The sequence below is a fragment of the Camelus dromedarius genome, chromosome 9 (assembly GCF_036321535.1).
Source record: "Camelus dromedarius isolate mCamDro1 chromosome 9, mCamDro1.pat, whole genome shotgun sequence".
NCBI lineage: Eukaryota > Metazoa > Chordata > Mammalia > Artiodactyla > Camelidae > Camelus > Camelus dromedarius.
The window spans coordinates 36,267,257-36,382,303 of record NC_087444.1 but is presented as its reverse complement, the minus strand read 5'-3'; the positions used below and the strand labels follow the sequence as shown (position 1 = coordinate 36,382,303).

The 115,047-nt window shown below is 37.1% G+C and overlaps 2 protein-coding genes across 6 annotated transcripts; one reads left to right on the top strand and one right to left on the bottom strand.

Annotated features, from left to right (window-relative positions):
* Positions 1–328: 328 nt before the first annotated feature.
* NFATC3 (nuclear factor of activated T cells 3) lies at positions 329–113,346 on the top strand. Of its 3 annotated transcripts, XM_031458217.2 has the most exons (11): positions 984–1,461; positions 28,496–29,630; positions 31,550–31,712; positions 51,004–51,203; positions 56,158–56,330; positions 59,095–59,235; positions 67,995–68,050; positions 69,108–69,234; positions 78,975–79,982; positions 96,522–96,625; positions 104,430–105,024. In XM_031458217.2, the coding sequence occupies exons 1-10, from the start codon at positions 1,359–1,361 to the stop codon at positions 96,620–96,622; spliced, it is 3,207 nt and encodes a 1,068-aa protein (XP_031314077.1). In that variant the 5' UTR covers positions 984–1,358; the 3' UTR covers positions 96,623–96,625; positions 104,430–105,024. The 3 variants fall into 3 exon arrangements, with proteins under 3 accessions (XP_064345104.1, XP_031314077.1, XP_031314076.1); XM_064489034.1 differs by lacking the exons at positions 96,522–96,625; positions 104,430–105,024 and adding an exon at positions 112,627–113,346 and having other exon boundaries at positions 329–1,461; XM_031458216.2 differs by lacking the exon at positions 96,522–96,625 and having other exon boundaries at positions 996–1,461.
* On the bottom strand, positions 107,165–113,756 carry ESRP2 (epithelial splicing regulatory protein 2). 3 transcript variants are annotated; one of them, XM_064489037.1, is made up of 15 exons: positions 113,559–113,756; positions 113,342–113,470; positions 111,761–111,874; positions 111,530–111,644; positions 111,085–111,183; positions 110,807–110,861; positions 110,627–110,764; positions 110,415–110,547; positions 110,285–110,327; positions 109,822–110,123; positions 109,510–109,722; positions 109,205–109,403; positions 108,870–109,056; positions 108,420–108,585; positions 107,165–108,343 (listed from the first exon to the last, which is right to left on the bottom strand). In XM_064489037.1, exons 1-15 carry the CDS (start codon positions 113,754–113,756, stop codon positions 108,254–108,256), a joined length of 2,181 nt encoding a protein of 726 aa, XP_064345107.1. In that variant the 3' UTR covers positions 107,165–108,253. The 3 variants fall into 3 exon arrangements, with proteins under 3 accessions (XP_064345107.1, XP_031314079.1, XP_064345106.1); XM_031458219.2 differs by having other exon boundaries at positions 110,627–110,737; XM_064489036.1 differs by lacking the exons at positions 107,165–108,343; positions 108,420–108,585 and having other exon boundaries at positions 108,881–109,024; positions 110,627–110,737.
* Between the last annotated feature and the right edge of the window lie 1,291 nt (positions 113,757–115,047).

Sequence of the window (115,047 nt, the reverse complement as noted above, 5' to 3'; positions counted from 1 at the left end):
GTTGGTCACCAGCATCTCTCCCAGCTGTTGGTCCATCCTGTGCCTTGGAGGAACCCTGTGTAAACAAGCCAGGCTCAGTGTCTCTGGGCACGGCCTCTACCCCAGGTCCCAGAAGGCGTCCTGGGTCGGCTCTGGGGAAGATGGGGAAGACAGGCCCGCTGGGGAGGGGCCAAAAGCGAAAACTGTCTTCAGACACAGTGTCACTTCCTTCCCACTATCAGCCACTCAGTTTGGGTAGCACATCCCTCCCATCCTTTCATTGTGCATCGGGATGCAGAGGTCACAGAGCCCTTTGTGTGGCTCGAATTCACGACGGGCTTTCTCCATTCAGTCTTCCTGATTTCCAGCAGGGGACAGACCCTGCTCATCGGGCTTTGCAGAGGCCTCAAATGCGAAGGCTGTCCTCCAGGGAAAAGCTGCCAGGCAGGCTCCTGGGGGCAGACAAAGGCTCAGCCAGATAAGTGCGGGCTCTGCCTATCAGGGGTGGGTTTGCAGCGACAGTTAGCCCAGACTTGGTTCTCGTCCCGCCACCAAAGTCTCCACTGGCTCCGCTCCACCTTAGCTGGAAGCGCAGTCCAGTCCCCGCCCTCTCGACACTCCGCCATTAAGGTTGAGGTGAAGAGATGAGGGTGTGAGGGGCGTCCATATATTCCTTCCGGACGCTAATTTCCCCAAACCTAGCCAGCAGGAGTAACAATGCAGGCACCCGTCACCGGACCCATAACCTCAAAGCTCTGGCGCACCTTTCCGGACGTGGGGTCCGTCCAATAAGAAAAGGAGTCTCCGATTGGCCGTGGTGGCCCCCTCAATCCAATTTAAGGGCAACCCCACACCCCGGTCCCGGGTCCTGGTTTAGAAGGAGTTGAGATAATAGAGCCCAAACTACAACTCCCAAGAGGTAGCAGGGCTATCCAGCTATCCGTATTCACGTGACTTCCGTCTCCGCGAGAGGGAATCACGCGGTAGACCGGTGAGAGGGCGGGGCCATCGGGCTAGCCCGCGGCGCCGGTGGCCTATGGGCTGCCAGGTCAGATGGGCGCCCGGTAGGGGGCGGGGCCGGGCGCGCGGTACGGCGCGGGAGCGCGCCGGTGGTGGCGGCTGTTAGGGGGGGCGGGGAATATCGGATAAGGCGACCGTGGCAGCTTGGGCACCATCGACTGGCAGTGGCGGCGGCTCCTGGTGCGGTTCCGCGCGCAGCCAGTATTAGAGTTCGGAACCGAACGCTTGGCGTCGCAGTCCCTGCCCGGAAAGTTTGCTGCGGAGCTGCGACCTCCTGGCCCGCGCGGCCCGGCATGAAGCGGCACTGAGGAGCCGCCGCCGCCGCCTGAGGAGGAGCGGCAGCACCCTGGGCCACGCCGATGACTACTGCAAACTGTGGCGCCCACGACGAGCTCGACTTTAAACTCGTCTTTGGCGAGGACGGGGCGCCGGCGCCGCCGCCCCCGGGCTCGCGGCCTGCAGGTGGGTGCCGGGCGGGGCGGGACCGAGAAGCGTCCGCTTCTCTCCTCGCTCGCAAGAGCTCGCCCCCTCTCTGGTGCTTTGGCTGTCCCCGGTCCGGTAACACCGTCGTGTGTGTGTGTGTGTGTGTGTGTGTGTGTTGAGTGTGTGTGTGTGTGTGTGTGTTGTGAGTGAAGAGCGGATTAACACCGTCGTGTGTGTGTGTGTGTGTGTTGAGTGTGTGTGTTGTGAGTGAAGAGCGGATTTAAACCGCTGAGGAGGCGTGTGGGTCGCAGCGACGTGGAAGTGGCCGCGGGCTTGGCTAGAAGCAAATTAGTAGGGAACGACTCCAGGACGCCTGTGGCCAGTGGACGCCCGGGGTTTGGAGGCCGAGGGTCGGAGCCGCTGCCCAAGTGGCATCTGGTTGTCGCTTTTTTGCCAGCGAGGTGCGGAGGAAATGTTGTCTCTGTGAAGTGTAAGCAGCCTTGGTTTTTCGTTTATCCTAGGCTGTTTTTTTTTTTTTAAATCTTTATTTGAAGGATGCGCATTCTTGAAGTGTGGGAGCGCCCTAAAATTCGTGCACATGTCTGTATAAATTACTTTGCTAGGAGAGTAATGCTATAATGTTAACTTCCACTTGTGCAAGTTTATGGCCCACATTTAATTCGAAGTGTAGTCATAACGGGACTTTCGTGAAAACTGGGCTTCTTTCTTGAGCCTTTGCTTTGTTTCGGAAGATTTTTGAAAGTGGGGTGCCCTTGTTCGTAACTCACCTAGAAAGTTCTGGAAGTCGATTTTTATTTTAGGAAAAAGCTCACCTCGGAAGATGTTTTAAAGAAGATCGTGAATTGGGAAGGTTGGGCACCATAGTGCTTGGAGGTCAGAGCAGTCAAGAAATAGAAACAGAATGGCTGGGGACTTAGAGCTCTCCTGTGACCTGGTTTGGAATACTGTGTGGTTCATTAAGTTCAGTTTCCCTATTACATATGCAGGCGAACTTCAAAAGGGAGATGGATAAAATTAATCCCCGTTTATTCTTTCCGGGTATTAGGTGAATTACTTCATGTTCATATTGATGTTCGACAGACTGTTCTGTAGGCTTGCACTGAAAAACATATCTGAATGTAAGGCATAAGGATTCTCTGGGAGGTATTTGTATGATCAGTCCTATTAGTCTTTATATATTAGATGTCTTTTTCAACATAATAAATAATTTACAATAGTTATTTGTTGACTGTGTTTATTTCAATTTTACTGACGTCATTTGAGCACCTATCATGTTGAAGATACTACTAGGTGCTTTGTAGTGTTATGATGGATGCAGAAAGGACTGAGGTCCCTAAAGGAGCTTGGGAAATGGGATGTGGGGCACAAAACCCAAATAACTGTGCTACTAGGCTGACTGAAGGTGGTGCATATTATAATAGAGGTAGAAACAGGGAAAAAGTGGCATTTGTGGTGGGAATTGTATTAAGTTGTACTTAGATTATTGGGATTTAATGAAATAACAGTTGAGTGTTTATTGGGTACAAACTTAGTTATTGCACATTATATACCAAAAGTATAATCAATAAAGATATTAACCAAGCATATGAGGAATAAAGGAGTATCATCATGTGAGTAGGAGTTGTATGTACATTCAAAACATTAAGCAACACTTAAAAGCTATGAAAACAGCTTTTTAAGAAATTATTTTTGCCATAAACCCTGCAAAAACCATTTTAATATTAAAATGGTATAGAAGGATTTAAGGTTTAAAACTTGATTTATAACTGAAATTCCCAGTTAAACTTGAGCAGTTTTACTTGTGACAAAAAGTCACTTTAAAATATTCTAGTAGCTATTTTTTTAAGTTTTTAAAAATTTGAGTGAAATATACATGACACAAACCATTTAAAAGTGATTAATTCAGTGGCATTTAGTGCATTCACAATGTTGTAGAACCACCATTTTCTATCTAGTTCCAAAACATTTTCATCACCCCAAAAGGAAACCTCGAACCCATTAAGCAGTTGCTCTTCATTCTCCCTTACCTCCTCCCAGTCCTTGGTAGCTTAGTCCCTAATCTAGGATTTTTCTCTATGGATTTGTTTCTTCTGGATATTTCATATAAGTAAAATCATACACATGTGACCTTTTGTGTTTGGCTTGTTTCACTTAGCATAGTGTTTTTGTGGTTCATCCATGTTACAGATATAGCAGTACTTCATATCTTTCTATGACTGAATCATATTCTACTGTATATATACCCCAATTTGTTTATCCATTCATCCATTGTTGGACTTGGGCTGTTTCTACTTTTTGGCTATTGCAAGTAGTGCTGTTAGGAACACTCAGGAGATGATTTTTAAATTCTATTGAGAAGGATGTTATATATTCAAAACAGATTTCAAAATTATTTGTTCACAATTTAGTTTTTCTTTTAGTAAGCATAATTGAGTGTGTAGTTTGAAGGAAGTAAGTGGATTAAGTGGCATGCTTTTTGAATGATAATATGTGGTAAAGTGGGCCATGAGAATAAAATTGCTTGGTAGAATTCAGATCAGTATTGGGTCATTATCAGTGAGTTTACTTGTTTCTGGATTATCTTCCTTACTGGAATGGAACATTCCATGAGGGCAAGGGTAGTGTCTGTATCTTGTTCATAGATGTATTATCAGTGCCTAGCACAGTGCCTTTAAGCTAGTAGGCAACCAATATTTGTTCAGTTAATGAATAAGTACCTCTGAAGTTGAGTCAGTGCTTGCTTTTTTTTTTTTTTTTTTGGGGTAGGGGAAGTTGATGAGACTTGTTTCAGTTCTTTGACTTTTATTGGTCAATTCCATACGACAGCAGATCTTGGTAATTTTGGGCAGCAGATTTTCCTTCTCTCTAAAGGTTTGAGAGTACTTGTATCACATCTAAATTTCCATACAGAAGATTTTTGAAAAATATTTGAAGTGGGGGATAGTGGATGGAGACTGAAGGGCTGTATTTAGTGAATGTCCTAAGCGAACTTGTCAAAGTACAAATTAGATGATTTGCCACTTGATAATGCTGGATACATTGTGACGGACTTTTCTTTAGATGATTGCTTATGAGTTGTTTTGAGGTTTTTCCATTAAAGAAAATTTAAGACCCTAGAGTCATTAGCTTTTTTTTTTTTTTTAAATATGAGGATGGTGCTAGCTTTTTTTTTTTTTTTTCTAGTTAAAAATGAGTCAGGCTATTATGTTTAAATTTCTTTTGCTTAATACCTAGTTTCAAAATGACAAAATACCTCAGTAGTAAATAAAGAATTCAAAATTGGTAAGTTTAATGTATTTCATTAACATTATTTGCCGTTATAAAGGGCAGCTTCTGGTGCTCTATTTTAGTGTGCTGATTGTATATCTCTAGTTTAGTTTGGTGTTATAATAATATTTATGTTTCACATTCAAAGTTTCATTCTCAGGGTTTGTTCATTACTAAATATTGACTTTCTAGTCCTGAATGAAAGTCGCTGGGAGGAGTGTGTGCTATAGGTGTGTTATGTCTTATCTACTTGCTACTTTTTAAAGGGGGAGAAATATCTTAGATACAATATGTATGTTTATAAGAAATTTACTTTGTGATAAGATATGTGTAGTTTTGTCATATATCACTTTAATATACAACTTTTTCATGTGTAAAGTTAAGGAACTTTTCCTAGATTATTGTCCTAGTCTTTAACCTGTAGTGTTCTGCTTAATTTAGTGTTTGAACATCTGATTCACGTGTTCTTAATAATTTACTGTTTCTTGGATAGTATTTTTTTCTCTTTCTAGTTTTTATTGATAATTTTTACTTAACGTTTTTGTTTTACCTTGTTTTAGTAGAGATAATGTTTTTAAAGTTCTTAGCATGGTCCTTGGCCCTGTGGTACTCTTTAAGTGGTGGTAGTTAACATTTCTTTAGAAAAAACAAAAAAACTGAGGATAGGTTATTTTTTACATCCTCCTCTTCCCTAGACCCTTTTCCTACACTAAACTAAAACACTGAGAGAGATTAGGGGCAGATGGGAGATCTAGTCAGTAAGCCTTACTTAGACGAGTTGGATTAGTTGTCTTAGATACTTAAATTTTTCCCTCTTAATTCTATTATTCTTTTCACTGTTATCTCCTTTGTCATATCTTATTAAATATAAGTACATTTGCTTTTAATTGTGTTTTCTGCTTTCTTGAATTAAGTTGTTACCGGCTCAGTATGGTGTGAAAGATGGATTTGCTAACCATACTAAGTATAATTGGATATTTAAATCAGCATGAAAAAAGGGAAGTTGCTTGTATGGTTTCCTGTAAAAATTAATGGTGTGTTTGCATGGTGCATTAGGTAATGTAAAGGATTACTGCTGAACCTTACTTTCATATAGGTCAGCCTTTTCTTTATACTCGAATGTGAGGAGGATAAGTTAGGTGATTGAGTCAGTGATAAACATTTCACCATTACACTTGGAAGAATAATATAATATTCTGTTCCCTTGACACTTTTCCTGATAAGGGTATAGGATGCTCCCGGGAGTATTAGCAGAATTTTGTGATGGAGGTTAGTGAATAAATGTGTTCTAGTAGCTATGGGGAAACCACAGCCAGGAAAAAAAAGTCATCGTCATGTTGTTTTGTTGCAACTCTGTCATCGTAAGAGCACTGCTATGCCTGTGCTTTCTTAGACTTTCCCATTTGCCAATACAAAAGGGATATTTTGGCATATCTTCTATTAACAGAGGTAATACTTTAGTGGTTTTATTAGATGATATAAAAATTAAAACTTGGGTATTACATACAATGCCCAGAAATTGTGGGGGTCTAGAAAGGCCTGAGTCTTAAGCATTGAAGGGCATTTAAGATACTAACTTGAGGTAAGTTGTAGAATCAACTTCTTATTATGACGTGCCGTTCTGTGGCAATCAGTAAACTTAACCTAAAATTACTATGTATATTTTTACTGAGGCATATCCCAAATTCTGCTTTTGAGTTTTGCTCTATTTATTTTTTTCAATGATGTGTGATCATGAGATCATTTTTAGTAAGAAAATGTGGAGTTCATTGTTCCTTTGAGAAAGTAATAATATACTAATCTATAAAATGGAAATGTTTTAATAGAATAAATGAGTTGTGTTACTAATTGTGAAGTTTAATATGTCCTTTACTTTCTCTTAGTATTGAGTAGTTGATGATTCAATATGGTGATGTTTTATTTTAAATACGAGGTAGGGTTGAGGAAGCCATAATACAATGAAGTCAATTGCATTACTCTTAAGAGATAAGAAACCTGAGTAGGTTGAGCCTCATTTGATAGTAAGCAGTAGTTTGACTGCTCACAGCAGTAACATAAATAAGGGAGGTGTTGTTTAAAGCAGTCCTGGTGGATCAGGGGAGTAGACACAGCAGACTTGGCAGTAAGCCTGACTTCTAAAACAAAATCCAAGTCATCAAATTTGTCCAGGCATGCCATATGAGGTTCAAGTAACAGTGGAATTTAAGAGGAGTGAGTTTGTTCAGGGAGGCTTAGGAGAGTCACAAGCAGTAGCACGTTTTTTAACAGCCATAATTTTAACTCAAACGTAATATAGGTCTGCATATATTTCAGCATTTCTGATAATGTTTACATAATTATATTGCATGACTCTCATCTTTTTGCCTGAATTCAGTAAACTTTAGAAGAGGGACAACTGGACCTGAAAGATTTAAGCAGAATGGTCTATAATTTGCCTATGAATTTATAGCTGAAATTTAATTGTTGGGACAGTTAACATATTGGTATTCTGTTTGTGATGGAAGTACATCTTTATGAAAGTCTGAAAATCTCAGGTACACTGGAGAAGTCATTTGAAGGCTTCATTTTCCTACAAAATTTGCAGTTTCAGTGTGTCTTATGTCACAGAAGCAAGTGAGATTTTTAATATTTTAAAATGTTTTCAGTGTCTTGAAGTTTTTATATTTCTTAATTCTGTTAAATTTTCATCAGCTTTGCTGTTTAATTAGAAAATAGGTTTTGAAATTATAACTTTTTTCAATAATGTTGATTTCTATCACATGTAAAAATATTTCTAAAAACATTTTTTCACATCATTGGTCAGAACAGTTCAATGGACAGTTTGTGAGTTATACTTAAATGTGAATTTTTTCAGTATTTCTTTAAAATAAAAAGGTTGTTAAATAAAAATGGCATTCAGGAGAAAAATGACATTCTGAAATTGTTGAAGCTAGATGATAGGTATATAGAAATTCATTATAATATTCGTTGTACTTTTGTGTATGTTTTTAAATTTCCATAATAAAAAGTTTTAAAAATGACAATAAAAAACTACTCAAGCTCTTTAGGTTTCTAGATTTAGGATAGGAAAAATGTTCACTTTAAAAAAATAGCATTGTGAGGTTAATAGAACTTGTTGCATGTAATTTTTTTAAAAAACTGGTTTAACAAATAAAATAAAAATTAATTATAGTATGTCTGATTTATAGAACCCATTTCTCTCTTTGGGTAGTATTAGTGGTGGGATGGTAAGGTTTGTGGTGTACATAAATAGGAAGTAAACTGATCTTATGATACACTTTTAAGTAGGTATTTTAAATTTTTTGAAGTATTTTCTAAGTATATGGGGTTAGAAAAATTCACTTACTGTTTAATGATTTAAGGGCTTAAAATTATTTAAAAAATTTTAATGTTTGATCATGTTGCTTGAATCCATCAGGCTAACGTTTTAAGTACTGTCATTCACTTGAACTTTTAAATCTATGATGAAATGAAACTAGAGAACTTGATCTTAATTTTAAGACTAGATTTTTAATCTTACTATATAATTGGTAGAGATTAACTCACAAAAATAATACGCATATTAATCCTTTTGATTTGTGAACATTTTAGAGCAGAGAAGTTCTGAAATTTTTATCTTAACATTTTGCCATTTGTAGGATCATTTTGAGTACTAAAGGAATACAGATTTTAACCTTGTCCTTTATATAAAGAAAGTCTTTGGGGAAAATACAGAAAATTTTATCTAAATGTTACTTTTTAATTTTTTATTGCCACATAAGAGTTTTAAGGAAACTTGATAGGTTCTTTGCCATCAACACTTCTTTATAGATTTCACTTCCTTTCAGTAAAGGTTGTTCAATGAGTGACATTCAGGAAAAGAATGACATTAAGAAACTGTTGAAGCTAGATGAAAAATATATGGGAACTTGTTACACTATATTCTCTACTTTATGTTTGCAAATTTCCACAATACAGAGTTTTGAAATCTTTTAACCATGATGCAGAGTAAGAAATACATTTTATATTTTTCAAGCCAACACACACACAGATGTTTAAACACAGAAAACTGAGATAGAAGTTTCAAAAAAACGGCATTTACCTTTACTCTGGCATCACCCTGATATTTTCTTTTTCATTATTTGAAAACATTGTTGGGCGTGACTCCCTAAATAGATCACTACCTTCAGTTTGAAAAACAGAGCTGTGGGAGATGGTTTCATAGTTCTGATTTTATTAAAACTATTAGGTCATTGACAAGTTCTTGTTGTTCAAACCATGTCTGTAGTTCTTTAATACATTTTTAATAAATTATTTTTTATTGAATTAGCTTGTTGCTATCTTTTTATTGGGTCAGTTGGTTGCTAAATTTTGCCACTTCCTGAAAGTGAGTTTTATCTCCCCCTTTCTCTCTGCTCTTTGGCCAAAATCAAGTCTTGGTTACCTCCTGTTTGGATTTGTGTAATTTTCTCTTCATATTTTATTCCCCTCAATTCAGTTTTGAAAGTCATAGCTAACATCATTTTTGATTCCTGTGCTCTTGAGTCTGTAACCTCCTCCTCACTGGTTTTCCTCACTGTGCTTTTACCTTTTTTGTATCCCTTACTCTGTACATTAATATCAAGGTTATCATCTTTAATTTTATTGATCTTTTTTCAGTCTCACTGTGAAACTTTTCCCTCCACCCGTTTGTCTGAACTGCCTCTGCCATTCACATATTATTTCATTGTCTTTCTCTTTTGAGGCAATTTAGAAACACTGTTTTGAGGCATTACCGAACTAGGTCTGGGCTCTAAGTTCATATCTATTATTAGTTGTGTTACATTGCTAAAAAGCACAGGGTCTGATTTGTGGCCTTTGCAGGCAATTTTGCACTTACTAAAATTTAAAACATTTTTAGATTTGTTGTCAAAATTCCCCTAAACCTCAATTAGATTAAAAGTTCAGAATTTAAAAAAATGCTGAATTACTAGGTAGGGCAGTCTTTTTATTTTTTAAGTTAATGTTTTGCTTTCACATGTTACAAAAGATATATGAGTACCATTTATTTCTTTAGTTGAATTTAGAGCCCAAGTATAACTACTCTACCTTCTATAACCACTAATGCTGACACACATTTTTTTTTCTTGATATTTTGATCAGTTTGCCATCTGCCACTTATTATCTCCTAAGATCGGTACTGCCTTTTGGGCTTCTCTTTATCTACTACCTATTACTTTTCACGCATACCCAGTTGTCTTTGAGCTTTACCAGACCTCTCCTTTCGGATTAAAGGCAAGAAGGCTCTTTTGTTCTTAACCTAGTAAATGTTGATTGATCACTGTTTTGAAACTTTCCTTGACTTTTTAATCATCTGATTGCTATTGAAAGAAATAGTAATACTTTTAATTTTCTAGTTTAAACATGTATAAAATATATATATTTGGGATTGATATTTGATGCGGGGAGGGGAAGAGACACAAACACTGGCTTCTTTTCTTTTTAAGCATGGAGAAAGACTTCTGGAAGCCTACAGCAAATGTAACCTTTCTTTTCATTGACCAAAATTGGGTTGCATTCCCTTTCCAAAATTAGTGACTGGTAAAGATGAATGGAATTCATGGCTGCACAGGAGAGAAGTGAATACATGGAAGAAAATCTACTGGGAAGAAATGGATGCTGGGGGTTGGTGGTTGAGAGATCATCTAAAAGAATACTCTATACTTTATGTCCATGGTATCTAGCAGTTGAGGAACTTTAAAATGTAAGTGTAACTTTTACTATGCAATTACTTTTACTGGCACTTGCATTTTCTCTTACTTTGTCAAAGTTCTTGGGGTGGACATGGAGCTTATATAAGTGCAGAGAAAGAGAATGAAGTATGGCCAGTAGATTTCTGTGAATAGTGGTCTTGGTGTCTAGTGGGTGGGATATGTGGGGCACCAAATTCATGTTCTTTGTATGGTTTAAGCGGACTCAGATGGTCTTACAGGCTTGGAAACATAAAGACAGAGTCTTCCAGTTAAGCCAGCCCTGATTTTTAAAAATAGATATTATAAAGTGTTTTTAAAATGTTTTATTCCGCTCTTTGTCTTTCAGGCTAGTCCAAAAGTAACTAGCGTTTGTTGAAGGATGAACTAGAAAGGTATGCACAGGGAAGAGAAAGTAGAAACCAGGCAGGAACATTGTGTAAGATCTGAGAGTACCTCAGTACCGTTAGCTGAGTGAATATACTAAACCATTCAATCTTTTAATACAACTTATTGTGTCAATATTATTATGTATGAATATGATGAAGTTTATTGGAGTGGACATACAATAAAATACAGCATTAATACAGGTACAGACAAGGCCTCTGAGTGCATAAATGACAAAGAACTTAACTTTGAGAGGTCACAGAAGAGGTTATAATTGAATTGAATCCAATAGGGTGATTTCCCTAGGTAGACCACTCCCAGAAACACAAGTTAGAGAGCAAGGTCCTTTCATTTTGGAAGGGTGAAGATCAGGCTGTGGTATCCAAATGTGGCTGGAGAAGGACAGCCTGCTGTATTAAGTTTGGATTTTAGATTGAAGACAGCAGGGAGCTGTCAAAGGATTCCAAGCTGGGCAAGAATGTTAGATTTGTGGCTTAGATCACTCTGCTACACTGTAGATAATGGGTTGAGTAAGGCAGGAATGGCGGTAAGGGCAATGTTGTATCTGAGAAATTATATGGACAGAAGAGTTGAGATGGCAAGGTGGAAATAAAGCTGAGATAGATTTAGGGGAAAGAAATCGATAGATCTGGTATCAGTTGAGGAAGGAGAGGAAGGAAGCTGGGATTATTTCTGTTTTTAAAATTTGAATCAGTTATGATAAAAGCAGATTTGGAGGTAGGGAAGAGGGAAAGATGATTCATTTTAGTAAAATGTGCCAGGTGTTATGAAAAGTCTGGAAGGCTTATATACCATTTTACCAAAGAGTGATCAAGTGTGGAGAAGAGACTGGACAGAGTAAAAAGGGGGTTTGGGCATCTGGTAGGGTGTAAGTTGTGGAAAGGTGACTAGGAAATGTATGATAAGTAAGGATTGTTCAGTAAGATTTGTTATGCAGATAAGAGTAGTTCTCCTCTTCCTGGTACAGGAGAGGGGAACACCTTTACAAAGGCAAATTTATGCCCTGTTTTTGGGCAGAAAAGGAGAGGGCAGAGAGTTCTTCCTGTCTGCTGTTTTCAGCTCACATAATCCTCATGCCAAAGAGGCATATTTTGGGGTAGCATATTGTGAGCCCCTTCAGTAATAATTTATTTGAAGCGTACAGTTTGATAAGTTTTGACCCATGTAATTTTATCACATTAAAGATAGTGAACATACCCATCACCCCCAAAAGTTTCCTTCTGTCCTTTGTAATCATTCCAACTCATCTTTCTCCTTTTCCCAGAGGGTCACTGAAATCACTATAGAAAACATATAAATGGAATCATGAAGTATATAGTCTTTTTTTGTCCAGCTTCTTTCATTTGGCACTGTTATTCTGAGATTCATCTATGTTAATAATCATGTCAGTAGGTCATTTATTCTTACTGGAGAGTAGTTTCCCTTATATGTGTATCCCACAATTTGTTTATCCATTTACCTTTTGTTGGACTTTTGGCGTACAAATAAAGCTGCTATAAACATCACGTCTTTGTGTGGACACATATTTCCTTTACCCTTGAATAAATACCTAGGAATGGAATGGTTGGATCCTATGGTAGATTTAAGTTTAACTTTTTGAGAAACTGACAAACTGTTTTCCAAAGAGGATGTATGATTTCACATTCCTTACTAGCAGAAGAAATATACATTTCCACATTTTCTGCCAACCTGGTCAGTCTTTTTAATTTTAGCCATTCTAATATTTCCCTAATGACTAATGCTGTTGAGCGTCTTTTTATGTGCTTTTTGCCATCTGTGTATCTTTTTTGGTGAACTGCCTGAGTCTTTTGCCTATTTAAACAGCTTTTTATTTTGAAATAATCATAGATTCACAGAAAATTGCAAGAAATTATATATAGAGAGAGAGTTTCTGGGTATCCTTTACTTAGTTTCTCCCAGTGAAGGCATCCCGTATAACTGTAGTATAATATCGAAACCAAGAAAATGACATTGCTACAGTCCACCAAATTTATTCAGATGTCATCATTTTTACATGCTCTGGTGTGTGTCTGTGTCTGTGTGTAGTTCTGTGCAATTTATCACATGTATAGGTTGGTGTAATTCCTACCACAGTCAAGATACAGAACTATTCATTACCACAAAATTCCATCTCACTAACCCCTTTATAGCTACCCCGCTTCCTTCCCACCTCCCCACTCCAGTATCTAATTCCTGGTAACCACTGATCTGTTCTCCATCTCTATAATTTTACTTCAAGAAAATGTTATATAAATTGAATCATATAGTATTTAACCTTTTGAGATCGGCTTTTGTCACTCAGTATAATTCCCTGGTGATCCTTCCAAGTTATTATGTATATTAAGTTTGTTCCTTTAAATTATTGAGTAGCATTCCATGATATGGGCGTATTATAATTTGTTTAACCTTTTACCCATTGAAAGACACTTGGTTATTTCCAATTATTGGCTGTTTTGAATAAAGTTACTGTGAACATTTGTGTGCAGGTTTTTGTGTGAATATAAACTTTCATTTCTCTAGTATAAATGAGAAAAAGTGTAGTTGCCTCTCAACCTACAAAATGTGAATTAAGTTTTATAAGAAGTTGTCAAACTTTTACATTCCCACCAGCAGTGCATTGGTTACTCAGTTTCTCCACATTTTAGACAGCATTTGGTTTTATTATTTCTTATTTTAGCCATTCTGATGTGTTTGTAGCAATATCTCATATGGTTTTAACTTGTATTCCCCTAATGACATACACTGTTAAGCCTCTTTTTATCATCTGTGTATCATTTTTGGTCAAGTGTTTGTTCAAGTCTTTGCCTATTTTAAAATTGTTTTCTTCTTGTTGAGTTTTGAGAGTTTTTCACTTTTTTCAGACATAAGTCCTTTATCAGATATATGCTTTGCAGAGTTTCTCCTAATCTATGGTTTGTCTTTTCATTAATAGTTTTTTTTCCTGGAAGTTTTTAGTTTTGATGAAATTTGTTTATCAATTTTCTCTTTTATGGACTGTGCTTTTGATGTTAAAGGCTAAAAATTGTTGCCTAACCTATATAACAAAAAAGAAGCAGACTCACAGAGAGAACAAAGTACTGGTTACCAGTGGAGAGAGGGAGAGAGTGAGAGGCAATATAGAGGTAAGGGATTAACAGGTACAAATATTAGGTTGAAAATAAGCTACAAGTATATATTGTACAACACAGGGAATATGGCCAATATTTTACAATAACTATAAATGAAGTATAACCTTTAAAAATGAAATAAAATAAATTGCAAAAAATGAAGACATCTTTGCTTAACCTACATTCACAAAGATTTACCCCTAGCCTTTCTTTTGGAGGTTTTATAGTTTAGGGTATTATATTTAAGTCTATGATCTATTTTGAGCTTTTTTGTGAGTGTATGGTGTAAGATGTGGACCCAAGTTCATTGTTTTTACATATGGATATCCAATTTTTGCAGCCCCATTTGTTGAAAAAGCCATTCTTTCTTTACTGTATTGCCTTTACATCTTTGTCAAAAATCAGTTGACCATGTATGTGTGAGTTTATTTTTGGACTCTGTTATGTGTTGAGCTGTATGTCTGTCCTTTACTAATATTATACTGTTACGATTGCTGTACCTTTACAGTAACTCTTAAAATCAGCTAGTGTCACTTTTCCAACTTTGTTCTTTTCCAAGGTGTTTTGGGCATTCTAAATCCTTTGCCTTTCCATATACATTTTAGAATCCACTTGTCAGTTTCTATCAAAAATGCCTACTGAAATTTTGATTAAGATTATATTGACTCTCTATAGACCAGTTTTGGGAGAACTGATACTAATATTGAGTTTTCCGACCTGTGAATAAAATATCTTCATTTATTTTATTGTTTTATTAAACATTATTATCTTATTGTATATCGCTATTATTTAATTTCTGTCAGCACTATTTTGTAGTTTTTAGTGTACAGGTCTTATCCTTCTGTCAGATTTATCCTTACATAGTTTTTTTCTTATGTAGTTAATATTTTTTGATGCTACTGTAAATGTTGCTGTGAACATTTCATGTACAAAGTTTGTGTGTGGACATTTGTTTTCATTTCTTTCGGGTATATGACTAAGAGTGGAATTGCTGGATCATATGTTAATTCTGTGTTTAACCTTTTGAGGAACTGCCAAAATGTTTTCCAGACTGGCTGCACCATTTTACATTCCCATTAGCAGTGTACAAGAATTCCAGTTTCTCCACGTCCTTTCTAATTCTTGTTATTTTTTTGATTTTATTCTCTCACTGTGGTTTTGATTTGCTTTTCTCTAATGACTAATATTGTTGAGAATCTTTTCGTGTGTTTACTGGCTATTTTTATATCTTCTTTGCTGAAATTCAAGTCCTAAAAATAGTTGCATTTTTTTAATTAGGCAGTTTGACTTTTTGTTGTTGTCTTAAGAGTTCTTTATATATTCTGGTATTCTGGATACTTACTTGAGATTATATCATATGCTTGTAGCACGGTACATTGTTTTCACTTTGTGTTCATTCCATCTTGGAATCCCTCAGACTCTCCCATGGGCGCCCTTTTGTAGACACCGCTCCCTCTTCCCATTTTGTCTCGTTTCTTTCACCTTGCAAAATGTATTTTAAGATTCATTCATGTCATTGTATGAATGAGTAACTTTTTATTGCTATAAAGTATTCCTTTAAATGGATGTACCACAGTTAGTTTATCCATTTACCTGTTGAAGGATGATTTGGTTCCTCTTGATATTTGGCAATTATGAATAAATCTGCTGTAAAGAGTTGCATACAGGTTTTTATGTGAACATAAGTTTTTAATTTACTTGGTCTTCTCAGAATCATGTTTTGATGTCATTAATTTTTCTCTATTGTTTTCTGTTTTATCTGTTTGTTATCTGTTTTATCTGTTTTCTGCTTTCATCTTTATTATTGCCTTTCAAGTAAAGAATTTTAAGAAGGAAGAGTGATTAAGATCTGCTTCTTCAAGGAGATTGATAGAGGTGTAGTAGATAGATGAGACCCGAAGCCAGATAACACTGAAGAGGGAGGAAGTAAGACAGTACACTACTCTTTCTAGAAATTTAGTTTTTAGAGCAAAGTCTCTCAACTTTGGCATTATTGACACTTTGGACTAGATAATTCTTTGTTTTAGGGGGCTGAGTTGTGTATTGTAAGTTGTTTAGCAGCATCCCTGGCACCTACTCGCTATATGCCAGTTGTATCCCTCTAGCTGTGACAACCAAAAATGCCTCTAGACATTGTCAGATGTTCCTTAGGAAGCAAAATTGCCCACAGTTGAAAACCAGTGTTTTAGAGGAAGGAGGAGAGAGAAGACTGTAAAGAAGAGCTCAGCTCTCAGGGATGCTTTTAAAGGAAGTGACAGATTGGAGGAAGTAGTCAGAGAAGGAGAAGGTTGAATTTATGAACAAGAAGGTAACTGATGGAACTGGAGAATGGAATTTAGATCACAGATGGAGAGATTAGCTTTTTATCTAAGGTGAGTCACTTTTTGTTTTTTGAGAAAGGAAAAGAAAAGGATAAATGTAGAATTTGTAGAGATACATATATTTTTGAGGGTGATATAGGGCATATGGCTCTCTGCTGTCTTTGTCAAGTAGGGTCAAGATCCCTTGCTAAGTGGGGTGTCACTATGGACAGGATAATTGAAGAGATTAGAGAAGGTTTGGGATATGGGAAATAGGAGAGGGAGCTGAACAGAAAAAAGCAAAAACATTACTGAGTGGCATTCAGAGCTCAGCTCAGTAGGCATTTTGAAGATTTGTGTTTCTACTAGTCTGGATGTTGTACTGTCCCCTTTATCCCCACAGCAGTATTTGACTGTTTAGGTGTAATGACAGAGAAGACAGATGATGGGATTTATTCTGGGCTGAAATTTGCTGGGTAGAAGGAAGGTCAGAGAGTGGATGGAAATGAGCTGCCAGGAAGAAAGCAGTTGAAGTGATGGAATTTGAGATATAGACTAGATAAGTAAGGAAGTAAAGCCAGGAGATGAAAGACAGATTGAGAGAAAAGGGAGGGGTTAAAAGACTGTGCATCTAGATAAGGTAACACAGTGGGTATAATGAAATAAGAGAAGAGAATGATGGATAGTTAGGATAAGTGTTCAGAGATAGGAACTTCAGTTTTAAGATTATGGAAGTTAAATGGACCCTGGCAGTGTCAAGGTTCAAGTTAGGTCCCTGGGAGTTGGATGTTGAAGTGAAGTGAGGGTGAAGGACATGGTTGAAGACACCTAGAGTCAAGTAGACTTGGAGTGCAGAGGAAACCTGTGCCAGATGGCAGTGACCTAGATGAAATTAAGTATTGGTAATAACAAATGGAAAGTGATTTAGCTGGATGGTGTGGGCTTTCCAAAGACTGGAAAAAATGTTCCAAAAGCTGAGAGAGGTGTGTAGGAGTATTTGAAAGAGTACTGACTCTGTCTTTTGGCCCCAGAGTACGAATTTGGATGAGAAGCCACACATTAAAATGACTTCCAGAGAAGGAGTGTCCTTACGAGAACCAGCTTCAAATCTGAGAGATAGGGATGGAAGGAGTCTCCTGTTAAGAGACTGAGAGAAGAGAGGAGTCAGGTGGGAGGAGTCATCCTTGTTAGTAGCCTGAAGCCCAGGGGAAAAGTATGGAGTAATAAGGAGTAAGAGAAGAAATAGGATCTAAAAGAGAATGCTGGATTTAGAAGAAATGGAGGGGTTATATTACATGACATTTCTTTCTAGAAACCATGGTTCTCGTACACTCATTGAAAGCATAAGGATTAGTATTCAAATCACTGTAGTAAAGGACTTAACTGGTGTGATTTAGAGGACTACTTTTTAAATTGTTTTTTTCCTCCTTTTTCCGTTTTATTAGGTAGAATTATTACAGTTTGACTGCACATACACATTATATTGCATGTAAATACATGTATACAGTATACTGCACTTTTTTTAGTTTATACATATGTACTAATTATTGTTTCTAAGAACAGATTAGATCTTTAGCTTTTTAAACTTACATAGTTATCAAAGGAATAAAGCCAGCTGCAAAATAAGAATCAACAGAATGTGGTAATCCAATCGTAAAGGACAGTCAAATGTGCTTACACATATTCAAGAAATCAAAATAATAGTTCATTTGTGTCCTTATTGTTATTATTTTTAGATTCCTCATATAAATTATGTCATGTGGCATTTTTCTTTCTCTTTCTGGCCCACTTCACTTAGAATGACAATCTTCATGTCCATCTATGTTGCTGCAAATGGCATTATTTTATTCTTTTTAATGGCTGAGTAGTGTTCCTTTGTATATATGTACCTCATCTTTATCCAGTCATCTGTTGTTGGACATTTGCGTTGTTTCCATCTCCTGGCTATTGTAAATAGTACTGCTATGAACATTGGGGTGCATGTATCTTTTTGACTTTTAGTTTTCTCCGTATATATTGCCCAGGAATGGGATTGTTGGATCACATGGTAAGTCTATTTTCAGTTTTTTAAGAAGCCTCCATAGTGACTGCACCAATCTGTACTCCCACCAACACTGTAGAAGTGTTCCTTTTTTTCCACACCCTCTCCAGCAGCTATCATTTGTAGACTTTTCAATGATGGCCATTCTGGCTGGTGTGAGGTGATATCTCATTGTAGTTTTGATCTGCATTTCTCTGACAATTAGCGATGCTGAGCATTTTTTCATGTGCCTATTGGCCTTGTATGTCTTCATTGGAGAATTGCTTGTTTAGGTCTTCTGCCTGTTTTTGGATTGGGTTGCTTGTTTCTTTGATATTAAGGTGTATGAGCTGTTTGTATATTTTGGAAATTAGTCCCTTGTCAGTCACATCATTTGCAAATATTTTCTCCCATTCTGTAGGTTGTCTTTTTTGTTTTGTTGATGGTATCCTTAGCTGTGCAAAAGCTGTTAAGTTTAATTAGATCCCATTTTGTTTATTTTTGCTTTTATTTCCAATACTCCAGGAGCTGGTTCAAAAAATATATTGCTGTAATGTATGTCCACGAGTGTTCTGCCTATGTTTTCCCATAGGAGTTTTATAGTATAGTTTTATAGTATCAGGTCTTACATTTAGGTCTTTAATCTATTTTGAATTTATTTTTGTACATGGTGTTAGAGAGTGTTCTCATGTTATAATTTCAGTCTTTTACAGGTAGCTGTCCAGTTTTCCCAGCAATAAATTCTTGTATTATGCTTTTATTATTATATGATAATATGCTGTTAGTTTAAGTAACAGAACTCTACTGTTGACTTAAAAATTATAGTCAATAGTAATATGTAGACCCAGATTTGTTTCTGTTCTGTTAAATGTTATACATAATATTTATTTGATGTCTATTTCAAATATGATGAGTTCTCGCAACAGCCTTTCAGTGTAGATATTATCCTTAATTTACAGATAAAGTAATTGAAACTCAGATTAACTTGATAAAAATAAAACAGCTAGTAAGTGGTGTATTTGTTTCCGAAGTCACTGTTCTCCATTGCATTTTTCTCCTTTTATTCCCTCCCTTGGGCTTGTTATGTTATTCCACACTACCTCCCAAATATGACACACAATCCAATTTTTGTCTAGTGTGGTCTTACTGTATTCTGTATTTGTCTGGGAATCGTAGTAAGACCACTTTGTTGTTTTCTCTCAGCTTTTTAGGGATTTTTCCCCAGCTTCTCATGGTCATTTTGAATTTTGTCTTCCATAGTAGCTCCATACAAATAGTATAATGTTTGGAAACATGAACATATATTTGATATCTTTATATTGTATATTCATAAGTAACTTGAAAAGGATTAGTTCTGAATGCTGATATCCATGTCTCTGTTTTCAAACAATTTACCTACCTAATTACTACCATGATTTCTTGCCTTGTTCATGGCAGTGTCACATGGAGTGGGCTCAAAGGCTTATTATAATCTAGGTAGATTTAATTTTCTTGATTGTTTTCTCCTTGTAGGCCACTATAATGGCTATCTTAGGGGAAAATTGTTCTGACTTTTTTAAATAACTAAATCAGACTAGTAAATATTCTATAGATGACTGTAAATTGATCTCATTTATTTTTTCCTACATGTGGATGTTAAGCTATGAATGCAGCACCATTTCTGTGCTATTGACTTTGTCCCTACAATCAAGTACAGTAGTGCTAAGTAAATGGTTACCAAATGACTCTCCTGTTTTTTTCTTTCTGTGTGAGCATTTCTTTGATCAATGTTTATTATTATTATTTTTCAGTATTGATAGAACCTAAAGACGGTGGAATCCCTTGCTTTTTAAAAAATCTCCTCAGGAAGCATTTTCTCTCTGCTTTGGTGGGATATAATGGAATTGAGTACCTGTGTGAAATTCCACACTTACTCTAGAACACTGCTTCTTAATATGATCTTGAATGATCTTGAATGAAATGGATTTCCTTTGCTTAATGAATTTAGGGTATAAATTAGTTCACTTTCTCTTGCGTCTTTATTGCATTATTTTTTCAGATTCTAGCTATGCTAGTATAATCTCACTTTCCACATAACTTTCCTTTTTTATTACTCCTTTTTTAGTAATGTTCTAATTTTTCTTTCTAAGTTTCTGAATTTTTTTTTTGGTGGGAGGAGGTAATTGGGTTATTTATTTATTTATTTATTTTAATGGAGGTACTGGGGATTGAACTCAGGACCTCGTGCATACTGCTAAGCATGCACTCTACCACTGATGTATTACCCCTCACTCCTGAATTGTTTTGAATTTAGCCAACTGATAGCTTGTTAACTCTGATTTTTTTTCACAAAGTACTATTTTTTTTAGTTAATATAAGTATTATCAAAGTTATACATGCCTTTGTTTAAAGAAGCAAATCATTCAGTAAAGCTTATTTTGGAAAAAGTATTTCCTTGACTGTCTACCTCACCTTCCTTTTCCCCCTGCCTAAGGCAGCTGCTTTCAGTTCTTTTAGCAGTTTCTTTTGGTAATTACCTTCAAATCTCTAGATAACATTTATTGATTTTTCATTTTAGCTATTATCTGTTGACTCCCATCATGAAAAATGAGATTTTAGCACACTGTCACTCTCAATTACAGACAGGCACATTTCTCCTTCCCCACTATGGTTATAAGGGTATCCCCCGCTTTTTGAAAATTCACTTGATGCCGCTTCACTTTTATGAAAAGACCTACATTTAATAACTGTTTTGGGCTAATTGAAAGAAGTTTGAAAAGGATTTTTGTTTTTAAAAGAAAAGAAGAAAAGCAAAAATGGTGTTCAGCATTTGTTTTGAAGTGAGCCAATATAGAAGCAGTGCATACTTACAGCTGCCAGAGTAGCACTGCCAAGCTCCTGCCTCGGGAGCTGCGCTCAACATCAGCATCCAGCCACCATAGCTTTGAAGTGTGTGTGTGAGCATCTGTGCTTCATCTCAGTTTATTTTGTGCATCTGTTAGCAAGATGCATCCAAAGGTAGTTGCTACTTTGCTTTATGCCATTTTGGCTTAGGAAAGTTTTCATAGGAACGCTCACTTTAGGGTTGCTCACTTTAGGATCACGGAGGAAACTTGTATCATAATTGTGGTTAGATTAATATTGTTTATATTATTATAACTTCATATTATGCTATTAATAGCTAAGTTATATAGTATTATTTTTCCTTCCTTGTGCAGTTTGTTATTGTTTCTAAATGCCTGTTGTTATTGTTCTATGTACTTAAACTAGTTCATTCCTGAAGTCTCCTCCTGAATCTGAATCTCATCTCAGCACTTTTTTAACTGGATCCTGAATCTCATCTCAACCCTTTCAAACACATCAGTTAGTCTGTCAATTTTATTTTCTTGGAGACTTGTCTCTTAGAGCCTTCTAAACTTCTCCAATCTGGACTGGTTGTTACCTGGGCTCTTTACATGTGTCAATTTGAGATCTCCCTTCTCTGTCATCTTGAAGAGTCCCTTTGCCTTTTTGTTGTGTTGGATCACCTGTTTCTTGGATACATGTCACATGTCCTCCTTTTGCTTGGTTACTTTACATTCATTTGGTTGAGTATTTACTCGCAGTAGTTTACTGAAGGTAATGGGAGGTAAATATTTGAGACTTTACATATTTAAAAATGTCTTTATTCTCCCCTCACAATTATGGCTGATTGGAGAAATCTAGATTAGATATAATTTTTCTCAAAAATTTTAAGGTATTTCTTGCTCTCCATTTTCTTGTAGCTTGAAGGGTTGCTTTTGAGAAGTCTGATAACATGCAAATTCTCCATTGTTTATGTATAACCTGTTCCCTTCCTCACAGTTTTTTAGGTTTTCCTTTGTCCTCTGTATTCTGAAATTTCATGATGTGTATCAGTATGGATCTATTTTCATCATTGTGCTGGACCCTCAGTGATCCTTTATTTATTCCTCTTCATTTTCTATTCTCGTCTTCCAGTAGCTTTTAAAGTTTCAACTATTGGGACTCCTGGGCAGATTCTAATATTCTCTCCCATTTCTTATTTGTCTTTTTGCTGAATTCTTTGGGAAGTTTCTTCAACTTGATCTTTCAAAATTTTGGGGGCCTTTCATTTGTTATTTTTAATATCTAGGGATTCTTTCTTGTTTTTATCTTTTTAAGTAAGCATATGTTCTTGTTTCAGAGTTGCAATATCTTTCTTTTTTCTCTCAGGTTATTGAGGATAGGTTTTGGTTTTATTGTTGAGGTTTCCATCTTACTGCATAATCTTTTTCTTCCACCTTCTTTTCTTCTCTTTTTGCCTTTGTCTTTAACGTTGAAGCTTCTCTTGGATCTTTAATAGTCTTTGGCTATCTGCTTATTTTTTAAAATGGAATACCAAAATCTTAATCTGTGATCAGAAGTGGCACTTGCTAACTGCAGGCCTCACTTTGTAGGAGTTTTACTGGGTTAACCGTGATGTAGTCTATTGCCTGTGTATAAGCCCATTATACTGTGACAGGGGAGGGAAAAGTGCTGGAGAGTTTTAGAGAGACTTTTTATTTCATCATTCTGTTTTCAGTATGGTTACCATGGCTTAGAAATTGGGAAGGTGGTTACTCACTAAGCAAATTTTGGGCCAATCTTGTTTTCAGCTTTGCCTTCACCAGGTAGTGCATTTCCTGAGTGTTTGGAGTTCTTTCTTGGAAATCAGTTTTCTTTTCACTGTTGGCTTAAGTTTTAGCTTTTTCAGGTGCTAAATCTGTTTCACATGTCCTGCATTCCAGCTTCTAAAAGTTTTGTTGCCATGTTTCATCTCCTGTTTTGTTTGTTTGTTTGTTTGTTCTTAGGAGTTTACACTCTTTAAAAAATCCTTTTACTATCATTTAGTGGAGTTTCAATAGGAAATGGGAAAATGTGTGTTTTTAATACTCTGGAAGTTCTTTCAATTTGTTTTTGTTTTTGATTGAGGTAAAATTTACAAAACATACAATTAACCATTTTAAAGAATACAGTTAAGTGGTTTTTAGTGTGTTTATAGTGTTGTGAAACTATCAGCTTTCCCTAGTTTCAAAACTTTTTAATCACTCCTTAAAAACACCCCATACCAAATCACTCCCCATTTCCTCCCCACCCCCCATTGTTGGTAACCTCTAATCTGCTTTTGCTTATTCTGGAAATATATAAAAGACATCATGCAATTTGTGACTTTTTTTGTCTGGCTTTCCTTCAGCATAATATTTTCCAAGTTCATTCAGGTTACAGCATCTGTTTAATACTTTGCTCCTTTTATGGCTGAATAATATTCCATTGTATGTGTGTACCATAATTTGCAGCCCCATTCATTCATTGATGGTCATTTGCATTGTTTCTACCTTTTGACTATTATGAATACTGTTGCCATCAACATTTGTGTACAAGCTTCTGTGGAGACGTCTATTTGCATTCTCTTGAGTATATACCTAGAGGTAGAATTGCCAAGTCCTGTGGCAATTTTATGTTTAACTTTTTGAGGCAATGTCTATCTGTTTTCTACAATATCTGCACCATTTTACTTAGTCTCTATTAAAGTATGAGGATTCCTATTTTTCCTCATCTTCATTAACACAACATTTGTTATTTTCTGAATTTCTTTTTTTATTTCCATTTTCCCCTTTTCTTTTCTTTTTTCCTGTTTTTGTTTCTTGTTTTTGTTTTTAAATTAAAGCCAACTTAGTGGGCCTGAAACAGTATCTCACAGTGGTTTTGATGTGCATTTTCTTAATGACCAGTGACATTGAATATCTTTTCATGTGCTTATTGGCAGTATGTATTTCTTCTATGGAAAAATATCTATTCAGGTCCTTTGCTCGTTCTTTAAATTGGTTGTCTTTTTGTTGTTGAGGTGTAAAGAGTTCTTTATATATTGTGGATACGAGACCCTTATCAGATACATGATTTGCAAATATTTTCTCCCATATTCTGAGTTGTCTTCACTTTGACAGTATCTTTTGAAGCATAAAAGTTTTAAATTTTTATGAAGTCTATTTCACCTAATTTTTCTTTTGTTGCTCAGACTTTTAGTGTCGAATCTAAGAATCCATTGCCAAATCTGAGGTCATGAAGGCACACACCTATGTTTCCTTTTAAGAGTTTTATGGTTTTAGCTCTAGTAGGTCATCAGTCCATTTTGAGTTTATTTTTGTGTATGGTGTAAGGTGGGGCTCAACTTCATTCTTTTGTATGTGGTTATTCAGTTGTCTCAGCACCATTTATTGAAGGGATTATTTACCCATTGAGTCATCTTAGTACCCTTGTCAAAAATCAGTTGGTCAAAAAAAAAAAAAATCAATTGGCCATGTTTTGGGTTTATTTCTAGACTCTCAGTTCTGTTTGTTCCATTAGTTTATATGTCTTTCCTTATGCCAATACCACACTGTTCTGATTACTGTTGCTTTGTAGTAAGTTTTGAATTGTGAAGTGTGAATCCTGCTTTGCTTTTCTTTTTCAATATTATTTTGATTGTTCTAGGCCCCTTTCAGTTCCATATAAATTTAAGGATTAGTCTTTCCATTTCTGCAGGAAAAGCTATGGAAATTTTGGTAGAGATGGCATTGACCTGCAATTGCTTTGTGGAGTATTGCAATGTTAACAATATTAAGTGTTCTAAGCCGTGAATAAGGGAAATCTCTTACCCTTTATTTAGGTCTTCTCTAATTTCTTTTAGCAATATTTTGTAGTTTTTAGTGTACAAGTATTTTATTTCATTGGTTAAATTTATTTCTAAGTATTATATTCTTTTGGAGCTATTATAAATAGAATTCTCTTTTCCTTTTCGGATTGTTTGTTGCAGCATTTGCAGCATATAGAAACACAACTGGATTTTAAATGTTAATCATCTACCCTGCAACTTTCCTGAAATTATTTTTTAGCTCTAGTTGTATTTTGTGGCTTCTATGAGATTTTCTATATATAAAGTAATGTCATTGGCAAGTAGAGATAGTTTTACTTCTTCCTTTCCAATTTGGATGCTTTCTATTTCTTTTTATTGTCTAATTAATTGCTCTGGCTATAACTTTCAGTACAGTGTGAGTATCAGTGTTGAAAGTGGACATCTTTGTCTTGTTCCTGATCTTTAGAGGAAAGCTTTCAGTTTTTCACCATTAGGTATGATGTTAGCCATGAGTTTTTCATAAATACCCTTAATCATTTTAAGGAAATTTCCTTCTAGTCCTAGTTTGCTGAGTTGTTTTTTTTTTTCCCATCATGATAGGGTATTGAGTTCTGTCAAATACTTTATCTCTGTCAATTCAGATGATCATGTGGTTTTTTTCCTTCATTTTTATAATGAGGTAATTGATTTTCATATATTGAACCACCCTTACGTTCCTGGGATAAATTCCATTTGGTCATTTTAATGTGGTTTGGTTACTATTTTGTTGAGAATTTTTGTGTCTATATTCATAAGAGATACTGGCCTGTAGTTTTCTTGTGGTATTTTTGTCTTCCTTTGGTATTAGGGTAAAGCTATCCTCATTGAATGTGTTAGGAAGTGTTCTGTACTCTTCTATTTTGTGGAGGAGTTTGAGAAAGATTGCTGTTAATTCTTCTCTGAATGTTTGTTACAATTCACCAGTGAAGCCATGTTGTCCTGGACTTTCTCTGTTGGGAGGTTTTTTGGCTGTTTATTCAGTCTCCACTTGGTATATAGGTCTGGAGATTTCTGTTTCTTCTGAGTTTTGTTAATTTGTGTGTTTATAAGAATTTGCTCATTTCTTATAGATTGTCTAATTTGGTGGTGTACAGTTGTTCCTAGTATTTTATTATAGCATTCTCATACATATTTTTACCAACACCAGTTATAACACATCCCAACAGAGTCCACTTAGGTTGTAAACTATTGTTTTTTCAACTTCTTCGAAAATTGTCTTACTTGAAATTGTTCTATGTAGACTATTCGTAGGAGGCTAATTCTTAAATCACTTTAAACTCTGCATTGACTCTTGAAGTAAACAATAAGTGAGCAGAATCAGTAACATCTGGTTATACAATAACATCTGGTTCCTGGTTGTATCAGGAACCAAGGAAAACCTTGAAAGCATTTGCCTTGTTTTGTAACTGGCTATTGATTGGTCCTTAATTTTTCAACCAACCATTCTTGCTAATAGTCTTATACAAGTTTATTTTCTATGAAGTTTTTTCAGTTGCTGCAATCAGCTACAACTTAAGTAAATCACCATTCATAAATGGCTTTTTTTGCTTGGCTAACAAATGAACCATTTAGAAACTTTCTTTGGTTGAAGCGTCATTTTAATTTTATCTTCTTGTGAAGAAATCCTGCTGTGGTAAAGTATTCTGGGTTTTTTTTCCTGATTTTTCTTTTGTTTTCCTGTGAGTTGGGAGTATTGTGATGAATGCTTATTGGTAATGCTGGTGTATACGTTATTCTTATAGCACAGCCATAATGTTACTGCTCAATAAACATCTAATTTGATAACAGAATAACCCACACTCCACTGTGCCTTAAAAGCATGACATTCAATTCGAAGGCCACTTTTTTCTTTCCTGTTTGGAAGTAATAGGTATGCACTGGGAAGTTTCAAAAATTTTGCAATACATCAATATGCATTGCACTCAATGTTGTCAAGTTAGAATATTGTCAAGTTAGAACTGTGTCACTGCAATTTGTTAGTGCATTAGTGCACCAAGTAACAGTGGGAAGCATTATCTCACAGTTACTCAGCTCTGCTCTTATTGTATGAATGTAACCATAGGCTGTACATGAACCAATATGGCTATGTTCCAATAAAGCTTTATTTGTGGATACTAGAATTTGAATTTCACATCATTTTAAAGTCATTAAACAGTATTATTTTGATTTTTTATCCAACCATTTAAAACCAGTCTTAGCTTGTAGGCTGTGCAGAAACAGGTGGGAGACCAGATTTGGCCTGTGAGCTTTATTTTCCCAACCCCTGCTTTTTCGTTTAAAGACACTCATAGGCAACCTGTGTTGCCCAGATTACTGCATGCTTGCCTGGAGCCCTCTGGTGGCTGAAGGGGGCAAATAAGTCTTGAGATGGTCAAATTTCTGAAGGACCATGAATTTGAGAATTTTAGAGTTGGAAATTTAGACTTAGGACTGTTTATCATAGTGAGGTTGTAGTAGTCACTTGTATCATTTCCAGAGCTTTGGTGACACTTAGGAAAAAGATGAAACAGCACTCCCCCAAATTTTGTATTCAGATCTCTGCAATGCTTTATGACATCATTCTGATGTAGAATGTGTTTGCTTCATCTACAGTTTATTTGGGGGAAGGGTTTGAATTTCAGCATTATTCAACACAAAAAGGCATTGGTACAATAATTACACTTGAATGAAGCTATATCTTCCAGGGTGAATTTCTTCCCTTCTCCCCTACTCTTTTTTCCCCCTCAGAGTATTGCGATTTAATAAATTAATAATTTTTGCTACTTATCAAGTACATTTCTAAGTAAAATTGAATTTTTTTTAACTACACATGTATGGTGGTGAAGAATTCAGTAACTGTATAGTTGGGTGCTGCTGTCTTGCTTTGAACTAGGGTGCCAACATGTTTTGTATTTTTGTGGCTTCTGTAACCTGGTTTGCCATGATCAAAGATATGAGTTCTTGAAGATGTGGCTGTGAAGGAAAAAGCTGTTTCTGTTAATCATAAATCTTTACTTAACGAAATGAAAAGTTCTGAATTTTAACGCAAGGAAACTGAGACCTTGGAGAGGTTAAAAGATGTGACTAAGAGCTCACAGTTAACAGCAGAGGTAGACCAGTGTCTAGATCTCCTGAATTTGAGTCTATAATCCTTTCCATAAATAAAATAGTGTGTGTTCTTACAACTGAAAACCTTTCAAAGACTCTCTTTTATCCTTTACTCCATTTTAACCCCAGAGGAGGCAGAATTTGTATGATTATATCGTTATATAATCCTGTGAATATTTTTAAGAATTATGGATATGATTATTTCTTTTATAAAAACATTTATTGTTTTGAGATTCTCATTTTAGAAAATGTGGAAATACGGAAAAAGAAAAATTATACATTACATATGTAAATACGTAATGATGTATATCTGCAGAAATAATTAGATACATTTAAAAAACCCACACACAGGCCACTCTTTAGTGGAGCTAATGGTGTACATTTTATGTCCTGCTTTTTCCTCTCAAGATTATTATTTACTTTCTCATCTAATAATTTATACATCTAAATTTTCTAATTTCTTGTTTTGTTGATTTTTTTTTTCTTTTTTGCTTTCCCCTCCATAGATCTTGAGCCAGATGATTGTGCATCCATTTACATCTTTAATGTAGATCCACCTCCATCTACTTTAAACTCACCACTTTGCTTACCACATCATGGATTACCGTCTCACTCTTCTGTTTTGTCACCACCGTATCCGCTCCAAGGTCACAAAAGCTATGAAGGAACTTGTGAGATTCCTGAATCTAAATACAGCCCATTAGGTGGTCCCAAACCCTTTGAGTGCCCAAGTATTCAAATTACATCCATCTCTCCTAACTGTCATCAAGAAATTGATGCTCATGAAGATGACCTACACATAAATGACCCAGAAAGGGAATATTTGGAAAGGCCTTCTAGAGATCATCTCTATCTTCCTCTTGAGCCATCCTACCGGGAGTCTTCCCTTAGTCCTAGTCCCGCCAGCAGCATCTCTTCTAGGAGCTGGTTCTCAGATGCGTCTTCTTGTGAATCTCTTTCACATATTTATGATGATGTGGATTCAGAGTTGAATGAAGCTGCTGCTCGATTTACTCTTGGATCCCCTCTGACTTCTCCTGGTGGTTCTCCAGGAGGCTGCCCTGGAGAAGAGTCCTGGCATCAACAGTATGGACTTGGATACTCCTTGTCACCCAGGCAATCTCCTTGCCACTCCCCGAGATCTAGTATCACTGATGAGAATTGGCTGAGCCCCAGGCCAGCCTCAGGACCCTCATCAAGGCCTACTTCCCCCTGTGGGAAACGGCGGCACTCTAGTGCTGAGGTTTGTTATGCTGGGTCCCTTTCACCTCATCACTCACCTGTTCCTTCTCCTGGCCACTCCCCCAGGGGAAGTGTAACAGAAGATACCTGGCTCAGTGCTTCTGTCCAGGGTGGATCAGGCCTTGGCCCTGCACTTTTTCCATTTCAGTACTGTGTAGAGACTGATATCCCTCTGAAAACAAGGAAGACTTCTGAAGATCAAGCTACCATAGTACCAGGAAAATTAGAGCTCTGTTCAGATGACCAAGGGAATCTATCACCATCTCGGGAAACTTCAATAGATGATGGCCTTGGATCTCAGTATCCTTTAAAGAAAGATTCATCTGGTGACCAATTTCTTTCAGTTCCTTCACCCTTTACCTGGAGCAAACCAAAGCCTGGTCATACCCCTATATTTCGGTGAGTTGATGGAAATGGCTGATGGTCATTTTCATGTTTATGGGTTATTGTTGGTATGTAACTACACTGTATAGAATGATTTGGCCATTTTTTCCTCTTCCTCCTTTTTTCGCCCTACTTTCTTCCAGATAAATAACTTAAAGTCTACATTTATTTTTCTTTTAGTCATAAAAATGTCTTTAGATAGGCTGAAGTTATAATTTTAAAAGTGTATAATGAATAGTAGATAGTGATAAATTACATTAAAAAATCTCTAGAAGGAATTTTTTTATCTAAAAAATTGATTATAGTATGAATTAAATTACTAGTGAAACTAATTGGAATAGACATTTATATTTTTAAGAGCTCAGTATATAAATGAAATTTGCCTTTTTATGTGACATGGTTTTTTTCATAATTTTTTGTCTATTGACTTTATAAGTTAGTGATTTTTTTTGTTGTAGAGAAATTTTTAAACTTTGTGTATTCAAATTTATCTTTTCCTTTATGGCTTTGGGGTTTTGTGTTATATTTGAAGGCCTACCCCTCTGCAAAATAATTAAAAATAAACAAAAAATCTAATTTTCACATGTTTTCAGCAAAATTTTTATATATATAACTTATAATATGTATGTAACATGTATAGTATTTGTATTTCTATTCTATGTATGCTTGAATCTTGACTTCAGCTAAGGACTGGAGTGAAGTCTATTGTAATGACTTTACTAGAAAATAAAGTCATTAGTTGTCACAATGCCATTTATAGACTCAATCTAGTCTATAATTGATTAGAAGAGATGACTTTTATCATGTATTAAATCCTCACATGGAGTTGGGTCCATTTACTTTTTTTTTAAATGCTTTTTTATTGGTATGAATGTTTATTTCTGGATCCAGATCTTTAGAAAAATATGTAGTTTTGAAGATTTCTTTGAGCTTATCACTTTGCTTCTGAAAATTATGTTAATCTTTTTTAGGGATTTGCTTGAACAAGTGCAGAAACTGGCTGAGAGTTGATGAAGTTGAGTTGTTTCAGACTAATGAAAATTAATCCCTTTGAGCTTCACAATAGCTAGTAAAGCTAAGCTGAGGACATTCAAGGAAATAATGAAATAATTTAGAAATTTACTGTGGCATGATAGCATTTCAAAGGTTAAAGAGACCTTAAAAGTCTCATTTCACCAATCATTAAGAAGATATTACTTTTTAATACAAATCATGCTAGCTTTGGGTCCATTAATATTTAACCTATAAACATAGAAGTTTTTTCTTTTCTAATTCCATAGTTTCAATATTAATATGTCTAAATGAACCTGTAGCACTAAGCTATTTAAACTATCTTATTGAGCAATTGACATTTCGAGATGCTGCAGTGATAGGCCTTATATTTTTCCAACCATGTACTGAAATTAAATTTTTACCTTAAATTGCAATATATTGCTGATTATAAGCAATATTTCAAAGAGAGGGGGAAAAGCAATAGGGAGGAAATAGGGGAAGCAGCATGTACAATATACTGACTTCTATAACTACACCGGAGTGGGAGATATATATACTGAGACATAGGGGTTTTTGGATCTGTGGAGAGATGCTGATAGACATACATAGAGATGCGCATTTTTTGCTTTAGGAAATCAACTTATTATTTATTGTTTTAGTAATTATATATGCATATACAGTTTTATAAAATGTTAGAATTTGTCCTTTTAAAAAAAAACAGGAAACCAAAAATCAGATAAAATTGATTTTATTCTTCAATTTAAAGAATTATTTCTTAAGTACCCACCATATCCAATGTTATAACTTATTAAGTGACATTTCATTTTTACTTTGCTTCAAAGAGCACGGGAAGAAATGTTGGTCCTTTCAAAGAAGCAATTTGAATCATTGCTTGGCAATAATAGCATGGTGAAATACATCTTTGTGTGTTTTGTTTATAGCACATCTTCATTACCTCCGCTAGACTGGCCTTTACCAACTCATTTTGGACAATGTGAACTGAAAATAGAAGTGCAACCTAAAACCCATCATCGAGCCCATTATGAAACTGAAGGTAGCCGAGGAGCTGTAAAAGCATCTACTGGGGGACATCCTGTTGTGAAGGTATGAAATTTTGGGGGTGTGTTTTGCAGACACCACACATCTGTTAATCATAGAGTCTGTTCAGTCAGGTACTGCTGAGCCTAAAGAGAAAATTTTTAAACCTAGAAAGCTTCTATTAAGGTTTTGTATCCTTGTTGATATGACAGCACTTTCACATTATTTTTTTGTTTTTGCTTTTGTTTTTGTTTCTGTTTGGCTGGGCTTAAAGATATTCTTTCTGGACTGACTCTCCAGCTGGGGAAACTCTGGGGAAAGATTATAGTAGTTAAATAGTTGTTTTTCTGATTTTAGAAGAATGACTGTTATGTTTTTAAGTATAATACATGTGTGTTTAAAATCTAAGTAATACAAAAAAGTAGAAGGAATGAAGTGATAAATTACCTAAAATCTAAACCCCTCAGGAATAAGCAGTTGTTAACATTTGATTAATATTCTAAATAATTCTCTTTGTGTATGTTTAGTGGAAGACTGGATGGGTGACTAGAAAAATGAATGAATTTTTTTAAGGATAGGATTATATTGAATATCTTTGTAACTAAATTTATTTTATCTGAATTTATTGGAAGAAAATAAAACTAAAGTGAAATTATTAAAATTACATAATATTTGAGTGTATGAAATATAATATGTAAATTTGGAATAATAACAGTTGAATATTAACTTTAATTTTACTTGAATGAGGGGGAAGGGTATATAGCTCAGTGGTAGAGTATATGCTTAGCGTGCATGAGGCCCTGTGTTCAATTCCCATGACCTCTGTTAAAAAAGAATGAAAGAAACCTAATTACCTCCCCTACTAAAATTAATTAATTAAATAAGTTGTACAGAAAAGTTTTTTTTTTTAATTTTACATAAATGAAACATTTAAAAATGAAACAAAACTATATGAACTACTGAATCTTGGCTATTGTTCTTCACTCTAAAAGGTCCTAAAAGATCTTTCTAAGGTCAAAGAGATTAAATAAGTTATTGCAAGACTGAATTATTGTTTTAGATTTAGATGGTATAAATTGCTCCCTGCTCTGAAAAATGAGGTAATTGTCTCTCTTAAACTTCTTCCCCCGTGCTACCTTGTCTCCTGAATTTTGTTGATATTATTCTCCCTTTCAGATCTACAGTCATCTCCCTGCCTCATGTCCTACTACTCCTGTTGTTGAGCTTAATCCTGTATCTAGTTGGATTCAGTGATTACTACTAATTCTTTTTTATTTCTTTCTTTTTAAAGTGTTTTTGTTTGCTTTGGATTCTTTCACATTTGAGAATGTTTTGTTTGTTGCTTTTATATACTTAAACATCAGAATGGCCATATGTAATAATCTTGAGTCACCCATTTTCTCTCTTGGAACTTGTCTTACAGCATTGTGTGTTGCAAAATTAATTCTACCTGAAGTGAATTTGAACAAATACAGTTTATGAGCTATTATTTCCTATACCAGCCATGTTTTGTGATTTATTGTCTTTAATTAAACATATTTTATATTTCTTGACAAACAAAGCTTTACATTTTAGGTGGGATTTTATATGACTTGTAGCAAGAAATGTCAGTTATAGAAAAATAGATCAGATTTGTGGTTACCAGAGGCAGGGGCCAGGGAGTGGGAGAACTGGATGAAGGTAGTCAAAAGGGACAAATTTCTAGTTATAAGATAAATAAATTGTGGGATGTAATATACATGTTGACTGTCATTAATACTGTTGTATTTATGGTCTATTTGAAAGTTGCTAAGAAAGTAGTTGATCCTGAATGTTCTCATCACAGGGCAAAAACATCTTCTCTTTCTCTCTCTTGTAACTATGAGGTGATGGATGTTAATTAAATTTATTATGGTGATCAGTTCACAATATATGTAAATCAGGTATTTATGCAGCATACCTTAAACTTACAGAGTGTTGTACAGTTAACTAGTTCAATAACACTGAAAGAAAAAAAAAAGAAGAAAGATCAGGAAAACTCAACATAGGAATTGTTATTTGCCATTTGTTATTGGAATTATATTTTGCTCTTAAATGAGTTTAATTTCGGTTCAGTTAAGGAAGAAGATTCTTTGCTTCATTTCTTGTATCTTTGACTTTTCTTATCAGGAAATACATTATTTACAAGTGCTTAAATGAACAAAAATCTTTTGGGAGTCCAGGTGATTTGTTTCTACAGTATTCCTTTATAAAAAATGATTCCCTGGCAAAGGGGAGACTCATTTTGGATATCATCAATGTTTTATATTCTCCTTGTGAGTGCCTTATTTTTTTTTCTTACTTGTTTCTTAAAGAATTATTATTCCTTGTACTTGAAATTATTGACTTAACCAGACTATGTCTGGATGTTGATGGTGCTTTATCAGTCTTTCCCAGTACCTATGATATGCTCCCTGCCCCTTTCAATCTGAGTTTCTTCCTTCCTGCAAGAAAAATTAACTACATTATGAATCTCTATACATATCCTGTTCCATTTGTTTTATCCTTTACTTCAGAGACTCCAGTTACTATTCAGATTTTTTTTTTTTTTTTGGTGAGGGGAGGTAATTAGGTTTATTTATTTATTTATTCTTCGGGGAGGTACTTGGTATTGAACTTAGCTCTACCACTTGAGCTATACCCTCCCGCCTCCCAACTATTCAAATGTTGACTTATTTTTGTCTGTTCTTTTCTCTGGATACTTTAATGTCTTTTTAAAAATCATTAAATCTGATTTTTTTTAAGCCTTACCCCCATGTTTTTGGTATGTTTGTCATTTGCTGTTTCTAATTTAGCTTTTAGATCTGCAATTGTGAAGTGAATATTAACTTAGTTCCTTGGGTCTACTTTCCACCCATTTGATGTTTTATCATTATACTTGGCCTCATGATTTATTGAATTTATATTCTTAAATTTTTTAGTGTGGAGCATTCAATTTCTGTGTTTTGCTATGTGTGTGTATTGTTGAGGGGAGGTTTTGTTTTCATTTTTATTGTATTTTTCAACTGTCTTTTGCATAATTTGTTCCTTTTTTCATTAAATAAAAACAAAACAAAAATGTATATTATGATTGCCTAATTCCCATTCCTTTTCCTCTCATTTTGTTTGAGAGCTTGGTCCATGTCCTGAGGCAATTGGGATAAAGAGGTAGAGAATTAATTTACGTAGGCCTTGTTGGGTTTGGCTCAAGAGAGTGGACAGTATCGTGTATATGGCCCACTCCCAGAACTCTAGTATGTATCATATTTTCATGAGCTTTGCTTGTTCCTCTAGTACAACACAGAGTTCTGGAAGATGATAAGCATTCCTGACCTTTTTTGCCTCTGCCAGAGGCCCTGGAGCAGATTGTAGGAACTTTTACTCTGTTCTTTTGGGAAAGTTTTTCCTTGACTCTCCTCAGAGCTGTCTACTTAGAACTTTGATCTACTTTGCTACAAAATAGTTAGCATTATCTGCTATTTTATTTTCCCACTTTATTACTTTTATTCCATTAATTTACTCTTTAATTTTATTTACTCACTTTTCCTTATTACCATTCCTGGTGGATTAGGGTATAGAGTGGTTAGCAGCTCTGCCTCACTACATCAGAATCTTCTGTTTCACACTCACCACTCCCTCCCCCTTTTAAAGTTTATAGCTCAAAGTTGTTATTTGTTTTTCTGGTTATTACTAGTAGATTTTTGGCTATTTCCATACCTGGCACTGCACCTCCACCACCCTGCACCTCCCATTTTGTTTATCTTGTTATGTATTAGGGGAATGAGATTGTGATATTACTTTATTCCATAGTCTTTAAATCCAAAGATAAAGACTTTTTTTCTTTTTCTAATATCAAGAGAAAATAAGCACTACATGATGAGAACAGGTCATCTCAAATTGGAAATGAAACATGCTTAATTGTACATACTCTAGCACACTTACAAGGTTATGTGCTTCATATGCACCACTTCATTTGTATGTGCCCACTTCTAAGAGTACCTTCGTTTCCCCAAAAACACAGGTGGCCCTTCTCCAGGAACTAAGAAGAATATTTGTACAATTTCTCCACTATTCTGATAATTTTTTAATACTCAGAAAGAGAAAGAAGACAACATCAATTTCCATTCCAGACCGGGTCTGACCATCACACATAAGAGTGGTGTGCTTGGTTCTTAAGACTGGGACAAGTGTCTTGACTATATTCTATTAGTACTGCCTTTTTTAAAAAAAACAACAAACACATATTTTATTGCTGTATAAGAATATACATCATTAAAGTACATGGATTTTAATATGTATAGCTCAGTAAATTTTTCATACATACACACACACACACACATATCCATAAAATTACCACACAGGTTACGATATAGAATGTTTTAAGCACCCCAGGAGGCTCCCTTATGCCCATCCCAGTTTGTGTCCTCCATCCAAAGGTAGTTATGCTTTTGACCTCTTAATCATTAGCATAGATTAGGTTTTTTTCCTTTTTTTTTTTTATTGAAGTGTAGTCTTTTTACAATGTTTTGTCAATTTCTAGTATATATAGCATAATGTTTCATAGTTTTTTTTTTTCTTGAATTTCTAATAAATGGAATCATACAGTATGTTCTGTTTTCTGTCTAGCTGCTTTTATTCAACACATGACTGAAATTCATCCAGTTTGGGGTTTTTTTGTAGTATTTTTTAAAAATTGCTGAATAGTATTCCATTGTATGAATTTGCCGTAATTTATTTGTCATCCTGTTCATTGACACTTGGTTTGTGTACAGTTTTTGACTATTATGAATAAAGCTGCTATGTGGTTTTTTTTTCCACATATATCTTTCGATAGACAAAGCATTCACTTTTTTTGGTATATGTTATATGTTCAGGAGTGGAATTACTGGTTTTTCAAAGTAGTTGTACCAGTTTTTACCTCTAGCCAGCCATATATGAAGTTTCCAGTTACTCCACATCCTCACCAATACCAACACTTGGTTATTAGTTTTTTTTCATAAGAAGATAGAAGTTTTTTTTTAAATGAAGTATAGTTGATTTACATAGTTACTAGTTTTAATTTTAACCATTCTGGTAGGGATGCATACGTATCACACTGGTTTTAATTTGTGGTTTCCAGATAACCAGTGATACTGAATATCTTTTCATATGTTTATCAGACATTTGGCTATCCTTTTTTATGAAGTACCTATTCTCATTTCTTGACCAATGTTGTAAATTGTCTCTTTTTCTTATTGATTTGTAGAATTTTTTAATATTTTGGATATAAGCCCTTTGTCAGATACATGTATTGCAAATGAAATTTCTTCTCCTAGTCTATTGCTTGCTTTTTCACTTTCTTAATTGTCTTTTGATGAATGGACTTAAAACTTTAATGAAATCCAAATTATCATCCTTTTCCATGGATTGTGTTTTGATATCCTGTTCAATAACCTTTGCTTACTTGAGGTTATGAAGATAGTTTCCTGTGTTTTATTTTGGAAACTTTATTGCTTTACCTTTTACCTATAGGTCTATGATCTGTCTCAAATTAATGTTTGTATATGATGTAAAGGTAAAGATTAGGTGCTTTTTTTCTTATGGATAGAATTTGATCCAGTACTATTACTGAAAAGTCCATCATTTTTCTACTGTACTACAATGGTGCCTTTGTCATAAATCAGATGGTCGGCCATGTATCTGTGGCTCTCTTTCTTAATTCTTCATTCCATGTCATTGAACTATTTGGTCTATCTTAGGTTACCATCACTACATTGTCTTAGTTACAATGGCTTCATAGTAAATTTTGATACTTGTATTGTGACTCTCCTTTTTTTTAAAGATTGTTTTGACTATTCTAGGTCCTTTGCATTTCTGTATGAATTTTAGATTTAGTTTGTCAGTCTCCACCCCCCCCCCCAATTAAAAAACCCTGCTTAGAAAAAAAAATCCTGCTGGGATGTTGATTAAGATTATATAGGAGTTTTGTAGTTTGTTTTGTAGTTTAAGTCATACATTTAGGTCTTTTCTCCATTTGAGTTAATTTTTGTATATGGTGTTAATTAAGGGTCCAACTTTATTCTTTTGCATGTAGAATGATTTCCCAGAATAACTTGTTGAAAAGACTATCTTTTCCTCATTGAATGGTCTTGACATCATTGTCAAAAATCATTTGATTCAATGTGCAAGGGTTTATTTCTAGGCTTTCTGTTCTGTTCCATTGGTCCATATGTCTGTCTTTAGGCCAGTCCCACGGTGTTTTGATTATGGTAGCTTTGTAGTAAGTTTTGAAATCTGGAAGTGGGAATCTTCTAGCTTTGTTCTTTGTTTTTGAAGATTGTTTTGGCTATTCAGGGTCCTTTGAGATTCCATATGACTTTTGGAATGGATTTTTCTATTTCTGCAAAAAAACGTCTGGGATTTTGATGCAGATTGCATTGAATCTGTGGGTTTCTTCAGTATGGCATCTTAACAATAATAAATCTTCCAATCCGTGGATGTGGGATTTTTTTCATTTATTTATGTCTTTAATTTCTTTCAGCAATGTTTTGTAGTTTTCATTGTCTAATTCTTTCACCTCCTTGATTTAGTTAATTCCTAGAGGATTTTTTTAATGCTATTGTAATGGAACTATTTTCATAATTTCCTTTTCAGATTGTTCATTGTGTATGTATAGAAATGCAACTGATTTTTATGTATTCACTTTGTGTCCCACTACTTTGTTGAAGTCATTTGTTAGCTCTGGCACTTTTTTTGCTTTTCGGGGTTTTTTTGGTAGAATTGTTAGGTTTTTTATATATAGGATTATACCATCTGAGAACAGAGATAATTTTACTTCTTCCTTTCCAATTTGGGTACCTCTTATTTCTTTTTTTACCTAATTGCTCTAGGTAGAACTTCCAGTACTATGTTGAAAAGAAATGGTGAAAGCAAGCATCATTAACTCGTTCCTGATTTTAGAGGAAAAGCTCTCAGTCTTTCACTTTGAGTATGATTGTTTGCTATGAGTTTTTCATATATGGATTTTATTATGTTCCTTCTATTCCTAGTTTATTGAGTGTTTTTGTCATGAAAGGGTATTCAATTTTGCGAAATGTTTTTTCTGAACCAATTAAGATAATCGTGTGGTTTATTACATTAATTGATGTTCATATTTTGAGCCATTCTTGCATTTTGAGAATACATCCCACTTGATTGTGGTATATAATTCTTCAAATATGGTGCAGAATTTGGTTTGCCAGTATTTTGTTGAGGATTTTTTACATCAGTGTTCATAAGAGATATTGATCTGTAGTTTTCTTGTTTTGTCTTTTTCTAGCTTTGGTATTCGGGTAATGCTGACTTCATGGAATGAGTTAGGAAGTGTTCCCTTCTCTTTAGTTTATTTGAAAGCTTGAGGAAGATTAGTATTAGTTCTTTAAATATTTAATTGAATTCACAGGGTCCAGGGCTTTCCTTTGTCGGGAGATTTTTTTTATTACTGATTCAGTCTTCTTACTAGTTACAGGAATATTCATATTGTCTGTTTCTTCATGATTTAGTTTTAAGGGTTTGTATTTCTAGGAATTTATCCATTTTATGTAGGCTGTCCAATTTGCTGGTATATGATTGTTCATAGTACTCTCTTATAATCCTTTTCATTTCTGTAGAATTGGTAGTATTGTTCTCACTTTCATTTCTGATTTTAGTAATTCAAATCTTCTCCTTTTTTCTTAGTCCATTTAGCTAAAAGTTTGTCAGTTTTTATCTTTTCAAAGAACCAACTTTTGGTTTCATTGATTTTCTCTGTTGTTTTTCTGTTTACTATTTCATTTACCTCTATGCTAATCTTTATTACTTTCTTCCTTCTGCTAGCTTTAGGTTTAGTTTATTCTTCTTTTTCTTAAGTTGTAAAGTTGTGAATTCACAACTGGAAATCAGATTCTGCCCCTTCCACAGGGTTTGCTGTTTTCTGTTATTGTTTTTGGCTTTTTGATTGTCGTAGGCTATTTCTTTGCCAAGGATCAGTCTGAGGTGTCAACTTCAGGTCTTCTCTGATCTTTTCTGACATTTCCCTGGGTGTGGGTGGTTGTTTTCTAATTTCCCCCATAGATACAGTGGTTTTTAGTATCTTAGTCTTTAATGTTGTGACTTCCAGAAGAGGAAAAAGGAAAATGAGGTGGGGGTGCCAGCACTATCCCCTGGAAGTCACTTCAGCCAGAGGGGACAGAGCTTACAGCAATGAGGGAGGTGCAACAACAATGGCTGCTTACCTCTGTCTGCACCTCTCTTGTCAGAAGCAGCAATCAGTGATCAGAAAACAGATCACTGATATTTAGAGCACAGGATTCTTTTTGCCCACTCTGGCTCCCACAAGCTGCTTGAAACATGCCACATGACTGAGTTGCTGCTACTGTGCTAATAGCTGAAATTGGCCAGAGTTTGTTGCAGTTTATCCTTCAAGCCTTCCCTTGGAAATTGCAAGTCTTCAATAGCCTCTGGAGTTTTGAAAGAGTTGTATCAAACAGATTCTGCCAGTGCAGTTGCTGTCTAGGTAGGGAGACAGATTCCTGCTGCTTCCTACTCTGCCATCTTTCTGGTATCCTCTCTTAATTTTCCTTTATTGCATTGACTAATCCCCCTTGTACATTGTCAAATTAAAGTGATAGACATTGTCTTTTTCCCAAACTCAGTGGAAAAGCCTTCATAAGTGTGCCATTAAGTAATTTGTTAGCTATAGACTTTCTGTGTGTTTTTTGTTTTAAACATACCTTTTATCAGATTGAGGATGTTCCTTTATCCTAATTTGCTAGCACATTTTTATTTTTCTTTTTTGTTTATTTTAAATAACAAACAGGTGTTAAGTATTATTAAATATTTTTTCTTACAGAAATGTTTTCTATTTCAAAGATATTAGAAGAACTATACAGCCAATGTCTACTTCATGTATCTTCTGTAACCTGATGAATTCATAAATGGAGAGTGCAAAGTAGAAACTGAATGTTCTTTTATTATCAAATTGCGCTGATAGATGAAAGATATATATAGTCTCATTTCTTTTTATAGTTTATGGTTGGGGACTGTAGAATTATGCAGCACTGTTAAGAAACTTCTTCCAAGTTCCCAGTGGTTTTTTTTGTATACACAATCCACAGTGTTTTTGTGTTGGGGTAAAAATTGTCTATAGGGCTTTCAGAATGTACAAGCACAATTCAGAAATGATGCAGTTTAATCTAAAATGAAACTAACTTGTTTACCTGTTGCCAGGAAATTAACATTTAACAAAATTAGCATAGTCTATAATGAGTATTTAATCAGGTTATTTTTCTTATCCAAATTTAAGAGATTTGTCTGTTTAATTGAAGTCAGTAGCTTGTATTGGAGTTCTCTAATGAAAATAACATATTTTCAGTCACTAGGATTCAAAGATACTTTTGCAGATCTTAACTTTCTAAATTTTGTTTTAGATGGTTTAACATGATACAGGTTTTCTGTATCTTGTAGAATAATGTTTAAGTTTTAGAACAAATCATTTTAAAAGAATTTGATTTAATGTTGACATTTATCCAAGAAGTGCTAGAAGACAACATGCTACTTAAATTGCCAAATTTAGTGACATTTTGTATATTTGTTCTGCTGCTAATTGCAAGAATTGATTTTTTGTAGTTCTTCATAGTTTACAAAATTTTTCTCAGAGTTTATATTTAATATTCACAAAAGTTCTTTGAAAAGGGCAAGGCAAGTACTTTGCACAGATGATTTAAGATTACACTTAATGTAGTTAGCAGAGATCTTAAACTCAGGTCTTTTGACTCTGCTGTTCCTCTTTCCACTGTACCATGTTGTCTCTTATAGTTACCTCATAATTTCATAGTACTTTTCATTTTATAAAGTACTTTGACATTATCTCACTTAATTCTTCAAATAAGCCTTTTTAGAAAACCTGGTCTTTGACTTAAAGTACGGTGCTGTCTTTACAGCCTTTAGAGCCTTGATAAAAATCTTAGACCTTGTTTACCATTATTGTAGTTGAAGCTGTTTTGGATTCATGGTAGGCTAACTACCATGACTAATAATCCCTAGTCCTCAGTAGCTTAGGACAAAAAAAGTTTATTTTTACTTTCTTTTCAGTTGTCACTCACGAGTCCGAAGTCTTGTCTGTCTTGTGATACAGTCATGTTCAACACACAGCCTCCATGATCCCTAGGAAAATGAGGAGAGTATAGAGAAGGCGCATAAGATACATGAACCTGGAAATTACTACCAATTATTGTCTTAAAAAAACTTTGGGGGGGGTGTAATTAATTAATTTGTTTATTTTTAGAGGAGATACTGGGGATTGAACCCAGGACCTCATGCATGCTAAACATGCACTCTACCACTTGAGCTAAAGCTATACCCTCCCCCCTACTACCAGTTATTACCACTCACTGTCCTCAGGCCAGAAGTAATCATGCGACCCTACTTAAACACAAGGGGACTGGGAAAGATAGTCCCTGGCTGTACTGCCTTTTCTCAGAAACAGCTCTATGCTCTGTACTGTACTATACAGTTCTGTATGTGACTCTTTGGTGGTCAGCATGCCTTCTCTGCCTCATTCCCTGTACAGTCTCAGTCTTTAGGTACATTCAGGAGTGAGTAGTAGCTAAGTGACAGATATGAGCTCTGCAGCCAGACTGCTTCAGTTTGAATCCTGAGCTGTACTGTATCTTTGGCCAAGCAGTTTAAGTTTTCTAGACCGTATAGACCTTAACTTTTCTAGACTTTTACTTTTCTAGACCTTGACTCATTCATTGCTCAGTTTATTCATCCATCAGTCCTTTCACTCATTCAATAAATATTTTTTGATTGCTCACTACGTTATAGACAGTATTGTAGATGCTGAGGATCCAGAGATGAACAGTACAGACAAGGTCCCTGCCCTCATGGGCCTTTCTTACATTATACTGAGAAGAAACAATGAGCAAATAAAATAGTACTAGAATGTATTAAGTGCTATATTGGAAATTAGAATGTGATGTAATAGAGGCTAATTATGGAGGGAACTTTACTTCCAGTTCCTTTTTTGTAAAATGAGAATAATACTATCATATACCTAAGAGCTGATGTGAGGATTAAATGAAGCATTGCATGTAAAGAACATATTAAATGCTCAGTAAATATTATCTGATATTATTACTTAGGCTTCTTTGAGCAGCTTGATCAATACTCTCAACCCCAGTGAAGAAAATGTAGCATAATAAGATATCTACCTTGGCATCTTAGAATTCAGCTTGATTGATTACCGTCATTTGAAAGAGTTGTGTTTGTGTTGTATTCCATGGGATAGTGTTATGTCAAAAAGAAAAGAGTAAGGGCACTTAAGCACCAATTCTAGAAATCTTTCTGGTATTCACCAAAGGATAATTTCAGATATTCTCAATATAAATATACATTAAAAGCTAAGAGAAGTATATGTTTCTTAAAATTTTAAAAACTCAAACTATGAAGCTGTTGAAATACACCACCTACATTCTAGCCAACTAATAAATTAACTTTTTCTTTTATTCAAAGTAAATAATCTTATTCATTAATATAGTCCACAGATATTTAATACATTCAAGGTAGTTTGTTTTGTAGCTGAGGATTAGGGGAAGGGTGTGGAATCAGACACATTTTCTACTTCCATGAAGTTTATGGTTCCGTGAGGCTTGCTTATGAAATGAGTTAATAACAAGAGTATGATAAAGGATTATTGGAGGAAATTCAGATCTCTATGAGAGTGAATAACAACCTGAAATCCAGATGAAAGGGTTGAATCAGGTACCACTTATTTGAGGAAAGTTACTAGCTAGTTAATAAACAAACATTACTCAGGGGAAAGGTAAATACTAAGGAAGGGAAAGTATTAAGCATAGAAAGGTTTTAGAGCTACACAGTCCAATCCAGTAGCCACTAGCCACATTTAAATTTAAATTAACAAAAATTAAAAATTCAGTTCTTCAGTTACATTAACATCACTTCAAGGTTTGGTAGTCACTGCGGCTAATGGCTACATTGGCTTTTTAACAAATGTTGCTGGAGCAATTGGACATCTATAAGCAAAAAAAGTAACCAAACCTAAACCTCACACTTATACAAAAATTAATTCAAGATGGATTATGAATTTAAATGTGAATTGTAAAACCATAAAACTTTTAGAAGAAAACATAGAAGAAAATCTTCAGAACCTCAAATTATGAGAAGAGTTCTAGAACATGATACCAAAAGCTTGTTACTAGAAGAAAAAATGGATAAATTGGACTTTATCAAAATTAAAAGCTTTAAGTCTGTGAAAGAGCCTATTAAGAGGGTGGAAAAGACAGGCTGTAGATACAAAACATTTGCAAACTACATATCTGACAAAGATCTTGTATCTAGAATATATAAAAAACTCTCAAAAGCCAGCAGTCAAAAACAATTCAGTTACAAAGGGACAAACATTAGAAAAATGCAAATTAAAACCACAGTAAGATACCACTATAAACCTACTAGAGCAGTTAAAATAAAAAATAGTGATAATACTAAATGCTGGCAAGGATGCCAAGAAACGTGATCCCACCTGATCTGCTGTTTAGAACGTAAAATGTACAGCCACTCTGGAAAACAGTTTGTCATGTTCTTAAAAAAACTAAACTTGCACTTGCCATGTGACCCAGCAATTGCACTCGAAATTTATCACAGAGAAATAAAAACTTGTTCACACAATAACCTGTGAAGCTTATAGTGGCATCATTTTTCATAGTCAGAAATTAGAAACAACCCAAATGGATGAATAGTTAAACAGACTCTAGTATATCCATACAACACACTACCACTCAGCAATAAAAAGGAACAAACTATTGATACAGACAGTAAGTTGGATGGTTCTCCATGGAAATATGCTGAGTGGAAAAAAAGGCAATCTCAAATGGTTACATACTGTACGATTCCATTTATGTATGTAACATTCTCAAAATGGTAAAGCTGTAGAGATGAAGACTAGATTAGTGGTTGCCAGGGAACAGGAACTGATTAAAGGTTGTGGGTATAAAGGGATGGCACAAGAGAGTTCCATTCTGGTAATGGAAGAGTTTTAGATCTAGACTGTTAGGAATAAATATTTGAATCTTATCCCAAAGTTACTGACATTTAAAATGGGGATTGTATTATTTTTTTCATGATTAGACTTAGTATTTCATCATATGCCAAGATTATTTCAAGGTGATGATTTTCTATTTAATGTTGTTACATGCACATTTTCAGTTTGAAGCAATTTATATTATGGAGATTTAATTGTGTATTTTTAGTATCTCTACATTGTGTTGTCATATTTCTAATATATTCAAATCCCCATCCCAAGTAATTTAGCAGAACTGTTAATAGAACTGCTCTTATTGAAGCTGCTCTAGTCTGTCCTATAGTGACCTTCGGGCTTTAACCCTCCAGCTTTAGTTAAATTAAGCTTTGCTATGGAAACGATACAGAGACATAACAAACAACTTGACTTACTTTCTTCTACAAAGCAGAAAGTAGCCTGAAGAGAAGTATACTGATACTAGTTGAAAGTTTTTAGTGAGTAGTATTAATAGTAGCAATAATTTGTTTATTGCCTACAACATAATGCTGCTCTGGAAATGGAATGGGGTGATAGTCTAACTTACTTGATGTTCTTTTAAAATCCCTGAAATGCAAAGGAAAAGCCCTGTTTTTCTTATGCTATAGTCTATATGCTTGGAGCAGAAGTTGGCTGAAATATGTGTTATGAAATATATCCCCTTTGAAATCTTATATGCGTGATTACCTTCCCCCATCACTGGTTCATTTTACTATCAAAGTATAAAGGACAGGTGGCTTATGTCTTTGCCAAGCTGGTATTTTTGTGAGTCATCTAATATGACAAGGATACTTTGGAATATGGTACTTACTGGAACGTTATGTGATATTTGGGTAACTTAATAGAAGCAATAAAATTTTTTATTTGTATTTTCTATTTTAGATTTTATTTCTTCATTTTGAGCGGCTACTTTAGTGGCTATAATTCTTATTTAAATAATTCTCTTGACTAACCTCATGTGTTATTTTGCTCCACCAAATTGTACAGTCTCATTCCAAAATTCATTCATTCAGCAATGATTAAATCCCTGTAACATGATAGATACTATACTATGCTCTGGAGATAGCAAAATAGATGCTGTCCGCTTCACGACACTTTGAGGCAAGTGGTAAAGTTGTTAGGATTTCTTCCTCCACTACATGAACCGTTGGTTCTATAGAATAATTTGTTCAATGTGGGATTAAATTTGAAAGAGCAACAGATATAGCAGAAAAGAATGGTTAATCACTTACTTGTCATGAGTTGCCTAATCTTTCTTTGCTTAAGATTTTTCATCTGTAAACTGGAAAAAAGTGACATGTACCCCATAGGAATTTTAGGATTAAATGAACTAATTTAGTTAAAGTATATCACCATTCTCTACCTTCACTTTTTCACCTCTGTATACAAATGTGGATGACTATTTTACGTTATCACTTACCCTATCTGCCTCCATACAAACCAAAAGTAGGTGGGGTGGATATAGCTCAGTGGTAGAGCACATGCTTAGCATGCACAAGGTCCTGGGTTTAATCCCCAGTACCTTCAATTAAAAAAAAGAAAATAAAAAGAAAAAAAAGCTAAAAATAAAATGAAATTAAAAAAAAAAGGGAAAAATAGGTGAACTTTATTTATGTGCATATGCACACATATGCCCACACTTTTGCTATTTCTCCTTTAGTTGTTTTATTTAGGCTTTTTTTTTTTTTTTACTATAATCATATTGGCATTTTATTTTTTTAATGGAATTATTTTCCATTCAGTTAAAGCTTTAAAATTTATTAACTTGCTTATACCAAAATATGTAAAAAGGAAATCACAACTGAAAATATTGATAGATTTTTTGACTACATAAATATTTACAGAAAACTGCAATTTCCAGTTAAATATAGTAGATTGAAGACGTATGTTTACCTTCATTAGATACTAAAGAACTACAACTTAAGCTTGTTTGTTGGAGAGAAAGAACCAAGAAATAATCACAAATCATTTTACACCAAAGAACCTTGGAAAAAAAGAGAAAAAAAGAACCTTGGGAAGGCTCTCAAGGGGTTTGAGGCACTGGTGTCTCTGAAAGTGGGATGTGAAGTGGAGCCGGAAATAGAAGGATTGGTTGAAAGTCTATAAAAGAAGCAGACTTCCCAGATTTTCTCCCATATGTGGTATAACCAAGTGATAACCACTGGCTTACCATGAGAGAATATTGGAGAGTTACTCTTTTGAAGGAGTGAAATAGAGATTCTAGGTTCTAGAATAACTGAAGGCAGGCTTGAGGATCTGTACAGAAAATGGGATGGGGATGCAAGGGGAGGCTAATGAAAGTCCGTATACTGAATAAGGAGACCCCTGACTCCTCTTAACTCCCAAAAATACTTTCAGTAGGTTTATGCTCCCTTAACAGGAGACTGGAGGATTTGCCTTTAGGCAAACTGGTCCAAGATAAAATACTTACATGTCTCTTGCAGATCTTCTAGACTAGTGATTCTCAACCCTATCAGACCCATTCCCACTCTTTTTATTTTAAACAAATATTTTATAATACTACTTCATTAACCTGAAAAGGAAATGCAAAGACAATATAATCAACTTATAGATATACTTTTTAAAATATCAATATAATGCTTTAATATTAAAAGGAAACAAATTTCCAAAACTAATTATAATGAAAAGATATGTTGTATAGAAGACACAATGGAGTAGTTAGATGCTTGTAGGCAGGTGTATTGATCAGCAACCTAAAATCAATGGGTGAATGGCATTACTGGCAGTGATACGATTTTCTGAAGTGATGAACTCTTGCTAAAGTTTTCCTCAACTTATGTGATAGTTGCATTCATGAGAAATTTATATGTGTTAAAACTGCAATTTGAGGGGTATTTATATAGACTAAGGAGTTGGGTCCCAAGTTCATAAACTTCTGTATATCTAAATATATATGATGGGATGTTCTGAAATTCTTTGCAACTAGACTAGTTCTGTTCTTTGAAGAAAAATGATTATTTCATGTATTGATAGGAATTTGAATCTCTGGCTCTTTTTCATTAAATGCCCTCAGTGCCCTTCACTGATCATGTTGCCATACTCATTCATTTATAAATTGACCATGGCTATTTTTGTGCAACGATGGAAGAGTAGTTAAGATAGAGAGCATATTGGCACTCTCATATCTTCACACTGATTCTGCAAATCACAGTGATACGCAGTTAATGATCTTTCAAGTGCTCTGAGTATTAGTGTTCTGAAACTTTTATGATGCATACTCATTATGTCATTATTGTGTTATCCTCATTGTCATCATGTCAAAACAAGAAAAGGAAAGAGGATTTCAAATGTCATCCTTTTAAGGCACCGTAGACTGGATTATTTTGTTGTTGTGTAATAACACTATGGCTGGGCTAAAAGAATGTATGTGTGTATAGTCTCACATTTCCATCTAGATGTCTCACTGTTACCTTGAATACAGCATGACTAGCATTGAAAACATTACCTAATCTTCCTCTAAACTGTTCTAAATCAGTGACTTCTTCATTTTATTTGCTAGTGATAGCACCATTCTCTTGGGTATTGAAGCTCAGAACTTCTCTTTTCTTTGTTTCCTTCTCTTAATTATTCTATATGTAGTCAACTAAAAAAAAAATCTCTTTAGGGTCTCATAGGAAAGATTTATTGTATTTATCCTTTTTATTCCTATTTTCTATTTTTGTTCTCCATGAATTTAATACCTGCCACTTTGTTCTTTATTTTAGTGTCACCTATGTAATACTGCCTGGAGCAGTGTCATATGTTGTAGATATTTCCATAATAGATCCTCAATAAAAAGAAGAAAGAGTAGAGTGGTGAATAGGACAAGTTTTCTGTCTTTTTGGAACTTATGGGGTACTGAGGAAAACAGATGTAAACAAATGTATAATATACTTTTGTTAGTGACCGGTACTATGAAGTGTAATAAAACAGGATGAGGTGGTAAAGATGTGATATTTGAGATGGGTGCTTTTCTTTAAGAAGCTGACCTTTGAGTGTACAGCTGAAGGAGTAAGGTAGTATGAAGATCAGAGGAAAGAATATTCCACAGGCATAAAATATTAAGTGTGAATGTCCTGAGGTTAAGAATGAGCTTGGGTGGTTTATGCAATAAGGCCAAGATGGCCAAAGCAGACTGGAAGGGAGAGAGTAGGAGAAGGTAAGGCAACAAGTTAGCCAGAGCCCAAATCACACAGGACTTGTAAATCATCATAGCGCATTTGAATTTAGTTCTGAGTGTGGAAGGAGGCCATTAGAGAGTTCTGAGCAGGGAGATAAAGTTACCCGGTTAATGTTACAAGTTTGTTCTGGCTCCTGGACAGAGAATAGGCTGTAGGGGAGCAAGAATGAAAACAAAGAAAGCAGTTTTAAGGCTATTGCAATGGTTCAAGCTTTATTTGCTTCTCTATAAATGTTACAGGACTGAAAACCATCCTGGGTAAATTATTTTATCTGATAATGGGCAAAAGTCTTCATGTCCTTTCCTGGGTAGAGGAGGACAATCAATAAACTATGATGTTGCATGATTACAAACTCCACTATAAAGCCAGGGAGTGACAAGCAGTGGGGAGTAAAGCACTCACCTGAGGGGACTACATAATCAAATAAAACTCTTACACATTTGAAACTCTGGCTAGATTCCATACTTAGAATCTGGATGCATTCTAATAGCTAATTAACATTTGTTAGCTACATGTCAGACACTGTACTAGGCACTCTGTATCTGCTATCATGTGTCAGGATACTTTATACAGAAACGAGAATTTTTAACGTTATTAGGTAGCTCATAAAATCTCAGGTTTAGAAGCTATGTGGCCTAGAACAGCATCCAGCCACTCTATCTAGTTTTGCTGTAGTGAAAACAAATCACTACATTGGCAACAAAAGAAAAATAAATAAATTGGATTCTATCAAAATTTTAAAAACTTTTGTGCATCAAAGGACACTACCAGGAAAGTGAAAAGGCAACCTGCAGAATGGGAGGTAATATTTACATATTATATATCTGCAAGGGATTAATATTCAGAATGTATAAAGAACTCCAGCTCAATGTCAAAACAAATATATATGCACCTGCATGTGCACTCCCAAAAGAATGTTGAATTCTTTTGTTTAAACAGACACTTAAGTTGGTTGGAGTCAACCTCTGTAAAACCTATCTCCCTGTGGTTGGTGGTAGCTCATAAGCTCATTTCAGCTATTTTAGCCTTAGGCTGTTTGGATCTGCCCCAGTTCATGAATGGTTACAGGTCAGCCAGAGGATTGGACAGGGTTTATATATATAATTTGGAGCTTCCCCTCTCTCACTATCTCTTTTCTGGGGTTTCCCTCTTACTTTCCAGAAGTTGTGATTGTGTCAGACTTTGTCCTCAGTTCTTCAAACCCTTCAGACTGTAGATTTTCTTTGGTAGTTGGAGCCACACTGTGAGGCGTGGGCTGGCTTTTTCTCAGGTTAAAAACCATAAAAACAGGAAACACACCTTTTGTTATTCTCTTCTTATGTGTGTCAGGTTGCTTCCAGTATCTTCCTTTGGTACTTACCATCTGTTAAAGTCATTCTTTATATTTTTTCCCGTTTGTGGTTGCTACCTGCATGATGGTGGGTTAGATGGGTGCTACTCAGCCATCAGACTGGACATTGGAGTCTTCCTAAGTGCCTTAGGCTGTGTTTCTTTGCTTTGTTTCCTTTCTTGTGGTCACTGTTTTTGCCTCCAGCAGTTCCTGGTCATCTCCCTTATCAATCTTATAATAGCCTTAGCAATAGTGAAAGATACCAAAAAAAGTCAAGTTGCACCCAGCTTATTAAATCAGTTGAAATTCTAAGTTGGAAACACCAAATAGGGTTTTTCACATCTTTTCTACTAAAACAAAGTGTCTCTGATTTTAACATTTTGTTAGAGGACTTTCCCACACATCCCATTCTTTAGGTCTGGTCTGGATAGTTAATGCTCCCTGGAGCACAGAATCAACATTTCTTTTGTGTTCTCCACAGCACTCTTAACCAACGCTTTTCAAAATTTAAGTTGATCTAGATATTAATCCAAAAAAAAAAAAATGCCGCTCCACCCCTTTGTAATATATTCCAGCATTTTACAACTCTTAAAATATTTCTGAAGTTTGGAGGGCTGTTCACTTATTACTTTTTAACTTTTTTATTTCTGTTATTTTTGAAATAACATTTTATGTATAAATAATATATAATATAGATATAATAGACTTACTGTTGTGTGATTATTGTAAAATGCATGGATAATGAATTGTGTTTTTCTGTTTGCTTTTCCAAATTAGCTCCTGGGCTATAGTGAAAAGCCGATAAATCTGCAGATGTTTATTGGAACAGCAGATGATCGATATTTACGGCCTCATGCATTTTACCAGGTGCATCGAATCACTGGGAAGACAGTTGCTACAGCAAGCCAAGAGATAATAATTGCCAGCACAAAGGTTCTGGAAATTCCACTTCTTCCTGAAAATAATATGTCAGCCAGGTATCTTGAAACATGCCACAAAATTGACTGCTTTTTTCTTTTCCTAAAACAACTTTCAGATAAGACTTTTTATAGGACAGAATAAAATATTCAGTGTTCTAAATTAACTGAACAACATTATGTAAATAATTATAGTACATTTGCTAAGATTGGTACCATGTTTCCATTGAAAAAATTCAATTCAGCAAATGTTTATGACCATGTAGTACCAGCCAAACATCATGCTAGGTAATAGAGACAAAAATATATGGACTTTTTTTCAAGTCACTCACATTCTAATGGGGTAGACAATAAATAATTGCAATACAATTATGATTGTTAAGTTTCCTTAAGGAAAACTTTTCCTTAAGGAAAACTTCCTGGTGTCCCATTTGACCCATTTCCAAATAAAATGAGCTAACCAACTTCTGAATGAGAATGCAAAAAGAGTTTTATTCAATATATTAGTTAGGAATATATATAGTACCTGTAATAGAAACCTGAAGTGCAGTTGCTTAAACAGTTAGAGGTTTAATTTATTATTCCATAAAAGAAATACTCCGACAGTTTAGAGCTAGCGCACAGTGGCTCCATAAGTCATTGGGGCCCCAAGCTCCTTCTTTTTTTTTCTCTCTGCTATTTTTAGCATGTGATTAATATCCTCAAGATGCCTCTTGATCCGCAGTGGCTTCTGGGCCTATAACCATCACAGCTATTATCCTGGAAGGAATAAGGAAGAAGGGGTAGGAGGAAGGATTAAAGAGTCAGGCCACTTTAAAAAGCTTTTCCCAGGAACTTACTGAACACCTTTACTACATCTCATTGGTCATCCTTGTATATAAAGGAAGACCTGAATATGTTTTTTACCTGAGTGCATTGCCACTTCTAACAACATATAGGGTCTCTTACTAAGAAAAATAGAGCAAAGAATATTTAGTAGGCAGCTATTAATCTGCCACAACCAGGGATGTGAACCTTACAGTGAAGTTTGTTACAGAAATTGCTTCAAACTATAATATAGACCTTTTTTAAAATGGCAGTGACTTCTATTTCAGGCTATTGCAAGAACAGTTCTATTAAAGTCATATTTCACTCTTCTTTTAAATTTATATTTAAATAACTTTTTAAGTAAACTGAATATATCCCCAAGGACATAGCAATTTATGATATAATAGTATTATTTATAAAATAAGAATTGCCTGTTACCTACTTATCACCAGGAAAGATGAATCAATATAAACTTGAATAAAACTATCTTTGCCTCCTTTGTTCAGATGAATAGAACCCAACCCCCCAAAGTCATTACACAGGCTACTACAGAGTTCTTTTACGGCAAAGACAGACAGCTAGCTGATAATCTCTACTCTTAACTTTCTTTGTTCTGTAATATAAAAAGAAATTTGGATTCTCAGGCACTTGAGCAAAGTTCTTTTGTAAGAAAAGCGTTGACCCTGTCTACAGGCATCCTACTGACCCATTTTCAATTAAGGTGAGGTGGCCAGCCTCTGAATGATAATGCAAGTAGACTACCCCTTTACTCTGGGATCCTATTTTTTTAATCTAGAGTCAAAAGGATATGAATATATGGTTATTCAGCTGCAGAGGGGAATATGAAACTCAGCTTTGAACTATCTTTTTCTAAGAACTCATAAAATTGGTCCCTAGGTGGCACTTTGCAGGCCTTATTTCCATTCATTTTTCTGGATGTTCAGAGAAGTAGACTTGAATCAAGTTAAATAGAAAATCATCAAGAAGCTTATTATGTGTCATATCTTTGCTTAAAGGACAGTTTAAGAAATAGCTATATGAATTAAATATTTCTTCATAATCTGGAAAACTACTGTTAAAGATTTTATCTCAGATTATTTTATTATCTCTTAGGTTATTAACACACACACACACACACACACACTCTCTCTCTCTCTCTCTCTCTCTCTCTCTCTCTCTCTCTCTCTCTCACTCTCTCCTTTCAGGTTAAAGGGAGAAAGTTGGTATTTCCTGATGACATGATAGATTTTGCTTTACCAAGGAGACCTATAAAAACTTTATCACCTTTGCTTTTGGCCTTGGCTTCTTCTGGAAGTTCATGGTTAAGCTCAATTATGGTCATAGAAATTCATATAAGCCTAGATTTGGGATATATTTATTTCCTGTTCTTTCTATAAAATTTTTTTCTATTTCCTTCTTCTTGACCTTATTTGTATTTGTGTTGTAAAATGCCTCATATCCTTTCTAAAAATAATCTATAAATCAATAAATTAAAGAAAAAGGAGTACATGAGTTCCTAAGATAGATTCTCAAGAAATTGGGAAAGTCTTACATATGGAATAGTATAAAAAAATGGAACAGTAGGATCTAAACATATCTGCCTCCTCCTTTTCACATGGAACAGAGGTGGTGGTCAAGATTCATGTCTCTTCCCTAACCAGACCTGACATATTATACTGCTTGCTTGGATCAGACCAGAAAGAACAAAGCTGTGGAAATACCACTGTTACTAGTTGCAAGCAGCATAGCGCCTTCATCCTACCCTGCCCTGCTATGCACACACCTGAAGCTTCTCTGACCATCTATCTACTCTAGACTGTTAGATTGGAGAACAGGAATTCTGTAGGAACTTAGATTTGTGACAGCATTGTGTGTGTCCAAGAAAGGGCTGAGTAAGAACAATTAGGAAGTTACCCAAATCTAAGAAATCTTTTCCAGATACCTTACATAACAGCAGTTAATGCCAAATAAGCCTGTTTTTACCAGGAACTAATTACTAAGATAAACTGTAGTGACTGAATATAGTATAGTTTCAGATAGTGATAAATAAAAAAACTTGTGAATGATAGATAAGACCATTTTTCAAAATAATTTATGCCCAGGTGAGTTGTAGGTGTGTATTAAAAGGCTCCACTGTTCTCTAAAAGCAGTAAGGTGGGAAGGATTGATCACTATTCCCCTTGTTTTGCCTGCTATCCCACAGACTGTTCATTTCAAGCCTAATCTATCTTGGATGTGTAAGATCCTTTTTTTAAGATCAGTATACTAACCCAAAAACTATAGAGCCACCCTATAAGATACTTTAAATATACCAGTATTCATTGCCTTACCCTATTCATAACTCCTCTCTGTTTTAAAAACTAGATGAATGTGAATGTGGCAATGTTACACTCTGATCTAAAATATATTTGTATTATAAACAGAATTAAATGTTATTTTCATTCTTACATATATGTTGGGTTTTTTATTGGTTTGGTTTTTTCTTTTTTTTCATTTCTTAGCCAAAGTTTTAAGATTATCATTTCTGATGCTCTTACTCCAAATCTTCTGTTAGAAACTTAACTCTCTGCTAAAATAAATAACTCAATAATAAATAAAAATAATAAATACACAAATACAATGTATATAAATAATATATTATATACAATATAATATATATTATAAAATATATTATAAAATATATATAATATATTTAAATATATAATATATTTAAAATTTAAATATATAATATATGATATATAAATAAATATATAAAATAAATATAATAAACTATGAATAAATAAATAAAATAAACTCAGTAAAATGGATGATCTCTGGTATTCCTCTGGTATTTCCTTCTAAATACTCATGTTGGCATGTTGACATGAATAATCATTACCTTGATACAATTTGATCAATACTGCTCTGAGCTAAAGTGCAGTTTTTCATTATTAGTTAAATATAGTTTGTTATCCATAAATGGAAAATTTTTCTTCAAAAGTATTTACTTTTTAAAAAATTTCTTTTCCTTTGTCTTTCTGAAGTTGAAAATATTGTATTTTTCAGATTCTTCCTTGTGCTTTACTGGTCCTTATCCTGACAACCTAGTTCTATAACATATATTGTCCTTCAAAGTGATTTCTGCAGTCTCTGGGCAGTGAGCATTAGAGTTGGAACCATTGGTAGATAAAGTAAGAGGGCAGATAACAAGGAATGCCATAGGAGAGCGTTAACTTTAACTCGAATATTTGATCAAGTAGCTATCTCTTGCTTTATTCTTTCAACATGTGAATAACAAAGATATGTTATAGGTACTGTCGTTTCCTACCATGATTGTGTCATAAGCCGCTATACTTAGTAAAAAATTTTGAAGGATGATGAAATGTTAGACCTTAAATGCCAAAAATTTAATCTTACATGTGTATTCTTTAGAAAGACAAGCATGATGGATTGTTTTTATTAATAAATGTATCACTATAAAAGTTTAAGTATATTATTAATGACTTATTTATAGTCCTATAAGTTAATCTTTTCTGACCCAGTTACATGTATAGAATTAAACAGTCTTTTTACTTTATATTTCACTTACCGAGTTCTGGAAACAAACCACTCCCAAAATTAATTGGCTTAAAATAATAACTGTTTATTATTTTTTATGATTCTTTTTTGTTGGCCGGACCCAGTTGGTCCATTCATGTGGTGCACCTGAATTCAGCTGGGAGTTCCTCTGGGGTGACTCAAGTAGTTGAGGATTGTCTGGGCCTTTCTCTCCAGCACACTAGTTGGATTTCTTCATAGTGGCTTATGGCTCCTAGACAACAAAAGTGGAAGTTACAAGGCTTCTTCAGTGCTAGGCTCATAACTTACACAGCATCACCTAGTCACATTCTGTTTGTCAAAACAAATCATAAGGCCAGCTCTCAAGTGGAAGGGACATAGTTACTCCACCTCTTAATGGGAGAGGTAGCATGTGAGTACAGGAATGGGGAGGCATTATTAACAGTCCTCTTTACAGACAATATGCCACACTTACTATTACACTTTTGTCATACAAAAACATTTTTAATCCCAAAATTTAAATAGCAGAAAAGAGCAATCATATCTTTCTTTTGTGACCTGATTTTAGGCAGTGATAGCTTTTCCCTGCCAAATTACCAATAACTGTTCAACTGAGTTGTTTAGAACTAATTTTCAGTAAGCAAATAAAATTTGTATATTTTTTCTCTAGTATTGACTGTGCAGGCATTTTGAAACTCCGCAATTCAGATATAGAACTTCGAAAAGGAGAAACTGATATTGGCAGAAAGAATACTAGAGTACGACTTGTGTTTCGTGTACACATCCCACAGCCCAATGGAAAAGTCCTTTCTCTGCAGACAGCTTCTATACCTGTTGAATGCTGTAAGTGAGCTTGTGATGATATTTTAAAATTTTGTTTATAATAGGTCATTTTCTGTTTTGCTTATAATGTAATGTCTGGATCTGTAAAGTAACTGAAGTATAGAGTCTGGATAGCTGGTGTGATTTTTTTATATGGAAATAAGCTACATATTTAGGTGGGAGGAGTACTGATCTTGCAGTTAGAAAATGACTTGTCATTATAATTTGATCTTAGATAGCTATGTGGCTATAGACATTCTCTTGACCACAGTTTTCTTATCTGTAAATGAGGAAGGTGGGCTTGATTATGCCTGAGGACCAAATCATGAAGCTGTGATTCTGATACTGTTACTTGGTCAGCTTTGTTTCATTAAAATGTCAGCCTTCATGATGGATGATGCCTGTCTCTGTGTGACACTTCAGCTAAATAAGGACTTACAGGATTTTGTTTTTGGTGTTTTACCATAAATTCACTTACAACACCAGATTGAGAAGGTGAATTCTTTTCCCCCAAAGCCAAGAAATGAGAAAAGGCCCTAGAACCTTCTATCTGCTCAAGCCCTGGAGGACTGTGGACCTCTGGTAGGATAGCTGATAGAAGTGAAATACTGAGACTGAGTTACACCTTTAGCGTAGGTCTTTAGACTTAGAAGTGTTCTAATTCTGTGTCTTAGTTTTGTGTAGGAGGAAACTGGGGCACAAATATCTTAAGGGCTCCCCCAAAATTATTTGCTTGTTAGTAACAGAGCTGTGCCTAAAACAGGTTTTCTTAATATTCTTTGGATTATATTATACCATTGTATTTTTGTTAACCACATGCATTCTTGGAAGGCAGCTATGCTCACCAGCATACCACCAACGCCATATGCATTCTTAATTTGGGATCATACCTGTTTTACTTTTCTATGCCTCCTTTTGCTGTTTGCTGAATTGGAGTAATACTTTATCTGTCAGTTGAGCATGGGAATCACTGAGCAAATTCATTGTGGAAGTAATTTTTATATTAATTTTTAATAGATAATACAGGTACATGGTGCAAAATTCAAAAAGAATGAAAGAGTGAAAAGTAGATTTTTGAGTAAGCTAGTTCCCCTTCTTAGAAGCAGCTATCATTGCCAGAATCTGTTACCGTAGCAGAGTATTCAATGCCCATATAAACATATATTTCTCTCTTCTTTAGCAACATATTTTAAATATTTAAGTTCATAAAGTAGTTTGAGTTTTTGAGATGAATTTACTCTAAAATGATTTTCTGTTTTTTCTTTTAGTTTATTAAATTAATATGTGATTATTGTTGAGACTGGAAAATGCAGAATGCTACAGAGAGTAGTATTAAAATTTTTTGTAAATCACTTCTCCAAAATAGTGACTATTAACTTTTTTTTGGCTTTTCTTTTTTTTTTCTTTTTTTGTCTATGCATAAATATATAATATTTGGTATTTTCACTTACAGTGGACATTTTCTCATTGTTAAATATTCTTAAAAATACTTTTAACACATGCATAATATTTTAGTGTCACTTGTTGAACACGTTTTTGCTGTTACTTTGAATGTACCTGTGATGGCCAGTTTCCAACATAAGTATCTAAAACTTGTATTAGTCTACTCCCTAGGCTAGTCTGTGCTTGTTTTTATGCCCCTTTTTGTGAGCCATTTGGAACATAAGTATTTTCTGAGATCTAGGTTGGTGTATGGTGCTTCTTAAGTCGTAGTTCACCCTGAATTCCAGACCCATTCCCTATGCAGGGGTCTGTTCTACCATTCTCTTTGAATGGGGCAGGGATCCCAATTCACATACTTTTTGCGGCTGGGTATTAAATAGTTGGAAGTGCATGCTTTGTAAAGGCGTTCAAGTTTAAATTTCTTTAAAATGTTGTTCTGGCCAAGCAAAACACAGCTGACCCCCAGAGCCACCAATTTTCCACCCATGTTGTAGGACTAAAAGTAGACCTGTTTCCAAAATGTGAAGAAGGAAGTATAACCCAGACTTTTTAAAATTTGCTTTAATCCAGAGAGAATTTAGACGTTTGGCAGGGATCAACCCTTAGGGAACCTAAACAGTCAAAAGAAGTGTAATCTATAGCTTGAAACTCATGCATTTTTTTTTTTTAAAAAGGAAAGAGAAGAAAAGCTAGAAATGGGATCTCCAAAAAATATAACAACTTGGAATCAGTCAATATCAGAAAAAGGTGGCACCAAGGAAAAGTTGCTAGTTTAAAATTCAGTATTGAAATGTGTACTTTATGTATACTTCAGTTGTTTTTTAGAAAATTGTCCAAAATGTAATTCTGATGTCTTAATGACGATCCAGATAATTTCTTGATGAAAGGGTTGTTTGGTGTTTGTCCTTTAGAAACTTGTCTTATTTTAATTGTATGCAATATAATTGTGCATCTTTTGATTTAATTTGCTTTTTATAATTAGATTTATCAATTTTAATAGACAAGTTGTAGGAAAGAAATGTATTAAAAAACTTACACTAAAAGAGAAAGGCAAATGAGATAAATGTGTTGGGGTTAATATCAAGTTGCAGGCATTAATTAATTTCTCTTTATTAGTTTCTCTACAGTTATGGTCTAAGAAAGTAATTTAGAAATCACATGAATATAATAAATCTACTTTGTTTTCTAAATAGCGTAGTTATTTTAGTGGGTATTATTACCATTGTCTTGCATTTAAAAAACCCAGAGTTTGCTTCTTTTATAGCTAGAATTTTTCATCTATGTATTAAAGACTATAAACTAATATTTTGTTTCTTTTCAACTCTTAAAAAATGAAAAACAGCCCAGCGATCTGCTCAAGAACTTCCTCATATTGAAAAGTATAGCATCAACAGTTGCTCTGTAACTGGCGGTCATGAAATGATTGTTACTGGATCTAATTTTCTTCCAGAATCCAAAATCATCTTCCTTGAAAAAGGACAAGGTAAATAAGATAAGATTTGAGTTGACTGACCTCAGACTAAGGTGCAAAAGGGTAAAGTGAATTATTCAGACATTTTACTAACATTAATCACAAAATAGTTTTCCTAAAGCTGTAGGCATCATTTACACAGATTTTACTGTAAAGCAAACATTTATTAAATTTTCATATAAATATTAAGTTTTCACTAAGAATGTCTCAAAAGTAGAAGAATCCCCTAGTATTTCTACTTCTAGGGCTGTGTGTGCATGTATGTGTGGGTTTTCAAAAGAATTGAAAATACAGGTCACACAGAAATTTGAATACAAATGCTTTTAGCAGCATTATTTAGATAATAGACAAAAATGGCAACAGTGCAAAGGATCATCAACTGATAAATAAAATGTGGTATGGCCATACAATGGGATATTAGCCATAAAAAAGAATAAAGAACTGATTCATATTACAGTATGGATTACCCTTAGAAGCATTGTGCTAAATGAAAGAAGCCAGCACAAAATGTCCAAAAACAGCAATCCTTAGAGGATTCCAGGGGTTGGAAGGAGCTGTCAATGGAGTGTGACTGTTAATGGGTGCAGGATTTATGGAATTAACAGTGATGATCATACAGCACAGTGAATGTACTAAAAACCTCTGAATTGTATTCTATACAAGAATGAATATTATGTTATAATTATATAATTATATATTCATTTTTAGAAAAGTGGGAGAATCCTGTGTCTGTCAGGGCATTTGATTTTAGCTATTTAAAACATATTTCTATCAATTACTTCCTCTCTCATTTTTTTAAACATTTAAAGATGTGTAAAGTACCATTCTTATAAGAATACTTTAACAAATACTCATAACCTACTACCCAGTTGAAGTAGTAGGACATTTACCTCCGATGGCCTCTTGGTGCCCCTTCCCAATGGATCCCTCTCCTGAAACAGTCTTTGCTTTTCTTTATAGTTTTAGTTTATATATTTTACCCTGTTTTTGGACTTTATATAATATTGCATGTATTCTTCTGAAAATTGCTTTTTTTAGAAGTCAGTATTAATGTTTTAAGATTGGTCCATAAAACTGAAGATCTTTCACTTTCACTACTATACAGTTTCACTATATGTTCACTATACACTTTATTATCTGTTCTCTCACTGGGTATTTGGGCTGTGTCCAGTTTTTGGCACTACCAAGCAATAGCTAACAATGCTGCTGTGAACATTCGAGTTCTTATCACCTGGTGGACATAGATAAGAAGGTGATAATCCTTAACTTTTGTTAATCCATTAGGTGTAAATTAGTATCTTGAACTTTAGTTTTGAATTTCCCTGGTAACTATTGAGGTGGTTATGGGCATTCATGTTTACTTTTTTGTGCAATACCTGTTTGTGTCTTTGCCCGTTTTTTTCCCATTGAGTCAATTTTCATTTTCTTATTGACTTACAGAGTTCTCTATGTATTCTGTATATCAAAGTGATTTGGGGATGTGTCCCAACTTTCTCCACTGTTTAAAAATATCTATGTGGTAGCCTTACCTCCTTTTGAACATGTGACAAAACTCACCTTTGAAACCTTCTGGGCTGGGAGCTGTCTTTGTGGGAAACTATTAATATCTGATATAATTCTGTTCAAGGTTATAGGATCATTTAAGTTTATATCTTCTGGAGTTAGTTTTGGTTATTTGTATTTTTCCAGGTGAATAGACAAACACACTTCAGTGTTTCTCCTTTATTCTCACAATACTACCACGCTCACAACAATTCTGACACTAGATATGTGGGTTTCCCACACATCAAGCAATTCTTCAACACCAACTAGGTGTCCTGAATTCAATTTAATTCAATTCTGACTCTAACTGTAGTTAGTGCAGACACCACTGGTTATGGGTTCAGTCCCATAAGACTGCCCCCCACTTCAGATGCCAATTAAAAGTAGTAAGTTCCTAGGTACCACAACTTCTGCTCAACTTGGGTACAAATCAGAGGTTCTCATGAGCCCCTTCTTGGATTCGATCCTTTGGTAGGACAGCTCAGAGAATCTTTAAATATATATAAAAAGGTGTTTTGGTTTTTTTCACTTTATAATAAAGGATATAAAGGATACAGATGAGCATCCAAATGGAAGAGATACACAGAGCAAGTTATGTGGGAACAGGCATGGAGCTTCTGTGCCCACTATGGGTTTGCCACTCTTCCAGTACCACCTTATGTTCAGTAACCTAGAAGCTCCCCGATACTGTTAGGATTTTTATGGGGCTTCATCACATAAGCATGGTTGATTATTCCATTTCCAGCCTCTCTTTCCTCTCTGGAGAATTGGGGGTGGGATGGAAAATTCTAAGCTTCTGATTATGGCTTGGTCTTTGTAGTGACCAGCCTTTATCCAGGAGCCTGCCAGGTCACCCCCTTAGAACAAAAAGATACTTCCGTCACCCAGGAAATTCCATAGACACTCTATACAAGAAACCGGAGCCAAAGACCAATGTATATTTTTTTCTGTTATTTCACACCAGGATTTTATTTATTTCACCTAAGTTTTCAGATTTATTAACATTAATTTGCTCATAATATTTCTCTCTCTGCATCTAGAGTTATAGCACTTCTAAAAAATCTATTTCTGCTGTTTTTATTTGTGCCATCTCTGGTTTTTAAGTCAGTTTTTCCAGAGTACTTGGCTTTATTGATCCTTTCAGTTGTGTCTTTGTTTTCTATTTCCCTGATTTCTGTATTTTTTCTTCTTTATACTTTTTTCAGCTTAATATGTTCTTTTTCTTAATTTAAATGCTTACTGCATTTGTTTTCATCCTTTCATCTTTTTAAAACTTTATTATTTATGGTTATAAATTGCCCCATCTCTTAATAAATTGCACTATCTCTTGTAACTCCACTATCTCATATTTATTATTGTTTTTTTTTGGGGGGGGGAAGGGAGGAGGTAATTAGGCTTATTTACCTTTAGAGAAGGTACTGGGGATTGAACCCAGGACCTTGTGCATGCTAATCATGCACTCTACCACTTGAGCTATACCCTCCACCTCCACAATCTCATATTGTACTATCTCATAAATTGCACCATCTCTTGTAACTCCAGTACTTTTTCCACTGAATTTTTTTCTTAGAGTTTAAATATGTTTAGATCTTTTCATCCTAAACATTCTCTGTCCCTTGACTCTGTCACCCTCATAAGCTATTTTATTTCTCTTTCATTTATCATTCAACCTGAGGAAAGTAATCTGTCATCTACCTTTATTGTCTTACGTACTACTTACTGTTTAGTCTTTGTCTTTCACTATATTGAAATCATAACCTCCTAAAAATCTGAGAATCAGCTATTCACTCTCCTTGATGGCCTTTTCTTTCTTGGCTTTTGTGTAATTATACATACCTGATTCTAACACATCTTTAACTATTCCCACTCATCTTTTTATCAGTCTTTTTGGCCCTTAAATATAGCTGTTTCCCAAGGTTTTACATTTAGCTTTCTTTTCATTGTATTCCTTTGTTCTGGTAGATTTCATCAGTTACCAAATCTCTATCTGTAGATTTCTCCTAAACTTCTAACCTGTGCTTGAAAGTACCCAATGAATATTGCTACATAAAGGTCCCACTGATACTAAAATATCAGACTTCACAAACCAGTTCATCTCACTGTCATCTCATTGTCAAAACCTTCTACTTGGACTAGAAACCATTTTTCCATCTGTCTTCTTCTTCCTTAAAACTCACTTCCTTCCAGCCCTTTCAACCCTGACTAGTACCTGGCTGTCTTCAAGAAATACCAATTTTGTTTCACAATTATGAATTCATCAGTTATTTATGAAGCAACTGCTATGTTATAGACACTAGACATTTGGGTTGCCTGCTTTGATAGAACCTACATTCTAGTGGGGGAACAGACAATAAACATATAAACAAATAAGTGAACAAGATAATTGTAGACAAAAGTGCTATGAAGTAAGAGGGTAAAGTGATAGTGACTGAATAGTGAACTATTTATATCTGGTGGTCAAGGAATGTCTTTCTGCAGAGGTCAGATTTTAAGCAAAACAAGAAGCATATAACAGACCTAAAGGGAGAAATAGGCAGTAATGCTATAATAGTAGGGGACTTTAGTATCCTGCTTACATCAATGGATAGATCATCCAGATAGAAAATCAATAAGGAAATATTGGCCTGAAACAACATGTTAGACCAGATGGACTTAACAGATATTTACAGAACATTTCATCCAACAGCAACAGAATACACATTCTTCTCAGGTGTACATGGAACATTTTCCAAGATAGGTTGTATGTTACTCCACAAAACAAGTCTTAATAAGTTTAAGAGGACTGAAATCCTATCAGGGATCTTTTCTGACTACAATGGTATGAAACCAGAAATGAATTACATAAAACTGAAAAATTCACAAATATGTGGATCTTAAATAACATATTACTGAACAACCAATGGGTCAAAGAAGAAGTCAAAAGAGAAATTAAAAAATACCTTGAGACAAATGGAAATGGAAATGTAACAAACCAACATTTATGGGCTGCAGCAAAAACAGTTCTAAGAGGGAAGTTCATAGCAACAGAAGGCTACCTCAAAACAAGAAAAATCTCAAACATCCTAACTTTACACATCAAAGAACTAGAAAAAGAACAAATGAAGTCAAAAGTTAGTAGAAGGAAGGAAATAACCAAGATTAGAGCAGAAATAAGTGAAATAGAGATTAAAAGGACAGTAGAAAAAATCAATGAAACTATGAGTAGTTCTTTGAAAAAAGAAACAAAATTGACTAACTAGATTCACCAAGAAAAAACGAGAGGACTCATAAAATCAGAAATGAAAGAGGAGATATTACAGCTGATACCACAGAAATACAGAGGATCATAAGAGACTACTGTGAACAATTAAATGCCAACAAATTGGACAATCTAGGGGGGGAAATGGGTAAATTCCTAGAAACATACAACCTACTAAAGACTGAATCATGATGAAATAGAAAATCTGAGCAGACTGAATGAATACTAGAAAGGAGATTGAATCAGTAATCAAAACCTCCCAACAAACAAAAATCCGGGATCAGACAATTTCACTGGTGAATTCTAACATTCAAGGAAGAATTAATACCAAAATTCAAGGAGCAATTAATTCAAAATTCAAGGAAGAATTAATACCAAATTCTTACAAAAATACGAGAGGAGGGAACTTTTCAAACATTTTACAAGGCCAGCATTACCCTGATACCAAAACCAGACAAGGATGCCACAGGAAAAGAAAATTACAGGCCAGTATTCCTGATGAACGTAGATACAGAAATCCTTAACAAAATATTAGCAAACCAAATTCAGTACTTTAAAATGATCATATACCATGATCAAGTGAGATTTGTTCCAGAGATACAAAAATGATTCAATATTTGCAAATCAGTCACACATTAACAAAATGAAGGATGAATCATATGATTAAAAAAAGCATTCGACAAAATTCAGCATCCATTGTGATGTGCTATACCGTAGAACCTTGTGGTTTATCTGTTTTATGTATAGTAGTTTGTATTTGCTAATCCCAAACTCCTAATTTTTCCTTCCCCGCCCTTTCATCTTCGGTAACTGTAAGTTTGTTTTCTATGTCTGTGAGTCTGTTTCTGTATTTTATAAATAAGTTCTTTTTTATCATTTTTTTAGATTGCACATATAAGTGATATCATATGATACTTTTCTTTCTCTGTGTGACTTCACTTAGTATGATAACCTCTTGGTCCATCCAAGTTGCTGCAAATGGCATTGTTTCCTTCCTTTTTATGGCTAAATCCACAACTTCTTTAACCATTCATCTGTTGTTGGACATTTAGGTTGCTTCCATGTCTTGGCTGTTGTAAATAGTGCTGCTGTGAACACTGAGGTGCATGTATCTTTTTGAATTAGAGTTTTCTCCGGATACATACCCAGGAGTAGGATTGCTGGATCATATGGTAACTCTGTTTTTAGTTTCTTAAGGAATCTTCATACTATTTTTCATAATGGCTGCACCAAATTACATTCCCATCAACAGTGTAAGAGGGTTCCCTTTTCTCCACAGCCTCTTCATCATTTATTGTTTGTGAACTTTATGGTGGCCATTCTGACTGGTGTGAGGTGATGTCTTATTGTAGTTTTGATTTGTATTTCTCTGATAATTAGCGATATTGAGCATCTTTTCATGTGCCTATTGGCCATCTGTATATCTTCATTGGAGAAATGTCTGTTTAGGTCTTTTGCCCATTTTGGATTGGGTTGTTTGGTTTTTTTGTTATTGAGTTGTATGTGCTGTTTATATATTCTGGAAGTTAAGCCCTTGTCAGTCACATCATTTGCAAATATTTTTTCCCAGTCTGAAGGTTGTCTGTTCATTTTGTTTATTGTTTCCTTTGCTTGTAAGTTTAATTAGGTCCCATTTGTTTACTTTTGCTTTTATGTCTTTTGCCTTGGGAGACTGACCTAGGAAAACATTGCTACGATTTATGTCAGAGAATGTTTTGCTTTTGTTTTCTTCTAGGAGATTTATGGTATCCTGTTTTATGCTTAAGTCTTTAAGCCATTTTGAGTTTATTTTTGTGTATGGTGTGAGTGTTCTAACTTCATTGATTTACACGTGGCTGTACAGCTTTCCCGACACCACTTGCTGAAGAAACTGTCTTTTCTCCATTGTATATTATTGCCTCCTTTGTCAAAGATTGACTATAGGTGTATGAGTTGCCTATCTTTTCAGCCTCATTTCTTACTGCTCCCTCTTTCTTCCTTTGTACTCTACCAGCACGGCTGCTTATGGTTCCCTATATCATGTGGTTTCTTCCCATCTTGCCTTTGTTCATACTATGTCTTCTGCCTAGATTACCCTTCCCCTCAACATCATTGTGGTTCAACCTTATCTTTAAGACTTAGTTCAAGAACTTCTCAAGTAGCTTTCCTTGTCTCATACTCCTACCCCAAGGCTAGGTTAAGGACCCTGACCTCTGTGCTCTTAGTATATCCAGAATGTACCTTTATTAGTTATTATAACCATGATGTTTCATTATAGTGAATTGTTTATATTGCCTTTCATCCACAGATTGAAGGCAGGATATCCTGTCTCCATTATCTCAGCAACTCAAAGTGCCTGGCATGTTGAGACCCAACAAGTGATTGTTGAATTGAACTATAATTCTGAGTAGGCATAGCATTTGTCTATAGTGTCTCTTGTGCACAAGGGTAACTATTATCTAGTAATGAGACTGCAAATAGGATTGGAAAGTGATAGTCACAGTCTAGAAGGCATTTCATTGGGTCTTTCCCGGTATCTTCACAGACCAGATGAAGAAGTCATGCTGGCTTTGAAGATATTTGTATGAGTTAGTCACTGGGTGACTGCCCATGATATAAAAAGAATGCTTTAGGATAGCTGTACATCAGACTGGAGTGAGAGCTGTAGTAGCAGGTAGGGCTCTCCCCAGGTAAACAGTTCACTTGGGATGAAGAGACAGAAAATGTGCTGGCCAGATCTTTAAAGTGACAGAAATCTGGAAAGCCTAGCAAATAGCTCAGAAGACCATCAGTATCTAAAAAGATCTTTTTTTGTTAAAGAAATTATACACGTTTAATTGATGCAGTAGTTAAATGTTTAACAGTCCTGTTAACACTAATGTTTTTAGGGCTACCTAGAAGCTGTGCTAATTAGTTTTCTCTCTCTTTTTTAAATTGAGTTGTAGTCGGTTTACAATGTGTCATTTTCTGGTGTACAACACAATTTTTCAGTCATATATGAATATACATACATTCATTTTCATATTCTTTTTCACCATGAGTTGCTACAAGATTTTGAATACATTTCCCTGTGCTATACAGTAAAAAGATCTTGACAAGCCACGCAATACTAGAAGGTGAAGTCTAGTAGGGAGAAATGAACATAACAAGGGTTAGGGGTTAAAAAAAAAAACAACTGTGTAATTTCACAGTGTGGGCACTTGAGCTTGGTAGTAGGAAAATGTGGCAGACTGAGGAACACTTGCTGGCCAAACACTAAGTGTAAGAGTCAGCATGGTGTAGCTGCCCCAGTAAACTTCTATTAACAGAGAGAGAACATCTCCATATAAAATGGCAAGCGCCTCAGTCACTCTCTGTCATGCTGGATCATTTCTCAGCTGGGCTATTCAGTCCTTGGCCTGATGCATTTAGAGGGAGGTTGTCACACTGCAGCAATGTTCAAGAAGAATGATCAGGAGAGCTAAACTGTTGTTTAGGGATACATGGAGAACTGGGGATACTAGCCAGCAGAAAAGGAGACACAGGCAAACATATCTACCTTTAAACATCTGAAATATTAATCTCTCAGAGAAGCACTCAGGATTTTTGTGGGGTGACTGCAAGGAGTAGTACTTAGACCAGAGGCTGGATACTAGAAGGAGACAGATGTCATCTATCATGAAGAGCTTTCAGCGGCAATTATTATCCAAAGATGAAGTGGGTTAGTTGGTTAGGGAGTGAGTTTCCTGTTGCTTAAGGCATACAAGCAGAAGTTGGCCACTTGGTGGAAGTAATCTCAGAAGATTTTCAAACATCACTTAGTAGAATAAAATTGTGGGGCCTCCAAACTCAGGCAGCCCAAGATCTTTCTCCACATTTTCCCCCTTGAAATACACATTTTATTTTCATAACAGAAGTCAATGAGATAAAGATTCCTTTTGCCAATAAATTTGTGACACTAGATACATTAGATTTTGTTTATGTGCTTTCTGACTTTAATTACTTTTAACTGTAAATTGTTTTTTTTCAACAGATGGGCGACCTCAGTGGGAAGTAGAAGGGAAAATAATCAAGGAAAAATGTCAAGGGGTGAGAAGTTTACCTTATTTCTTTAGAAATGTGTAAGAAGCTTAATGAGAAAATTGGATAATGCTACCTTATGGTATAGATGAGGAGTCTTTTTTCTTTTGAGTAACAGAAAAGTAAACTAGAATTTTTAGAAGTTTGGATGAAAGATACTTTCCTGATACTAAAATTAAAGTTTAAGAAGGTATCTTTCTAACAGTTGGTGTCTTTTTTTCTCCTTTTTTTGTGTACAGGAAAGGAGAAATTAGAAATGAAAGGTTATTGGAAGGTTCTTACTGAAGTTATCATTAATTTATTTCCCTGAATTCAGTGAAGAAATCAAACAAGTTCAGTGAAGGCTATACATAGTTGGCAAAAAATAGGAGGACAATCCTCAGGGGTTTGTGTATTTAATACACTATTCCCAACTCCTCCAATTAAGCCTTCCCGGATTCAACACTGCAAGCCGTGGTTCCATCATCCTGGTCAAAATAGAGACAGAATTTTCTCTGGGATAGACAACACCACTTCCCACAATGCTCTCCAAACACCTGGAGAAATTAGGTTAAGGATTACAATTGGTTTGGGGCTAAAGGTTTTCATCCTGCTTGTGTAAAATTATTGTTGATATGGATACAGATTTTGTGTATTGCCAATGTAGAACATTTTGAATATAAAATTTAGGATAAGAACTCTAAACTGTAACACAACTTGGGAAATATTAAACTTGATTAAAAACTGGAGCAGACTTCCAGTTAAGATGTCTAATGTAGTATTTACTAGAAAAAAGTATCTGACTATATAGTATATAAGACTTTTTATTTCTGCTACAACTAGAAACCCAGTTGAGTGATTGGAAAGCAATTTCTTCTTTAATGATTTACTTGAAAGACCTTTCTCTGTTAAGACTGAAGTATCCATAGAGTAAATCTCCAGATGACTTACATGACCAATTGATGTGTATAATGATCTATGATGGAAGAGCATGAGTAGTTAAGACTTATGAGCTGTGTTGAGTTTAGCAGGTGCATTTCATTTTTAGTTCTGAGTGTAACACAATCTTGCTTTCCATGCTCCTTAGGCTCACATTGTCCTTGAAGTTCCTCCATATCATAACCCAGCAGTTACAGCTGCAGTGCAGGTGCACTTTTATCTTTGCAATGGCAAGAGGAAAAAAAGCCAGTCTCAACGTTTTACTTATACACCAGGTATGAGGTGGTGTTGTGATGGTTTACTATAAAACTCTCTTTTGTAATGAATAAAAAGTTGTTTAATGAATCCTATTGGATTGGATTGGATTGGAATGTTTAAGGTAGGGTGCTTATAACCAATAAAAATCCCAGCATATGCCTAATCTGTAAAGTTTGTGTTGACTTTAAATATTAGATCTGCTGTCAGTTGTTATTTTGTAGTCATTTATTGTAAGGAAATCATAAGATTGAATGTAGATTTGAAGTTGGTTTTTCAGGAGCTACCAAGAATCACCAGCATTATAGGAAGGGCAAGTCTTTGTGAATATGTGTGAACTCCCCTTGTGCCTTTAGGACTGTATGCAGTGTGCCTGTTTCATAGTGTCTTCATCTCATCCCACTTCAATCAGATGGAAAAATCTCTCATTAAATTTTCATTTACCAAGCAGCAACTGTAGCATATTATGGGCTATGGAGGATATAAAGTTGATGGCAGAATTTCTGATTTTATAGATACACCCTAACAAAGGAGGCCTCCACACCTCTTTTTGCAGCAGTTAAGTGCTATAAGTTTCCAGGTCTTGATTGTGACACATAAATATTTTATGCAGTAATTCATGCTGATGTCTACATACTTAAAGAACAAATATTTGTAGAAGTCTTCTCTGCTAGGTGCCATGTTAGTCACCAGGGCATATGATGATAAAAAATCGTAGTGAACCTTACTATCCAAAACTTATTCTTGCAAAAACTTTTAAATCGTTTATAGTAAATGAAAAGAATAAATGCTTGAATTTGAAAGGGTGCTGGTTATTAGTGGTCATTCATTTGTCATCATATTTTTTTTAACATTTTTTATTGATTTATAATCATTTTACAATGTTGTGTCAAAGTTATCATATTTTTTAAAGCCTGACTGTATATCATTTATAGCCTCTAAAGACCACTTATATTCCAGAGTCTGAAAATTAATATTACTTGATTATGGTAATACATTATTTGGTAATAAAATACTTCAGCTAATTTTCAAATAGAATACAAATCTTTGAAAACTAAAGATTTTGGTTAGCCATTTCATTTACCCATTAATTCACTAATTTTTTTTGGTGGGGAGTTAGTTAGGTTTGTTTGTTTGTTTGTTTGTTTTAATGGAGGTACTGGGAATTGAACCCAGGACCTAATGCATGCTAAGCATGTGCTGTACCACTGAGCTATACCCTCCCCCAATTCCCTAAGTATTTAAGGGCACATTTATGTGGGCACAACCTATCTCAGCTTCTTCTCTCGTGGAACATATAATCTAGTGGAACAAATAGGAGCTAATAAATCACTAAATAAATGAACTACAAATTTGTAATTAGGAACTGAGATAAAGACGATGAAGGAAAAGTAAACAATGCTGTGGGTGAAAATAACAGAGGGACCCTTGCCTAGGCTGATTGAGAAAAGACTTTCATAAGGAACTGATACTTCAGTTGATAACTGGAAAATAATAGTAATACTTTATGATTATATAACATTTACTATGTTCTTAGTACTGTTCTAGGCACTTTCTATATTGATTCATTTAAGCCTCATAATAGACATATGGGATAGGTTATTACCTTATTTTACAAATGAAGATACTGAGTGGTTAAGTAATATGCCCAAGGTCTCACAGCATGTGTCTTAGAGCCAAACGTCATACACAGGCAGTCTAGTTCCAGAGTCTGGGCTCCTGACTGTTATGCTAGACTACATCTGTTTGTTCATTTATACAGCAAACATACAGAGCATTTAGTGTGTGCCAGGTGCTATTCTAAGCAGTTTATTCATAATTACTCATTTATACTCCCATAACCCTATAAGGTAGGTACTGTTGTTCTCCCCATTTTGCAAATGAGTGAACTGAGGTCACAGCTAATAAGGGCAGAGGTGAGATTTGAATCCAAGTAATATGGCCATAAAGTCTATACTGTTAATTACGATGTTAGATAAAGTGTGGGAGAACATTCCAGATAAAGGCAGCAGCATATGCAAAGGCCTGTGGTTGATTGGATCATAGGGTATTACAAGAGTTGTAAGAAGTGAGCTTTAACAGAGAGGTGATATGATCAGACTTGTATTTCAAAAATAATTTTTCTTATGTCTCTTTATAAGATGTTAATGACCAGTTTAGTCTTCTCTCAAATTACTAATTGTGGAGTGTCAGGTTTATATGGGAGAGACTCAGGAAGGTTAAAAAGGTGATTCAAACAGCTAGAGTGTTTGGAATGTATAGGGCAGAGAGCATCAGTGGTGATAAAGAATATCAGGTTTCTGAGAAGGATAGGAGAGGAAAGGATTTTAAATATGCAAATTGGAATGGACCTTAAATGGGAGAAGGAACAGGAGGGGAAGGTAAAGTAAATGAACAAGATGGTTGTACATTAGAAAGTTTTATACCCGCTCCTGGGCATATATCCAGAAGGAACCCTACTCCAAAATGACACCAGCACCCCAGTGTTCATAGCAGCACTATTTACAATAGCCAAGACATGGAAGCAGCCTAAATGTCCATCAACAGATAACTGGATAAAGAAGATGTGGTGTATTTATACAGTGGAATACTATTCAGCCGTAAAAACCGACAACATAATGCCATTTGCAGCAACATGGATGCTCCTGGAGAATGTCATTCTAAGTGAAGTAAGCCAGAAAGAAAAAGAAAAATACCATATGAGATCGCTCATGTGTGGAATCTGAAAAAAACTAAAACAAAAACAAACAAAACAAATAAAACATAAATACAGAACAGAAACAGACTCATAGACATAGAATACAAACTTGTGGTTGCCAAGGGGGTGGGGGGTGGGAAGGGATAGACTGGGATTTCAAAATGTAGAATAGATAAACAAGATTATACTATATAGCACAGGGAAATATATACAAGATCTTATGGTAGCTCACAGAGAAAAAAAATGTGACAATATATATATGTTCATGTATAATTGAAAAATTGTGCTCTACACTGGAATTTGACACAACCTTGTAAAATTATTATAAATCAATACAAAATGTTAAAAAAAGAAGAAATGAAAGTTTTATAGATTTAGTAATGGAGAGTTTAGGGAGTTTCCATATGATAACTTCAATTTTATTTCTGAAAAGAATCACATGAATTCTCCTGTTGTGAGCAGAAGGAAGAGATTGTGGGTGATCTGGCAGTTTAAGAATGGAAAAGTTTGGAAAAGTTGTTATAAAGTGAAGAGGGAAAGTAAGTTTTCCCAGAAACCTAATAGGATTCTAGGCATGATCAAAGAGCACCTTTGATGTTGATATTGATGAATTTATAGATACTGATTAGCTCTACTGCAGAACTCCATTAGCTCTATCTTAAGCAGCTTCTTTAGGGCAGGGGGTAAAATATGTATAGTAGGGCTCCTCCAGGGTAAGATTTACTAAAGACCCATGGTCCAAGAATGTTATCAAACGCTATTGAGATGAGGGATTATATAATCTAACTTGGATAAGAAGGGACAGGGCTTCCAAGATTGAGGGAAAAATACAACAGTAGGGTCAGCAGATTAGAGGTGTTGATTACTACCATCATAGTGGTGGCAACAGGCAAACAGAAAGGAGCAAATGTAATGCCTTTACATTATCAGCTCTTGAATTGGGAGGACAGTATAAAGGCAGAGTCCTAGAGGGTATTACATATGAAAATGGAAATCAGTGGGGCCCCAGAGTGCTGAGAGAATATTGGATTGGACTGCAGCTGTCATCACTACTGGCCTTGTGGTTGACAGAATACAGATCAGGTGGTACACACCAACAGAAGGAAGAATGGACACAGGAGTGTTTGGATAGTCCTTATTCTGGTTGATTACTACCTTTCCTTATAACATTTGGCTTTTTTGTTTTTCTAAAAAAATTATGATTAAAAGTTTTACAAAAGCAAATACATTACTGTGGGGGTTTTTTTAGAAAAACAAGTTGAAAAAATACTTTAAAATATCTACTCTGAAACTGTCATTCTATCCTTCTAGATCTTTTTGAGCCATGTATAGATAAATCTTTTTAAAAATAGAAATGGAACCATACTATATATACTAATTTTGTAACCTGAACATTTTTATTTTTCCTCATCAGTGGATATTTTTACAGAATTTTAATAGTTTCTTAGAAGTCTATTGAATGACCCTGTCTTTGTTATGTTCGAGTTGTATTTGTTTTATTAATTTGAATGAGTTCTTTAGAGATTTTTGCCATTTGTTTATGGTGTGGCAAATAATTCCTTTTTAAATTTTACTTATAAAAATTTTAGATATTCATAAGTTGCTTGTTTTTTATTAAGGGATTTGTTGATTTGTTTCCTTTTTGGCAACCCCTTAGCAATAGGGATCTGACCAATATCCAATGGAAGAATAGTCACTAACTGCAAATGCCTTATTTTTTAAAAAGGTGTTTGTTTAAATTAGAAAATGTGTTTATCTAAAAAAAAAAAGAAAATATGTTTAACATTATTTGTCCCACAATCCATTCACTTTATAGAATGAAGTCAGTTTTCAGCATAATGTGTATGATTCACAAATTACAGCAATTGGTAAGGGAGCACACAGCCCTTCCTTAGCGGTACTGCCTGAACTTCTGCCTAACCTCTAGCTTTAGAACTTCTGAGATAGGGGGCCATACCCCAACCCTAGCACCCCTGAAGCTGTTGAGGAACTGTTTCTCCCTCTGAAGCCCAGCAGAAGTTATTTGTACTTGGAAGTACCACCTAGCTCTGGTTTTTAGAATTATGGGGATTTTTCTAAGCAGCATTAGAGCTAAACTCTCGTGTAATATTTTGCCTGTGGGAAGGTATATTCCATGTTCCAAATAGTTGACTAGACAGACTGACTTTTGGATTGTGGTTGTTTTGATTGGGGGAAAAAGCCTGCCTTATAGTCAGGAGATCAGATCTCAGCTCTGACACAGACTGTAACTACTACTGATTAACCTCCATAAAATGAGGGTATAATACTCATGCAGTGGTTTTCAAATTGTTTAAATGGTTTTATTCTTCAAATAAAGTCTTATGCAAAAAGCAAATATATAAAAAAGGATGAAAGCTAGCTTGGGTGCTCGGTTTATACTGTAACAGGAAATCCAGAGCTCTAACTCTGGATCCTGTTTTTACACATCTATTACTTAAAGAAGAGTTGTGAGGCTTCTCATGGTTTGAAAACCACTACAACAGTTGATTTTTTTTTGCTGGATCACTCCATTCATCAATATTCTAAACATGAGAATGAGCATATATAATACAAAAGATAAAATTAATCTGTTTCTGAAAGTCATCTCATTCCAGATATTGTAAGGTCTGTTTAACTGTATTTCCCTCCAAACAAGAATAAATTACCATAGGCCAGCAGTAGGCACTTCTTATGGTTTGGTCAGGTTGGAGTCTGAATCTCTTATAGACAAAAAGAGTGGTACTTGATTTGGTAGGGTGGATGTACGTTCAATTTAGTAGAGCAGAACTATTAGTCTGGGTACCCAGATGTGGGTCAGGAACATAGAAACAAGGATTGGATTATGCAAAAAAGATTGATATTATGCTGTAGTTTTCAGTCCCTCTGTCTCATTTTTCATACATGATAACCAATTACTTATGTAACCAAGGGCCCCACCTGCTCCACCCAGGGTTAATCAGACTTTCTTGGATATTTTCCTTTCTTATGTGGTAATATGACTCTGGGTATAGGGTTCACCATGGCTTTCCTGGGACCCGAGTAGGAGCCAAAGTAGAAGACGAAAAAAATCCAGTAGGCCAGGGACAAAGTTCTAGTTCTCCCAAAGTCAGAAGAAAAGTAAGTATATCAAGACATTAGAGAAGTCAGGAGCCAGTAAACACAGTGGACCTGAAATGAAATACTTGAGCAAGAATCGGAAACTGGATGGAAGCCTGGGTCAAGAAAATGAACGTTGTGACAGAAGCAACAAGAAGATTGGAGTTGTTGTCTCATTGTTAGGGGTGGGCTCACCAGTTGCCAGATTGAAAAGCTAAAGCAGATGAATAATGAACCCATTCTTTTCTTGCTAGGAAACCAGAGTAAAGTGTAGAACTCAAAAGCACCCCCAAACAAACACTCCATTAATCACCTCTTCTACAGTAAAATAATACTATCAGGGCTGTCTTTTTTAAAAAGCAAGGCTGTCTAAATTCTTACCTTTATTTTCTCAGATTGATATAGTGCTTATGTACATGGCAGAGGTTAGATAAATGGTCAGATGAGATTAGACCTTGCTTTGGGTATCACTGTTACCTTCTTTTGACATAAAATGAAGTTCTTACACGTTGTGAAGGTCATGAAAATTTTAATTATGTTAATTAGTAGTAAACTAATTCAAAACTTGGAAAGAACAATGAGATGTGAATTTAGGAAAATTATTTTTAAATGAGTTGTAGCACTTCAATAGGAAGGTAAAGTAGATAATTTTTAGTGGGCTGAAGTGCTTGCCAAGAGAAACCAGTTGTTTTGACATAATAAATTAATGATTCTTTTCTACTTTGATAAGCATATTAAGTAAAGTAAGCAAAATACATTGATTCCTACCTTAAGCATTTCATTCATCAAGCAGATTCATCCTAAATCATGGATCTGCTACTTTTTCTCATGTCAGAAAGGTTGATGATTGGTGTTCGTAGCTTCTGCTTGCTTGATGGAATGGTGAAATGGAACCTTCTTGGTAATAAAATATACTGCAGTGATTAAAAGCATGGACTTTGGAGGGAGAAAAACTTGTCTTCAGGTCCTTATGATACCACTTAGCTGCTGTGAAATCTTAGTGTCTTTAATCTCCTTTTCAGTATACTCTTCTATAAGGCAGGGATAATAATAATCCCTACTTCATAAAAATTGTTTTGAAGTAAATTAGGACTTTCAGTTGCAAGTAACAGAAACCCAATTCAAGCTAGCTTAACAAAAAAGAATTTATTGGCTCATATAACTGGAAGATTAACTGGAATGCTGGCTTCAGACATGCTTCAGCTCAAGCAGTGTTGTCTCAGGGCTTAGGCTTTCTCTTCATCTTAACTCTGCTTTTCTTTCTGTTGGCTTTACTCTCAGGCAGGCTTTCACCATATAGCATCTCTAGCTTTGTTTCATCTCTGTAATTACCAATCCTAGAGAAGAGAACTGGTAAACCAACCCCCCAACTCCTGTTGAGTTGTAGTTCCTTATGTATTCTAAATATTCAATCCTTTTCAGAAATATTATTTGCAAATACATTTTCCATTCTGTGGGTTATCTTTTCACCTATTGATAGTGTTTCTTTGATGTTCAGAAGTTTTCAGTTTTGAAGTTCAGTTTATCTGTTTTTCTTTTGTTGCCTATGCTTTTGGTATCCTACTTAGGAAACCACTGCCACATCCAATGTCATAAAGCTTTTGCCCTTTGTTCTAAGAATTTTGTAGTTTTAGCTCTGTGTTAGGTGTTTGATCCACTTGAGTTAATTTTTATACATGATGTCAAATAAGGTTACATCTTTATTATTTTGAATGTGATATCCAGTTGTCCTAGCACTGTTGGTTGAGTAGACTGTTCTTGCCCTGTTCAATGGTCTTGGCACCCCTTGTTTGAAGAGCAGTGATTATATATGTAAAGGTTTGTTTCTGGACTTTCTGTTTTATTCCATTGATCTATCCTTATGGTCTGTAGGTCTATCCTTATGCTTTGTTGTAAGTTTAGAAACTAGGAAGTGTGAGTCCTCTGTCTTTGTTCTTTTTCAAGATTGTTTTGGCTATTTGGGGTCCCTTGAGATTACATATGAATTTTAGGATGGATTTTTCTATTTCTGCCCAAAAATGCCATTGGGAATTTGATAGGGATTTCACTGAAACAGAAAATTGCTTCGGAAAGTACTATGTTCTTAGCAAATAATTAAGTCTTCCAATTCATGAATCCAAGATATCTTTCTATTTATTTATCTTCTTTAATTTCTTTTGTAGTCTTTTATAGTTTTCAGTGTAAAGCCTTACACTCCTTGGTTAAATTTATTCCTAAGTATTTTATTTTTGATGCTATTGTAAATGGAATTGTTTTCTTGATTTCCTTTTTGGATTGTTCATTACTCGTTTATAGAAATACAACTCATTTTTGCATGTTGATTTTGTATCCTGCAGCATTATTAAATTGTTTATTAGCTCTTCTGGGTTTTTTGTGGAGTCTAGTACTTCTTTTGATCCCCCATTATTCATCTTGTAATATGAATCTGATGATGGTTGAGGATCAAATGAGTTACACATGAAAACCATTATAAACTAGAAGCTTTATGAATGTCAGATTCATGATTTCCAGTATATAATGCTGTAAAGGACTAAAACTCAGGGGTTTTTTTCCTCCCTCTGTAGGGAAAAACCCAGTTCTTCCCTACTGGGTTTCCCTCCTGGGAGTCTCCTTTATTACTCACACAGAACACTTTACTTCTCACACTACTAGTCACCATCTGAAGGTTTTTTCCTCACAAGTAATTCTCTGACACCAGCCAAGTGTCCTACAATTTAACTCAATTGTAACACTACCTACCTGGAGATAGTGTCATATCCCACAGTTAAAGGCTCAGTCCCACAAGATTTGCCCCACACATCCCGTCCCCAATCCCCCAGCTTCTGGTCACCTATGCTTCTGACCAACCAGCTAAAAATCTGAGGTTCCACAGAACTCAGGGAAACACTTACTTACATTTACCAGTTTATTAAAAGATATGTTTATTAAGTTTATTAAAGGATACAGATGAACTACCAAATGGAAGAGATGCATAGGGCAAGGTATATGTGAAGGGACACTTCATCAACCTGGAAACTCTCCGAACCCCATACTTTTGGGACTTTTATGGAAGCTTCATCATGAGGATATGATAAATCATTAACACCATTTTCAGCCCTTCTCCTTCTCAAGAGAATGAGGGGCGAAGCTGAAAATTCCAAGCTTCTAATGAACCATGGCTTGATGTTTCTGGTGACTAGCTGTCATCCAAGAGCCCACCCACTCACCTCATTAGAACCAGAAACACTCCTCTCACCCAGGAAATTGCAAAGGTTTTAAGAATTCTGTGGCAGGAACCAGCGGCAAAGACCAATATATATTTTCTATTATCTCACAGTTGTAACATGTAAAACCAGGTGATTGGTAAGTTTTAGATCAAAGATCTCAATTTAAGGCTTTTATTAGCCATAGGATTTTGGGATTTCATTAAAAAATTACTTATTTTTAAATAGGTTTTATATATATATATATAGTGAAAACATTCAAAAGACCCAAAAACTTACACAGTAAGAAGTAAATCTCCTTCATTCTCCTATCCCCTAGTCACCTAGTTTCCCTTTCCAGCAGTAAATCTAGCAGTTATCAGTTTCATGTGTATCTTTCCAGAGATATTTATATGTATATAAGCAAAAACATGTATGTCTGTATACATATGTATATATACACACAGCATTTTATGTACTGTAGTTCAGTTTTTTTTGTTACTTAGCAACATATCTTAGAGATCTTTCCAACATTACTTTATAATAGAGTTCTATATGGTATTGTTTCTTTTTTAACTTGAATATATTTAGAGCAAGAGCCACTCCCTGTTGTCTTATAGTTTACTGACTTCATATATTTATGGTATCTGCCTTCCCTGAAGACATTTGAGTTTTCAACCCCTAGCTTGGATGTGTGCTGCAGTTGTGCACCCTAGAATGAAGGCCTTTCGTAATTATCTTATGTGTTATGTAATTACATTTATTTTAATCATTTCCTTTTCAGTTTTGATGAAGCAAGAACACAGAGAAGAGATTGACTTGTCTTCAGTTCCATCATTGCCTATGCCTCATCCTGCCCAGACCAAGAGGCCTTCCTCAGATACAGGACACCTACATGACAGTGTACTGTCAGCACAGAGAAGCTTGGTTTGTCCCATCCAGCAAACATATGCATCCATGGTAACCTCATCCCATCTGCCACAGCTGCAGTGTAGGGATGAGAGTGCTGGTAAAGAACAGCATATGATACCTTCTTCAGTCCTCCACCAGCCTTTTCAAGTCACACCAACACCTCCTGTGGGGTCTTCCTATCAGCCTATGCAAACTAATGTTGTATTCAATGGACCAACTTGTCTTCCTGTTAATGCTGCCTCTAGTCAAGAATTTGATCCAGTTTTGTTTCAGCAGGATGCAGCGCTTCCTACTTTAATAAATCTTGGCTGTCAACCACCGTCATCCATACCATTTCATTCTTCAAATTCAGGCTCAACAGGACATCTCTTAGCCCACACACCTCAGTCTGTGCAGACCCTGCCTCATCTGCAGTCAATGGGATACCATTGTTCAAACACAGGACAAAGATCTCTTTCTTCTCCAGTGGCCGACCAGGTCACAAGTCAGCCTTCCCCTCAATTACAGCCCATTACGTATGGTCCTTCACCTTCAGGGTCTGCTACAGCAGCTTCCCCAGCAGCCTCTCATCCCCTGGCCAGTTCACCACTTTCTGGGCCACCATCTCCTCAGCTACAGCCTATGCCTTACCAGTCTCCTAGCTCAGGAACTGCCTCATCACCGTCTCTAGCCACCAGAATGCATTCTGGACAGCACTCAACTCAAGCACAAAATACAGGCCAGGGAGGTCTTTCAGCACCTTCATCTTTATTATGTCACAATTTGTGTGATCCAGCTTCATTTCCACCTGATGAGGCAACTGTGAACATTAAACCTGAACCTGAAGAGCAGGAACCTAACTTTTCAACAATTGGTCTGCAGGACATCACTTTAGATGATGGTAAGTTCATGTCTGTGTTCTTAAAGCAGTGAAGATCCAGGAACTTCCTTCTCTTAAGAGTCATAAGTTACCGTGGATTGCTTCTTGGCATATGGTTGGGCTTTTTAATAAGTTGTTACTAGAAATATGTTAATATATGACTCTGAGAATAGAAATGAACATATGTGCTTTAAAGTTTATTTTACCACTAATATCTATTGCAAAGGGTGAGGCTTTGAGTGATAACCTACCACTCATTTGTGATGGAACTGAAGATAGATTTAGTGGGCATTTTTTCTTTCAGAACATATATGAGGTCACAGTGTCTAGAGAATGGAATTTAGAAGTGTTAATTTAGTAAACATTGCTGAATGCCATCCATTTGCAAGGCACAGAGTTAGATGCTAGAAATACCAGCAGTGTATTAGGACAGAGTTCCTGTCCTTGAAGAGACTCACACAAGTAAAGAGCCTACTTCTCTGTGGCCCTGCCAGCTTGCTGAGTCAGATAGTGGTGATGGTACAAGACCAGACTGGTTTGCTGCTGCTGGTACAGCTGTTGGCACCATGATAAAAAGAAGCTATTTATATAAATGTAGCAAGTTGGTATGTAGACCCGTTTTTATGAAATCAATAAATTGGACTGCAGTCTGGAATATTAGTTATTTCAATAATTTAAAATGCCCCCAAGATAGGATTTTTATATAATAATTTTAGAATTTATTGGCTTTGTCATTTATATGGTAGTGAAATTTTGTCTATATAGGGATTCGGTGAAAGCTACCTGTAACTGTTGTCCAATATGAAAATTTTGAAACATGGATATAGAATTTTAGTTCTCTCTCTGATTCTGTATTAATCTATAGAAAAGTAACTGTAGATCAGCCATTTTCTTTATATATCTGGAGAGGTTGAGTTTACTACTTAGTTGCAAAGCTTGTATTAAATTACAAATTCTAGACATAAGGGGAAAGGAAGGTAAATAAAATATGGCAACTGCCTCTGCTGCCTTCCCCTGCCAGGACTTTACTATCAGATCAGTACATGACTATGCAATGCAGTAGGTCTTAGTCACTTACAACCAAGATATAAAATAAGCACACTGGGAGATCAGCAGAGGGATAAGAGAGATTCTATAAGAATTCAGCAAGGCTTCCTTGAGGAGATGACGTTTGAGCCGGTCCTGGAGGATGAATATATGTTTTCAGTAAATGAGGGTCAATCACTTGGCTTTTTTCAAGTGTAGTATCAGAAATGAGGATCAAAGGGAAAGTCAGACAACATAAGCAGAAACACAGAGCTTTGGGAAAGCATGATTATCTGTAGCTGGAGGGCAGATGGCATAGTAAAGAATGGCCTTCAAAGCCACAAGAGGTTATGCCAGGTCATTTGTGTGTAAACAGAAGGTATATTTGTAAACTGAAGGAACACCTACAATTTGTATAGCAGATTCACCGATTAAATTTGTTTTCTAACTTGACCCTTACTGATCTGCTAGATAGCTATGTTTAGAGAATTAGACTTTCTGAAGGTCACACAAATGATAAGTATCAGAGTTCAGACTGGAATCAGATCTTTCAGTGTAGTCTCTTTCTTGCAGCACTATAGCTGCCTCCTAGCAACAACAGGCCATGGTGGTTTGAACTCTGTGCTACAGGGGATCCCTCAAGCTTTCTTTAATTCCTAGAGAATAGTGAAACATTCTCCAGGAATGCGTGTGCAGAATTTCACTGCATGAATATACGTTCACAACTGTATCTGATCTGTCATACTTGTATTGGGAGTACTTGAGGGCCCTGGTGTCTGGCTGTTCTCTTTACGCATAGCTGGTGTACGTGTCACTGCCTACTTAAATAGTGATGGATACCAGATAGAGAGGAGGCTACTACTTTGATGCAAAACAGATTTGAAATAGCTTCAGGCTTTTCAAAATATACATAGGCTATGAAAATGTTACCTATTCATTCTTTTGGCAGTTTTTGGGTAAATATTCATAGTGTTTTTAAGATTTATATTTAGAATTTTAATCCTTGATCCCTGAAACAAAAGATATGACCTTAAGTAATAACCTACCACCCATTTGTGATGGCACTGAAGACATAAGATTTATTAAGCTGGTCTCATGGGGTGTTTCAGTTCATTTTCTTTCCAAATGAAGACATTTTTCTTTTTAAAGAGAGACCAAAACTGGAACCTCCTCTTTCTAATTTACCACAAATTAAGTGATTTTGGGGGAGGACTGCAAATTGGAACTTCTAGGAAGGTTTTATGAAAACTGTATTTATTTCATCTTTTGAATTTGTGAAGATGTGTTGCAAAAACAGAGAATCTGGAAAGATGAGATCTATGATGGCAAATATAAAAGCCACTTCATTTTTGTTCCATTCACAGTCAAGCAAAGTTCCCAGATTGTAGCCCCAAGAGGACAGGGACTAGCTACTGAATTCCCTCATTGCCACCTATCAGGAGACTTGATAGATGCTCAGTGGTGCTAGCAGTAATTTAAGAGGGGGAAAAAGTAAAATACACTCCTGGGCATCTCAGATTATTTGATGTAAATTTTTTGCAAGGTACATTTTAGTGCTTTACTTGAATTCTAAAATGAATTTTTGATATTTGCCTCCTGACTCATTCATTATGTTACATGGATTTCCCTTTGAAGGTAAACTTCTAGGTACTTAGAAAATCCTACAGTTCTACAGAGTTTTAATATAAATTAATTAAAAAATGACAACATATAGGCCTTGAACTCCATCATATTTGAACTCCATAGTACTTTAATGTCCCCTTTCTGCTAAACTTTAACAGTAAGCCATAAAACATGCCAAAAAGGATTAGAAGTACTTAAAGTGAACTTTGCAGTTAGCTCAAGCCCAGGTTTTATTTTAACTTTTCTATATTGTGATGCGTATTAAGTACAAAGTAATTTCCACTTTACACCTAGAAGACACAAGTAAATTTTTAAATATGTGTTATACTAGTTAAATGTATGTACCTAATCCTAATAACTTTTTGTTAATCCTATTTGTTTTATATTTACCCCCCTTTCTTTTATATCAAATTAAATATTAGTACATAAAATATCCTTTTTATTTTTGAAGTTTTTAATTAAGATGGAGTCTGTCAAGAATCATTCAAGTATTACTTGACTGTTACTTTTAGAAATACAGACATCAACACCTTAATTATTTAATTTTATTTTCCCCTTAACGGAGGCACTTAGGGATTGAACCCAAAACCTCATGGATGCCAAGTACACATGCTCTACCTCTGAGCTATACCCCTACCCCCAACACCTAAAATTTTTATTATAAATTCAGTGACATTTAATAGAGAGAAGATATTGGTGCACCTCCGCTCAGAAATTCAAGACTTATAGAACTAAAAATACTCTAATATGGCTCCTTCGTTTTATAGATAAAGGATCTGAGTTTTACAGAACTTAAGGTATTCGTCCAGGGTAACACTGTAACACTGAGTTAATAGCAGAGTAAAGACTAAAACCCAAGTCTCCTGACTCCTAATTCAGTGCTCTAGGAGTTTTTCCAGTATCTACAGTCATGTTTCTCATCAGTTGTGAGTTGAGACTCCAGATGTAGACGAAGCAGAATAGATGAAAGAAAATGCTGTTTTCTCCACAGTGCCTTGGTTTGTGGGAGAAGCCAGTGTAATTTTAAGAATATAGATTCTCACTATAGATGAAGTTTTAAAGGCTCTCGACTCTGTCCTTTTTCACTCTGGAATTCCTACTCTGGTGTCCCTAGTGATATTATATTCCTGTTGGTCTCTTCCTCTCCAGCTTCTTTGGAACATCTCAGGGCCTTTTGAGTTCCAGCCACCCTTGTTTTATTTGGGCTCTGATGCCTCTGAAATCACACAGAACAAATGTAATCCTTCTGTAATAGCCCTTCACGTGTGTGAAATCTTGATCTCTTTCCCAAGTCTTAAAAACACTCCAGCAATGTTCTCCTTCCCTCACCCTCACTGACATGGTAGGTAGTTCCCTTTTGTTTGAACCTTGGTGTTTAGTTCCTTTTCATAGTGCAATATCCAGAAGGGAACACACTCTAGCCAGCTCAGAGTGGATTGGAACCATCACCTTCCTTGTTCAGAAGACTATTTTATCAGTACAGTGTGATGCCAGGGGGTCTTCTTAGCTTCCTGTTGCTGTTAATTTAGTGAGTTGTGAGTACTAATCATTAGTCATAACTAAATCACATCCCATTGTCTCCCCACTCTCCTCACCTTCACCCCCACCTGCTACCATGGGTTTTTATATATGCTGTTTTTGGAACCCAAAACTAAACTTTACAGCTATCCTTGTTCAGTTCATTGAGGTTATTTTAGCCCCTCATTTCAGTCTTCCAAGCTCAAAAGAGACCCAGAACCATTTCTCTGTTTCAGAGTAATCTGGCTCCCTCCTCAGGAGGAATACTTCTTGGGGTAATAGTCACAGCAGAATGCTGACCTTTACCAGGTGATGTTCTCTTTCAAGCAGTCCCCTTGGAAGGCTGTGATGTGTACATATTCAGCCAATTAGAGTATTGTTCAAAACTCTTTTGCTACTTTTTCTTTTCTACTTAGATGTACCATTGCCCCGCTTGAAAAGTATGCTACATCTATAAAATTATCAATAAGTTAGTTTTTACTCAGATGTTAAAATTTGTATACGGGGAACTATAACTTTTCCTAAACATTTTTGTGCATTATAGGGTATATGTCCCAGTTTTTGCACCAAGTAATATACATTAAAACAGTACAGAAATATTGAAATTGTCACCACTGTGTTTTAAGCGTTTTAATTAAAATTATAGTATTCTTAAACTACTCTGTCTTAGACTTTTAAATAGAGGCCCATTTAATTTGTGATTGAGCTGAATCCAGTTACAACTTTCCATTGGAGTCCCTCATTTCCCTCTTGTCCTCCTTTGTTCACAAACTAACAGAGCCGCAGCTGCAGCTCTTCGGCGGAGGAGAGGATACATGTTAAATATAGCCTGACCTGCTGCTGTGGTGAAAACTGACACTGCCACTTGCAGGCTCTGTGCAGTAACATGCTGATCCTCAATGTAGGGCAATTGCTAATTTGACTGTAAACAGGGACTCTAGATGTGACCTCAGCAGTTTTGTATATAGGTGACAAGCAGAAGAGCTTGCTTTCAAGTAGCAAAGGACTGATAAACACACATTTCAGTTGGTTAACTTGGATGGGGGAATCAGGAGGCTGGTATGGAAGAGCAGAGGTAAATATTACTATCAGTGTTCTATTCCACCTTTTGGATACTCGTTTTACTGGTGTTTATTGTATTTAAATAAATAAAACAAAAGAAAGCCAGGCATAGCCAATGATGAGAGTGGGTCACAAATGAGGTGTTGAATCCCTGAGGGACACAGTAAGGGAGGGAGGTAGATAAAACTGACCTTTCTCTTTTAACTGGGACTCTCAATAAGTTATGAATCTTCTTTCAGGAGACGTACATGTACCATCCAGCCTCAAACGTATTTATGATGAATAATTCCAGAGGCAGAAAGTTCCCACAGATAATACCCATGTAGGTTTTGAATCATGCCTCATGCAGAACAGATCATGACAGGGATTAGGGGCCTGAGATAAAACCACTTTTTGATGTATAATAAGAAAATTTAATTTTCAGACCCAGTGAAGCAGGGGTAAGCATTTGAGAAGATCTTTTATTTCTTATATCAAGTGTGTCTGTGTTTCTCATATGGACACATTAATTGTACCCCATTTGAGCAAAAATGTTTCTTTGAATCAGCTTGATACTAAAATCTATACATAAACTGTGAAAAATCCAAGAGAGGTTACCACTAAATAGCCAGCATATCACAGCATATCGTTAAGTCTTCAAAATAAGTTCACTAAAGAAAGTATATTTTAAAATAATTAGTGAATTATGGTTACTGTTTCTTGATAATATAACTTTTTTTGGAGCACTGTGGTAGACACTTTGCTAGTAGCTCATTAGTTCTTCCCAACAATCTATGAAAAGTGAATTATTAGCCTTATTTTTAGAGATATGACTCAGAGAGCTTCACTTAACCAGTGTTATATGGTGAGAAACACTGGGACTGACATTTTTTTTTCTTATTTTTTATTGAAGTGTATTTGATTTACAATGTTAGTTTCATGTATATAGCAGAGCGATTCAGTTGTACGTATACATATATATTTTTTTCAGATTCTTTTCCATTACAGCTCATTACGAGAAACTGAATATAGTTCCCTGTGCTATACAGAAGGTCCTTGTTGTTTATCTATTTTACAGATAGTAGTGTGTGTCGGCTAATCCCAACTCCTAATCTGTTACTCTCTCCACCCCTACCTTCCCCTCTGGTAACCATAGCTTGTTTTCTGTGTCCACAGGTCTATTTCTGATTTGTAAATAAAAGTTGTATCTTTCTTTTCTAACATGGATGGACCTAGAGATTATGATAATAAGTGAAGTAAGTCAGACAGAGAAAGACAAATATCATATGATGTGGCACTGGCATTTGAATTCAGGTCTGTCTGAACTTTAGATCACCGTGCATGTGTTTAGTGGTTTCTGAAATAGCTATAATTGATTACTTTATATAATCTAACGTCTATAAACACAGTAAACATAGTAATTTTCTGATGTCTGCCATGTGTAAGATACAAAGCCAGTGTCTAAAGGTGTATTCTATTTTAAAATTCATATCCTGTTTTTGAGTTCCTTTGGAAATGAATCATTCACAGGAACAAAAATATTTTAAATTAGGCTCACCAGTTCAGCTTTTGTGGTTTGGTGGCAGTTCTCTGGCTTTGATTACAAGATTACCTCTTGTCAGGCATCTTGGCTTTTGATGGAACTTAGATAAATATACCAAGTAGCTCTTTTCGGTTTGAAGATACCTGATTTTTTTTTTCCTTTTTCTTTCTCCTTCCTTCCTTCCTTCCTTCCTTCCTTCCTTCCTTCCTTCCTTCCTTCCTTCCTTCCTTCCTTCCTTCCTTCCTTTCTCTTTCTTTTGTACAGTTCTAAAGCCTACTATTCATTAGCTTGTCTATCTGCACAGGAGGGAAAAGTATGAAACTTTTTTAAAAAATTTTTTTTCGGGGAGAGGGAGGCAATTAGGTTTATTTTTCTTTGTTTATTTATTTAATAGAAGTACCGGGGATCAAACGCAGGACCTCATGAATGTTAAGCTGGCCCTCTACCACTGAACTATACCCTCCCCTGAAACTCTTAAGTTGTAGAAGATAGGGTAGGGTTGAGAGTGATGGTTTCTAGCATTCTAGCCTTACATCTGTAAGAATGTGGAACATATTAAGTCCCCTATAATTATTTTGTTTGTTTAAAAGCATCCGTTGGAGGAGCAGGTTATATAGCTCAGTGGTAGAGTACATGCTTATTTAGCATGCATGAGGTCCTGGGTTTAATCCCTAGTACCCCCATTAATAAATAAATAAGTAAATAAACCTAATTCTCCCCCCCTACAAAAAAAAAGGGGGGGGGAAGTATCTGTAGATGATTTTGTGTAGAACAAGTTTTTTTAAATTTTACTTTATCTGGGTTTCTTAAGATAATCCTTAGTTTTGAAAAATGTCATACACTCATATGTTAAAAATATTAAAGGTACAAGAAAGTACATAGTGAAAAATTTCTCTTAGGTACCCAGTTGTTCTCTCAATGAGCAGCTGGATTTAGCGGTTTCTTGACTGTTAGTTGAGAGCTATTTTATGCATCTATAAGCAATTGCATATATTTTTTCCATATTTTTACTGGCATATTATGTATACTTTAAGCATTTTGCTATTTCCATGTATTAAATCTTGGAAAATTTTCTATGCTTAACATAAAAGAACTTCCTTGGAAGATCTTTTAATAGAATATTTCATAAAATTGTATCAGTTTTTCCATTATATAGCTGTACCTTTATCTGTTCAACACATACCATGAATAACATTTTACAAATGTCATTTCCCACCATTTTATAGACATCTGTATATGTGTGTGTATATATGATAAATTCCTAGAAGTAAGATTGCTTGACCAGTATTTTGAGAAAGATTGCCAAATTGTCCTCCATAAAGGTTGTATCAATCTACATTGCCACTGGCATTGTAAGAGAGTACCTGTTTCTCTCATTCCTTCATCAGCACATTCTGTTACCTTGTATCTTATTATTTGCCAGTGGGATGGGTGGAAAATAGCTTCTCAGTATAATTTTAATTTGTATTTCACTTAGGAGTAAGGTTGTGTACCTTTTCATTTGCTTAAGAGAAAATCTTTGTCACAAATCCATGACCTCTGCTGATAGTTGCTTGTTTTTCTATTAGATTATGATCCTTTTCTTATTATTTATAAAATATAAAATCTTTTATTGATAAGTTTATTAGCTCATTGAGCTATAAGTTACAGATTTTCCCCCAATATGTGATTTTTGCCATGAAGAATTTTTTTTACCTTTATATTATGTAACTTATGAATCTTTTATCTCCCATGGCATCTGTTACTTTTACGATTCTGTAAATCTTTTTTTTTTAACATTTGATCTCCTTTACTTTTTTTTTTTGCTTTTCTTTTTTGCGTCTTTTTTTATTAAACTTTTTTTTATTGAGTTACAGTCATTTTACAATGTTGTGTCAAATTCCAGTGTAGAGCACAATTTTTCAGTTATACATGAACATACATATATTCATTGTCACATTTTTTTTCCGCTGTGAGCTACCACAAGATATTGTATGTATTTCCCTGTGCTGTACAGTATAATCTTGTTTATCTGTTCTACATTTTGAAATCCTAGTCTGTCCCTTCCCACCCCCTGCCCCCTTGGCAACCACAAGTTTGTATTCTATGTCTATGAGTCTGTTTCTGTTCTTTCTTTCTTTCTTTCTTTCTTTCTTTCTTTCTTTCTTTCTTTCTTTCTTTCTTTCTTTCTTTCTTTCTTTCTCTTTTCTTTTCTTTTCTTTTCTTTTCTTTTCTTTTCTTTTCTTTTCTTTTCTTTTCTTTTCTTTTTTTAGATTCCACATATGAGCGATCTCATATGGTATTTTTCTTTCTCTTTCTGACTTACTTCACTTAGAATGACATTCTCCAGGGACATCCATGTTGCTGCAAATGGCATTATGCTGTCAGTTTTTATGGCTGAATAGTATTCCATTGTATAAATATACCACATCTTCTTTATCCAGTCATCTGTTGATGGACATTTAGGCTGTTTCCATGTCTTGGCTATTGTAAGTAGTGCTGCTATGGTGTCTTTTTGAAGTAGGGTTCCTTCTGGATATACCCAGGAGTGGGATTACTGGGTCATATGGTAAGTCTATTCCTAGTCTTTTGAGGAATCTCCATACTGTTCTCCACAGTGGCTGCACCAAACTGCATTCCTACCAGCAGAGTAGGAGGGTTCCCTTTTCTCTACAGCCTCTCCATATTTGTCATTTGTGGAGTTTTGAATGATGGCCATTCTGACTGGTGTAAGGTGATACCTCACTGTAGTTTTGATTTGCATTTCTCTGATAATTAGTGATATTGAGCATTTTTTCATGTGCCTATTGATCATTTATATTTCTTCCTTGGAGAATTGCTTGTTTAGGTCTTCTGCCCATTTTTGGATTGGGTTGTTTGTTTTTCTCTTATTAAGTCATATGAGCTGCTTATATATTCTGGAGATCAAGCCTTTGTCGGTTTCATCATTTGCAAGAATTTTCTCCCATTCCATAGGTTGTCATTTTGTTTTGCTTATGGTTTCCAATTTTGTAAATCTTTGATCCATCAGGAATTTACTTTGGTGGAATGTATGAGGAATGGATCCAATTTTAATTTTTCAAACGGCTACCCAGTTGTCCAAACATTGTTTATTAAAAAACCGTATCTTTCTCCTTTGATTTAAAATACCAACTTATACTTAATTTCTTTCTATATGTGGATGTATCTCTGGGCCTTCTCATAATTGGAAATCTTAATTTTAAATCTTTTACTTTGCATCAGAAATCCAGTAGTGTGGGTGAAACAACACATAACCTTGTTGTCATCTTCTTTATAATGTTTTTAGTGCTTTTTACAATGTAACATTGATTTATTTTTCAACATTAATTGTTGTAAATATAGTTTATAAATGATTAATTTACATTGATCACATTAACTTCTGTATTGTTTGCCTGCAGTTTGAATTAATCTGTATTAATTTATTCATTCAAACAGCATTTATCAAGTGCCTGATATATGCTAAGCACTATTGTAGGCCCTAGTGAATAAAACAGATCTTTGCCATCACAGCTGGCATTCTAGTGGAGAGAGGCAATACAAAATAGACACAATAAGTAAATTGTACAATATATTGAGAGGTAATAAGTGTTATAAAGAAAGAAAAAGAGTAAGGTGAAGGGTATTTGGAGTGCTGTGAAGGGTAAAGTTGGGAGCAAATTGCAATTTTAGATAGAGTAAATAAATGTCTTTAGTGAGGTAACATTTGAACAAAAACTTGAAGATGAGAAAATTACCAGTGTGACTAACTGTGAGAAGAGTAATCTAGGCAAAAGGGACAGGCAGAAGAAAGACCTAAGGTGATAGCACGTCTGGTTTATTGAAGAAGATCAAAGAGGCCAGTGTAGCTGGAACAAGATGGATCTAGAGGGAAGGTAGTAGTAGTAGATGTAGTCAAGGAGGTGATGGAGAGCCAGAACATGTAGGGCAACAGTTCTCAAACTTTGTGGTCTCAGGACTCCTTTATAATCTTAAAAATTATTGAGGATCCCCAAGAACTTTTATTTAGGTGGCTTCTATGTATCAGTATTTACTGTATTAGAAGTTAAAACTGAGAGCTTTTCCATTACCCATCACAGCAATAAAGTCACATACACATGATATTTTCCATTGGAAAACTCCACTGTAAACTCAGGAGAGGATGATAATGAAAAAGGCAAAAAACTCTTAGTATTATTATAAAGGTAGTTTTGACCTTGAAGGCTCCCTTAATAGTTCTTAGGGGACCCCATGTGTCCCTGATCACACTTTAAGGACTCATATATAGGGTCTTGTAGGCCATCGTTGTAAGGTTTTAAACAGATGAGTCATAATCTGATTTGGTTACTCTGGCTGCTGGGTAGGGAGGCAAGGATAGAAAGAGGGAGACCCGTTAAGATACTGTTACAGTAATCTATGCCAGAAGTGATGGTTTGGTGGTAACAATGAACGGGCTAAGAAATGGTCTGATTTTGAATGTATTTTAAAGGTAGAGCCAATAGCATTTCCTAACAGATTCCATGGAAGATGTGAAAGAAATTAAAGATGACACCAAGCAGAGGGGAGGTTATAGCTCAGTGGTAAAGTGCATGCCTAGCATGCATGAGGTCCTGGCTTCAATCCCCAGTACCTCCATTAAAGATAATTTTTTAAAAAATGACATTAGGCGACTAGAAGGAGTTGCTGTCAGCAAAGGTGGAGAAGGCTGTGGATGAAGCAGGTCTTGGAGAAAGATCTGGTGTTCAGTTTTGGATGTAGTATCTATTGAACATTCAAGTAGGGATATAAAGTAATCTGTTGGATGAACAAGTCTAGAGTTCTGAAGTGAGTTATAGACTGAAGATAGAAATTTGAGAGTTGTTGGCATGCATGTGGTATTTAAAGCCACTTGATGAGGTCTTTAAGTGATCAATTAATTGTCCTGCCTTTATCAATTTAGGTAATAATGATTGCATTTCTATAAAGTGTTACAGAGTGCCTACACATACATTTCAGGGGACACTATCCTCTTTGAGTAAATAAGTAGGCAGATTCACAAGAGTTAAACAACTTCTTAGGTCACCAGTCCAATAAGTGATGACATTAGGATTCTAAAGCCTTTATTTTCATTTACCCACCCACCAGATCATTCAGTTGTTTGTATAAACCAGAAACATCTATATATTGATAAGGTGGCTAAAGTAAGCATCTTGGTCAAATGGGGAGGCAGTTTGGACAAGTAGAGAAATTTCGCTTATCTCCCCACAGATATATTTCAGGATTTAAAAATATTTAACTAATTTTTTTAAACTTTGATATAAAAGGAATAAATTCTATAGCCAAGATTTATAAATTTTAAGAGGGATTTACAAAAGCCCTCCAGCTGTTGCTTTGAGTTAATGGTTAGAGCTGTGAACACCTAGTTCAGTCATTTCATACAGTGTTCTCCCACAAGAAAACCCAAAGTTCATTTTTGAAATTTTTTAAATTTAGTAAAATATACATAACATAAAATGTTAACTGTTTTAAATGTACAGTTCAGTGACATTAAGTACATTCACAGTATTGTGTGGCCATCACTACAGTCTATTTTGATAACTTTTTCATCACCCCAAACAACAACTCTGTACCCATTAAGCAATAACTGTCCATTCTCTCCCCTTAACCCAGCCTATGGTACCTCTGTTCTGCTTTCTATTTCTGTGACTTTCCCTACTCAAGATATCTCATATAAATGGAATCATACAACATTTGTCCTTTCTGTCTGGCTTATAAACTTAGCATAATGTTTCCAAGGTTCAGCCATGTTATAAGCATGTATCAGAATTTCATTTCTATTTATGGCTGAATAATAATTCCATTGTATTTTGTCTATCCATTCATCTGTTGAAAGGCATTTTTTTTCCCCACCTTTTGGCTATTATGAATAATGATGCTATGACTATTGGAGTATGGATATCTGTTTCAGTCTCTGTTTTCAATTCTGTTGGATATTCTAGGAGTGGAATTGCTGGATCATACGGAAATTCTTTGTTCAACTTTTTGAGGAACTGCCAAACTGGTGTTTTTCCCACAGTGGCTGCACCATTTTACATTTACAGTGCATGAGGGTTCCAGTTTCTCCACATCTTTGCCAACACCTATTTTTCATTAAAAAAAAAAAAAAACAAAAAAAAAACCATCCTCAGGGGTGGGAATAGCTCAGTGGTAGAGTACATGCTTAGCATGCACAAGGTCCTGGGTTCAATCCCCAGTACCTCCATTAACATTTTTTAAAATTATTTTTTAAAAATGACTGTACCCTTTTAAAAATTTTTTTAAAAAAGCCACCTCAAATGGGTGTGAAGTGGTATCATTATGGTTTTGGTTTACATTTCTCTAATGACTAATAATATTGGACATCTTTTCATGGGTTTATTGATCATTTGTTTATCTTCTCTGTATAAATGTCTCAAATCTTTTGCCGATTTTTTGGGGGTTGACTTTGGTTTTTGTGTTGAGTTGTAGGAGTTCTTTTTATATTTCTGATAGTAAAACCCTTATCAGATACATTATTTGCAAATATTTTCTCCCATTCTGTGGGTTGTCTTTTCACTTTCTCAGTAGTTTCCTTTGATGTTTTTAACTTTGATGAAATCCAACTTATCTATTTTTTCTTTTGTTGTATATGCTTTTAGTATCATACTTAAGAAATTATTGCCCAATCTAAGGTCATGAAGATTTGCCCTGTGTTTTATTCATCTAAGAATTTTATAATTTTAGCTCTTATGTTTAAGTCTTTGATCCATCTTGAGTTAACTTTGTATATGATGTGAGGGAGAACTCCAACTAACATTCTTTTGCATGTGGATGTCCACACAGTAGCCTTGTTTGAAAGTGAAAATGAATTGACCATATATTGTGAGGGTTTGCTTCTGGGCTCTCTATTTTATTCCTTTGGTCTGTATGTCTGTCCTTATGTCAACATCACCCGGTTTTGATTATTGTAGCTTTGTAGTAAGTTTTGAAATCAAGAAGTGTGAGTCCCCCATCTTTGTTCTTATTTAAGATGGTTCTGGCCCTTCAGGGTCCTTTGAGATTCAATGTGAATTTCAAGATGGGTTTTTGTTTGTACAAAAACACTGTTGGGATTTTGATAGAGAGTGCATTGAATCCGTATATTGCTTTGGGTAGTATTATCATCTTAACAATATTAAGTCTTCCAAACCATGAACATAGGATGTTTTCCATTTATTTATATCTTAAGTTTCCTTCAACAATGTGTAATTTTCAGTATACAAATCTTACACCTCCTCGATTAATTCCTAAATTTTTAATTCTTTCTGATGCTATTGTAAATGGAATTGATATATAAATTTCCTTTTTGGATTGTTCATTGAAAGCATCTAGAATACAACTAAATTTTGTGTATTGATTTTATATCCTATAATTTCTGACTTAATTTATTAGTGCTAACATTTTTGTATGTCAGTTCTTAGAGCTTTCTATGTATAAGATCATATCATTTGTAAACAAAGATCATTTTACCTTTTCCTTTCTAATTTGGATGCCTTTTATTTCTTTAGCCTAATCGCTCTGGCTAGAACTTGCAGTACTATGTTGAATAGAAGTGGCAAAAGTGAACATCCTTGTCATGTTCTTGATCTTAGGGGAAAAGCTTTCAGTCTCTAACCAATGAGTATGGATTTTTCATTTATAGCCTTTGTCATATTGAGGAAGTTTCCTTCTATTCCTAGTTTATTGGGTGCTTCTTATATTGAAAGAGCGTTGAAATTTGTCAAATGCTTCTTCTGCATTAATTGAGATGATCATATGGGTTTTTTCCCCTTCATTCTAGTAATGTATAGTATATTAATTGCATTTGTTGATTTTCATATGTTGAATTATTCTTGGATAATTGGGAATAAATCTCACTTAGTCATGAGGTAATTCTTTTATTATGCTGCTGAACTAAGTTTGGTAGTATTTTTGTTAAGGATTTTTACATCTATATTCATAGGGGTATTCTGTAGTTTTCTTCTTGTAGTGTTTTTGTTTGGCCTTGATATCAGGGTAGTGCTGGCCTTAGAATGAAATAGAAAATGTTAATTCTTTAAGTGTCTGGTCAGAGTTTGTGTGATAGGAAGAAATAAATCAGGTATTTTTTAGAACCACGTTTCAAGGAACTAGAAAAATATCTTGAGGACTGTAATTTTCCATAAGCACAGTCTGAAATTACCACTGCTTCACCCAACTCACAAAAGCTCCCAGTGTCTGTTGTCCTCTTACTTTTGTTCCTGGGCTTCTTTCTTCTGATTTATGTGCTGATTTACCTGAATCACATGTTCTATACCTTAGGGTCTGTTTTGAAGAATTCAGTTGTGAAGATTGGGCAACTTCAGAAAGGAGACTTTTGACAATATCTAGAGTTTTTAAAATACTCCACATATACTGTAATCCTTAAATCCCTCCTGGAAGCTAGGTGAGCGATCTCAAATTTAGTAATAAAAAAGCTTAAGGTAGAAAAATTTTGCTGAACCACCAAGAATTTGGTTTTTTTTGTGTTTTGTTTTGAACCCCTTTAGTGAGGCTGCATTTTGCATGGGTTTGCTCCTCCTTTGTTTTCCCTCTTTTATCTGCCTAAAATGAGGATATTAATTAGTTCATGGAGACTACACACAGATTATTCTCTTCCAAGATATAATAAGCGTCCTTCTAAGAACCTAAAAGGTTAGGTTCTTTTGTTTGAAGTTGTACAGCAAAGACCAAAAATAATTCCTTATAGACCAAAGGAGGGGGGTTTGCCTCACTGCATTTTAGACTCTTTAACTGAGTATGTCAGCCATTTTCACGAAACTGCTCATAGTGAGCAGTTTTCTTCTTTAATGCAATAACTCTCAAACATTTTTGACAGCTGCCCACAATAAGAAGTGTTTTATAGCATGACCCAATACATAACAAACAAAAATATATATACAACTAATGTGAACATCTCACAAACCAATTCTTAACTTTTATTAAAGAAAATGCAGCCTGTCTTCTATTTTGTTCTATTTCTTTAAAATTTTTCTTTTTTAAAAAAATTTTTTGTGGTGGGGGGAGGGAGATAATTAGGTTTATTTATTTATTTATTTTTAACAGAGGTACTGGGGATTAAACCCGGGACCTTGTGCATGCTAGGCATGCACTCTACCCCTGAGCTATACCCCCCGTTTTTTTTTAAATACTGATTTAAACTCACTGAAATGATTTCATAACCTGTTAATGGATGTCAACTTTAGTTTAAAAAATATTCCTCCATGACCCCCAAATTTACCTATGCATATGGTGCTCTGTGCTCCTACCCTTAGACATTTTGATTCTGTGCTCATTTCTTATTTTTTTTAATAGAGGCATTGGGGATTGAACCCAGGACCTTGTACATGCCAAGTATGTGCTCTACCACTGAGCTATACTGCCCTCCTTGATTCTGTGCTCTGTAACACAGCCCAGGAGTCTTTTTTTTTATTAAATGCCCAGGTAACTGATACAATCATAGACAAGTATTTGAAAACTACTAATAGATATAATCTAATAAAAGCCAGTTTATTTAAAACTAAATCTATCCCTTAAAATCACTGAAAGCCATCATTGTAACTTTTAAAAATCATTGCCCTTTTAAATTGAGAAAATAAATCAGCTGTTAATCGAAACTCTCTGGACTGCAGTATTCTTATTATATAATAAAACATGAGGAGCCATTTTATGCAGTGATTGACAGATAAAGGACAACTAAATTCCTCTTGATTATAGGAAAAAACAAGCTGGGCATGTAGTAGATTAAGTTACATTCTGGTTTGTTCCATTCAGTAGTGATATTGTCTTCTTTGACACAGACCAGTTTATGTCTGACTTGAAACACCAGCCATCAGGTTCAGCAGAGAAATGGCCTACCCACAGTGAGCTCTCATGTCCAGCTCCTTTCTGGAGAATCTAGAGGGTGAGTGTTGATTGAAATGTGTCGTTGTTTTTGTGCCCAAGTTTGATATTTGCATGCTGTGGCTGGATTTGCATGTGCTACAGAGGAGGGGCTATACATGGGCACCTTCTTGGTAGGGGCCCATTCATTATCTTTGGAGCTACACTTTGACTATAAGACTCTGCTTTTTAAATCTGACCATACTCAGGCTGTCACACTTGTACTCATAATTGTAGTCTGGGTTTGAATAAAAGACAAGTGTTTAATTGGATTTATTAAACCAAAACAGAGAGAGGCCCGTCTATATGAAATCTATGGCTTCGGTGCTGAGTAAATTTCATTGCTGATCAGATGTGTAAGCCTACTCATTTCTGGTCAAGTACTCTTTTAAGTTTTGATGTGAGGCAGTATGGAATGGAAATTAAGCAGGAAATGTTATCCATTTACCAGAGGCAACCTGGATCATTTACCCTTGAGCCTGACCTTTAGGCCCATGTTTGCACTCCTGGTAGTTCATCTGGAGTTCCATTTGGAAGGAGTCCATAGAAGTGGAGTCAGTCCTTGTGAGGGAGGGGGCTAGGCCTCAGGCCTTCCTACCTCAGCAATGAACCATAGCCCTCCCTCAGTGTCATATAGCTCCTTTCTTCAAAGACTCTCAGAGCCACGTGAGAAAATATGTGACAGAAATTATAAATGTACAGATTATAATTCTCAAAATGCCATTTGAATTTCATTTTAATGAATTTAGATTTGAAAGGGGACTTAGAAAACATGTCCACTACCAAATCTTTATATTTAGGATACTAAAGCCTTCTGATCAGACAAGGCACCTTAACCCTGGCTTCTCCCAGAAGCTGGGCCAGCCTACCCTGGTCTCATATCCTTGGCAACTAAGTTCTACATATCTGTAAAGGATTTAAATGAATTTCTTCATATTATGGTTGAGAAAATCAGTTGAAGAAAGATTAAGTTGTTCTAGTCACATCACAGCTGAACCAAAACTAAAGCTTATTTCTTTCAGTGTCAACCCCATTGCCCTTCTTGTGTGTGAAGCAACAGGTTGGTCACTAGTGATCTTGGTAAAAATTATTTCTGTGGAGTGAAGGGATCAGTGGATGACTAAGGAATAAACAGGAGGTAAGAACATAGAAACAACAGGCAGTGTAGATAACCCTTTAAGATAAACAATGAAAGAAAAAATTAGATATAGAAGTCTGTGTGGGATCTGAGGTTTTTATTTGTTTGCTTGCTTGCTTCTTTGAGGCAGAGACTTACCATGTTTAAACAATGATGAGAAGAATCCAGGAGGAGAAGATGAGCAGATAGACTAATTAAAGAGATGGAAGAAGGAAGAAAGTTGATGGAGCAAGGTCTTGAAGAGGGAAGCATGTAGAATGAGTCGTGTGGGTTTATGGGTCTGGAGCTCAGGTTTGGCCCCTGGAGAGTCAGCAGTATTTAGAAATGAACAGCATTATTCAGAGAAAATGTACAAAGTGAAAAAAAATAAGAAAAAGGACAGAATCTTCTTATAAGCCTGAAATTCAGAATCCCACATCTTAACCCAAATTGAAAAGAATGTAGTCTGTAACTGAGTGACCATGTGACTTTTGTTTGGGGGCCCCCCCCCTATATTTCAGTTTTTGCTGATACAAAAACATACATGCTAATATTTGAATTTACCTTCAAATACCTGTGTACTGTTTACTCAGCTAGTAATGTAATGTTTGTCTTTGCAGAATGTAAGAGATTTCTTAGAAAGAAAGGACCCTTAATAACTGACCGATCTCCCCCTAATTAGTCAGTTGTGGAAAAAAAAATCATCATTTCCCTTTACTAGTATTAAAGCTAATGTTAAAAGTGAAGGGTATCTTCTGATCATTGTGCATGTATTTTCAATCTGTTCTGTGGATGGAAGCCATCTAGAGTTCAGTGTGAAATTTAAAATAACTTAGTTTAAAATTTGGTATGGGACAGCTCAAGCTGGTTATCTTGGTTCTTGCTTAAAATACTTAAATCTTCTTTTTGTGTTACCTCTTTGATGGTGAGTTTTATTTTTGTTTATAATATAAGCTAGGTTACTATAAAAGAAATCCCAAAATACAATAGCTTAATCACACTGAAATTTTCTCTCACACCTTATGGTAATTCAGAGATAGGAGTCCTGTTTCGTTTAATTGTTCCTCTACCTCCTTAGGTATTGTCAAAGCATAGTCACCATTTTGAGTGAGTCTTCACCCAAAGCAAGGAGTGGGAGAAGTAGGAGGAGAGGTTACTGAGCTAGTGTGGAGGAAGATGCACATATCACTTTTGCTTGCATTCCTTTGGAGAAAGCAAGTTACACGGTCATACCTAGCTATAAAAGGAAGGAAGGAAATGTAGTCTGTAGCTGAGTGGCCATGTGACTAGTTAACCTCAATTAATAGAGAAGAATGAATTAGGACAGTTAGCTTTCTACCATATATACCTTCTAAATTTTCAGAAACTGTTTTCTGTCTTTAGCTTGAAAAGGTAAATTAGTCAGATTTGATAAATGCAAACTAATTTTTCATCTCATAGCATAAATAGCTGAATTCAGTATTTTATGTATTTAAAATAATACTGGGTTTCTCATCCATTTAAAATCACTTTCTATTCCTTTACATCAAGATTTCTCTTATTTCTTCATTTCAAGTGAAATTCAGAAAATGATTACACCTATATATAGCCTTCATTTTATAAAAAATAGTATCTCTATAAAATTGTTCACCAAGAGAATGCTTTATACCTTTAATCTTGGGATATAGGGAAAGGAAGAAAAGATGAATTTGCCAAACTTTGATAAATGTTCATTGCAGCTTTATGACAAAATAACGTATATAAATGGAGTTTGATTACACACAAAAAATCCTTTACAAAAATGACCAAGATGCTCAGATGCTAGTTTTAAGGCCCTATGACAGAATACATCCACCTACTTCAGAGGCAGTATCCTGGGTTACCTGCCCCTACACCTGGTGGTGAGATTTCATACCATACCGTGCTTGCCAGCTTGAACTCTGAATCCTTAAGCATTGGAAGTAGTTCTAAATAAGAGGCCTGTTGTTACTCAAAACACTTCATTCTTGTGTGTGGAAATAGCATTCCAGTGCACTACTAGCTTGAACATTTCTTGGATTAAGTTGTTTTTTCTTACAGCAAAAATTGCTAGTGGCTCTCTGCCAACTTCCGTTGTGGTGGCACCGGCAGGCCAGGTGTTGGGGTAGTGGGAGTCAGGGATGGTGGCTGCCACATGTGGGCCAAATGCTGTGACCTACATAAGCCGTTACCATGGGCGTTGAGGGCTGTTGACTCTTGTTCTAGGCATTTAATTCACTTTACTCTTTACAGGGGGAAATGATAACATTGTACAGGAGGGGCATAAACAACTAGTTATACTCTAAACTGGAGGGAAAAAAAATAAAGTCACCTCACATACTTAATGGACTAGGGGTTAAATAAATCAATAAATTCATGCATATATACATTCAAAAGGAAATGAAAATGAAATTGCAAGCATTAGTATTTTTAAGAAATAACCGAAGTATGTTTATCAAAATTGCTAATGATTTATATATAAATTACATTATAGATTTGTTTACCAGTAATGCTTTTCATCTGCTTGACACGCAAATTTTGTCCAGTCACTTTAGAAGGATATCGCAGGAACCCAGAGGTGGGAGCTGGAGCCCAGAGCCCTCAGCCTAAGGAAGAAGTGAAGGGCAGAGGAGAGCAGTGGACTTGTACACCACACTGTGCTCAAGTTACTGCTAAAGGATGGTGAAAGGACTGCTTTTTTGTAGTTCTGACTGCCTGTCCTAAAATTCATATTCAATAGCTGTTATTTGGAAATAATTTTTGTGGTTGTTTTACCAAGTTCTCAGATTATATTAAAGATTCAATTGGCACGTAATTTTATTCAACACTCAGTATTTAGCACTATTCAGCACTAAAGATTCAATGGAGAACAAAATAGACAAGTTCTCTGCCCTATTGGAACTTAAATCTACTAATTATTGTATATTAATATTATATATTAAAGTATATTTCAGTATGGTCACCTTGAGTGAATCTTTGTGGAAAATCTTCTTGGCTTTATCATAGTCTAAAATCCTGAACTGTCAAGAACTTTCCAGGTTGTGTCAGCTAAGTGAGGTTAGGCACACCAGGCAAAAGAACAGCAGAACTTTGGTAAGAGGGAAGAGAAATAACACAGCTTCCATCAGGCGTTTTCTGTAAAGGACGTCACCTGGCTACTTTAGAAAAGGATATGTTTATCCTAATCATCAGAGTGTACTTGGTAACTGGGTGGAGAGTGATGGTAATAGACCCTCATTCTCAAGAAAGCATAAATACTGACTTCCTCATAAAGACATTGGAAAACAATATATAATTGGTTTTTGATAATGATAAAACACCATTTAAAATCATTTGTAGTTTTAAAACTTGAACAATGAGATAATAATTGAAAAAGGTGTGTTTCATAGCAGCCTAGAACATCTCTGAAATTACCATTTTGGAAGGAGTAAGCGACAGGGAAAGATTACTTGAATGTGACCTGGGTACTTGCTTCTATATTTGGCTTTTTGCCTCTGCTGTGAGACCTATCTAAAATAGACAGTGATCAAAATCAAAATCAGATGCCTTGTGTTTGTCTTAATAACATTCTTCTGGTCCCTCTCCTACCCCACCACCTAGTGAATTTTCAGTGTACTAGTTCCAGATACCTTCCAAGTGATTGTATTGAACTAAGATCAGTTTATTCAGTCATTGGAAATTGATGTTTTCTCAGTAGTAAGGTCCTTGTCCTTCAGGAGCTCCCAGGCTATTTGAGAGATAGATAATACTGATGCCTACTGATAATCTAATGTGCTGAATAGTGTTAGAGGCCATGCACAGAGATCACGGGCCATCCTTGTGCTCCCTCTTAGCATGAGATGACCCTACACATAGAATCCACACTGGAAACACTGTTCCTTGCTTGTTATGACAGAGTGCCACAGGCTGCCTTGTCTATTTATGTCCCTTTATACTCTCACTTTATATACTATATAAGAGGGTTTTTAAAACCTCCATTATACTTAGGAGGAAACTGAAGAGAAAATGTATTGTCATGCAAAGCATCCCCATAACTTTTCATTTACATAGAAACTATTCCAGTGAGTTATTTCTAGCAGTCAGGAGTAGGTTTCGATTAATTCCATTCTTCTTTGCAAACCATCATGATTGGTCAATAAATCGTAGCCTGGCAGGTTTACTAAAAAAGCATCCTCTCTCTGACAAAGACCTTCATAAGTCTGTACCAGTGACCTTCAAAAATTGACCTCAATTAGTGATAGAGCTTGCCAGTACTGATTAATATTCAACCTTTTGTAGTTAGAGTCCTTTAGCTTCTAGTCCTTACTTTACTATTCTCTACTAAATACTGAGCACAGTCAAGGCAAATCTTAATCCTTCATTTCTTTGCCCCTCTGAGTGCTGCCACTTGGAAATTTGTCTGTTGAAGTAAAACCACAGATTTCTACAGTTGAAGGAGACCTTACTAGGTTAACACCATCATTATATAGATAAGGAAATGGAGTCCTAGATATATGAAGTAACTTGTCCAGCGACACACATGGAGTTAGTGGCAAAGCGTGTATTCAAACCAAACCTAATTTCTAGGCCACTCTCCTGCTTACATATTTGCTTTCTCAGGTCTTATTTTCTTATCAGATCGCAAGGCTACTCCCACTTTTTTTTTTTCAGCCTTCTTCTCCTCAGTGAACTGTGAAACTTCTCTCATACTTCTAGGTCTTTAGTTAGGAGGTGCCTAAATCTCTTCTTGCTCTGACTATTCACTGTAGTCCCTTACCCACAGGATTTTTCATTTAAGTGTTCTCATTTCCAAATCCCATTCCAGACCTAAGCTACCACTTTTGTCCTCTAAATTCCTCCTCAGCTTATTTCCAATAGTGACAGCACTATTCTTCCTCGACTTAAAACCTTGGTGGTAGTGGTGAATCAGTCCTCCTTCCCTCTTGCCCTCTTCTTACTGTCACCATACTCACTCTCCTTCCCCTGCTATCACATTTGTCAGGTCCTTTGCATTTTCTTTGTCTAAATGATTTCCTTGCTCTTTCTACTCTTTTGGTTTTCAAGAAGTAACAGGTATTTTTGAAACTGATTTCACCATTTGCTAAGCAAATTGTGTGAACTGGCAAAGCCTCTGTTAACTGATCTGTAAAGTGGGGTAGTAATGATCGTAAAATATCATCAAGATTAATTGAAATAAGATATAAATTCTCCATTGTAAAGTTTAACCCATGGATGCTCAATAAATATTTGTGGAATGAATGTTAGTTCCGTTCTCCTTACAGCCGTAACAAGTATATGAGTTTGAAGAATTTTTTTCTTAACTATCTAAACTATAAAAGATAAGATATTAATACATGAAGATTTTTTTTCTAAGCTATGGTTAGTGTGTCCTTTGCTCTATGACCACTTCACATGCTAATTATAAAAAATGTTTGTCTTGGTCTATTTTTGCTTATAACAGCTGTGTTGAGATATAATTCATTACTATGAAATTCATCCTTGAAAATACACAATTCAGTGGTTTTTAGTATATTCATAGAGTTGTGCAACCATCACCACTATCTAATTTTAGAACATTTTCATTACTCCAGAAAGAAACCCCATTCCCCTTAGCAGTTACTCCCCTCTTTCCTTCCTTCCCGTATTGCCTGGCAACCAACCAACCAACCACCTATTTTCTGTCAGCGTGGATTGGCCTGTTCTGGCCATTTTATACAAATGGAATCAATATATGACCTTCTGTGTTTGGCTTCTTTGACTTAGCATGTTTTCAAGGTTCATCCGTGTTGTGGCATATATTAGAACTTCTTTCCTTTTTAGAGCTGACTAACATTTCACTCTGGAATAGACCACATTTTGTTTATCCATTCATCACTTGATAGACAGTTAGGTTGTTTCCACTTTGGGGCTATTATGAATAATTCTGTTGAACATTTGAGTACAAGTTTTTATGTGGATATATGTTTTCAGTTCTCTTGAGTATAGGACTAGGAGTTAGAATTAGTATAGACTCTTTAGTTGATAAAGCAAAGAATTTTCATTTCAAAGCGAATGGTGAGAGAACTGAAGTTTCTTATTTGAGGCATTTGGGGTGTTCATTTCCATATTAGTTCTTTAGGATTGAAATTATTTGCACTGGACCTCACAGAACACTATGCTCCCTGAGATGCTTGGCACATCATAGAAACCAACAAAATCAAGAGTCTTTTCTGAAAGGATCAGAAACAATACAAATGCCCCCACATACTAAAGGATGCTCATATTAGCATAGAGTAACAAAACCCCCAAATCTCAGTGGTTTACTCTCACCAAAGCATTTATTTTTATTCACTTTATATACAAGGTACACTGCAGGAATAAGAAAGGGAAAACTCTCCTAAAGGGATGCAAATTAAGGAAAAGTCAGATGTTAGATTAAGATAACACATTTCAAAAGTATCCTACCCTCTGCTCTAGAGCATGAGCCTTTAGAGTGACAATAAGAATGTTTCCCTTTTCTCTCAGTCGTCCTCCTTCCAACCAAAATTGAACTGAAAGGGAGAGAAGGAGGGCGGTCTGGAACTTTTGGAATGATGTTTCCATTCAGTTCAAGAGCAGGCTTCAAGCACTGCCTTTACCTTTATAGGAAGCCATGGAAAGGGAAAAGATGTCTTTGAAGTAGAGCTTGGCATTGAGCATCATATGGTCAGTCATACAGAGGTCACTAATTGCTCTCCCTTTTCTTGTTTTTCAGTGAACGAGATAATTGGGAGAGACATGTCCCAGATTTCTGTTTCCCAAGGAACAGGGGTGAGCAGGCAGGCTCCCCTCCCAGGTCCCGATTCCCTGGATTTAGGAAGATCCGACGGGCTCTAACAGTGCTCACTGCAGCCTTGTGTCCACCTTCACATACTTCTCATGTTTCTCTCCTTGGACCTTGGGTTTCCAACTCTGCGACCTTCAGGATGGAGCCAGGAGTTGGGATCACCTTATGTGGGGAAAGCAGCATTCCTCCAACTCAGGCCTTGGGTAGATTTTGTAAAAGAATAGCAGCAGCACAGGCTGTTTGAGCTTTGGGAAAATGAGCTTTGCTTTTTATATTTAAATAGGATACTTTTATATGATGGGTGCTTTGAGTGTGAATGCAGCAGGCTCTCATTTCAGAGGTGCTGCTTTTGCAGGTGACCTGGTTGCTTAGCTAGGATTGGTGATTTGTACTGCTTTGTGGTCATTTAAAGGACCCTTTAGCTTTGATGATATTTTTAAAGTAGAAACTTTTGATAAAACCTTCCAGAAGCAAATATAAAAGAAAAAAAAAAACTCCCAAGCCTACACCTTTGCCTCAAAAACTCAGCATGTGTCCTGAAGCCTTTCATAGATTCATAGGAAATAAAGCCAAATGTAGCTCATACCTCTTTATAAAAGTAAACTGTTAGATAAAAGAGAAGAGACCATTCCAATCATTGAAGTGTTGGAATATAAAACGACATTCCAGAGCATAGCCTTTTTGTAACTTTCTAAGTAATCTTCCTGCAATCTCTCTGTACTGTCTCCATGTTGAAACTGCTTTTTTCCCTCAGGGCCTTGGGTAAGATAACTACATGTAAGGTGACTTTGGAAGGTGGGGTTTTTTAGCTTGGTAGCTTTAATTTCCTGCCATCCTATAAATAGGTAGGCTGTGGAGTACTCTTCCCTTTCGTGTCCTCTTGCCCAGACGTTTTCCAAGTGGGAGCATCTGCATTTGGCTCCTCTGTAACTTTTGAAGCCACAGTCTCATGAGTCTCATAATGGTTTAGGCAATTTTGCTGGTTCTAGCTTATCTATAGAGGCCAAGCTGTGTTAGAAGCTAAGCACAATGAGCTCTGCTTCAGGACAGGAGCAGAGAACATGCAGGAAGCTTTTAAGATGGGAAGCTTGTAAGATTCACACTGGCATAGAAGGCTTTCCCCTCATTCTGTTTACAGCCTAAAATGATTCTGGCCTACCCTGCCCCATCTGCATGGCCTTTTCCAAAAGGCTTTGAGGCAAATCCAAAAATGAGGTAGCATCATAGACCTGACCCTTAACACCAAAGATGCCCTGGTGCTGCTGCTGTGCCTAACGTGGGGCCAGCAAGAAACTCCAGCCTGCTGTCTACCAAAGGAGGTGCCCAAGTTGGGTGCTTTTCTCAAACCCTGCCCTTGCCCCTCTCCTTAATGGGATTGATATCCTAGTCCAAGGTTTGGTCCTTCTTCAAAACCCCTGAAGTTTGCAGTATATTTTCAAATGTACTTTAATTCAGGAAGCAAATTTTTTGAGTGCCTACAGTGTGCTGGGCTGGTCAAAGACTTGATGTGGTTATTCCAGGGGACTGTGGGTCCTAGATGCCAGTACTCTCTACTGAGGCCAAGCAAGGCCTGAATGGAGGGAGCCAGCTCATCATTGCCCACCACCTCTAGTCAGCCAGGTAGGAGCTGTTGACCCAGAATGAAGAAGTATGTTTTCTTTTCCTTTAAACCATGTTGTTTTAGATTTCTCCCTAAAACTAGTTAGAGAAAAATGCCTGTCCTTCAGCAGATCACTCTAATCCCTCTTGGAGCCCAATGTTTTCTTATTTTCTTTGCAAGAGAGTTGTGTCATGGAGTGTAGGTAGTGAGACTTGTTTCAGGGCCTGTGGTTGGAAGCCCAGAGCTTCCTTTGGAGGGGTTGTAGGGGGCTGGCCCCTGGGATGAAGTTCCAGAGAACTGGCCAGACTTGCCTCCACCCTCTTGTCCCCGGTGTAGCTGCCTCACATGGGGTTCTTGCAAGAGCTCCCCTTGCAAGACCCTTTGGGGGTTGCTCTGCCGCCCTCAAAAACAAAAGCCTCTACGATCCAGAGTTGCTATGCACCAAATTTTGATGCCTTTTAAATACCTTGATGCCTGTAGCACTAGAAATGCTTTCCTATTTAAAATAAAAGTTAAATTTTAAAATAGAGCTTTGTATACTACATAAGCAGTTTTGTATCAGCTTTGTAAAAGCTTTGGTGTAAGAGTCAGTATTTTTTGGCTTTGTAGATAAAGACCTTAATTTTTGTGCAACATAGTGATGTTAAAGCACACATCCATTGGACTATGCAAATGGATTTCTAGTAACAGCACTGAGCAACTGGGCATGTGCTAGCACCTACCCCTTCTCCCTTCAACCCGGGATAGATCTTGGGTTGAGGAATGGGATGAGTAGCCTTCTATATACTGGAGATGCACAGAGAAACATGGCTGAAAACAGCTTTTAAAGGAACAGATGTCTTTGGGTTTGCGTGTGGTGCTGCTGCCCAGGGTGCATCCCACTCCTGTCTAGGGCTAGCCACTATCACCAGAGCTCTGCTGGGTCTGGCTGTAAAGCCTGGCTTTGATACTCAGAACAGATGGTTATCCGTAAGGCTCAGAAGGGCTCAAGTTGAAACCTTGTATTTTGTAAAATGGATGGTGTTAAGGAACTGGTTCTCAGTTATGTTTACAGCACTTAAGATTGTGTTTTCTTGTACAGTCTGTATTTTAAAACCTTTTATAGGAGTACAGTGCTCCTTACACAAATACAAAGGGAAGAAGAGCCAGCAATTCAGGCTCCTCAGTTACAGTGCTGAAATAATAAACGGTGACAGGTCAACAATCTTCTTGAAATCTGCCTGAGTTTTCCTCTGCCTGGGGCTGGTGTGGAGCCCCTCACTCTGAGCCAAAGTGAAGGGCACTTTGGCTTTTAAAAAGTCCACTTGGTTAGGAACCTTTGTTTATTTTACGGAGGAGAGGGTAGAGTTCCAAATTCCTTCAGAAGCTTCAGTTCTGCACCCTCTAATGAGTGCAAAGGGCATTCCAAGGTGTCTGCTGAGTTCAGGACAACTGGCCTGCCCAAGGTGTGCATGAAAAGTAGGCAGAAAATCCCCTTTAAGTCAAGCCTGAGTTTTTTTGTGAGGGCCTCCTGCCCCCTAGTGTCCTCTGGGGATACTGCAGTACAGTCCATCAAAACAGCCTGTGATTTTGCCATCTGATAACTCCTTGTGCCAAGCTGGAGGGCTAGCATCCTCAGGTGGGGCCATCTCTGGCACAATGTGGCCACCGAGATCCAAGTATCATGGGGGCTGGGGCCAGCACTCTCTGCCTCCCTGTCCCCCACCAGAAAGGACAGGGGAAGGTAGAACATTGGGATCTTTACTCAGAAGCTCCCTGGAGTCATACATTGAAGGCACCAGGGCTCACATTTTTAAAAAGAAAGCAAGCCTGCTGTGGACATCAGCCCTACAGATTCTGTAGGCATGGGCCATAGCCAGAACAGACCAATGGCTCTCTGGGTTCTACCTAAGAGGCCCAGATCAGACCACTGGGAGCAGGGTAGCGCCATTCCACCCCAAGCCCTGCATGCAGGGTCCAGCCATCATCTTTGCGGTAAACAGGTAGGGCAGTAAGTGGGGAATGGAGCTGGGGCTTGAGCTCCTCATGGTGCCTTCTGAGAATTTTGACAAGCCAGAAAGAAGCCACCAGGTTGAGGGTCCTGGTTCTCTGGATGCAGGAGAGACCTGTTAGCTGAGGACATCAGCCAGCTCTTACCTCCTGGATCCCTCACCTACAAACACACCCATTCTTTGGGGGCCTGTAGCACAGTGCGAGGTGGGTCAACAACCGGCATCAGACTGGTGTAGTCATCAGGGGCTAGCTGCAGAAGTGAAAGAGATTTAGGGCAGGGAGCTCCAGACTTGGCCAGTTTCCCAAGCCCTCCAGCCACACCTCACCTGGTAGGCCTGGAAGACGCTGAGCAGATCCTTCATACCAGCTGTGTACGGGACACTCTGCATACGGACCAGGGCTCCTGGCTGAGACAACACTGAGGTGGGAGCAGAGGCCAAGGCAGCAGAGGGTGTGGTGAGGTAGCCCACAGTGGTGGGAGAGACTGGGGGGCTGGGGTGGGAGAGGCAGGGATTTAGTAGTGCAGTCCCACCTATGGCCTAGACCAAGACTTTCCTGCCTCTTCTTTCCTCTTCCCTAAAACCCCAGTCTCTACAGAGTCATCTCTTTTCTAGTTTGTAGATGGCATCAGTCAGCCCATCACTCCCTTGTTGTCTCAAAATAAAGTCCAAGCCACAACAGACCTTGGGTCATCTGGCCCAGAAAGGGGATCATGACCACCCCACTCCCAAACCAGGACAAGGAGGCAAGACTATGAAGTTCTCTTAGCACGGTACCTGGGGTAGTAAGCTGTGTAGTTCATGTAGAGTTGAGTGGCTGGCCCTGGGTAGTAGGCAACAGGGGTGGGGGCAGCGGGCACCCTAGCAGCCGGGAGCAGTGCTGAAGAGGGATACAGAGCTGCCGTCTCAGTGGGAATGAGTGTTGGGGTGGCCTGGAAGGTGGCGTAGACAGGCGGTGAGAGGCCTAAAGGCAGAAGTAGAGAGTATATCTGCAGGGAGCCCAGCACTGCCCTGGGTGGGGCAGCCAGAAAGAGTCCCCAACACAGAAAGTGAGGGTTATAACAGCTTGGTCCCCACGTGCCTCCTTCTTCCTCAGCCCCTGGGACACTCACAGGGCAGCTTGCAGGGTGGAGGGGACATGCCACTGCGGCCCAAGGTGCCACCCATCAGCACTCGGCTCATCTCCTCTGTGGAGCAGGGGACCACCTCCACATAACGTTCCTTCATTGCTTTCTTATGGCAACGCTGAGCAGCAGCTAGGGCCCGCTCTGCTGATGTCATCTGGATGAAGGCATCACCTGATGGCCGGCCCTGTGCACACCATCTTGTAAACAGTCTATTGTATGCAAGAGTGCCTTACTCCCAACCACAGACCCCTCCCAAACTAAGCATTCCTCCCCTCTGGCAGCAGCTTTACCTGCTGGTTGAGTACCATGTGCACACCATGGGGCCGAATGTCAGCCGCTGCCTCCCCCAGAAAGCTCAGGATGTCTTCGATGGTGGCTGTGTAGGGCAGGCCTCGGAGGCGTACACAATCTCTCCCAGTTCCAGGGGCCAATGGGAAGGGGATGGGCAGCAGCGGAGCAGTCAGTGTGGGAAGGAGTGGGCTGGATGCATAGCGGTTCAGGACCTAGTAAGGAAGGCAGCAACAGGCTGGTCATGCCAAGTAGAGGATGGAAGGGGCATCCTGAAGAAGGGCATGGGGGTAAGGGGAGCCCTGGGTGCTCACCTGCTGCACCTCGGCTGCAGTGCTCCGAAAGAGTTCAATGTATCGCTTACCCAGCATGCCCTTATGCCTGCGTAGTGCAGCCTGTGCCAGCTCCTCACAGGCAAAGAGGGCAAAGGCATCACCAGTGGGCCGGCCGTCAGGGTGGCGCACAAAGAGCAGCCCATCAGCACCCCCAGTCACTGGACACTCTGGCCCCAGGAAGCCTAGCACATCTGCTGGCCCAGCCGAGAAAGGCAGTCCCCGCAGCCGCAGGATCACTTGGTCTTCCCGTGACAGGAAACGAGCCACCTCTAGTGATGTGCCTTGTTGGGGGGCGTGGAAGTCACCTTCTGACTTCATTTGTGCCTTTCCAAATACCCACCCACACCTGGCACGCAGGGGAGGAGAAAGGCAAAGGGCATTGGGGAAGCAGGACCTGGATCAAGAACCAAGGGGAGCTAAGTGCTGTTAGGAGCACACTCACCCCCTGCGATCTTTACAAACTCCTCTCCTGTTGCTTTATACACCTGTAGGGGCAGCAGGGGCAGCACATGGGTCTCTGGCCTGCCCCACCTCAGCTCTGCCCTGCTCCACTCCCAAGCCCAGAGCCCCACCTCGATATAGCGGACACCCATGTGGTGCTTGTGTCTCTGCAGTGCTAGGTCCCTCTGCTCGCTGTCCACAAAGCGGATGAGGGCCTCACCATTTCTGCGGCCCTGGGCGTTCAGGCACAGTGCTACACCGCCCCTGCAGAGCCAGTGTTGTGTTAGTGCCTCCTGAGTAGGCCTGCCCTCTTGGGCCCACCCACCCATCCTGCTGTACCCACCTGGCGATGTTGAGCCCTTTGAAGAATCTAGCCACGTCCTGGTCTGATGACTGCCAGGGCAGCCCTCGGGCCCGAACCACAGTCTCACTGTCCACCATGTCAGCCTTGCTACTGTAGGGGCAGGGCACAGAGTCAGAGCTGTCCAGCTATTGACACCCCCACCACTGCCCTCACACTCACCAAGGCCCTGTCTCATATTTCTGCTTTACCACTTCGGGCTTCGAAAACAATTGACCTGAGAGGAGATGGCATGGGGGTCAGCAGGGTCTGGTGGAGGGGGTTCTCCCCACCAAGCTCTGCAAAAAGAGGACAGTTGAAGGAGAAGGAGGTGACAAAGGGGCTTTCATCTTGTGGCCTCTCAGAGAAGGTAACAAATGGGGAGGGGAACTTTGAGGAAGTAACAGGTAGGCATTCACCCATCCCTGAGAACAGGTGACAGGTGGTGAGGGGAACCTTACCACTGGGCCCTTCGAGCAGGTAGAGGATGACAGCTACCATTGTCTTCACTTCCCAGACCCCAAAATCATCCTCTGTGGCATCTGTTTCCAGTCCCAAGTCTATGAGCAGAGAAATAACAATGAGGAAATCCCAGCATGAGAGGGCAACTAGCATGAGCACTAATCCTTGTCCCACCTAGACTCAAGTTCCCTACATAGACATGCAGAATCCTAGCAAACACACTTGTTTTGGCCTAGCTCATGTATGCCCTTACAGTTTTGCAGCCCTGACATATGTAGATGTATGCCCACATTCCAAATGTGCCCCAACATAGACAGAGACATGCACTCAAGGATTCAGCAGGTAATATAAACTTGAGTGTGTTCATATAACCCACCAGCATGCACATACTCACGTTCAGCCTACAACCGACCCTCCCTCCTAACCCTGCTGGGTCACAGATACCCTGTGCCATGGTAGCCACGGTGAGGTCCCTGGCAGGGCGGGCGCTCGGGTACTGCACATGGAACTCTCTGCGAAGGTCGTAGAAGGAGAAGAAGGTGTCGGGGAGCACCAAGTTCTGGGGGCACACGGGAATGGGCATGAATGGGGGGAACTGAGCTGCCCTGCCCCACCCCTGTGACAATGGGGGTCCTGGGAACCCTACCCCCTGTTGTGCCCTCAGTGGTGACGTACCTTCCTGGAGGCTTCAGGATGCAGGACCTGTCGAAGCAGCTGCTGCCCATCAGTACAGAGCGTGTAGGGGCCCCCGCCCAGCAGAGCCACATCCCCGCTCACCAGCTGTGAGAACTGGGAATAGGGAGTGGGGAAGGAGACAGACAGACTCACAGCTAGGCAGCGGGGTGGGAGGGAAGGCTTGCAAAGCTGGTTCAGCTAGATGTTCAGCCCTTTCCTGCCTGAGGAGGAGGTGGCCACACCTGCTGGGCCTGGCTCAGTGTCCTCCTTCTCTCCCAGTCCACTGTCATCTTTCTCCAGGCCAAAAGGGGGCAGTCCTATATCACCCGAGCCCCCATCACACACACTCCAGGAGTCTGGAGTGGGGCCAGAGCAAACACCTGGTGGAGTGGGACAAGCAGGTGGGAAGGGGTGGGGCAAAGCAGGTTAAACCTGTCCCTGACCAGGCACTAACTCATACAGGTGGGGGAGGCCCAGTCCTGCCTGAGGCCCAGCCTGCTCATGGTCAATGGCAACCCCGCCCCTAGGTCTGACCAACCAAGGAGCAGAGAAACTCCAAGGACAGAGCTCCACACCTGGACGCCAGGGGCAGCATGAGCTTTGACCCAGACCATATCGACTGGCTGGCACTGACCTATTTGCTCTTAGAGTGGGAAGCTGCCCGGCCCCTCCCCCATCCTCTGTCCCTGCTGGAGAACAGGTATAAGCACTAACCACAGGCCCAAAACCCTCCCCCAACCCCAGCTTTACAATCTGAGCCTGGCAGAGCAAGGCAGCCCAGCACACTCTCCAAGTGGGGGCTAGTTTGGGAGTGCTCCTGGAACAGATTCAGATTCAACATCTTTATGTCTCTGTTTCCTCATCAGGAACCACCAGAATTGTTGGAAGATTAAAGGCTTTGGCACTTTCACTCATTCTACTCAAGAGTCAGGCACAGGGTGAACGCGGTAGGGAAGATAAGAAAATAGCAATGGGAACCGCCTCCCACTCCAGCCAGAGCAGGGAGGCACCCCAGGCCTTTGCACTCAGAAGGCAGGTAGCCTCCAGGCGCAGTCCGGACAGCGCCCACGCCTGGCCAGCCGGCCGGGACAGGCCTGGACGAGCAGCTTACACCTGGCGGCGTCTGCCTCTGGGGCAGACACCGCCCTACACCCCCGCTCCAGCGTCTCCCAGGCGGGTGGGTGGGTCGAGGACGCAAGCTGCAGAGACAGTGACCTATGGCCAAGTCTGGGCCCCTTGTCCCTTTCTTCTTCCTGCTGCTGTTCAGGGACACCTGGCCAGGCAGGTTCCCAGAGGCGTCTCAGCGTAGTGCCCCGGCATGCCGGGTACTCTGGGAGGGGTCTCTCAGCCTCCATCTCCACCCCCTCAGTAGGAGTGGATCAATGAGAAGTCAGAAAAGACGCCCCCCAGGAATGGCCCGCACACGAGGGAGTCGCTGAAAGTTTCAAACAACAGGAACCCGTCCTACCGCCTGGGCCAGTTGGTTGTGGCGCGCCAGGCCTCGCCTCCTGCCGCCTCTTCCGCAGAGAAATGTTCCTGTGGCCCGGCTGTGCCTTCAGTCACCCCGGCCCCGGAGCTCACCTGCTGCAGCACCTTGTCCAGCGGCTCGGCCTGCGCCAGACTGTCGGCACTCAGGCCGCTCGCCTCGCGGCACTGCGGGCTCAGTGCGACCACCTCAGCGCGAACCAGTGACTTATGCAATGTCCCCACCTGCAAGCGGCGGGAGAAACAGCTCAATCACTGCGCCCCTTGGATCCTGAAGCTCCCTGGAGACCCCACCGCCGCGTTTCCACCCTACCTGGCGGCTCCGCGGCTCCACAACTTGCCAGACTAGGAGGATTAAGTCAGTTTCGTCGGAGCCCAGGTCCGGCCCCAGCGCTCCGGCCGTGGCCCCGAACAGTACGACCAGTGGTCCAGGACCGGGACGGGGGTCAGCAGCGGAGTCTGCGGTGGGGATCGGACCTGGGGGCGGTGGCTGGGGTGGCGGCGGAGTCATGGCCGCAGAGGAAGGGGGCGCTTGGCCCGACACACGCGGATCGACGAAGCGCACGCACGCACCGGCCGACGGCAGACGCGGATCGGCTTGGGCGGGACACCCTGTGTTGGGGGCGGCACCTGCGGCCCGGCTGGCGCAGTGGGCTCTGCTGAGACCCGCCCGCGGCGCTCCGCGGGGCGGGGCGGCAACTGGCCACCGCCCTTTGTGGGCGAGTTACCTGTCTGCCCCGCAGGCCACGTGACAGAGGGCGGCCTTGGGAACCGTGAGGGAGGGCCGCTAGAACCTAGCCCTGGGCACGCGCGCTCTCACGCCCGGCCTGGCGGGCGCTCAAGTCCCACTCTCTCAGAGGGCCCTGCCTGACTCCTGAGGCGACCCCATCCTCCTCACACCCACCCACCCACGAGGCCAAGTGCAAAACCAGGGACCTTCTTCAGTCCGTAAGTGTCCATTGGACTTGTGAAAATCACCAGGAGTCAGTCTAGAGGCTGTGGGGGTCACGACAGCCAGTCTGGAGGGGTAATATAAGTCACCCAGGGTCAAAGGCTGCTGTGAGAGTTACCGGGTATCACCCAAAGGCCTGAAGTCGACTAAGGGAAGGGGAGGGTGGCAAGGAGCACCAGAAGTCATTAGAGCTCTTCTGGGGGTAGGTGTCACCAGAGATCATTGGGAAGGGCTTGTCCACACAGGTGGGAAGGCCGGGCCTTAGTCTGGCTCTGGGAAGTGCCCGCCATGCCAAAACGCGGTCGGAGGTTTGCAGGCTTGGGTGCTGGACCAGGAAGAAGCGCGTCTCCCCGACCCCGGGCACCTGCTCCTGAGAGCTGCACTCTAGACGGCTCTGAGCCTGATGGTCTGGGCACGGAGCCTCACCCCTACCCGACGTGGGGACTGCTGCCTGTTTTTGCCTTCCCGCCTTGACAAGAGGCCTGTTGCCTGTGGGTGTGCTGGTCAGTGGGGGCTAGCGGCGAAAGTGTAATGTGCGCGAGGAGGCCGCAGATCCTTCTCCAATTCGGATAGTCCCTCGTGGAGGGCTCCTGGAACTCTTTCGCCTCGTCTGGCTTGGTGAGGCTTTTTACAGCAAGTTTTCAGACCGCCCGGACTTGCCCAGGCTCTCCCATTTATGTGACTGAGGAACTGAAAAATCCGGCGGGAAGAAGGGAGTCCAGCGCGGCAGGAGCAGAGGCATGGGGTTGCCAAGCCGGAGCCGAAACTGGGGCGGGAGCCGCACCTCACTCGAAAAAGCTGGGCACTGCGTTCGGACCTTCGGAAACTGAGAGAGCGAAATAGTCCGGCG

Coding starts and splice junctions, on each gene's coding strand:
- NFATC3 (XM_064489034.1), top strand. CDS start 1,359: ATGACTACTGCAAACTGTGGCGCCCACGACGAGCTCGACTTTAAACTC. Junction 29,631..31,549: donor GGTCATACCCCTATATTTCG/GTGAGTTGATGG, acceptor TTTTGTTTATAG/CACATCTTCATTACCTCCGC. Junction 31,713..51,003: donor GGGGACATCCTGTTGTGAAG/GTATGAAATTTT, acceptor TTTCCAAATTAG/CTCCTGGGCTATAGTGAAAA.
- ESRP2 (XM_064489037.1), bottom strand. CDS start 113,756: ATGACTCCGCCGCCACCCCAGCCACCGCCCCCAGGTCCGATCCCCACC. Junction 111,645..111,760: donor ATCCTGAAGCCTCCAGGAAG/GTACGTCACCAC, acceptor GTGTGCCCCCAG/AACTTGGTGCTCCCCGACAC. Junction 111,184..111,529: donor CGTGGCTACCATGGCACAGG/GTATCTGTGACC, acceptor CTCTGCTCATAG/ACTTGGGACTGGAAACAGAT.